At 39.0% G+C, this 144179-nt stretch overlaps 2 protein-coding genes, 1 long non-coding RNA gene, 1 other non-coding gene and 1 pseudogene across 7 annotated transcripts; 2 read left to right on the top strand and 3 right to left on the bottom strand.

Moving 5' to 3' along the window:
* Positions 1-22726: 22726 nt before the first annotated feature.
* LOC103663544 lies at positions 22727-30777 on the bottom strand. The gene is made up of 3 exons (XR_568794.2): positions 30664-30777; positions 25191-25356; positions 22727-22775 (listed from the first exon to the last, which is right to left on the bottom strand). It is a non-coding gene; the product is annotated as an uncharacterized LOC103663544 (long non-coding RNA).
* Positions 27839-27941, bottom strand: LOC121103290. The gene has a single exon (XR_005835448.1). It is a non-coding gene; the product is annotated as a U6 spliceosomal RNA (small nuclear RNA).
* Positions 30778-30888: 111 nt separating the features above from the next.
* CUNH18orf21 (chromosome unknown C18orf21 homolog) lies at positions 30889-37082 on the top strand. Of its 2 annotated transcripts, XM_040632591.1 has the most exons (5): positions 30889-31092; positions 31192-31214; positions 33194-33393; positions 34330-34526; positions 36656-37082. In XM_040632591.1, exons 1-5 carry the CDS (start codon positions 31016-31018, stop codon positions 36807-36809), a joined length of 651 nt encoding a protein of 216 aa, XP_040488525.1. In that variant the 5' UTR covers positions 30889-31015; the 3' UTR covers positions 36810-37082. The 2 variants fall into 2 exon arrangements, with proteins under 2 accessions (XP_040488525.1, XP_008689494.1); XM_008691272.2 differs by lacking the exons at positions 30889-31092; positions 31192-31214 and adding an exon at positions 31272-31897.
* Positions 37083-51311: 14229 nt separating this feature from the next.
* Positions 51312-124080, bottom strand: RPRD1A (regulation of nuclear pre-mRNA domain containing 1A). 3 transcript variants are annotated; one of them, XM_008691290.2, is made up of 8 exons: positions 123748-124079; positions 93623-93752; positions 90364-90470; positions 90187-90284; positions 87105-87231; positions 86823-86998; positions 54624-54821; positions 51312-52104 (listed from the first exon to the last, which is right to left on the bottom strand). In XM_008691290.2, exons 1-7 carry the CDS (start codon positions 123896-123898, stop codon positions 54672-54674), a joined length of 939 nt encoding a protein of 312 aa, XP_008689512.1. In that variant the 5' UTR covers positions 123899-124079; the 3' UTR covers positions 51312-52104; positions 54624-54671. The 3 variants fall into 3 exon arrangements, with proteins under 3 accessions (XP_008689512.1, XP_008689504.1, XP_008689521.1); XM_008691282.2 differs by having other exon boundaries at positions 51312-54821; XM_008691299.2 differs by lacking the exons at positions 51312-52104; positions 54624-54821 and adding an exon at positions 85438-85572 and having other exon boundaries at positions 123748-124080.
* Positions 111578-112049, top strand: LOC121103253 (annotated as a pseudogene).
* Positions 124081-144179: the final 20099 nt, after the last annotated feature.

Here is a 144179-nt window from a genome sequence, read left to right as displayed (position 1 = left end):
TTCAATATAAGTCACGCGGGGCTAAAATCAAGGTGCTGGCAGAGCTCTGTTCCCTCTGGAGGTTATAAAGGGCAAATTGGTTTCCTTGCCCTTTTCAGTTTCTAGAAGTTACTTGTACTCCTTGGCTCATGGCTGCATCACTCTGAGCCCTGCTTCTGTTGTCACATCTCCCTCCCTAACTCCGTGCATCTAATTTCCAGCATCTCCGTGAACAATTCTCTTGCAGTCCCATAGCTTTAGGATGGGATGGGTTGGAGGTATAAGCTGGGAAGTCAGCAGAGAGAGTATCTAATGTACCCAGTAGTCTGTATGAGGTCACGCAGGGGGTGTCGCAGGCAGGGGAGAGATGAGGTATAGCAGCGAGACTTGGGGCTCCCCAACATGTTCATACATGTTAGAGAGCTGATAAGTGGTAGCCAGCATGGGTGACTGAAGAGGAAGGGCGGTGGGACAGAAGAGCAAGAGACAGGACTGCTTGAGAGGCCAGGAGAAGAAAGTGTCTCAGGAAGGTAAGAATAATCAATGTGTCAATGCAACCGATAAGCTACAAGGGGCTGAGGGTCAGCTATTGGGTTGGCCACAAGGAGGTCACTGGCAACAGCACCGTGGGCCATTTTGGTGGAGTGGCAGGTACAAAGTCCTGACCAGAGAGAATTCTAGAGAGAACCGAAGACGAGGTAGGGACGGCTACCTTAGACAATTCCATCACCGAAGCTTCTGAGAAGGTAATCAGGGATGATGGGCAGTGTCCCAAGGGGAAACCAGGTCAAAGTGAGGGTTTTTGTAAATGGGAGAAATTACAGCAAGGGTGAATCCAGAAGGTCCAATGGAGGAAAACCGCAAGAGCAAAGGGTCAACCAGAGAAAGGAGAGGGAGCTGTCCACAAATCAAACAGTACAGGCAAGATGCAAATGCATGTGAGGTTCCGAGTCTAATGCAGGACCAGCTTCCTCATGAGGGCTGCTTTGTAATAGCAGCTCGTATTCTGAGGACAGCCCAAGGTACGTGTTACATCAGTGACATGGAATTGCAGAGGAAAAGAAAATGGGAAACCAAAAAAATCTAGACCGTACCCCATACTTTCTCAAGGGCACCTCTACAGTCATCTGGCAATCTAAAAGCTGGGACCTTCAAGTCAGCCAATCATTCTGAACGGGTCTTTCACAGAATATATTCAAAGGTGACAAGCAATAGTATTTTTTAACACATTAACTTGGTCAAGTTACCAAATTTATCAGTTTGTGGGACTGCACATTGGCTCACACAAAAGCAGTCAACGTGTCCGTGTTCTCCCTCACCCCAGGTGCAGGGCAGATGCCGAGTCTGCACAAAACACCGTATCAGCAGCATACAAAACTGTTCAGACAGGAAGTAGATTAGCGGCTGCCTAGGCCTGGGGGTAAGAATGGGGTGTGAATACAAATGGGCAAGAGATTTCTTTTTGGGGTGATGGAAATTTTCTAAAATTGAATTGTGTCGTGTTTGTACAACTCCTTAAATATACTAAAAACCATTGAATTGGACACTAAACAGGTGAATTTTATGGTATATAAATTATATCTCCTAAAACTGTTTTTTCTAAGAAGAAAGAGAGGCGTCTGGCTGGCTCAGTTGGTGGGCTCTTGAACTCGGGGTTGTAAGTTCGAGCCCCACGTTGGGTTAATTACTTAAAAATAAAATGAAATCAAGGGATTACTTAAAAATAAAATCTTTAAAAATAAAAAAAATAAAAGGAGAGAGAAAACTGTTCTGTGAAGACACGGGTCCTTCAGGGGGTGGCTAGGAGGGGATGCAACCAACCTCCAGCTCACTTCTTATAAGCCAGAGCCTGTCTTCATTGCTATTGGATCCAGAAACACCAAAGTCACTTGGCAGAAATCAGGTTGGTAAAAATGAGCAGCAGGAGCTCCTCAAACAGAAGGTCTAGCCCCTGGTGTGTTCGTATGGTGGTTGATCTGTAATTACTTGACCAGTAATCCACAAAGATTTTCATCAGCTAATAATGAGACAGAGAACCTGAAGGACTCCATAAAAATCTGCTTTTTGCTCCTTTTCCTGCTTCTATTCTCCCACCCTACACGTGCCTTGTAATGCCAATAGTGTCTGTCCTCCTCGTAAGTGGGACAGGAGTTCCTGGTTTCTCTAGAATAGGTAACATCTAAAGAAGGACCACGTGAGAATGACCAGGAGAATCTATCACAGGCGTATTTCAGAACACCAGAGCTAGACATCTCAGCGCCAAGAACCCGTGGCTCCAAGGAATAACACCTGGGCCTTTGTCTTTGTTCTAACAGGTTCCTGGATGCCGGAGAGGACACGAACACCAGGCCACCGTCCTCAGTAAAACCCAGACTCTGAACAAAGATGAGACTCATGCTCCTTTCTTTTCTGTCTCCCTGATGTTTCATCGGTAGCTGCTCTCCCTGTGTCTTCAATAAACTGCTCTCACTTCCTGCTGGCTCATGTTTGATTTCCATCCTTCCCAAAGCCAAGGACCCTCCTGGCTGGTTCTGTGACCCCCTGATGCAACTCCTGCCGGGATCAGGAAGAGTATGGTGTCTGAGGCTCTTTGATAAGCAGTAGTGGGCTTCAGGGATAAACAGATGGAGTTCACAAGGAAGAACCAAGGCTGTGCTCATCCCGCCAATTTGTGGTGCTCACTCTATTCCAACGACACGGAGATTCCCATTTTCTCCCCTAAGTTTGGGTTTGCTTCTGACTGTCTCAGGAGCTTGAATCTCTGTCCCAATCCCCAGCCCAACAGAGTGATAATAATGCACCCCTTGGATTATAGGTCACCATTCCCGACATACAGCTCAGCATGGTCCCCTCTAGAAACTGCCTAACCTCTCTCTCAACGCTGAACTACTAAAGAGAAGAGAACAAGCCTTGGCTGGCCCTTTCCCTGACAGTCCCAACCCCTTAAATCCCCCACCTAGAGCTGGCTTTAACTGTAGGGGGGGCTCAGCGATGGCCTCAGGATATGGTGTGACCTGGCCAGGCGATAGCAGATTGTCTAGGTATTGGAGGTAGGTTTTGTCTCCCTCTGTTTCAGGCTGTAGACCTCCTGAGCTGGGCCCTGTCTCGTCCCCACCCCTCAATCTGCCATCGGCATCTCTCTCTTACTGTTCTCAGGCTTCTTATATCCTCACTGTCCACCCTGCCCCGATCACTGCAGGTCAGACCACCGCCATCCACACAAGCCCTTCTTTCTACTTGATCTGAGCAGTTGAGAACAGAGGCTCAAATCCTGGCTCCCCTTATCCACTGAGCACCCCAGGCAGGGATTTACCCATCCATGCTTCAGTTTCTTTATCTGTTGTGAGCATTAAATGGATTAATACCAAGAAAGTGTTTATTAGCGCAGTCCTGCAGTAAATGCGCACTCATCGTTAGCACTTCCACAGTCCATGAACCATCCCGTTGCCATGCCTCTGGGGGCTCTTCAGGTTTGGGGCACTTTCTAGCTGCCTTTGGTATGGCTGTTTGTGGCCCAGGAGTTACAATTTTACTGCCAGAGATTTTTTTTCTTCTCTTTGGTGCTGTTGCCGAAGTTTGCGCTTGCTGAAACCGCCAACTCTGGCTAGCAAACATGCTTTCTGTAGTAATTTGCACCTATTCCAAGGTAAGCCAAGACCAGAGTAGCCTGGGCCCCAACGAGGAGTGACTGTAGCTTTCCTCATCCCTGTGCTGTCCCCCATTCCTCCTTGGCTCTCCGTCACCGGACAGTGCAGAAAGGAGTTGTGTAACAGGCATCCACATTTGTCATTGCAAAACCCTTGTCTTCTGTAGGGACTCATTTTCCCTTCCCTGTCCTAATTCTCTGACCTTTTAAACCAGAGCTATTATTACTCCTAATTTACATTGAATGGTCCCTTAGCAACCATCACACACTGAATGGGATATCAACTTGCTTCTGATACTGCTAGATTTACCAAAAACTTAGCTCTTCCAGAGTGTAACTTAAAATGTGACAAACAGAAATGTAAACAGCTTTCACCACATCCACATACATAAATATCCTCCTTTATAGAAGAGCTGCACGGTAGCCAAGTTGACCAGAAGGCCCATTTTGGATGAATCCCATTTTTCCCTTGCCATCAATAAAAAGCAGTCTCATAAATTTATTTACCCTTGAAACATTTTTGGACCCAAAACAGGGCCACTGTTCTTAAGACTTAAAAACACATCTAAGGGGTGCCTGGCCGGCTCAGTCAGTAAAGCAAGCAACTCCTGACCTTGGGGTTGTGAGTTTGAGCCCCATGATGGGAATACTGCTTACTTAAAAAAATTTATTTTAAAAACACATAGAATATTTAAATAAGACAGATATTTTCATAATACTTTTAAAAATAATACTTTAAAAAGATATTTATTAAGAGTCTACCTTTTCTAGATAAGAGAGATAGTGGTATGCTGATAAACTAGTTCTCTGGAAGAAAAAGAAAGATCTGTTTTGTAGTGCCTGCCTATAGCCATGGTGTAAATACTCCCACCCTGGCTGATTTCAAGCCATCGGCATTAACAAGGGGATCACAAAATCCCTGAATACAGTGTTGAACAACCGCAACGGTTCTAGCACACCATTGGAAGGCAGACTAAAAGGTACATAAAATGCAAGAGGGCAACATAAGCAAAAAGTAGGTGGAAAAGAAGGAATGAAACAAGGATAAGGTATAAAATGGAGCCAGGAATTAGTAAAAATAATAATGCATACAATAAAGCCCTATAAACAGGTTTAATACTCCCATTTGGCTTTAAGAAACTTCCAGCACAGAGAGAAGCTTACTTAGTTCACAGTGTCCTTAAGATATAAATAAGTCTCCTGCTGAGAAGTGCCATTTACTCTTCTTCAAGTAGGTCACGTTTCTCCTGAGGGTGCCCGGGAAGCAGAGACTGTGTTACACCATGGATGTCCTCATCAACATCAGGGTGACGGCTTGACCTTGAGATTTCAGTTAAGTGAGCAGCTGTGTGGATGCCGGGCCCAGCCAGAGTCCAGGGACCAGCATTCCCGCATTCCCAGTTTAACCCCCAGCAGGGGGAGCTGGGGACGTATTCCATGGCCTTTGAGTAATCTTCCAGACTTTTGCTAAAGACCAGACTGTGGTAAGTTTGGAAGTGTTCTCCCAGAGCCTACCTGAGGGACTTTCTAGAGATCCCAGTCTTCACAACATTCCCATGATGGGGCTTCTGCTTCAGGGCCCTGATCAGCAGGCTGGGCCCCAAGAATCGGAGCTTCACGTCCCTGACAGATCAATCCAGAGCTACCCACAATCCTTGGAACCTTGTAGTCTGAATGGTTAACCACTTCTTTGAGGGTGAGCCCTCTAGCTGGTCTGGTTCCCCAGCCCTGACCTGACCTTCCTTTGTCCTCTTCGGCACCCGGTGGCTGCGCTCACAGAAGGCCCCGTGCACATCTCCACCACTGGCTCCATTTGGGTAGAAATTCACATTTATTGGCACAGGTGTGCAGCAACGTTTCCCAGAGCAGGAATCAGTCCTGGTTCACTCAATTGTCTCATACTGTCACCAAAACCACAGTGGAGTCAACAAACGGCCTTTGTGACTTCTTCATTTCTGCTTTTTTAGGTAGAAATGAAGACAGGTGGGGAGAGGCATTGACAGTAATTACCAAATTACCAAAAAGATGGCAACAACACCTGGAATACACAGCATCTTTCCTGTTATAAAGAGAATCTCAGGCTACCTTGGCCTGGTTTTCCTCACTGAGGACAAAGCCACAAAGTTCGTACTTCACTCCCAGCCCTGGTGAGATGCGGGCACCCTAGCCTCACCCAACAGAGGACAGGCTCTCAGGACATCTGAAGGGTACAGAAATGGCAAAGGTTGTCTCTTGGGGCATGTTCCATTCTCACCCAGCCAGTATTCTCATTCCTCTGCCCTGGATCATTCCACTCACAAACCCAGCGTTGCCTATGCTGTGGCTATGGCCAAGCCAAGCTCTGCAAAGGAACCTGAAAGCCACAGTACTTTTCCGGGAAAATGCCTCTGACAGACGCCATCGTCCTATAATTAGTCCAGCAATGAAAAACCTGCGGGAGGAAAGAGACGCAGTCGCTGTGCGGCTGGGTGTAAGCGTGCGCATGCGTATGGACGCACGCGCTCTCCGGGCATCATCTTTTCCTAAGTTCTGAGAACCCTCTACTAAATGCTTCCTGCAGACCTTAATTATAACTAGATATAGGAAAATACAGGAACTGGGAAAGAAAAGGGTTATTTTCTTAAAAGAAGTAGCATATTCCTTGGTTAAGTAAGAGGACAAAGTGTCTAGATTGCTTTTTTTGAGCACTCTTCTCAGAAGTATAGTCATTCCTTTAAGGATTTTCCTGGTGTCAGGCATTTAGTGGATACATTGAGCCAAGCCCAAGTCTGCTCCCTGGGCGCCCGCCTCTCCTTCTCTGATGCACTAAACTCAGATCTCAAATCAGCTGCCCACTGGTTGATGGGCTCTATAAACCTGCAAGCGTCTGGTGGAGAAATGTGACGTATAAGGCATACGATTGCAGGAAGCGTTCCACCTGCCCCATTCAACAGGCGTCGCAAGGCAAATTCTTTCTGCAGGCCAACAAAAACGTGAGTGTTCTGCTAGAACTTACAAGGCCCATCAAGGCATAATCTGGCATCATCTGTGGCAAATAAATGCAAATATACAGTTTTATAGTAGCTCTCCTCACAGTGGGTCAAAGTCCTTCCCATGTTCTCTTTTCACTCGCCCTGTTCAATGGAGATGGCAATAGACCTCCCTCTCTGTCTTCAACTCACTCCCCCTGCAGCCGACTGTATGGCACCTGGGGTCTTTGGGGGGTTGCAGCTACAAGCAGGGTCTGATGAGTTTGGCCCAGTCAAAGCACTCCCATTCCCCTGGCTCAGGTGTCTGGTTCAGGGTTGAGCTCCCCTAGTGTGACTCGAGCAGAGTGAAGCACAGGGCCTTCATCCTTCATTGGAGGGAGCTGGCATCCCCCACCCCTGCCAAGGGAAGCCAGTCTCAAGAAAGAGCCAACAGAGAGGAGAGTCAAGCAAGGAGAAGCTAAGAGAAATAGAGCCAGAAACACAACCCAGATCAAACCACTCCTGGAGCTCATCAAGCACTTGGGGGACAAATCCCAGTGAATCTCCTCCGATGGTCAAGCCTGTGCATTAAATGGGATTTTCAGTAACCTGTAACCAAAAACAGCCTGACCAAAATACCATGTCTTCTGAATTACTAAACAGTTAATAAAATGGAAACTACCAACATCTTGTGTGACAGGCTTTAGAAATCTGGCTTTAGGGGCTCCTGGGTAGCGCAGTCGTTAAGCGTCTGCCTTCGGCTCAGGGCGTGATGCCGGCGTTCCGGGATCGAGTCCCACATCGGGCTCCTCCACTGGGAGCCTGCTCCTTCCTCTCCCACTCCCCTGCTGTGTTCCCTCTTCCACTGGCTGTCTCTCTGTCAAATAAATAAATAAAATCTTAAAAAAAAAAATCTGGTCTTATGGGGCACCTGGGTGGCTCAGTTGGTTAAGCGTCCAACTCTTTCTTTTTAAAAATAATTTTTAAAAAGATTATATTTATTCATTTGACAGAGAGAGAGAAAGAGGCAGGCAGAGGCAGAGGGAGAAGCAGACTCACCGCTGAGCAGGGAGCCCGATGTGGGACTCGATCCCAGGGATCACGACCCAAACCAAAGGCAGATGCTTAACCAACTGAGCCACCCAGACACCCCACCATCCAACTCTTGATTTCAGCTCAGGTCATGATCTCAGGGTCATGATCTCAGGGTTGTGAGATCAAGCCCTGCATCTTGATTCTCTCTGTCCCTTTCCCTCTGCACCCCCTGCTTGCATGCACGCATGCTATCAATCAATCAATCAATCAGTCAATCAACCCTGGCTTTGAAAAGTACTATACTCAAAAAGACCAAAAACCAACAATAACTGTATATTTTCATGGGGTAGTGACACATCCAATAATTCATGCACTGTTTTCTACTTATACACTGCCCTAAGTGGATTTGAGTGAGCTTACAATTTTAAAAACACTATATATTAGGATAATTAAAAGACAAATTAAATATCCAGAGGGAGGGGCGCCTGGGTGGCACAGCGGTTAAGCGTCTGCCTTCGGCTCAGGGCGTGATCCTGGCGTTCTGGGATCGAGCCCCACATCAGGCTCCTTGGCTATGAGCCTGCTTCTTCCTCTCCCACTCCCCCTGCTTGTGTTCCCTCTCTTGCTGGCTGTCTCTATCTCTGTCGAATAAATAAATAAAATCTTTAAAAAAAAAAAATAAATAAATATCCAGAGGGAAAAATGGATATATGCAAAAACAGTAATGAAGTATAATCATTACACAGAAACATAACAATTTGGCTCAGAGCATCCTGGCAGCCAAGGTTAAAAAAAAAAAAAAAAGCTTAATTTTTACATAATTCTTATTATCTGAAAAAAAAATCCCTTTTTGCCAGAAGATATGGCATTTTTAACCCAGAAATAAGTAAGTAAGTTCTACTGTGATTGTAGACAATTTGGAAAGTTTAGGCCCCTGAACACTGATATTAACCAAACCACTTCAGCTTATCCGTATTAGAGGGTCAAAGCATCAGCATTAATCTAAGTACTAGAAGTATTACAATGCTTATGTCAGCACTTACAAGAAAATACAGCAAGCGGCAGTGAATTTTTTTTAAAGAAAACACCATGTGACACCAGCCCCACAGGGCTCCAGCCAGAAACAGGAGGGCACAGTGAGGGCTTATGCTCTGCAGCCCCTCTGTGCCCAGAGGACAGACAGGTCAGGAAGGCAGAGAAGCAGATAGATGACAAAGGAGAAGGGAGTCCATGTGGGAGTCCTCAGAGAGGTAACTAAGCTGCGAGACCCTGATGTATGTGGCAGGAGAGAGAAGATAGGCTTCCTATGCTGACACAGGGCTCCACATTTCCATGGAGAAATATGGAAGCACAGAGAAATTGTGCTTGCCTTGAAAGAGAAAAGGGAGCTCTGGACACAATTTGGACTAGGAGTACTATTATCCCTATTATCATGCTAATATCTGACGAGGAAAGCGATGTTTGGCTTTTTGACCAAGATTTCATGGCTCATCAGAGAGGGAGCTAAGGGTCTGATCTGAGGTGGTCACCATGTCCATCCCATCCATCCCCTCTAATGGGAGCTAAGCTCCGGGGGACAGTTCCTTGTGAACCGTGAAAGCCCCTCCAGCTCGCTTGCACCTTTCCACATTCCCACGCTGTCTCACTCTACCCGCGGCCCCAAGTATGAGGCATGAAGAGCCCTGGGAAGCCTGCCATCAATGGGCCAAGGGAGCCAGAGGAGAAATGCTCCAGGAGCAACGCGGCAGGAGGCCCTGCGACGGCAGTTGGAGGCTTCTGTATGCCTCCTCACTGTCCCCTCTCCTGGAATCAGCTCCCAACAAACTGCCTGCAGCAAAGCCCTTGTCGCAGGCTCTGCTCAAATGCAAACTTAGCCAAGAAAAGGCAGCAGCGTAGAGGACATCACAGCTCAGAAGGGACAGCTCAGCAGATTCTGAGCCGCTTTGGACTTTTAGTGAGAAATCATTGACCGCTGCCCAGCTCTGAAGAAAGAGGTGCGGAGGAGGAAGAGGTGTTTAGGGAAGGATTGGCTCTGTGGCCAAAGACAACAGCTTTCAATGACCGAATAATACGTCAGACTGAATGATACATTTTCTGAAGATTGACTTGCCCGTTTCAAAGTGAGTCATGACAGGCACGATCAAACCATGCAGTTGTTGGACCGCATGCGGAATTCTCAGACAAACGCGCTACAAAGTACTCTTTCTCTTGGGCAGTTGTACAGGGCTGATGAAACGGGTCTCGCAATGGTGCTTGCCAGTTTCCTTCTAAGTGGAGCACATGCCCCTAGTTTGAAGCGTAAAAAAAAGGACACGTTGACTCCTTTTGCATATCCTAGTGCTACAGGCATCCGTTGAAAGAAAGAAAGAAAGAAAGAAAGAAAGAAAGAAAGAAAGAAAGAAAGAAAGAAAGAAACCTAATCTTCTTCAAGCTCTCAATTTTTACCAGCTGTTTGCAAAGCGTGAGCCAATGTGCTGAGAAAGGGTCCTTTCATGATTGCGTTGTATCTATGCAACTGAATCCAGTGGTCACTACAGCCAGGGGTTTTCCTGAGGACAGCAAACGGATCTACTGCTAGACAAGGCGGCGAGCAAGGAAAGAGGCCAAGATTTTTTTTTCTACCATCGCTCTTACCTCAACATTTCAAGATATTATTCAGAAAATAAAATGCTATTAAAGAATCTCATTTCAGGAGACATTTCACAAGAAAGTTCTCCAGCAAGGGAAGGCTAATTTCTTCAGACACAGAGAGCAAGCTGCTTCCACGGACGCTGGTGTTTCTGAGCTGCTCAGAGAAAGGTGACATCCAGACCTGGGACCCAGAGCCCTGAGGACGGGGCAGTGGATGGATGGTGGGTGCTGAGGTGGCTAAGCTTGGACAGAGGCCTGCTGTGACTGCAACTCCGATCTCTGGGAGGAGGCACTGGGTAGCTGGGGCTGCAGTCTCTCAGAGGAGTATGGTGAATCTGGCTTCACAAGTGTTGGAAAAACTACAAACAGGATCAGATAGGATCCAGCTGCCCCCTGGGAGGAACCGTCACCACCAGAGTGGGAACCATTATTTAAGTGATCGTCACAGGAACCTACAAACTGGGAGAAGGGGGCCAGAGAAAGTCCCCTCCTCCTGCAGCCTCAGGTTCTATCGAGCGCCCCCTACTGGCAGAGCCTAACTAGGTGGGGGGCAGGGGGAAACAGAAGGGTTTGCCAAGTCCCAGCCCAGCCACGCAGAGCAGAGAACGATGGGTTTGCAACAAAGCCACAACAGCGTAATGACTGGCGCAGCACTCACCAAGACTTTCAGCCTCAGAATACGAAAGCTGTGATTTTCAAATGTTTCCTCTGCTTGGAATTCAGTGAAAAGGTAAAATACCAAGGAAGCTAGAGAGGAACTGTAGTCTCCTGTTATGTTGGCGAAAGTGCACTCAGCTCAGAAGGTGGGCTTCGGGTAAAACCTGAAGACAGTGAGGGAGGCAGCTCCTGCATATTTGAGCAAGCTCCCCATCAGCGAGGCGGGGCGGGGGGGGTGGGGTGGTTGGCTGAAGAACCGCATTGTGCTGGAGATGCATAAACAGTGGACAACACTTGGGATGCCACTGGAAAATCAAAGGACAGGGATGGTGGCAGAGAAAAAGGAAAAAAGTGGAGCTTTTCTGGCATTTAAGAAAGCATTTTGCGTTGTGGGAAAAGATTGCTTCTGCTTGGAACTCATTAATTTTGAAGAAAGCAGCCTCATTCTCCTGTCTCTAGGTCTGCAGACCCACATTCTCCTTTGTACTTCTGGAAAGAACCTGGAAAGCAGGCCAATACTGGGAACTTATGTGAGCCCACATACGGTCCTCCCGGGGCATTAACCACTGGGGGGCTCTCCCCCCATCCCTCCAAAACAAAATAGTCTGTTCAGTTGAGTAAGGTCAAACCATGTGTTATGTTTTTGGAATGATTTCTATTCAGAGATATAGGACATGTGGATGTAAGGGGCTGGCATTTATTAATATAGAATAACTCGTGTTCAAAGTCCCGGGATAGTGAGCATGTTGCTGGCAATCGAGAAAAGGAAATCAGCAAATCCTAAGGAAATGACCTCTGTGAGATTTGCACTCACAGCCAACGCCTGAGAGGGCGAGGACCTTTTGAAGACCTCAGGATGGAAACCTCGGCCCCTCCATGGAGGAGGAGGCCCTCCCTCCACTTCTGGGCCTTCTTTCCAGGCCTGGTGGCTGCATCAGTCCTGCCTCGCCCCCAGTCACACAAGGGCATCGTGGCCCCTAGCCCGGGTACCTTGCAAGGCCTTTTCCTATTAAATGATGATAGAGATGACACTGAGGTTTATTTTTTTCTTTTTTCTTTTTTTAAAAGATTTTATTTATTTATTTGACAGAGACAGCCAGCGAGAGAGGGAACACAAGCAGGGGGAGTGGGAGAGGAAGAAGCAGGCTCCCAGAGGAGGAGCCTGATGTGGGGCTCAATCCCAGGACCCTGGGATCACGCCCTGAGCCGAAGACAGACGCTTAATGACTGAGCCACCCAGGTGCCCCTGACACTGAGGTTTAGAACAGGAAAATATGACAAAATTATGCAATAAATGTATAAAAATGCCCTGAGGGTAAATGCATGACGCACTTTCTAAAAAGTCCCTACAGCTTTAAATGCCTGTGATTACGGCTCTGAACCCTGTTGTTATTGTCACGTTTAACTTTGGCTACTTGCTTCTGTGCAGAGTGGATGTTTTTCAAGTTCAAAGTGAAAACTATGCCTTTTATCTTTCTTATAAGGCTTTTCTAATCTTCACCTGGCATTCATGTGCTTTTGGCAACAGACGTTTCTATCCCTCTCCTTACTGTTCCACTGCGACTCAATCCTACTAAGAAAATTTTAATGCTTTGTGGGTGCTTTAATTAGCTTTTGGGGGAAAAAAGTAATTATAATGTGGTAATAGTCCTTTAAGAAGTCAGCTACCTCTAGGATATCTGTCCTCCTCTGAGGCTACTGACAAAGAACCAAGGAACTTAGAGGTCTTCGGCGATGAAGTCCCCCCAAACTGTATGTGAGACTTTTGTGCATATAACCTGTGCTTTTGTCAGAGAAGTTGTCAATTGTTTTCGCCAGATACTCAGAGAATTTGTTGACTTCAAAAAGTTTGGAAATCCTGAACCTGTCTAAAATCTGTTACATGAATGAATGGAAAAAAATTGCTAAGTAAAATGGTTTTTCTTGTCCATTCAATTTCTTTTCCCCATCCCCCCCATTCACCTTGCATCTCAACTCCCCCCACACACACACACTTAGTTCCTTTAATCATTAATAGCTGGTCATGATTTTTTTCTGAGCTCCCGCTTTGGGCTTCAGCCAGTTCCTTTCAAACCACACACAAGGCAATGTTTAGTGTGTAGAATTCACCTTCTCTGGGAGGAATATTCTGGGGAGTAATTGGCTTCATCTAACACAATCTCCTGGCCCCTCAAGCTGGGGGTGGGAGGGAGTTCTGAGGAAGGGACAGTGACTCCTACTTCAAGTTGCAGAGAAAGGGAACAGCAGAAAGAAGCCAAGCGAAGCGGGTAGAGGAACGTAGAAAGCAAGGGGCTCCCACCTGCCGGGTACCACTCCTCCATGCCCAGGCTGAACTTCCTGACCCAGCCCCTACCTAAGGGCCTGCCTGACTGCCTGACATTTATGCGCGTGCGCACACACCCATCACCACCACCACCACCTGAGGCCTGCCAGCTCTTGCAGACGCTTTTATTCAATTAGCCAACCCTTTGGAGGCCTAATTATGTACCAAGTACCATACTAGGCATTGAGGAGCAAAGTGTAGTAAGTTTAGAGTCTAAAAGGTTGGCAAACAGAGCCACGCGGACGTTCTGGCGCAGCTCTGCAAGTGGATGCACAGATGGGTGGGGGCGGGGCATCACCGGTGGGCATCACTGTCCTATTGTGGGGACAGCAGCTGCCCAGAGGGCGGAACCCTGCACCCTGCCCACCATAAATCTGGTGCCCGCGCTGGCTGCTCTGTTCCGCTGTGTCCTACTCTAGCCTGTAAAAGGCTACTACATTTAAACCTAGTAGACACGTGGGCAAAGATATAAAAGACCAACACTCATGCCTAGAAAAAGATGCCCCGTGCCACTGGTTGTAAAAACAATGCAAATTAAAACAATACTGACGGAGGCGGCCTGGGTGGCTCAGCCGTTTAAGTATTTGCCTTCAGCTCAGGTCATGATCTCAGTGTCCTGAGATTGAGCCCGCATTGGACTCCCTGGTGGGGAGTCTGCTTCTCCCTCTCCCTCTGCCCCTCCCCTCTGCAAGTGTGCTCTCTCTCGCTCTCGCTCTCTTTCTCTCTCTCTCAAATAAAACCTTAAAAAAAACCCCCAATACTAACAAACGGGTAAGCATTTTAAAGACCGCTAACACCAGCACTGATGAGAATGCAGGGAAATGCACACCTCTTACAGTGCTGGTGGAAGTATGAATCATTACAATTTTCGGGAAAATAATTTGGCAATACCCATTAAAATCAGCAATACATATCACCTTGGATCCAGGAGTCCCACTTTGGGAGATTTCTCCTACAGGAATAAAAACACCATCATTGTTAAAAACAGAAAAGGAAAATAAGTGTGGAAACACCCTAAATACCCACAATTAAGGAGCAACTGACTAGATTATGGTATCTGTACCAGGAAATACTGTACAGCCATGAAAAAGAATAAGTTATATTTATACACATTTGCCTAGGAATGTCAGTGATGTATTATATAGAGGGAGTGTATTTAAAAGAAAATTATGGGGGCAACTGGCTGGCTCAGTCAATAGAACATGTGAGTCTTGATCTCAGGGCATGAGCTTGAGCCCCATGCTGGGTGTAGAGATTACTCAAAAAAAAAAAAAAAGTTATGGATAAATATGTAAAGAAGCTTATTTTTAGGCAAAATATAAAGAAAAAAATGAGCATTTGAGCAAAGAAAGATATAGAAGATTACAAATCAAACTATTCAGATTAGTTGCCTGAAGGAGTGCAATCAGAGGGAAAGAGAAGATTATTGCACTGTTCTTAATTCATCTTTGCTTTGTTAGACTTGCCATAATGGGCATGATTTTTTTTTTTCCAGTAATTAGAAAAAATCAAGTCAGGAAAAGGAGAAGACAAGTCACAAACTGGGAGAAAATATTTGCCAAAAATATATCTGATATAAGAGTGTTAGAAGGAACTCTTAGGGGCACCTGGGTGGCTCAGTCAGTTAAGCGTCTGCCTTTGGCTCAGGTCATGATCCCAGGGTCCTGGAATTGAGCCCTGAGTTGGGCTCCCTGCTCAGCAGCAGGGATTCTGCATTTCCCTCTCCCTCTGACCCTGCGCCCACCCACTCTTGCTCTCTCTCTCAAGTAAATAAATAAAAATTTTTAAAAAGGAACTCTTAAAACTCAACAATAAGAAAACTAAAAACCCAATTTAAAAAAATAAGCAAAAGATCTGAACAGACACCTCACCAAAAAAGATATAAAAATGGCAAATAAGCATACAAAAAGATGTTCAACATCATATGTCAATAGGGAATTGCAAATTAAAACAAAAATGAGATACTGCTACATCCTTATTAGAATGGCCAAAATCCAAAATACTGACAATACCAAATGTTGGTGAGGATGTGGAGCAACAGGAACTCTCTTTCGCTGCTGGTGGGAATGCAAAATGGTATGGCTACTTTGGAAGACAGTTTGCCAGTTTCTTACAAAACTAAATATACTCTTACCATATGATCTAGCAATCACACTCCTTGATATTTTCCCAAATGAGCTGAAAATTTATGCCCACACAAAAATCTGCATGGGGATGTTTATAGCAGCTTTATTCGTAATTGCCTAAACTTGGAAGCAGCCAAGATGTCCTCCAGTAGGTGAATGAATGCATGAACTGTGGTATATCCCCACAATGGAATATTATTTAACACAAAAGAGAAATGAACTATCGAGCCATGAAGTAACCTGGAGGAAACTTATATGCGCATTACTAAGTGAAAGAAGCCAAACTGAAAAGGCTGTATACTGAATGATTCCAGCTATAGAACATTCTGGAAAAGGCAAAACTACGAAGAGAGTAAAATGATCAGTGATGGCCAGGGGTGGGGTGCAGAAGGAATGAAGAGGTGGAGTGCAGAGGATTTTTAGGGCAGTAAAACTACTCTGATACTATAATGGTGGGTACATATCATCACACTTGTCAAAACCCATAGAGTATACAACACCAAGGATGAACTCTAATGTAAACTGTAAATTTTGGATGATAATGATGTGTCAATGTAGGTTGATGGATTATAACAAATATCCCACTCTCTGATAGGGATGTTGATAGCGGGGAGGCTGGGCATGTGTGGATGCAGGGCTCAGTTGGGAAATCTCTGTACTTTCTCCTTGGTTTCGCTGTAATCTCAAACTGCTCTAAAAAATAAAGTCTATTAAAAATTGGTTTAATAATTCTGAAAAATTCTAGTAAAGTGTTTAGTTTTAGATACAGCCTATTTGGAAATGATCACCACCTGGGATTGGTTTGATCTTGGTCCTGCCATTCAAGGGGATGTTTTGGAGCTGTTAAAAAGAATAAAATGGCATGTAGACGCTGCAATGGAAATACATTCCAGGCCTAGAGATGTGTAAAGAAAAGATGCCATAACAACAAATACAGTATGATACCATTTGTGTTGAAATAGAAGCAAATCTTGTGAGTACATGTTTGTTAATGTACAGAAAATTGCTACGTGGTGGATAATAGACTCTTAGCAGTGGCTGCCTACCTCTGGGGGATGGGAGGGAGGTCTCATACCCTCCTGTCTTGTCTGAACTTGATAAGAGTAGATTGGTTTATAAATAAGTAAAAACTCATTGTTTTAGGAAAAGCATCCTGCCCTTGCCTCCTATCGACAGATTCACTGAGATGTGAGTGTATACTCTGACCAGCGGTTATAAAGCCCATGTCACGCTCAAGCTCACACAATCAATCATCATTATCTACATATGGCACCTCCTGTCCCTCCAGTGTTACAAAAGGAAATATCGCAACCAAGTTAGGGTGTATCCAACTTAAAGAATTAGAGGGATGCCTACATTTATATAGCGCTTTACAGTCTAGGAAGAGCAAAAGGTCCCCTTTGAGGATTTGTCTTTACAAAAGTAATATATAATGCACGCAGTAATTTTAAAGGTACATCATAAACAGAATGGCAAACCTGTCCTCACTATAAACACATACCAAAAAAAATCAAGTAAATGCATCAACAAAGTGTATCATCCCTAGCCCTAGCTATGCAATAAGCGATTATGAGAGAATCCACTTTACAAAAATTTTTAAACCCTCTCTGCACGGAAGCTCATATGTACACATAAGGCACAGCCTAGAGCAAATAGAAAGTGTGTCTTCAAAAGCACCCAGATGTCCCTGGTTTTTCTCTTCAGTTGCCTCTGTCCCAGGGGAGCAGTGTAAGTCCCACCCAAAAGCTGCGGTGGGGGACCGTGTGACACAGAATGCGAAAGGACACCTCATGCTTTCTACCTCCTCACTCACCCCAGACAGAGCAAAACCAGGTGTATATGGTGCACAAAGACTTCTGATTATCTTTAAGTATATTATCAGATAATGTTCCTCTAGATTCATGATTTTGAAAAAAGTTTTGCAGTGTTTTAAAGGAAGTTGTTAAATGTAGTAACAGGGTTGAAAATAAACTTTTCAGTGGGGAAAAAAATTCTCATTTTATGACAGACATCTATGAGAAAGTATCACTTGATGGATAGCTGACTTTTCAATCATGGATTTCACAAAGGGAGCACGTAGTTGCTGTGTAAGTTACAATAAAACATGAATAGTCATGGCCACTGTTTACTGACCATACACCATGTGTTTACAGGCACTCCAGCCTTAATCTTCACAATAATGCTATGAAGTAGGTATCCTTAGGCCCACTTTGCAGATGAGAAAACTGAGGCAAAAAGTGATCAAGCCTGCTCAAGGTCATGTAGCCAGGAAGGCGTGTATCCAGAACTGGATCCAGTGCCTTCAGAGCTCAAGGACCACGTCCCTCTCCTGCGAGGGCTGACTAGGAAAGGGATAAGAAGTAAGGGATAGTCAGCAAATCCACACCACAGCAATGGCCTCGCCACGGGCCGGTTGCAAACTGATCTGATCCAATCAGGCTTCCACTCTGAGAACAAGAGCTGGGCGACCTGACAGCAGCAGGGAGCTGGGTGTTCACAGTGCGCCCAGAGAGGGTTCAGGGGCCACTGGAGATGATGCAGGCACAGAAGCTGCAGAGCAGAGAAGGGCTGACGCTGAACCCAGGAGTTCAGCAGCCTATGCGGGTGACCCAATCCCATCAATGCCAAGCGTGTAGGTAACCATCCCAGAGGGCTTGCTGGGGTGTTGTACGAATTTCTACCATGGCCAGTGCAGCCAAGGACACCATTAATGAACCTCACTTCTTGGACATCCTGGCATTTGGAAAAAGGGGGCCGATTGATCATGTTTCAGCCCAATTCAGCAACGATTTATTATCCTGGACAATTCTACAAGTTGGCAGGGCTTACCTGGGTGGTTCTTATATTCCACATGGTGCCTACTGGTGCTCAGCTGGGGCTGGCACATCCAAGATGGCTTCAAGCACATGACTGCTACCTCAAGTGAGGTAGCTGGATTAGCTGGGGACTGGCTAGATTTCTCCTCACATGGTTGTTCATTATTCAGTAGTCTCAGGCAAGCCTCTTTACATATCAGCTAGATTCCAAGAGGGCAAAAACAGAAGTAGTAAGACCTGGAAAAGCCTTCTAATGCATTCTATTAGTCAAAGCAAGTCACAGGGCCAGTCCCAACTCAAGAAGAAGCAAAATAAATTCCACTCCTTGATGGGAATAGTGAGCTAAGCAAGAATTACTGGCAGCTATCTTTGTAGACAATCTACCACAAAACATTAAGTGGAAGCTGTTAAATCTTACTTAGCCACCAGGTGCCCTTCTGCCTTTCTCCCTTTTCTCCATGTTCCTGTCTAGAATGTGGGTGTGATGACTGGAACCTCAGCAGTCATCTTGCAACCATGAGGTTACCTGGAAGATGGAAACTACACACTGAGGATAGCAGAAGAAAGAGAGAAGGAGATTAGGTTCTAGGTGAGACAGAGGAGCTGCTATACCAGCCAAGGACAGCCTCTACTTCCAGAGCATCTACACATTAAAAAAATAATAATAAAAAATAAATACAGATCTTACTTAGACAATAGTTATTTGTTTTTTCCAGTGGACACAGGCTCAAATGAGAATAACTAACAGAAGGAATTGCATAGCCCACACTCATTTCCTGTTTTAAAAAAAGTAACTAATAGTACATATTCTGATTATTAAGTTCCATTAGAGCCATATAAGATATACTAAAGCAAGATTTAAAGTAACAATTTAGTGACAAGTACCTTGCCTCTAAGGTATTAGGAGGCAGTCCCTGGGAGCTTATGAGAAAGTGCTAAGAGGCTCCTCATATAAACACTGCCTAAGAAAAATACTTTTAATGTCTTTCAGCCAAAACTAAGCCTGAGTGCCTGTTCTGAACGCCTTACCATTTAGGAAGAAATAGTATGCAAAGTTCAAATAGTATCACCACATCCTCCATCCCCTCATTTCTCATTTCCCATTCAATCAACAAACCCTCTCCAATAATTGAGGCTTTATCTGATTCTTGGATATATGTAACCTGCCTTTTCTCTCCCCTTTCAAAATTTTTTAAAACATCAAATAGGCAAGTTTTATAACACAAGAACAGGATTAAAAAAAAAAAAAAAAGATGTACCTAGGAAGACTCTGGGACTGATAAACTGAAAAGTGGGAAGGCCATTTAGGTATTACAGGCCTGATGGGCACACAGATGTAACTCTGCAGTGACAACCAACTCCTCAGCCCTCAAATAGGACAGCAAAGGAAATGGCTGCATCCAAGCATAAAACCAGTCTTTTGCAAAGCAGCTGAACTTGGCTATGTTATTATTTCACTCGTTTTCATGTAGAGTTTAGCAAATGTTTCATTTGACTTTAGTATATATTTCAAAGTATTAGAATATTTTATATTCTCATCTATTTTAAACTAGTAGTTAGCTATCTGAAACAAAGGGACACATTCTTGAAATACATTTAAATATAACGTTCTGCTGCCATAGACAACTGAGCCCTAGAATAATAATTTGTCGTGCTGTTTTGTAACACTTTGATCCTAAAGTCTAATTATTTCCACTAAATGCTCTTCTAGAGATTCCTCTTTGAATGTTCATCAAGGTATAGAAAAACACAGCACCTTGCAATTTATCTACTAACCCAATTACATGTTTATACCTTATCATTTGATAATTTGTCAAAGGAAAACTTGTTGCCTACATGTTGCATCCGTTTCTATACCGCCTCTGGTAACTTTAAAATCCCAGCGGTAACCAATGTATTTATTCCTCGCCAGAGACCGCCTCTGACTCCAGTGACCTGTTCAGGGTCATGTCCCCACCCACGCGGCAACCCACACAGCTCTCCTGCTGCTCACTTGCGCGCCCCACCGAGCTAGGGGACCCACTAGGCTGTTTCCAGGCAGTCTTTTGTTTGTTTCACTTTGCTTTTACTTCCCGTATCTTTGCTTCTTATCTTTCTGTTGTCGGCTTTCTGCTTCCAATCTCTCACTGCCTCAGCATCCGCTGACTTTCAATCTTAAAACACCCCTAAAGTGGTGGCCGTGTCTTCCCGTCTGCAGCTCATGCTTTACCCACGCAGTTACTCAAAACTCAGGGGCACAGACCAGGGCTGTACCACCGTTTACAAAAGAAGCACTTTGGCCAAGGTCCTCAAGAGAATGATTAATGCTCAGCACTAATAAAATAACCACTTAGCCGCCTCTCCCATACACATCATCTTATTTGCATGATTTGTTTTTATACCATGAACCCACTTAGTAGGAGGTCCTTTCAGATCTCCTGACCCCAGCCCTGGGAGCCGCAACTGTGCCCAGGCCCCGAGCCTGAATCACCAGCCGGCTACGCTCGCCGCTTCAACCCATTTCGCCCGCCGACTGCTCGAGTCCCAGCACCGGGCTCTGACCTAGACGCTGGAGTGGTGGACGCGGGCTCACCTGGATCCGCCGCGGAGCCGGGCGCCGACTCACCTGCTCCTTCGCGGACTCACCTGGATCACTCCCAGACCCGGGCGCGGGCTCACCTGCTCACCGCGGGCTCACCTGCTCACCGCGGAGCGGCGCGGCCGCACCTGGGTTCGCGTCCTGCTCGCGCTGCTGCGGCCGCTCTGGAGGCGGCTCTGCTCTGCTGCAGCCCCGCCCGCCGGGTCGGCAGGGAGGTCCAGCCAACTTATCCGTGTGCCTCGAAAGAGACGGCTGCTGGGAGTAGGTACACCCTATTTCGCGGGGTCTTGGCGTTCTCAGGGACCCCTCGAAGCCAGTTCCCTCCGAACACTGACCGAGACCTCCCCGGCGCTCTTCCCTTTTCCTTTGGTTAGGGAATTAGCGGCGGGGCGCGGGGATCCATCGGAAACAGAAAACTAATTTTCCCCCTGCTGGTGATTATGGGGAACTGCAGGTGATGGAATAAACCTGCCACCGAGCTTCCTTCCCTCCCGGCTGCTAAGGTTGGGGTCCTTCCCACCTTCCACCCCATCAAAAGTCAGAAAAGTTGCCTTTTATTCATTTTTTAAAGTGCCATATTAAGAGGAGGCAACTCCGTTTTAGCCCTCAGATTACTGAGGAGGAGAAACATTAAGACATGGCACAAACTAAATTTTAACAATTTATTTCCAAGGAAAATTGCAAACGTAAAAGGAGGCAGAAGAGTATAATGAGGTCCCAGCTTTTGGTAATGGTGGACTAATCTTCCTGCAGATGATGATGATAAAAGTTGAGCAAAACTTTTAAAAGCAGTATTTGAAGACCTTGGAGAATGACCAAAAGAAGGCAGAAACTGGATAGGAGAGCAACCTTGAAAGACGAACAGAAATTGTTGAGATTTGTGAGTTGGCAGCTTTTTACCCGAGGGCAGCCCCCCCAAGACAGGGGCTGCTCCAACTGCAGAGAGCTACAGCCTACTGACTGGGAGGGGACAAAAACAGTTTGAGGCCAGTAGAATTGGAAAGTTAGAGGAGTAATCCAGGGAGGAATCCGTGCAAAGGATGAACCCCTAAATATTGCTGTATGGTTTTCCATTGAATTACCATAACGAATTACCACAAGGTTAGTGGCTTAAAACAACGCAGATTTATAATCTTACTTCTGGAGGTCAGAGGTCCTGAACAGCTCTCACCAGGCCAAAGATAACAGGACACAGCGTGTCCCTTTGCAGAGGCTGGAGGGGAAAATGCATTTTCTGCTCACTCAGCTTGTTGACAGAATTGAGTTCCTTGAGGTCTGTGACTGAGTGTCCTGCCTTCTTGCTGGTTGTCAGCCGAGCATCAGTGCCAGCTCCCACCGGGCGCTGCTGCACTCCATGACTCGAGGCTTCCTTCCTCCATCTCCAACGGCCACAACGTTGGGTTGAGTCCCTTTCAGGCTTCAAATCTGTCCTCTTTGTCTTCTGTCTCATCTCTCTGACCTACCTGGAAAAGGTTCCCTACTTTTAAAAATCATGTGATTAGACTGGGCCCACCCAGATTATCCAGAATAACCTCCCCATTTTAGGGTCAGTAACCTTCATCACATGTGCAAAATCCCTCTCGTCATGTACAACAACAGATTCACATGTCTGGTGATTAGGACATGGACAATTTCAGGGGGCCACCATGCTGCCTACCAGAGTCTGTCCTCTGCCTCAAAGATGTCACATCCTAATATCAATAATTATCTTAAATACACTAGGTGTGCCAATTCAGTGACAGAGATTGTCAGACTGGATTAAAAACAAAACAAAACTTTAAAAAAAGACCCAATTGCATGCTATACACCAAAAAAAAAAAAAATGCACTTTGAGTACAAGGACACAAAGAGGTTGAAAGTAAAAGGACAGGGGTACCTGAGTGGCTCAGTCAGCTAAGCGTCTGCCTTCGGCTCAGGTCATGATCTCAGGGTCCTGGAATCGAGCCCCCTATCGGGCTCCCTGCTCAGTGGGGAGCCTGCTTCTCTCTCTCCCTCTGTCCCCCACTCATGCTCTCGCACGCACGTTGTCTCTCTCTCTCAAATAAATAAATAATAAAAGAATAATAAGTAAAAGGAAAAAAGAAAGTAAAAGGAGTTACACCAGACAGAGAGGAAGAATAAGAAATCTGAAGTAACCAGCAAACATATGAAAAGATGCTCAACATCGCTAATCATAAGAGAAATGCAAAACAAAACCACAGTGAGATATCATCTCATATCCATGAAGACAGTCACTACTGAACAAACAAACAAGTCAAGCAGCAACAACTGTCGGTGAGGAGGAGGAGAAATCGGAATGCTCATGTGCTGGCCGCAGGACTATGAAGTGGTACAACCACTATGGAAAACAGTATGAAGGTGCCTCAAAAAACTAAAAATAGAATTACCATAGAGTCCAACAATCCCATTCCTAGGTATTTATCTAAAAGAATTTAAAGCAGGATCTCAAAAAAAAAACTTTGCATACCCATGTCCATCACAGCAGTATTCAAAGTAGCCAAGAAGTGGAAGCAAACCAAATGTCTGTGGACAGGTGAATAGATAAAGAAAGTCTGGTATATACACACAAGGGAATATTATGCTCCCTTTAAAATGAACGAAATCCTGTCACCTGCTACAAAAGGATGAACCTCAAGGACATTACGCTAATTGAAATCAGCCAGTCACAAAAGGACAAAGACAGTATGATTCCACTAATATGAAGTATCTAAAGTAGTCAAAATGATAGAAATAGAACATAGAAAAGTGGTTTCCAAGAGCTGGGGAGAGTAAGGAGGGTACACTAGCGTTGAAGGGTAAAGAGTCTCAGTTTAACAATATGAAACAGTTCTAAAGGTCTGTAGCGCAACAGCGTGGGTATACTTGACACTACCAAACTGGACATTTAAAAATGGTTAAGATGGTAAACTTAATGTTATGTGTTTTATACCTCAATGAAAAAAAAGGAATCTGAAGTGACTATATTAATATGTGACAAAATAGACTTTCAGGCAGAGCATTATTAGAGATAAAGCAGGAAATGTCAAAACGATAAAGGGGTCAATGCATCAGGAAAACATGACAATGAAAGTATTTATGCACCTAATATCAGAGCTTCAAAATATCTTAAGAAAAACTAACAGAACTAAGGGGAGAAATAAGCAAGCCCAAAATCATCATGAAAGAATTTAAGACCCTGCTCTTGATAATATATGGAACAAGTAAACACAGAAAAATCAATAAAATATCTAAAAAACACCATAGCTCAGGGATTGGTGAACTGTGGTCTATGGGCCAAATCCCATGAATAAAGTTCTACTGGGAAACAGCCACACTCACTTGCTTCTGTATTGTGGGTGGTTATCTGTATGTGGCTGCTTTCACAGAACTGAGTACATACAACAGAGACCACATGCCTTGCAAAGCCTCAAATACTTACTACCAAGCCCTTTGTGGGAAAAGTGTGCAAACTCTACAAGAGTTTGACTGACTGTTTGGTAGAGCTATTGTACAAAAGCTGCTTTGAAGTCTTTGTTTGTCAGATAATTCCAACATCTGTGTCAATTTTGCTGTTGGTGTCTGTTGATTTTTTTCCCATGTGAGTTGAGATTTTCTTGTTTTTTCATAGGCCAAGTAATTATAGATTGTCTCCTGGAAATTTTGAATATTATGTAATGAGAACTCAGGTCTTTTTTAAGTCCTATGGGGAATGTACTTATTTTTGTTTTAGGCGATAGACCTGCTTAGGTTCACACTACAAGTTCAACCCGCCTTCTCTGAGTTGTGGTTCAAATTTAGGTTCAGTTTCTAAAGCCTTTGCAGTACCATTAGGGTAGATCCTGCATATTTACTACTCAGTGGTCATCTGGAACCTGAGCGATGGTCTGTTAGTTCTGTTCACAAAGTCACTGCTAAACTGATCATATCCATGTGTGCACCGCTCAGTGAGCTTGGAAATTCTCATCCAACTTAATGGGATTTTCCTATAAAGTTAAGAAAGAGCTCTTCTTTCTCCATAATCTCCCCAGTACTTTCCAGTAGTTTTCTACAATGCCCCTTTCTGGTTCTGTGGCCAGAAAGCTGGGGAGAGAAAGTTACTCCATCTTTGTGTTCCTCTGTGACTGCTCCCATCTTTGGCCAAGTGGGAAGAGGCAGAAAGAGAGGGGGAGGAAAAGCAAGAGAGATTGGTTGACTGAAGAGGAATGTTCCCCTTCCTCAGAATTTGGCTCCTGCTGGCTCCTGTTGTGGCCTTTGCTGCTGCCAACAAAGGATGGGTTGGGGGCTAAGGCTCAACTAATGGAGAGAAGGAAAAGAAAATGGAGAGAATTCCACACCCTCTGAGGGTTAGACGTTTTCAGCTAGTCAGCTGCTCCTAGAGCTCTCCCTACACACATCCCACTTCCACTTCTGGGCTTCAGGCTGCATTGCATTCAGGCCAGCAGATATCAAAGGAACAATAATGGTAAACTCACCTCCAGTTCATTGGCACTTTAAGTCCTCTTTTCATTCAACCTGCTACTGTTTACTTTTCAGTCTTCCTATGGGTGCTCTATGCAGTCTGCCCAGGTTTTATGATTACAGTCAGTGGGAGAGGCAGGATGGAGTGTACTTACTCCATTCTTACCCAGAACGAGAACCCTAATAAGAGATTAAAGAGGAGCTATCACTACAGATCTTATAGACATGAAAAAGATAATAAGAGAATATTACAAATAATTTTATGCCAATAAATTTGACAGTTTAGATGACATAGACAAATTGCTTAAGAATATAGTTTATCAAAACTAACACAAAAAGAAATAGAACAGCTTTAGATTTATTAAAGAAATTGAATTAGTTATCAAAAACCTTCCCAGAACACCCCAGCCCAAAATGGTTTCACTAGTGAATCCTTTCAAACATTTAAGGAAGAAATAATAGCAATCTTACAAAAAAACTCTTACAGGGAGTGCCTGGGTGTCTCAGTCAGTTAAGTGTCTGATTCTTGATTTTTGGCTCAGGTTATGAGCTCAGAGTTGAGCTCAGCGAGGAATCTGCTTGGATTCTCTCTCTCCGTCTCCCTCTGCCTTTCCCCTGAGCACACACACTCTCTCTCTCTAAAATAAATAAATAAATCTTAAAAAAAAAAAAATTAAAAACCCCAACAACAACAAACCCCAAAAACCTCTTTTGGAATGCGAAGGAGAAAGGCATGCTTTTCAACTTGTTTTGTGAGACCAGCATATCTCTGACACTAAACCTTACATGACGTAAATACAAAAAACATTCATAAAATATAAGTGAATTGGGGTGCCTGGCTGGCTCAGAGGAGCATGAGACTCTTGATCTTGGGGTCATGGGTTTGAGCCCCACACTGGGTGTAGAGATGACTTAAATAAATAAAACTTTTAAAAAATAAAACATAAGTGAATCAAATCCAACAATACACAAAAGCGTCACGAGAAAGTGGGTTTTATCCCAGGAATACAGAGTCGGTGTGACTAGATCAATCAGTGTAACTCACTATATTTAGGTAATAAAGGAAAAAACCTATATCTCAACTGATGCAAAAAAAGGGGAAAAAAAAGAGGATTTGACAAAATTCAACATCCAAACTCACTGTTAACAATTGTTAACTCATGGTCAAGCTAATTTCATTTTCAACCCCTTCAACTTCCTTTCCTTCCAGTATGATTTTGCAGCAAATCCTTATTGAGCCCCTGCTCTGTGCCAGGCCCTGGGCTGGGAGTCCATGTACAGAGCAGCCAACAAGTCCCGCTGCCAGGTGTTCACATTCAGGAGGGGTACAGGTAAATGGTGAATGAATAATAATTTCAGATAGTGAGGTTATGATGACAATAATAAAAACCAATTATGGCAGAGAGGGACTTGATGGGCAAGGGTGTATGTGTTGGGGGGAAGTTCTTTATTCCAGTAGTCAGGAAGGCCTCTTGAGAGATATTTGAGCTGATCTTGGAATGATGAAGAAAAGCAGCCATGGGAGGGATCCTCTCTCAAAGTGGAAAACAGCAAAGGCCCTGCAGTAGGTCTGAGCAGGACATGTTGAGTGACAGAGAAGGCCAGTGTAGTAGGGCCAGGGTGAGGGTGGGTGGGTGAGACAAGGTGAGGTCTGAAGTGGGGCAGCAGCCATGCAGGGACCTGCACAGCACAGCCAGGCAATTGCGTTCCAGGTGCAATGAGGAGCCTGGAAACTCTGAGCAAGGATACTCCCTGTCCCCCAAAATGACCTCCATTTTAAGAAAGTCACTTTGCTCTGTGAAGAATGGACTGGGAGAGAGGAAGCAGGCGACAGAGGGCACCGGAAAAGAATGTTGGAGGCCATGGCAGGGGTGCAGGCAAAAGGGAGGGTGGCTAAGGTGTGCAGAGAAGTGACCAGAGTCCCTATCTGCTCCTGGTGGGGAGCTGGCACCGCAGATGCACTGGCTGCAAGGGGTGGGAAGAGGAAGCAGCCATGGCACTTGGTGGGGCTGGGATAGAAGAAGACAGGGTGGCTGGGCAGGTTGGTGGGGGAAATCAAGAATGCCATCTGGGCCGCACTGCATCTGAGAAGACAAGTTGCAATGCAAGCAGAGATGCTGAGGAGGCATCTGGATATAGGAGTGTGGTACTCAGAGGCAAGAGAACTGAAGGAAAGTGTGCGGAGGGGGGGCAGGGGGCGGGCAGGGGAAGTAGGCATGTGTGCACGTACAGTGCATCTCTCTTCTTTCTGTTGTATTGGTTAGTGAAGCAGATAAAGAATCCAGAAACAGATGCAATGATGTTAAAAAGCTTATATGTGATAAACTGGCATTTCACCTATGCCCTGGGGTTATGAGGACTGTATGAGTTACAAGTAAGATGCTTAGAAAAATGCCTGGCACATATTCAGTGTTTGTTACGTTTTTTTAAACTTCAATCCCAATAGCAAAAGAGTAATTTACCTATGAAGAGATATCCACACAACTTGCTAACCATTTAGAAAAATGTGTTTACTTATACTTAAGTAAAAATACATTTTGTATTGATTAAAGATGTGCATTGAAGAAATTAAACTAGAAAAGTATAAGAAAAACATTTGGATGAATAGTTAGTTGTCTAGTCTTGGCATAAATGAGGCTTTTTTATTTTACTATTTCTTAATTTTTTTTTTTAATGCTTCACAAATTTACATGTCATCCTGGCACAGGGGCCATGCTAATCTGCTCTGTATCCTTCCAATTTTAGTATATGTGCTGCTGAAGCAAGCCTACATGAGGCTTTTTTAAAGCTACACAGGAGGGGTGCCTGGGTGGCTCAGTCAGTTAAGCATTTGCCTTCGGCTCAGGTCATGATTTCAGGTCCTGGGACTGAGCCCCAGTCCGGCTCCCCACTCAGTGGGGAGTCTGCTTCCCCTCTTCCTCTGCCCCTCCCCCTGCTTGTGGTCTCTGTCTCTCTGTGTCAAATAAATAAATAAAATCTTTAAAGCTACACAGGAAATCCAGACCCAATAATGAAAAATGTTTGACCATACAAAATCCTATATGGTAAAAATGCTATAAACCATGCCAAAGATAAGAGGTAAGAAAGTATTGCCTTATATATGACAAGCATGGGATACATTTCCCCCAAACACAAAGATCTCCTAGAAGCTGATAAACATCCCAACAGGAGATTTCTCTTCACAGGAGAGAATGTAAAGCATCAAGAAACATATGAAAAGAGACTTCATCTCACTAGTATTTAGGTGAACCAATGGCTATCACATCTTCTGACCCAAGTTTCTCAGATATTGATGCTGGGACTGCACATATCTACAACCTATTTTGGATGATCTGGCAAATAAAAATGTGCATAGCATTCCACTCTGTAATTTCTCTTTAGGAATTCGGACAAAAGAAATAAAAAGCATCAGTATATATAAGATTTTTGCTGTTGCAAAAATATATGTCCTGTCCTGGGAAGATGTGTATGATCTGTGGTTAAGGAAAAAGGCAAGTTATGTAGTAAAGGACTAACTTTCTATTTTTGGTTTAGCTTTTTTTGTGTATGTTTTGGCTTTTTAGTGTGTGTGTGCGTGCGTGTGTGTGTGTGTGGTGAGAGGGGATTTTTACACACTAATCCATTTACTTATGTGTGGACATAGAGGAGAAGATACCCAATTAAAATATGCCTCTACAGATTGTAAATACATTTTTCTCTTTAGAAACTTCTGTATCATTTGACTAAATGCTGATCAGAGAAGTAGGATGGAAAGGTGGGAAGAGCAGATGTAATAAATTTTCTTTTAAAAAATTAAAATATGTCTCTACAGATGTAAATATATTTTTCTCTTTACAAACTTCTGTATCATTTTGACATAAGACAGGCCAGGTCTGAGGACCCAGAGGCTAAGGATCCCTCTTGGCTAAGAGGATCCTTGTCTTTGTGCAGGAGAGCAATCAGGGAAGTGAAAGCAGAGTTTATTGAATAGTATAAGTAACAGAGTATAGCAGATGGAGAGTCTGGGAGACTCGGAAAGGAAAGGAGAGTGAGTCTCTTCAACACTTGGGGTTAGGGGTTCATATTGGAAAGGGGTCCAGGGTACATGTTCCTTCATAAATCCAGGGTAGGGTCGAATTCAAAGGTGAGTGACAGGTGAATAATAGGTATTATTTCATAAATCATCAAAGGTGGGGGTATTGATGCCAGTGTTGGGTGAGGTTTGTTCAAACCTAATGTCCTGGAACATGTTTAAGATTCAGTTCTTAGATTTTATCAGGTATTTGGATGCCTAGTATTTGTATTTTATCAGGTATTTGGATGATTAACTTTCTTGCCTCCCCCTTGGAGCGGGAACATAGTTTCTTCGGTTTATTCAGAGGCAAGGTGAAATATAGAACATGAACAAATGGGGCCTTGCAGAAAAACAGCAGAGATGGAGCCTTTCTAAAAATGGAATCCTTTCAGTTTCCCTATCTCAATTTAAGTCCTTTCAGATATTGAAAATTAAGGATAATAAGGGTCTAGTCTCCAGAATTTATTTTTTGAAACTCTAACAACTCAACAACAAAAGGCAAACAACCCAATTTTAAAATGGGCAAAGGACTTCAATAGACATTTCTCCAAAGAAAATATACAAGTTGTCAACAAACACATGAAAGAATGCTCCACGTCATTATTCACTAGGAAATGCAAATCAAAACCACAATGAGAAGCCACTTCACACTCACTAGGATGTTTAGAATAAAAATAAATTTTAAAAAATGAACAAAGGAGGAAAATGAGGGTTGGGAAGATATGGAGAAATTGGAAACCCTGTTAAACATGAAATTACCATATGACCCAGCATTTTCACTCCTGGGTGTTTATCCAAAAACAACCTCTGAAAACAGACCTGTTCCTAGCAGCAATATTCACAACAGCCAAAAGGTAGAAACAACCCAAATGTCCAGCATGGATGAATGGATAAACAATACTTGGTATGCATACAATGTGATATTCAGTCATAAAAGGGAATGACGTTCTGATATAAGCTCCAAGGTGTGTGTACCTAAAAAACATTATACTAAGTGGAAGAAGCCAGACACAAAAGATCACGCCTATGATTCCATTTACAAGAAATGTCCCGAATAAGCCCAATGAGCCAGAAAGCCGACTAGTGGTCGCCAGGGCCTGGGAGGGAAGGGAGAATGGGAAGCAACTGCTAAATTGGGTGGGGTTCCCTTCCAGGTGACAGAAACGTTTCCAAACTCGGTAACAGCGGGGTTTGCACAACACTGAACCTGTGCCGAACTGTTAACGTTCTGCTGTGTGCATGAAGAACGGGAAAGAAGGTGAGCTGGCTTCTGCTCTGAGAGCAGGCCGGCCTGCTCTTCCCTCCCAGGCCCACGGCCGAGTTGACAAGGGTGGCCTCCTTGCGGGCCGCACACCGCCTGCCCGGCCCAAATCAACACCCCGGATGGAGAATCTAGAAGGCGACGCGGGCTGAGGAAATGACAACAGGAGTACCACAGAAGCGCTATCAGGAGCGAGAAAGAGAGGCCCGCACAGCACCGGCGTGCAGACGTCGCCAACCCCGCTGGGTCACACCGCTCCGCGCAGCCGCAAGTCTGCGGAGGATCCTCGCCGGCCCGCGGGGGACGGGGCGGAGCCTGGGGGCGGAGTCTAGGGCGGGGCCAAGGGAAAGGAGAGGGTCGGCCTACGGGAGGGGCGGGACGCGAGGGAGACCGGAACTCGTCAGCAGCGAGCGCGGGTTTCCGGAGGGAGCTTGGATTCCGAGGTGAAAGGCCGGGAGGTTGGGAAGCCGGCTTTCGGAGAGTCGTCTTGTGGCTCGCCTTAGTGGCGTGGGGCGGCGGGAGCGATGAGGCAGAAGCACTACCTTGAGGCTGCGGCGCGGCAACTATACGGTAGCTGCCCGGGCCAGGCTCGCTATCTCCTGTAAGAGAGGGGCGGAGGGGAGGCGGGCGGCGGCGGCGGCGGGCGGCGGCGGCGGCGGGGTCTCCCCTCGTCCCTCACGTGTCTTCTTCTCCTTTCCAGCTGGGCCTACAGTTCGTCACACGGTAGGGAGAACGTCCGACGGTTGTGGGTCAGGTTCTCGTCGTCCCGCTCCCCTCCATTCCGCGCAGCGCTCAGGATGTCGCAAAAGAGAAATCTCATCGACCCACTGCCCTCGTAACCCCCCCCCCCAGTGGCTTCTGTTTCGTGAAAACTCCGGATTCCTTAGACCTCTTTTCTAGATACCCTCACTTCCTTGGTGACAGTTTTTCATCCAGTCTCATGGCTTCCAAATTTATACACCCCACCAAGACTTCTCCCCATTCTAGGCTCATAACCAGATGCCGCCTTGACACCTTTTGAATGTCTGTCAGGCCAAAACTTGAGCCTTACCCCCCAACAAAGCCCTCCTCCAGTTCCTCCCAATTCAGTAAATGGTAATTTCATCCTTAGGGTGAATTCAGCCCCCAAACCCTGGGGCCATTCGTGACTCCCTAATAGCCTTCCTCTCTAAGCCAACATGCCAGCAAATAATGCCTGTTGGCTTTGGAATATATGCAGAACCTAGCCTCTTTTCACTAATCCATCTTATCATCCTGGACCAAGTCATCAGCTGGGTTATTGCCAACAGCACTCATGCATGTCTATATCCATTCCCAATTGAGCAGCCAAAGTGAGCCCAGGAGAAGCCCAAGCTGGATCATGTTGCTTCTCTGCCACAAACTCTCAAATGACTTCCCATCTCAGGGTAAAAGTGAAAATCTTTTAAAAGGACTACCAAGGCCCTACATCAAAAGCCCACTTTATCATTCCAACCTGCTTTCCCTTTGGCTTACTCAGCTCCACCGTTAGGCCTGCTTGCTTTCACAGCCTTTGAAGTTGCCCTTTCTCTGACTGGAACTCTTACCTCACATATCTGTGTGAATTCCTTCCTCGGTTCCTTCTGCTCTCTAAAGATGTCACTCCACAAAGCCTTCCCTGGCTACCTTATTTAAGACCATGGCAGCCCCATTGCCACTCCCTGTTCGCCTCTTTTGTCTTCCCAGCGCTACACAGTTGGTGTTGCTATATTTACTTTGTCCACGAATTGTCCTTTATTCACTGTTCTGTCTCTTGTACCCAGAACTGTGCCTGGCACTTGACAGTCACTCAATAAGTATGAATAAATTTAACATTTGGCAGAGCTGAGTGAAAGCATGGTCCTTAGTTGAGTGCTCACTAACAAATAATTGGTGAATAAAATCAGGGTGTGCCTCCCTTTCCATTTGCATTGCCCTCACACCCTCACCTTTCCCTAATAGCCACGCTTTCTTTTTCACTGTACTTCTACCTGAAAACGCTTTACCAGTAATGGATGCCATCTCCAAGTACAGATATTTGGAGTATTTGACCTTCGTCAAGCCACTTTGGAGTGCTTCTGGCTGGTCCATACAAAGTTTAGTAGTATCCAGGGCATTTTAATCATATTTTGTTACAGTTGTTACCAGTCTTACTTTTGTTTGCCAACGGCTCCCCTAGAGTGTGAGTTATTTAAAGATAGCAGCTTTTTTACTCCTTATTTATGACTCCCCAGCCTAGCATGATAGATGGCTGTCTTGATTGCACAGACAGTCTGGGGCAAGTCTGTTCTATTACCTTGTACTGAGAGCTACCTGCAGAAAGCCTGGCCCACAAATCACAAAACTGTGCTAATTGTTTAAAAAAGAAAATGACAGTATACATATAATTTATTGATTTGTGATAAATATGTTTGTAAAATTGTGAGACAGCCTTTGTTACTTAGTAACAAGTAATGAGTAAGGTAGCAAAGAGTGGGGACCTAACATGTCTATTGCTAAAAGGAGTGAATGGGTAGAATTACAGTGTTTTGCAAAATAAATTATTGCCAATTTGTCTTTTTTGCAAGTTCTCCTATTTTGAGTTTGCTTAAAGAGAATATATATCCGTTCATATTAAATAGTATACTTTATCACAGAATTTTGGCTGTTTGAGGTAACAGATATTCTGATTTGCTGAATCATGAGTTTCATTTGTATAATTTCAGATGATAACATCACTTTTGAAGGAACATGTCCGTACTGTTTCCAGTTGCTGGTTTTGGATAACTCTCGAGTGCGCCTCAAACCCAAGTCCAGACTGACACCCAAAATACAGAAACTTCTTAACCGGGAGGCAAGAAATTATACACTCAGTTTTAAAGAAGCAAAAATTTTGAAAAAGTACAAAGACTCTAAAAGTGTATTGGTAAGATTTCAATTCCAGTATGTATAAATAAACTAGAATTTTCTTTTACTTAAAATGAGGTTAAGGATCAGGCTACATTATAACTCAGAGGTTTGTGATAGTATACATGGATTGTCAAAATATATACATAAATTCTTTTTCTAGTGATTGATGTTTCATTGAGAGTAAAACTTATTTTTAAAAAATTGATTAATGTATAGTTGATACGTTAGTTTCAGGTTTACACACAGTGATTTGACAGTTATATACATTATGAAATTCCAACCATGATAAGTCAGCCTCTGGAATTAATGAAGTAAAGAGGTGTGAGAATTCATTTGATTGGTTTTATAAATTGATTTAGATCTATATTTATAGAATATAGAATCGCTAAGGGTTTGAAGGGGTCACTTAGATTTTCAGTGATAATTTGCCATGTTTTATTGGAAAACAGCTTGGAGTTCTCCAACAAATATTAAATGTCAACTGCTTTTATAAAGAACATTCTTCCAGATGTTAAAGGGTATCAGTCACAGTCTGATTCCCCCCAAACATGGTTTTACATTGAAAAAGTAGGGACTTTGTTATCTTTAAAAAGGTGTTTTAGGGGCACCTGGCTGGCTCAGTTGGTGGAGTATAGGACTCTTGATCTTGGGGTCATGAGTTCAAGCCCCACACTGGGGCTTAAAAATAAAATCTTTAAAATAAATTTAAAAAAAAAATGTGTTTTATATTAAATACAGATGTTTAGCCAGTAACTTTTTATTGAAGATTTTCTCATTTTAAATTTGTATCTTGTCTGATTACTGCTGCTGGATTACGGACTCCCTGAGGGCTGCCTCTCTTACTTGGTCATACCTGGTGTAGTCCCTTACGTACAAGAATTTAATGAACATGTAGTTTATTGAATTAAATGATAAGAGAAATCAGGCCCAATATTTCTCCTTTTTACGGTAGTTGACTACTTGTAAAACATGCAACAGAACAGTTAAACATCATGGTAAAAGTAGAAGCTTTCTCTCAGCACTGAAGAGCAGTCCTACCACTCCTACGAGTAAGCTCAGCCTGAAGACACCAGAGAGAAAGACTCCAAGTTCTGCAAACCTCAGTCATACGTGTGGTTCCAAGGGCAAGAGTCCAGCCTTGATATTCAGGTATCTTAATTTGTTAAGCTATTTGCATTGCTGGTGTAAACTCTTATTTTTTCTACTTTCCTCTGTTTTATACTCCCTAAATTTGCCTAGCAGTTCAGGCCTTGGCCCCCATTTTTTTCGTCCATACCCTTTTCTTCTCTAATGTCATATGCACACATAATCTGTGCTTATAACTTCCAGCTATATTCCTCTACTTCCAGCCTCTCCCTCTGCCTGTTCTCAGCTCCTGCTAAATATATCCACTTTATCACCCCAACATGTCCCCACAGCTGACTACTCAAACCGGCTCGTCCTCCTAAGTTCCTTATTCTGTCAGTAAACATGCCCTTGTAGACAGTCTGACGTGAAATGGTGCGTAGAGTAGACAACTCCTACTCCCTTGGTCCTTGTCCAATTAGTTGCCAATTTCTAAATGTCCTTCCTCCATGGGGTTTGCATCTGTTCTTTTTTCCTCCTGCTGTGTTCAATCTGTATTCACTTTTTGCTGGGACTACTACATTAGTTTCCTGCTTCTAGTTTCAAACCCTTCTAGTCTGATAATTTCCTTAAAGCACAGCTCTGATTAGCTGTAGCATGTAGATCAAATGTTCCAGCATGGCTTCCCAGCCCTTCCTAGCTGGCACGAGTGCATCTGCTGGCTTACTTTGCCTTAATTCATCCTATGTGTCAGCAAAACTGAACTGAAGTAAACTCACAGTTTACATTCCTGCTCTAAACCTTTGTTCTGGGTATTTCCTCTGTCAGAAATTCTTGTGGAAACTTCACTGGATAGGGATTTGTCAGCTGCTACTCAGTTAACTATATGACTGAGCACTGAACTATTTTTGTAATTCACAGTACTTTATTCACTGTGATAGTAAATTTAGTTTCATAGAAACTGGGAAAGGGGGGCGCCTGGGTGGCACAGCGGTTAAGTGTCTGCCTTCGGCTCAGGGCGTGATCCCGGTGATCTGGGATCGAGCCCCACATCAGGCTCTTCTGCTGTGAGCCTGCTTCTTCCTCTCCCACTCCCCCTGCTTGTGTTCCCTCTCTCGCTGGCTGTCTCTATCTCTGTCGAATGAATAAATAAAATCTTTTAAAAAAAAAAGACTCTCTTAAAAAAAAAAAAAAAAAAGAAACTGGGAAAGGAATTTTGAACATTTTTATACCAAAAGAGAAACTGAGTCTGATAGTTTCTTGAACATAAATAGCAAAATTCAGCAAGGACTGAATTATCTGTTTACTGCATTGAGTTTTTTATATTGGGTTGACATTTATAAAATTGGATAAAAATTAAAATTTCAAGTCTATTTTTCTCTATATTTTGATTTAATTATTTTGATATTTGGCATGATAGGAATTCATAGAGGTTTCTACCTTATTGGATAAATGTAGATAAAAGAGAATTTGGCATATTTAAAATAATTCACTTGCGTTTAGATCAGACTGCTTCTTAGTTATATGCAGGAATGAGAAAGATATTTCACATTTATCGTACAGATGGGTAATAGAAGAAGGATCAGACTGACAAAACCCCAATAAAGTTTCGTGGGTGTGGAACACAATTGGAGGGCATGAAATAGAAGGAAACAAAAATACACACACAGCAGCGGGGGAATCATTCATCCAGCAAATATTTTTAGAAGACCTCTTCTGTGCCTGGCACTGTTAAGAATTAGTGGAATATACAATTAGTAGTACAAAGTCTGCCCTATGGAACTTACATTCTAGGTGGGGAGATACAATGGAGTGGTACCTGCACGTGTAGATTAAAATTCTTCATTTTTTAGAAAGGAAATGGTCTTGAGCTCTGAAGAAAGAGGTTTTTAAAGTCCTTAGAATTGTCATGAATCTTGATGTCAGACTTAAAGGGAACTCAGACCTGATGACACTTTACTTTTAGCCTTCTTCAGGTGTGATAGAAACTTCCAGAACCACCCAGTATATCTCCTGAAGGTTGCCTAAAGCCTATGTAGTGAGGAGATTTTTAACAAAATGGGAATGAATGCTGCGTCCAGCCACTGCTCATTTATGGCCATAATACACAAGAGTAGAAAGGGATTCTAGAAGCAATTATTTAGGCTAAGCAGGAAAAGCACTTTTTAAACTTATTTATCAGTATGCCTAAGTGTGGTTTTGTTTGTTTTCAGGACACCTATATCTGGACAGTCAACACCCACTTGTTCCTCAAAAAATGTGAGCAAAACAAAGAAACATTTCTCTCAACTAAAAATGTTGCTTAGTCAGAGTGAATCCCAAAAGAATTCAAAGTTGGACTTCAGAAATTTCTTACTGTCTTTGTAAAGGATGGGCTGTGAAAATAAATGTTTAATGCAATTTCTGAAACTAAAGTTAGTCAGAAAAACAGCTTTCTTAAAACTTCTTTTTTATTCTGGGGTGCCCCGGGTGGCTCAGTTGGTTAAGCTTCTGCCTTCAACTCGGGTCATGACCCCAGGGTTTTGGGATCGAGCCCCTGGTCCGGCTCCCAGCTCAGTGGGGAGTCTGCTTCCCCCTCCCCGCTGCTTGTACTTGCTCTTTCTTACTGTCTTGCTGTCTTTCAAATAAATAAATACAATCTTAAAAAAAAAACCAAACACCTTTTATTTATTCTTTAAATACATGGAAACTAGGGTCCAAGAACAGACTTTTCTGGGCATTTTTCAGTGTTTATGGAGAGAATACCTCATGAAAATGAATAACTGAATCCTGCCTACCTCACAGGTGGTTGTGAGGTGGTGTAAAATATATGAAAGGTCCTTGTAAGTAGCAAAGCTATATGGACAGTGAGTGGTTATATTATTTTATCTTCCCATAATTAGCAGTTTACATTATGTCATTTTCTTTCAGAAAGAAATTGAGACCTTTATGAGAGGGCCTGCTCATTCCTTTCTAGGTGTTTTTGGCTTTATTGCTAATTCAGAAAAAGGTTGAAGTATGTGTCCTTGTTTTTCCACAATCATCTGCATAACTGTATTAGTAAAAGCTAAACATTAAAAAATTTTTTAAAAATAGAGCTGAGGGGCGCCTGGGTAGCACGGTCGTTAAGTGTCTGACTTCAGCTCAGGGCGTGATCCCGGTGTTCTGGGATCGAGCCCCACCTCAGGCTCCTCTGCTGGGAGCCTGCCTCTTCCTCTCCCACTCTCCGTGTTTGTATCAAATAAATAAATAAAATCTTAAAAAAAAATAACAAAAATAAAAATAGAGCTGAACATTATTCCTGTTTTGCATGTAAAAGTCAATATATGGAGCATTCTTAATTGTAAATCACTCAGATACCCTAGGTTTCATTTTTATAATTTTCTATTGTTCCTAGCAATATTTTATCTCAAGTGGCATTTCATTTGCTCTGGTGAAGACTTATTTCTAGGTCTTAAAATTTAGAGCAGAATACAACATATTAACAGTTTAGCTATGTTAAATCTTCTCTGGAACACAGATATACTAAAATGATAGGCTAGGGTTGTAGTCAACCTGTCTTTTAAAAATTCCTTAAATAAATAATTTAGATACTTTAAACTATAATCTGTTTCCAAGCTCTCTCTGCTGTTTAAAAATTTAAACTTAAACTTCTATTAGGGCCTGGCAAACTTTGAAAGTCCAAGGTTATTAACAAGTTGGTCTTGTAGTTACATGAAGTGAAATTATACTAATAGTGCCAGCATCAGAGAGGGATGGCAAGAGTCATCCTTCTGAACTTCTTTAGCCTTTGAGCCACAGGCTGAGGGAGCTGGGCCTTCCCTTTGTGTCCAGGGCATCTAATACAATACTTTGGTCATGGCACTTTACCTTTCTCGCTAACTTCTCACTGGAGTTATCTGCTCTTGTTTGCTTATCACCCATAGTGACCTCTTTATAGTTCTTAGGACATAGCATTTTCTTGCCAGTTTGGGGCCTTTGCATGGTTTTGCAGACTGCCCTCCACTCCAACCCCACCACATTATGAAGGGCCACTCTTTTATCAAAGTGCTGGTGGCCCTATCATTTCCTGATTCTGATTGTGTCCCCAACTGCTTGTGAGCTCTTTGCCAGCCTGCATGATTCTCATTTGCTGTGGCCCAGCACATAGCACAAGCACGGCAAATATCCCTAAGCCCCTACATTTACATTTGAATTCATTAGCCCACTTGTTACAGACCAGGTTTAGAACACAGGTCCTTTAAGCTACCTGACTGGGAAATGGATAAGAAGTAGTAAAAGCAGGAACTTCTAGGTGGGAAGTTGTTCACATTAACTCAGTCGCAAATGAAAAATACTATGGATTCTTGACTTTCTCTTCTGTTTGGCAGAAGGGTCTTTGGTCATCTTTAAAGAGAATATTAATGCTGTGGACATAAAACTCAGAAGAAAACCTAGAACTAAGTCTTCATAACCTTGGATTAAGCAATGGTTTCTTAGCTATGACACCAAAATCAAAAGCAACAAAAGAAAAAATAGATAAATTGGACTTCAAAATTAAAAACGTGTGTTTAAAATGAGGACAGCATCAAGAAAATGAAGAGATAACCCACTGAATGGGAGAAAATGTTGGCAAATCATGTATCTCTTAAGAGGCCTATATCCAGAATTATAAAAAACTTTAAATTCAATAATAAAAAGACAAAACACGGACAAAGATTCTGTGCAGACACTTCCCTGAAGAAACAAATGGCCAACAAGCACATGAAAAGATGCACAACGTCTTACATCTAACATTAGTCATTAGTGAAATGCAAATCAAAACAGTGAGCTACCACTTCATACCCCCTAGGATGGTTAAAATCACAAAGAGTAACAAGTGTTGATGAAAATGTGGTGAAATTGGCACTCACACATTGCTTCTGGGATTGTAAAATTTGTGCAACCATGTTGTAAGAATTTGGCACTTCCTCAAGAAGATGAGCATAAATTACCATATGACACACAATACCACACCTAGTTACATACCCAACAGAACTGAAAACAAAATCTTGTATATACATATTCATAGCAACATTATTTGTAATAGCCAAAAAGTGGAAACAACCCAAATGTCAACCTAACTACAAATGGATACATAAAATGTGATATATCCATACAGTGGAATATCATTCAGCCATAAGAGTGAATTACTGAAACATGCTAGAACATGGATGAACCTTGAAAATATGTTGAAAGAAAGTAGACACAAAAGTCCACATAATGTATGATTCAATTTATAAGGAATGCTCAGAATAGGAAAATACATAGATTAGTGGCTGCCTGAGGCTGGGGGGGAACAAGGAATAACTGCTAATGAGTATGGAGTTTCTTTAGGATGATGAAAATGTTCTGGAATTAGCAACGGCCACATAACTCTGAATACTAAAAACCACTGAAGTCTACAATTAAAAGGGTGAATTTTGTGGTATGTAAATTTTATCTCAGTAAAGCTGTTCTTAAAAAAATGAAAATGAAACATTTCCTAAACAGATTACAGTGTAGATACTTAGGATTAAATGAAAATGATAGTCTCGTAAAGAGAAGCAGCAAACGTGCTTTGTACAGCTCAGGCTTCGTACAGCTCTAACTCCTGGACGTCCGTCCCATTGCCATACGGCTTGTTCATACACTGATGTATCTGCTGCAGTGCTTCCTAAAGACAGCTCCAGTTAGCTCTGGGCTGTTTGTCCAGTCATGGGATAAGGAGCCTAGAACATGTGACCAGAGAGCACCACTGACCCTGGGGACTGCAGCAACCCCATGCTAAAGGCTGCCATTATGAGGATGAAAAAGAGGCCCTCACCATCCAGAGAGGGATGGGCTGGGCAGAATGCTGAGGAAGAAAACCTAATCAAGACAGGGTGGGAAAGGGGCGAGAGCATAGACCTAATGATGGCCTCATCTGCATCACAAAGAACTTTGGGGTCACATAGTTGATGACAATCTGTAGGCCATTGTTCTCTCCCTCAGCACAGCCCCTTGGACCTTAACTGCAGAAAGCACAATGGTGAATTTTAATGTCCACTACTCAGATTTTAGAACTCTGAGTAATATTCGTAGGTGGCTCACCCCTGAGAGGGACAGAGGGACAGTCCCAGTGAATTAACTGGGACTTCAAATGCAATTACACACTTGAGGCGCCACTCTACTTCAAAGCTGAGTTCTCTCATTTTCTCACTGGTGCCTCTCTCTCTCCAGAAGAGCCAGCCTTCCTCCTACCCAACAGGCCAGTCTGCCCATCTAGCCTGGATGCCACCCCTGCTCTGACTCCAGTCATTGGAATAGTCCTGCCTTTTCCTTCATCTTCAGCTTCTTCCTCTTCTGGATCCTTCCCCTCCACACTTTTTCTTCTTTCAGTAAACCATTTATTGATGTGTAACACCCACAGAGAAATGCTCAAAGCTTGGACCACAAGCCCGGGTTGGATGCCTCAACTGGACTTGTAAGGCACCCTTCCTGCCTGCACAGTCTTCTCACACAGAGGTCTGGTGAGACTTGTGCCTGTGTGCCTCCCAGTCCGAACTCTGGGGGTGCTGCAACCCCAGGGTATAATTCAGGTAGAAAGTGTTCAACACGCTTCTCTCTATCCTGGGACTAAATTTACAATTAAATATAAACAGGAATTTTTATAAATAAAAATAAATTTGTAAAAAATACTAGTTATTTGAAAAGAAAATACCAATTTTTCTTTTAAAAGCCATTATGGAGACAATTTTTCCAGAGGCTACTAGCTTTAATTAAGTGCAATTTTTCTTTTATTTCTTTGAAGATTTATTTGAGAGAGAGAATGCGAGCAGAGATGGGGCAGAGGCAGAGGGAGAGAGAGAATCATCAAGTAGGCTTCCCACTGAGTGCGGAGCCCAGCCTGAGACTCAATCCCAGGACCCTAAGATCATGACCTGAGCCAAAATCAAGAGTTGGCTGCTTAACCAATTGAGCCACCTAGGTGCCCCACATAATTTTTATTTTCTATTTGGATGATTAAATTGTTCTGTCTTGGCCAGTGAGAGCCCCCTTTAAGCTGGCTTTATTCTTGTAACCCTATGAGAACTTTGAAAGCATTCTCCTTGCTTTCTTGCAAAAAAGTTCCAGGACCATCGTCATTCTCTCAGGCCTAAGACATGGAAGCATCCACTCTCCAAGAAACCCTGCTAGTTTCGAACAGAAAGTAGTGATGCCAGAAACAGGATGTTGTGGATACTTTTACCGAAGGATAGTAATGGTGCTGCTACCAGACTCCTAGAAAGTGAGAGCTCGAAAAGATGAATTCTTAAAAATCCTGAGTTCTCATATTTAAAATTTACCTCTCACATTACCAAATGCCTACTTGAATGTTTTAACCCTTCAACCAAATGACAGTATCCTTTATAATGTGATGAGCCATACAATTATTCCTTTAATTATTCTTAATTCTGATAAAAAAATGACTTGTTTGGGAGGTAGTACAGCCTACTGGTTAAGACTGTAGCTTTGTGGTAGTCTATGACATTTAATTAACTGTGTAATCTTTGGCATTCTTAATTTCCAAGAGTCTGTTTCTTTCCATGTAAAGTAAGAATAATAACAGTACTTACCTGATAAGGATGCTGTGAAGACTCAATGAGGTGGTACGTTAAAAACACCCAGAAGAGTAGATGGCATATTGAAAGTGCTCAAGCAATTTGTCCTACTATCATAATTGATCTAAAAAAAAAATCTATAAAATTATGAATATCAACACCAGTAAAAAACAAAAACAAACACAAACAAAAAAAAACAACACTAGAAGAATAAGATCTAGCATTCCCCTGGGTTGTTGTCCTTTGAAAGCATTTGTAAAAAAACTGTTGTGATTATACTGACAAAGACTCTCTTCTTGACCAAACTTTACTGAGCCCTATTTTTGACTAGGTGTCATCCTTGGGCTCTGTCTTCTACCTGCCTAACCCAGATTTAGCAAGAATCCTGCTAGGTCAGTTGAGGGCGAATTCCCCCACCCTTGACATCTGATCATCTGGCCTGCCTTCAGCAAGAATCCCCTCACCTTTGATGTCTCCTCTTAGTAATCTCCCACCCCATTGTTCCCCTCACTCTGTTCCTTGGCTATAAATCCCGAGCTGTCTGACATCTTCAGAGTTGAGCCACATCTCTCTCCCCTATTGCGATAGTCTTGATACATATCACAAAAGTCCTGAATAAAAAGTCTTTCTTACCCTTTTGACAAGTGTTACAATAATTTTTTTCTTTAACAGTATCAAAACTTGTCTTAATATATCTTCAGTCTAATTGTTTAAGTTCATATTCAATTCAAGGCGGTTTGGTGTTCTAACAATTGACAGCTTTGGCAACTGATTCCTTGAGGTAGCATTTGAGTACTGGAGATTAAGGGAAACCTGTCCTATGAATTCACTTCATGAAATGCAGAAAATCCAAGTGGTTCGGTCTCCAAAGTTATGCACAAGGGGTCATTCCAGCTTCAGTTATGTCTTCTTGCAGTGGCTCAATCCATAGTGGTAAGTGCAAAATTTTTATACCCAAGTTCCTCTGGAATAATTCCAAATCACCTTTTACTTTTCTCAAAGACAGAAACTGTAGCAACACTTTTGGAATTAACATATTCTTTCATAAATTCGGCATCCCAAAATGTTAGTTTTAAATCTTGGGTACAATTATCAATTGTCATTAAAGTTAACAGACAAAAGAGAACGCAGTGGTACAAGTGTTTAAAGTATACAGTTTTTTTAAATATTCATTTCAATCTTGTTAAGCCCTTTTGTATTGATATGAAATATTTTAAATTTATCTTTTCAGACCAATTAGCTTTTTAGAGAACATTTTTTTACTAACTTTAGTATACAATTACACACACACACAGGTCAAATGTACATATAATTTACAGTATTTAAAAAATGTCTTTAAATCCTCAACTTTTAGAAATATAAAATCTTTAGACCTATCATTAAATCATACTGGTTTCAGATTAGTTATTTCATCGTTTTATTCTGAACTTAGGAAAAGATCACACACAACTCATGTAAAGATTAGATAGTGGTGTTAAGTATCTATGTTTTGGGTTTTTGTTTCAATATCTTAGAATTACATTTACAGGGATAGATCTAAATTCTCCCTGTTAGTATTAACTAACTATAGTACCAGCTACTTTTTTCATATACCCTCAGGAAAACACCAACTGAGATACCTGGTATTTAAATATAATTGTATATGACTAACAAGAAGAGATAAATAGAAGTTTTTTTAGGTTAGGTCTAAAATTGTCTTTTAATTTCTAAATTTTGTGGCCAAAAGCAGGCTTATTTTTTTACTAGTGACAGTTTTTATCTTTTTAAAATTCAGTTTTATGTTGCATTCCCAAGTCAACACAAGCAAAGTTTCCGAATTTTAAATATGTGTTTAAACTTCTGCCTTTGGGCTGATCAAATACCTGACTTTTGGACAATTGGAATATAAAGGAGTAGTTGGGTAGCAGTATGGCTACCTTCAAGCTTCTGTTTAAAACTCTCACTTGGACTTCTGGATTTTGCAGGGAGCATACTCCTCTGCTAAGATTCTGGTAAGCGCTGTGTTGTTTCCTCATGTCCAGTCAATAAGAACTTCACTATTCCCACGAGCTTCCAGGGTACCTCTAAAATGCACTCTCTTGTCTAGGATAAAAGTCCTCATTAGAGAGAATGTTTAAAATATTGCAGGCATACCAATTCTAAAAAATTTATAAACTTTCTAATCAGTCAATATATGTGAACCAAATATGTTAATATTCTAAGCATTTCCTTGAAAACTATAGTACTTAAATTCATGAGAGAAACACTCAGACCAGCCAGCCTTAGTTTTACCTGGGGGAATTCAATAACCTCAATTAATACGTGAGCCTTCGGGCTCACATAGGCAGTATTAACTTCAATAAAAGCAGGAGAATACATTCCACCTAGACAGTCCTTGGGTTAAACTGTAAACAGAACCCTCACTCAAGTCTTTATAATAAGGTCCAAGTCTGAGAGACACAGTCAAAGCTGGGTAAGAGATGCTCCCTCAAGGAGAATTCAAATATTTTACTTTAGCTAGTACACAGTTCTGGCTGTTGCTTCAGCTACTTTACAGTCAGAAATGGCATTCCTCAAATTATGTGGTCAGACAAACTTAGATGTTGTGTCCAACCGAAAGTAAAGCTAGTCGTTTTAGCAGTGAGAACAAGTGGCATGGTCCTTGGTCTACAGTTAAGACAGTCAGTCTGTCCCACTGTCCCTTTGTCAAATACAGTCAATCCCAGTCATGGCAACAAGTATAATGAAAGAAGTTAGACTGCCCATCATGTTTCATTTTCATGTGCAAGGGGGTCTTTATTTTACTGGTTCATACTATAACAATTATTACAATTGATTTTAGATATGGAGCCATGTTCTAGCCATCATAGCATTTCATACTACATCAACAGAATAAAAAACTATCACCTTTTTATCTACAGAGCAGAGAAAAATAAGTACACAGCTGTGGCTTGGGGGTGGGAGTTAAGAACAAAGGGAACAATTTTAAAGACTGCTTCTTTTTTTTTTTTTTTTTTAAGATTTTATTTATTTATTCGACAGAGATAGAGACAGCCAGCGAGAGAGGGAACACAAGCAGGGGGAGTGGGAGAGAAAGAAGCAGGCTTATAGCAGAAGAGCCTGATGTAGGGCTCGATCCCATAATGCCGGGATCACGCCCTGAGCCGAAGGCAGACGCTTAACCGCTGTGCCACCCAGGCGCCCCATTAAAGACAGCTTCTGTTATTTAACCCAAACAGCACATGATTGAAATCAGGCAACTACATTGTTCTTTAAAACCTTACCCTTCTATCCAAAAGAACTACTCTAAACTTAGCCATGTTATTCAACATGAGTAAGATTAATGCCTTCAGATTTCCATTGAGCTAAAAGTATGTTGATATATACTATTCCATTAATTTTTCATTTAATTCATCAGTATTGTTGAGACACAGGTAAAGAACATATTTTTAAAAATCTTTTCATTATTTTTTCGACCCATGGTCAGTTGATCAACCTTAAGAGATGAGTTCAAATGCCTTTCATCTTTTCGGTAACATTTTTTCATACCATTGTGTAGAACTTATGATATTACAGTTAGTGTCTCTCTCTCCCACATTAGATTCTGAGTTCTACAGGGCAAAGCTGTATCCTCATGTTTCAATTCTCTCAGCTTCTGGTATGTATTAAACAATGCATATTAAACAACGCATTCATTCAAAAACCACAGAAACTGTATTTGCTTTATTAAATGGAAAAGGGGTATTTATTTGGCTATATTAATTGGGCTTCTGACAATTTAGGTCCATAAAATCTTGATAAGCTGAGGAAGAGTTCTGGACTAGGTATTCTTGGGAAACTACAAACTCTGAGAACTTATTCCTCTTACTGGTTACTACAGTTCAAGTTCAGAATGGTGGCACCATTCTTGAAACCGAAGAAACATCCAACTTTTCCCCTAGACAGATATCAAAGAAATGTATTTCAATTCCTGTTTCAACCCTAGTCAACAGGTGATGGCTGCACGAAGCTTTGATTTTGATGAGGCTTCACAGAGACATATGCCATAAGCCAGAGACAGAGAAACCAATGGGATAAAGGGCATGTATGACATATATGTGTCGTTCTTGCTCTAAAAAAAAGGTGGCATGATTCAAACAAAATGAAAACTTGCAGAGTTCTTCGATAAACTATTCAAGGATCGGAAGCACCTGATGATACAATTTTGAGTTTATAACTAAAGTTTGTTAGTTCTTATTGACTACCTTAGCTGGTATATCTTTCTAGAGAGTAAGACTACTTATTTTTTTAATCTGCTGATCTCTGGGAACAATTATTGAAATCAGGTTTCAGTTTTATCCTTTAGGAAACAAAAGTACATTGTGCAGAAGCATTCTTAGAGAAAATACAAATTACCATTTCATTAAGTAGCATACAACGAAACAAGTCTATACATTCTTAACACTGCAGTTTAATAACAAATGAGGTTTCTAATGAAGAGTTTTAAAGTGCCTACAGGATGCTATCATATCCATATGATGCAACAGAATGCTATCATATCCATATGATGCACTGACTAATGTAACAAAAACAGAAACCAAATCAAAGTTGAAAGTAAACATGAAACAGGAATATTTTAACCAAATGATGCTTATGCTGGCACTAATTTTATATAATAAAAGTAACTACTTAGAATTTGTAAAATGACAGCAAACAAGCACTTAGTAAATCTCCTCATTGTATCTAATCTCATTAGAGTATTCAAAGGTAATTATTAAGCTGCCAGAAATACATCTAGTGGATATTTTATTTCATATATTACTACGACTAAGTAACATCTGAAAATAACATTGTATACTTATTGCCCTGGATTATTTTAAAGATTTTATTTAAGAGAGAGAGAGCGCGCATGCACACAAGCAGGGGAAGGAGCAGAGGAGAGGGAGAGAAAGAATCTGGAGCAGACTCTGTGCTGAGGATGGAGACTGATCCAGGGCTCGATCCCACGACCCTGAGATCATGACCTGAGCCAAAATCAAGAGTCAGACGCTTAACTGACTGAGCCCTGCCCTGGGTTATTTTATACTTTTTAAAGGTTTATTATTTATTGGACAGAAAGAGAGCACAAGTAGGGGGAGCAGCAGGTAGAGGGAGAGGGAGAAGCGGGCTCCCCGCTGAGCAGGGAGCCCGACGTGGGGCTCAATTCCAGGACCCTGGGATAATGACCTGAGCTGAAGGCAGACGCATAACCAACTGAGGAACCCAGACGCCCCGCCCTGGGTTATTTTAATTAGCAGCTGTTTCACTGTATAACTATGAGGATTTTTAGACTCATTTAAATAATATAGAACTTCTAAAAAATTCACACCAAAAACACTTTTTGTTTAAAAAGATAGGTTTGGGACATCTGGGTGGCTCAGTTGGGTGTGTTCTTCAGCTCAGGTCCTGATCAGGATCAAGCCCCCAGTCTGGCTCTCTGCTCAGCGGGTAGTCTGATTCTCCCTCTCCCTCCTCCCCCTGTTTATGCTCTGTTTCTCTCTTTCTTTCTCTCTCTCTCTCTCTCTCAAATAAATAAAATCTTAAAAAAAAAAGACAGGTTTTCTGTTTAAATATTATTTTCAAGTCACATGCTTTGAAAGAGATATTAGCCTTAAAAAAAAACAACAAAAAAGTCTATGCCATAAGAAAAAATTACACTTTTTCAGTCAATAAGCTCAATCATTAGCAGTTAGCTTTTTATTGGTTCCTGGTGGGAAATATTACACGCAACTGGAAAAAAGAGCTTTATGCGACTGATGTAAAATTTCACCACAACCGTAACTATTCTGTCCATCAATGGATATAAAAGCAAGAAACCAAGGATAAAGGAACTAGATCTTTCTTCATCATGCTAGCCAAGACATGGAGACTAGTCCAAACAGGGAGAATGTTAAGCCCTAATAATGCCATTTGCCTCAGGATAGAATATTTAGTGCTACCAGCTAGCTAGGAAAAGGAACTGAACATGAAGCTCACCCAAGATCCTACATAGCTCAAATACCAGCTCAAAAAGAAGAATGAAAACAGTTTAATTTCCCTCCATTAAGCACACTCCAGCTGCAGTATATAACCAAGGCATCACTTCCCACCTTAGGGCAGTTATATAACTGGATTCCGCAAAGAGATTTTAAGAAGAGTTCAAACAGCATCACTAGTGCTCTATTAACTTGGCCCATAAAAATACAAGACTTTATAATTTAAATATCAAGAGCTGGAAAAAGGAGACAATAAATACTACTATTAATGCATGATTTAAAACCTCTTAAAATCTCTCATCTGATGTGTATTTCCACAAGTAAAATGAAACTTTTTCCTGAACAAAGAAATACGGCTTTAAAAAGATGATAAACTTAACCAAACAATACCAGTACAACTTAATTTTTCTAGAATATCCGAATTAGCTAATGGCTCTAAATAACAATTTCACTTAAATTCAAAATTTCAGTTTTGTACCTTTTCCATGGTGCATGGAATTCAAATGTGAAATGTATAATTCTAAAACTCATTTCACATTCCACTTTAAGTCAATAATTATTAAGATAATTATTATCTTTACCACAAAGGCACTAAAAATAGTTTCCATTTTTGATATCATTGAATAGTTGGAAATAAAATCACAGGGATTTCAGCAACAAAAATGGCTAAACCTGTGGTGGTTTAACTACACCAAGGGCTAGTGAGTCTTTTATATCGGGTAGATGATGGACAGACCCCAGACTGCATTTCAGTTTCTCCTTCACTCTACCCACCTCTGAAGAATTGCAAGACATGTGCTGGACAGAGAAATGAAATAAGGAAATATGGAAGAATTTGCCAGGGTGGAGAGTGGGGTTCATTAAGACTTGGAAGAAGACAGATGAAAAGCATTTCTTGGCTTGTCAAGAAAGCACAGTATTTTTAACAGTTGCTTTTGTTGGAGCAAATCCTCACTCCCTCTAACGGCTTCTCATACAGGAGAAGAAATCTCTTTGAGGTAAAGTGTTGGATGCCTGGACCTGTGATGCACAAAGCAAATCTGGAACCTGAGTGTGGGTCGGAATTACCTAGAGGGCTTGTTAAAAAGATATATCACTGGTTCCCATCCTGATTTTTCTGATTCAATAGACCTGGAGCCCCAGAATTTACACTGCTAACACGTTCTCAGCTAAGGCTAATACTGCTGGCCTATGGAACCCCTAACTTAGAAAAAATATGCTAGTTTCAAAATGAAAGTAAGCTTTGGGCAATTCTAAAAGTTGTCACTGTATTTCATTCCCACTAGATTGAGAGAAGACATGCAGTTGAATAATCTCTGTATATCTCAAAAGGTTTGACATTTACTGCCTAGAATACCCTTATCAATAGTTCATTCTAACTCTACTTTGTGTGAATGTAAGTACTGCTCTGAAAAAAACAAATGGAAATCAAAGCAGAAACTTGCACAGATGTTGGTACACCCATGTTCACTGCAGTATTATTCACAACAAAATGTGGAAGCAATCCAAGTATCCATCAACAGACAAATGGATAAACAAAATGTGGCATATCCATACAATGGGATACTATTCAGTCCTAAAAAGGACACATGCTACAACATGGATGAACCTAGAAGCCACCATGCTAAGTGAAAGAAGCCAGTCACAAAAGGACAAATATTTCTAATCCCACTTATATGAGGTACCTAGAGAAGTCAAATTCACAGAGACAGAAAGCAGAATGGCAGTTGCAAGGGGCTGGGGAATAGGCAGTTATTGTTTAATGGGTAGCGTTTCCATTGGGGAAGATGAAAAAATCTGAAGATTCATGCTGGTGATGATTGCACACCAATGCTAATCATCAATGTACTTAATGCCAGAGTACACTTAAAAATGGTAATTTTTTTGTTACATGTGTTTTGTTGTTGTTGTTGTCATTGTTGTTGTTGTTGTTGTTACATGTATTTTACCTCAGTAAAAGCAAAAACAAACCCGGGTGTAACATCCTTTGACAAGCCCCCTCCAGCAGTGCTGGTTTTTAACTTGCATACTTGCACAATATTATAATTTCACTATAACTTGACATGTGATCCAAAATATGAATTTGGTAATCATGGAGCTGCTTACAGAACGTATCAGTGTAACGGGCATCATCAGTGTAGTGGTTAAGAAGCCCAGGCTCAGGGCCGAACTTGGAACTGGATCTGAAGCCCAGCTTCACCATGTGACCTGTTCAGGGTCACAAAGAATTTACACTGTGTCCTAGTTTCCTCATCTGTAGAAGTGGATAATCAGAGTATCTATTACAAAGGATATATGAAGTGCTTAGAACAGTTTCTGGTGCACAGGTAAGCAACATATGTGTGTGAACTACCATTATTGTACAGTACAGACTATAATTTGCTTTGTAGGGCACCGTTTCTCAAAGTGCAGTCTTTTCTCAAAGCGCATCAAAATCATCTGGGTACCTCGCTTAAAATGCAGACTTCTAGATCCCAAATCTTCTGAAACAGCATCTTTGGATATAGGTTCCACTATGTAAAACCTGCTACTGCAAAGGGGAAAACTGGGTGGGAATGAATGGTTAACACCTAGATTCAGATAAAGTGACCACAGGACTTCCAGGAACAGAGGAGACCCAGGAGCAGTGGTCAGAGGACGACATTTCCTCAACTTTCTAGACGATAAGAATCACAGAAAATTCTGATTTAGTAGGTAGGTGCCCTTTCTGAAAATGTCCCAAGTGAGTCTTATCAAAGAAGTTTGACAAACACTGCGCTAGAGATTCCCACAGATTTTTAGTATTCCCCAATTCTGCTTTAAATTCAAGATGTGGTGAGGGCCTGTGCTCCAGAAGCGCGAAGTACCAAATGAATCTGTCCACTCAAAAGCACTTCGGTATTACTGTGCAGGTCACAAAAGAAGAGGTGATCCTGTTCTCTCCCCATAAGGAACTTGCTGAAGAATGAGCTGTAAAACCCATACTTTATTATCTCATTACCTGGAATTACAAATTGTGAAGCACATCATGGACTTCGAAGTTGGTCTAGAGTTGTGGTTGTCAAAAATGTGGTCCCTCAACTCAGTGGCCATCAGCATCAGATTGTTAAAAATCTAAACTATCAGGCCTTACCCCAGAAGCTCTGGGAGCGGGGCCCAGTGATCTGTAGTTTAATCGCCCTACAGGTGATTCTGACGTTCGCTTAAGTTTGGGAACCACTGGCCGAGCCAAAGGAATCTCCTCCAAGTTTCTGCACCATAAAGTCACTGAATACTTCAGTACTCTGCTTCCTTCCCAGTCCATTAATCTCTCCCCTCCCACCGCACATTCAATTAATCAGATTCACTGAAATCATCTACACATTTCAAAAACAACATAAAACTTTATTAAGAACGTCTTATATTGTCATCAGATACAGCCAAAAAAAACGGGTAAATAAACAGGGAAACTTCATCTTCCCATGTGCTATTGCCACCTCAGAACAGACTTGTGTGCGGATGGCTGGAATTACAGACGGCAACAAATGCTCTGTATAAATAAATTCAGTAACACAACGCTCCCTTTCTATACAGAGAAGAACTGGGTTTACACTTTAAAAAGCTTTGATATAGTGCAACAACTATGAAACAAGACTACATCTTTAGGAGCTATTTCTTAATAGAATACAAAGCAGTTTTGTAGCTTTACGTTATTTCATATAATACAAATTTTCAGAATGGAAAATTCAGAAAGGGCATTCTAACTTTCCCAACTAATTTGTACTTTTGAGTTTTTTCTTTCTAAAGGTTTCTCAGAGCCGGTTCACAGTAACTATACTTTAATAGACGATCTGCTCATCTACAGTGACAACTGACAACCTAGTTTTGTTCTTTTAATTTTGCAAATCGAGATAACCAGGTCATCCCACCTTTTGCTGATTCTGAAGAAATTCTTATAGAAAAACCCTGATTCAGAGTGCAAGTGAGAAGAGGTACCACAATAGCTGCATCTGGACTGGTTTTCCTAGAGGGGGAGTTTGGCTATTGAGCACAGCTGATTTTCTCAGACTCCCGGGTTCCCCCAGGTGGTTCTTTTACTTACTGTAGTGATGGAAGGAGCAGAGGGAACGCCAGGGGATCTGTTCAAATTGCCACTCCAGACAGCTCTCTGCACTGTTTGTGGAGAAAAGAGTGATGGTATCCATTCAAACCACAGCACCCCTACCGCAAGTGTGGTGACATGCTTTTCTCTTGAGGGGCCAGGCCAGACCGCACTCAAAGACGCATGATTTGCCTCATGTACATACACAGTGGAGAAAATGCTCATGATTTAGAGTTTGGTATTATAGTACCCCATCTTACCCCATTTCTTGAGAAAATCTAAGTCTACCTTTTAGAAAGGAAGACTATTTGCTGCTAAGGCTTACCATGTTAACTATCATAAGGCTGAAAAGATAACTTCTAAACCAGACCATATTACTTGTGTTTACAGTTAGTGAATTAATCAACAGCTAAAGGTTTGTGGAGGATTGGTCAAAGGGTGGGACTGGGGGTAGGATTCAGGTTGAGTACTATCATTTATCACAAATCGCATCAAGCTCTTTAAAAAAATAATGCATTTTTATCATAAATATTTAGAACAGATACTGGCATTAAAATCAGTATCTAAGTCAGAAGTCTGTCTTAAATGGTGAAAATATTTCAACAAACTTCTAATAATTCAAATCTTCCCAGGAGTACATAGTTTATAAATTAGCTTTAAATGGAAAAAAATATATTTTGAATGGGTAAATCACCACTTTAGCAGATCATAAATAAGATCAAGACGTTGAAAATAAATTAATATACACGTTTTTGCTTTCACTTTAACAAGAAAAACTAACTTAGATGGTATACTTTTATAACAGGTATAACTAGGTTTTTATAATTGTGCATTGGTTACCCCACCACCCCCATGCTGAATCTTCTTCTTACATATCCTACACCTAGGGACAGAGGTACACTAGACAGACAGACACCCCAATGTGTGAGTCTGGCTGCTGCACACCATTTCCTTAGAGTGATGTTACAAATGCTGGTCAGGATCTATTAGTAATTTGTCAACCACATTACAAATTAAGTACATTCATGGTTAAGTGGATTAGGTTCCCAGGTGAGCTTTCTGTGGTAGTGTTTACAGGGAACTTAACTTCTATTGTTTCTGTGAGAAAATCCGCCCAGAGTCCTAAAAGTTGACTAAAGACTTTGGACTATAAGCCATATATGGATGGGGACTACTAATATGTGTCTATGTTTTGGAGAGAGCTCAAACCGTTAAAAGCACTGTTTCCAGAGCTATTGGGTACTAAAAATAAATATCTGCCTTCTCCTTCACATATAAATTCATTTTAACTATAATTTCTAATATTGAGAACAAAAGAGTGAAGCCATTCAGACTAGTGAGACATAATTGGCTTGTGGGATTTAAAAGATGTTTTATTGACTATCTAGTTTGAATCTGCTTACAAGGCAAAGAAAAATGTCTAATATGTAACGAATGAAAATAATGTTTATCCTAAGTCATTATTGAGTACAAATCCACAGCTTAACAATGTGATTTAAAAAGAAAGCAGGAGAGCATGCAACTGCTCTAACACACAGGGTTAGAAATAAAAGGTAAAAGTACATTTGTTTTGGTAATTCTAAATATACAAATATAGCATTTGCCAGATCTACCCTGTAGTGTAGCACTGCTTAATTTCCAAATATACAGTCATTCAAAAACCTTAAGGAAACATTAAAAATGTTCCAGGCTACTTTACTGAACTTCAAGGAATATTGTGTTGAGATTTTAGAGCTAAAAATACTATTGTTTTTAAAGTTAAATGGCTAGGCGAATAATAAAAGTATCATTATTTTATGTTTCTTTTAATCCCCTAGATGGCTTTATGTTAAAGGGATCGATTATGTTAAAAGGAGACTGATTTGAAAATAGCAATCAGCTCCAGAATCAAAGTTGTCCTCTTGGTAGAAGGTCAAATTTTACATTTCTAAAGCATTTTCATATTAACCTACTCAAATAATTCTAAACAGTTTGATCAAGGGGGTCCCTATTTAACACTCCTTTTATTCTACACTGGCAGCTGGAATGGAACCCCTACAGTACTATTGTGGAAAAGTTCTCTAAGCTTGAATCTGACCCTTACTTTAGTATTAAATTACTGACCTCTAGGGAATAAGGAATCAAAGGCATTAAGAGGCACAGAACTGATATTTTGGTCAGGGAGAAGGGTGAAGATTAAGTTGGAACATTTAATCACTTCTACAATCAAGGCCTAACTATACCATAATAAAGTCTCTACCAACTCTTGATTAGTTCTCACCCTTTAGGAATTACATACTTTACAGTGATTAGATACTGAAGAAAATAAAGAAAAATATTTGAAAATACATGAAGAAATAGAAACATGGAATTTCTCACAAGGCCCTGGATCAAAAAAATTTACAAAAGGATCTTTTGAAAATAATCACTATTTGTGAGCTTATTAATACACAGAGATCATCACTTTGTTTAAACTAAGTCATGTTAACTTACCAATAAAATAGTAAACAAACCAACATTTTAAACAATTTTATAAATTACTTGTCACTTCTTTTGTTAGTCATCCTCTCAGCCATATACAAAAATAACGCTACAGGACTGTCCACCTAACCTGTCTCCACTTCTTGCAAAGTCCTGGGCCCTGGAAAGAGACTGGTCATCAATCTTCACTGTAGATGTCTCCTGCAAAGGGCAGGTGCATGTGGCTTCCAGTGACATTGGGCAATCGGGATAAGTCTGGCAGGCTCTGGATCCGGGACCTGAGTTCTTTGCGCACCAGGGAAACTCTGGCTAACTTGCGCTTGTATTCCTGTAACATCAAACCACTTTTATTAGCATTCTTGGAGTTGAGAGAACTATCTAGCTAATACTCTGCATAAAATCTGGTCTTACACTCAGTTAATGCTGAATAAAAAAGGATGATTACAATGTTAGCATTAGGATCAAAGGAGGACTTCGGAAATATACTGCAAGGTAAACTCTATTATTATGAAAAACCACAATCTTTTTCTTTTTTTGAGAGTATGAGCCCAAGCAGGGGTCGGGGAGGGGCAGAGGAAGAGAATCTTAAGCAGGTTCCACGCCCAGCATGGACCCCAACTCGGGGCTTGATCTCACAACCTGAGATCATGACCTGAGCTGAAATCAAGAGTCAGATGCTTAACTGACTGAGCCACCCAGGTGCCCCAAGAAACCACAATCTTAAACAGTTGTCACACATCTGTGAAAAGAAGACTAATATATTAATATACTTAACCTCAACGTGTAAGATTTTCAGGCATCCTTGGATAAGAAAAATTTTTCACAAACCCATTATTTTCAATTGTGAATGTTGGCAACAAAGCACAGGAGCATTATCAGTACCTTTGAGTTTGTCTCCAATAGAAACAAGTTGTATAATATTACATTACAGTTTTTTAAAGCTATCTTGAAATATTGTTTATGTATTTATTCATTTGCCAGAGAGAGAGAGAGAGAAAAAGAGAGAACAAGCAGGGAGAGTGGCAGGCAGAGGGAGAAGCAGACTCCCTGCTGAGCAGGGAGCCTACTTCCTGGTGAAAACTATTTTTAAAAACCATACTACCATTTAAAGCCTCTGGAAATGATCCTAAAAGCAAAGAACATATGAAGAAACATCCAGTCCAGAAAAATCCATTAAGAAATGCAAGCGTCTGTGGTCTCTAAACCAAGATGTTCCCTCCCCCCGCCTCCCAGCTCAGCAAGGCAGACTCCTCTCAGACCACTGCAATAACACAAGGATCACTCTCTCGCAGCTCCCAGTCAGAGGGCTTTCTTCCTGAGAAGGACAAGATATCAGCATTTGTCATCCTACCCCCCAGCATCAGCTACCTGTTGCTAAGGCTGTCTCAGGACAGTGTAGTTAAGGGCCCAGGGGCCCTTCAATCAGCCCCCATTGGTGAAACAGAGGCTCTACCTTGGATGTGGGAAGCCAAGAATACTGGGGCACTGAAAACCCTTGCCCCTGGCTCAGGAGGTGATGGTCTAATCAGAAAGGGAAAGCTGAGATGAACACAGGTTGCTGCACCCCTCCTCACTCTCACTAAGAGCTCAGCTCCTATAGCAGAGGTAACACTCAAAAAAGTTTACCACTGTCCGCATCCCTAGTTACAGACCCCCGACACAAAAGATTTTGCCTGACAGAAGCAGGCAGTAAAACAGAACCTAATCTCTTCACATTTTAGTTACAACAACAAAGCAAGAAGTTCAAGTCTAAGGGTACCGTCAATAACAGTGGAGGCTGTGGTAAAAGGCAACTAAGAGATTCGTAATAGAAGCTAAACTGTAGGTCAACTAATTTGCAGGAGAGAACTAGGGAAGAAGACAGCTGGAAGGTAACTTCCTGGTGTCAGAACAAATAATCTAACACTGACCTCAGAAAGGAAATCAGTTATCTCAAAGAGATATCTGCACTCCATGTTTATTGCTGCATTATTCACAGCAGCCAAGATATGGAAACAACTAAGTTTCTGTCAACAGATGAAGGTATAAAGATGATGTGGTGCATATATATATATATATATATACACACACACACACACACACAATGGAATATTATTCATCTGTAAGAAAAAAGATAATTCTGGCCTTTGCAAATGGATAAGCCTAGAGGACCTTATGCTAAGTGAAATCAGTCAGAGAGAGAAAGATAAACACTGTATCTCACGTACATGTGGAATCTGAAAGAAAGAAAGGAAGAAAGGAAGGAAGGAAGGAAGGAAAGGTGAACTCAATAGAAACAGTAGAATGGTGGTTACCAAGAGCCGGGATAGCAGGGGGGAGATGGAGAGATGCTGGTCAAAGGGTACCAGCCTTCAGTTATAAGATGAATAAGCTCTGGAGATCTAATGTACAGGATGTTGACGATATTTAATAATACTGTGTTGTGTACTTGACATTTGCTGAGAGGGGACCTACGTGTTCTCACCACACACACACAACTATGTGATGTGATGGATGTATTAATTATCCTGATTGGGGTGATCATTTCAAGAAGTAGACAGGTATCAAATCATCACACTGTACAGTTTAAATATACAATTTTATCTGCGCATTTCCCAGGTGTACCTCGGTAAACCTGGGAAAAGCAAATCGGTCCTCATCCTATTAGTAAACCAACACTGCCCCCTTACCCCCCCCAAAAAACTCCACAAAAAAATCTAAGCATGAAAGAGAAAACAAAACTTGTGGGTCCAGTGGCACACATGTACTGTATCAGGGAAAGTCAACCTGATAAGTCAGTCAATAGGTAAAGCCAGTACTGGTTTTTTATTTTATTTTTTAAAGATTTTATTTATTCGACAGACAGAGAGAGAGCATGAGCAGGGGGAGCAGCAGGCAGAGGGAGAGGGAGAAGCAGACTCCTCGCTAAGCAGGGAGCACGACATGGGGCTCGATCCCAGGACCCTGGGGTCATGACCTGAACTGAAGGCAGATGTTTAACCAACTGACCCACCCAGGTGGCCCCAATACTGGTTTTTAAAATCCCTTTCCTAATCTTCTCATTCTTTTCTAACTAAACCTGTATTTTGCCAAAACAGCTTTCAAAAAATTTATTTTGGGGGCACCTGGGTGGCTCAGTCATTAAGCGTCTGCCTTCGGCTCAGGGTGTGATCCTGGTGTTCTGGGATTAAGCCCCACATCGGGCTCCTCCACTGGGAGCCTGCTTCTTCTTCTCCCACTCCCCCTGCTTATGTTCCCTCTCTCACTGGCTGTGTGTGTGTGTCTCTCTCTCTCAAATAAATAAATAAAATCTTAAAAAAAATTTATTTTGTGTTTAAACTTAACTTTTTAGTCCTAAATGAATTTAATTCTGTCCAGCTCCAAAGAAAGGGAAGAACTTGAATTTTAAAATTTAAGATAGGGGCGCCTGGGTAGCGCAGTCGTTAAAGCGTCTGCCTTTGGCTCAGGGCGTGATCCCGGCTTACCGGGATCGAGTCCCACATTGGGCTCCTCCGCTATGAGCCTGCTTCTTCCTCTCCCACTCCCCCTGCTGTGTTCCCTCTCTCGCTGGCTGTCTCTCTGTCACATAAATAAAATCTTTAAAAAATAATAATAATAATAAAATAAAACAAAATTTAAGATAAAAAATTCCCCCCGAGCAAAATCATTAAGAAATTAAGCCCCTTCCCTTAGCAATAAATACTGAGCTGATATATACTACTTCTACTGCCAATGTATAATATTGTTTATTCTACCAGTATGAAAAACTTTTGATGCAAATCAAAACCACAAAGATATCACTTCACACCTACAATCATGGCTATAATAAAAAAGACAGACAAGGGGCGCCTGGGTGGCTCAGTCGGTTAAACGTCTGACTCATGATTTTGGCTCAGGTCATGATCTCAGGGTCATGAGATCAAGCCTCCACATTGGGTTCCACACTAAGTGGGGAGTCTGCTGGAGATTCTCTCTCTCCCTCTGCCCCTTCCCCACCCCCAAACCCCACTCACACTCTCTTTCTCTCGAATAAATAAACCAAAAAAAAAAAAAAAAAAAGACAGACTATAACAAGTGCTGACAAATGTGGAGAAACTGGAACCCTCACACACTGCTGGTGGAAATGTAAAGTGGTCTGGCAATTCCCAAAAGACTATACAGAGTTACACTATAACCCAGCAATTTTACTTCTAGGAATATACAAAAGAGAAATGAAAATGTATGGCCACACAAAAATTTTAACATGATTGTTCATAGTAATTCATAATACCCAAAAAGTAGGGAAAAAAATCCAAATATCCCTCAATTGATGAATAGAGAAACAAAACATGATATATTTCTACCATGTAATATTATTTGGCCATAAAAAGAAAAAAAGTACTGATATATGCTACAATATGAAACACCCTTGAAAACATGCTAAGTTAAAGAAGCTAGCTAAACAGACTATATATACTGTATGGTTCCATTTACATGAAATCTCCAGAAGAGCCAAATTTATAGAGCCAAGCTTAGGGGCTTGGGGTGGGATGAAGTGGAAATGGTTAAGAAGTTTCCTTTAGGGTTGATAAAAATGGTCTAAAATTATAGATTGTAGTGATGGTTGCAAAATCCTGTAAAGATATTTAATAATTGTACACTGTAGGAGTGCCTGGTTGACTCTGTCGGTAGAGCGTGTGACTCCTGATTTGGGGGTTGTAAGCTGGAGCTCCCTGTTGGGTGTAGAGATTACTTAAAAATAAAATCTTAAAAAAAAACACAAAAAACTTGTATGTTGTTACATGGTATGTGAATTACATCTCAATAAAAATATTAAAGGGAGGGGAAAAAAGGCTGAGAAACTCAATGCCACAAATAGTATTGTTTCTTTTTTTAAAAAGATTTTACTTATTTGAGAGAGAGAGAGAAAGAGAGATCATGCTTATGGGGAGAAGCAGAGGGAGAGGGACAAGCAGACTCCACGCTGAATGCGGAGCCTGATGTGGAGCTCAATCTCGTGACCCTGAGATCATGACCTGAGCCAAAATAAAGAGCCAGACGCTTAACCGACTGAGCCACCAAGGCACCCCCAAATACTATTGTTTTTAATGCGAAATGGATTCCAAGTTCTGCTACTTTACTAAGAAATTCAATTAAAAAAAAAAAAACCACATTCAAGGATAAGGGTGAGCCTGTTATTCTAGGTGCAGTAAATGCCAAGCTCATACAATATAAACACTCTCCAACAAATTCCAACCTGCCTTCTTGAAAAGACCAATCTGTTAATGAAAATATTACACAAAAACCAGTCATGAACATGAGTGATGGTCAAAAGTGTCAAACAAAATCAATGCCATAGAAAATAAAGACATTGTTTATCATAACCTACTTTCTATACATCACCTGTAACTTACAACACCCACTAATTTACATACCAACATTTTAGATGTCAGTTCGACAGTCTTCTGACTTGAGATTCTAGCTCTTACTGCATATTATTTTCATTTTTCAAACAAATGCACCATTCTGTTATTTGATATTGAATTTGAGTGTCTCAACTGCTCTATTCCATACTTGAGTTAAACGTTTCTTGAGTATCTACTACAGAAAGTACCAGTCACTATGCTGGGAACACAAAGATGAATCATAATTCTCACCTAGAAGAACTCACAATTTAATGGGCATGCAATCAAATGAGTAATTACAATAAAATATGATGTATTCCATTAGAGGCAAAAACCACTTTCTGTGACATACCAGAACTGGAGGATGGAGGACTTTGCCACTCTGTGGAGTTCAGGGAAGATTTTCAGAATTGAGGAGAAGTGAGTACAACATAATAGGACATAGGAACAGCAAGATAACAGGGCAGTGAGGAAGGATAAAGAGCATGATATGAGCATGCCAATTCACTACCAACACAGAGCACGGTAGAAAGTGAAGAAATTAATTCCATTACCAAATACAATCACATTTAAGAGGATGACCCTGAGGAAGAAACCCAATTAGGAGTTTACTGCAAATGTCTAAGACAGACAGACTAGGGCCTGAACCAAGCCAGTAGTAGCAGAGCACTTCACAAATTACACTGTATGTCAAGCAGCAATGCACTTTACAAACTACGCTGAACGCATCCAACACCTTACTTCAAAAGACAAAAACAATTTGTAGTAAGAAAAATCAGCAGGACTGGTTGTAGTTGATGTAAAGAACGATGAGGTTTCAGGCTTGATGAGTGGTTGGATGGAGGGGCTATTATCTGAGATAGTGAAGATGGGTAGAAACTCCTTTGGGGAAGATAAACAGTTCAGTTTTCAACACGTGAGGTGTGTTATCCTTGGGACTTCTAGTAGAAGGCACTTGGAAATGTGGTTCTAGCATTCTGAGCAGGAAGTAAGATGTGGGCTTCAGAGGCAGCAAATAAAAATCTACCTATAAACCATGATATGTGCAGGAGCCCATTAGGCCTGTATGAGTGCATACATAGAAATGTTTCTGAGCCATCTTAAACCACTTTGCTTCACCCTTCCCCCACTCTATCTTCTGTATATCTACCATCAGCCAAGATATTGTTAAACTTTGCTTTTCGTGGTTTCAGAAAAAAATAAATGTATACTGAACCTGCCTTACTGAATTATCCATCATACCACGCCACATCCTATGATTCTAATTACACCAAAATATGGCATGTGTCCTCCCATTCTTGGTTGGGAATCAGACATACAAGAAAGAGAAGTAGTCTAATGACAGAAGGCAGAAATGTTCCTAGTATTAAAAAGGACTAAAAAAAACAGTGAAACTTAATCAGAAGGCCTATACGTGGAAAGGTCTGAACTTTTTTTCTTAGGAAAATACAATCTTCCCAACAGATTCTTTTGTTACTATGACTATCCAACCCTCAGAAGAACAATATACCATTCACATCCATTATGTGAAGAACTCAGTAATCATCCTTAACCAACTCAATATCTGCTCTCCAAGTTCTTATGCGACAACTCAATACAAATCGGTATAATCTGAGATTTCAAAAAGGTCCACTTAAAGCATTTCATATGTGAAAAGTTTAATGGATTCCCACTCCTTAAGTGTGGGCTGCACATGGTGACTTATTTAAAAAGAGTACAGTATGAAAAGGGGAAAAAATCAACTAACTTTACAGTAGAGAAGCCTGACAAACACTGCCTCAGCAAGGCGATCAAGGGCACATCAACACTGATAGGTCATTTGATAGTAAGTACCCTGATAAAATGTGACGAAAATGGCACCTGACCTCTGTGTCTTCCTGTCGTCCTTCCTCCCCGCCACCCCCTCCTCCCAGTCTAATTTTTTGAGGAAAGCGTTAGACAAATCCCAACTGAGAGATATGTCATGAAATCCCTGAGCAATATTCCCCCAAATTATCAAGATCATCAAACACAAGGAAAGTCAGAAAAAGTGCCACAGCCAAGAGTCTAAGGAGACATGACAAATAAATGTAATGTGATAACCCAGATGGGATCCTAGAACAGAAAAAGGACATTAGGTAAAATTTTAAAAAATCTGAATAAAGTATGGAATTTAGTTAATAAAAACTGGTTCACTAATTGTGACAAACATACCATACTAATATAAAATATTAACAACAGGGAAACTGGATATGAGGTACAATGAGAACTCTCTGTACTGTCTTCACAGCTTTTCTGTGAACTTAAAATTGTCTAAAATAAAAATTTTTTTAAAAAATCTAATGGACAAATTAGGGGCGCCTGGATGGTTCAGTCATTAAGCGTCTGCCTTCGGCTCAGGGTATGATCCTGGCGTTCTGGGATCGAGCCCTGCATCAGGCTCCTCCGCTGGGAGCCTGCTTCTTCCTCTCCCACTCCCCCTGCTTGTGTTCCCTCTCTCACTGGCTGTCTCTATCTCTGTCAAATGAATAAATAAAATCTTAAAAAAAAAATCTAATGGACAAATTAAACATTTCCCTAGATTACTGAAGTTGTTTTACATACATTCTTATCTTAATCTTCACAAAAATCCTGCAACAGAGGTATCACTATCCCTGTTTTACAGATGAGAAAACTGAGATTTAGAAAAATTAAGCATTAAATTGCTCAAGTCAGAAATGCCAGATGCCAGCCATGCAACACATTTTATTTAATAACATTCACCAAAATTAATGAAAAATAAACTAATAGATCTTAGTTATTCTTGGACAAATGCTACAACAATCACCATTCAAAATGCTGATACAATCAAAAACTACTCAAGATGTTTTGGAGAATTCCATTTATATTAAATTATCCACATTCTGATACAGATTTGTTAAGAATATTGCAGAATGATCTGCAATTTCAGACTCCAAATAACATATTAAAGCACTACACTAAATTTATTAACAAATAATGAGGAATTGTATTAAACCTGCTCTGAACACAAAATTTTTGTGGAGCCAAAAATGATACAAATTTTTCTTCAGAATCTTTTGTCCAAATTATTCCTTTTACCTGCCCAGGATCTGCATCCAATTTCTATTCATCCTTCAAGTGCCAGCTCAAATCCCCAGCCCTCCAACTGAACTTTCCCTGATTACTTCTCCCACACTGAACTTTCACTACTACCTGATCATTCAACAACATCTTGCTCTGACATCCTACTGACTATTCACATACTACACATATAGGATACACTAAAAAGTTAATGAACAATGAGAACACCAAAAAATAACAGAAACCAATTCTAGTCACCTGAATAGCTAAAGCTGTTTTACACACACATAGATTTCTTGAGAAATACAACATTCATAAGAAAATGCAGATCTTTTTCTTCATTAATGGCTTAGCTACAACCTTTTATTTTTTTAAGATTTATTTATTTTAGGCGGGGAGGGGTAGAGGGAGAGAATCCTGAAGCAGACTCCCCACTGAGCGGTGGAGCCTGAAAAGGGCCAGGCCTGATGCACTCCGATCCCATAACCCTGACATCATGACCGGCCGGAGCCAAAATCAAGAGCCAGCCACTCAACTGAGCCACCCAGGCGCCCCAAAAATTATTTTTGAAAACAGCATACAAATCAAATGAAAAACTTACCTGAGTGCTTTTCTACTAGGAACAAATGATATTTAAATTAACTAGAGAACCAACTTTGCATCTTTTCCCTCTACAAATTCTGCTCTTTTCCATTTTTTTTTTTAAAGATTTTATTTATTTATTCAACAGAGATAGAGACAGCCAACGAGAGAGGGAACACAAGCAGGGGGAGTGGGAGAGGAAGAAGCAGGCTCATAGCAGAAGAGCCTGATGTGGGGCTCGATCCCAGATCGCCAGGATCACGCCCTGAGCCGAAGGCAGACGCTTAACCGCTGTGCCACCCAGGCGCCCCTGCTCTTTTCCATTTTAACCACCTGTTTAGCCAAAAGCTATTTACATTTTAAACGAGACACATCATAAATCCATAACTATTTTTTTAAAAGTAGTCTCTACACCCAACGTGGGGCTCAAATTCATGACCACAAGATAAAGAGTCACCCACTCCACTAACTGAGCCAGCCGGGGCCCCTGTAAGTCCATAACTATTATGTACATAGTATAATTCAAGTAGTGTATGTGTTACATACCCAAAACTCTACAAGAGATAGGCTTTTCAGAACCCCAGGCTTGATCCTCAAACTACCTCTCCCAACCTTTAATCACTATTTTCCAAACTTCAATTAACTAACTGCCACCTTTTATTAATTCTTCACAAGTCACCTATACTGTTTATATAGCATTTTCCTTTAAACCAACTCACTAAGAGCTTCATTCTAAGAAACAACATCCATATAATCTCAGCTTTGTTGTGCTACTTGGAATTTCACTCACACATTAACTACTAGAATAAATGTTCTCAGGCAGCACCGTGGCAGGAGTAGCACTTAGAACCAAAGATTTACCTCATTCCCATCGTTGACATGAGTCACTTTACATCTTCACTATTTCCCTCAGTTAACAAGGCCCATATTTCTGTCCTTTATTTGCTAGAACTATGTGTTGTTTCCCAAGGGCTGAAAACTTTGATTACCATGTACTTCGACATTAATGAATTATGTGTGATGACTTGTGCACACTGAAAGTGGGTTAGAGCTAGCCTGAAATCTGACCTTTGGAAAACCTTTCTTTACAACTGAATATATATTGTCTGATCATCTCCATTTTGGAAGACCTCCTTTAAGACCAGACACTGCCACAGAAACTTTTCCTACTTTAGCCTCACGCTAACTTCCTATGAGCCACTTCTATTAGTTATTTCTGAACTTAAATACTATTATACTGTTTACTAGTCTTCGAATCCATAATTAGGGTGAAACACACTTTGTGTCCAGCAGAGCACTGGCTATGAACAGATCCCTAGTCAATACTTCTGGACATGAAGTCAGAAGATCTGGGTGCAAGTACTGCCTCCTCAATCTACTACCTGTGTGATTTTGGGCAAGGACTCCCTAAGATTATCTAAGCCTCAGGTGTTTTCTTTATAAAACAGGGACACGTATTTTATAGGGCTGTGAGGATTAAATAAGTAAATGTACAAGTTTTCAAATTATGAAGTGCTATATAATTTGTGATTACCATTCTGGGATGGTACCAGAATCATCTTGCACTAAGAAGAGTAAAGAAAATAAAAGTCCCCAAATTTGGAGTTCTTGTTCATTTTAGGGCTAAGATACAGTTGTTCTAAAATTCCAATTGCTTTAAATAAATGTTTTAACTATTTCTGAATTTAAATATTTATATGGCTGTTTTCTTACAGATGCTACTAATAATTCCACTCTCAGGTCATACTTGACAGTGACTTTTAAAAAAAGACTTGGGAGAATTTCAGCTGCATCCACATGTGGTCATTTAAAACTGGGCAACAACTGCAAGCATCAGGCCTACCATGTTACAGCCCTTCTCCCTATCCACTTTCTGAGAGCTGCTGTAGTGGGAGGAGGAATGCATCAAGCAGGAAGCCCAATCCCCATTCTACTGAGCAAGCTGTGTAGTGTTTGCAGGATGCAAATCTGAGCATAGCCCAGGTTTCAGAATGCTTTGAAAACAGGGCTTTGGGAAGTCATTCTCTCTCACTTTTCATTTGTAAAATCGATCTTTATGGTCCCTTTCAAGAACAATGTGATGGGACTGAATAACACCCAATAAAAAGATATGCTAGTAATTTTTTTTTCAGCAAAGGAAACAGGGAACATCTGAGCATGATGGTTAGACTTTCCCCAACAGTATTTCTTAGCGATGGAGATAGTGGTGTAGTATATCCATGACACCTTATTTCCGAAGTATTTCCAAAGGCATATCTATGCAAATACCTAAGCAATTTAATTTCTTCCTATGTATCTCAATACATTTATCCTTGGTCTGAAATCTGATTCAGTTCTATTTAAAATTAATGTTTTTATCATTCTTGCCAGTCTTCATTGTAACTAAATATTTGAGAATTAAAATAAGTAAATTCTTGGGTGACAAAAGAACAAATTAGTGTTGAAGGTAAAGTTAGTTATCTTCACTCAAAATAGTACTGAGGCGTAATTTTTATATTATAGAACCCAATCCTCACAATCTTGATTCCTTTCATTTGTTCTCTTGCAGACCCCTAAGTGGTTTTGTTCTTTAACGTGTATTTCATTATGACCTTTGCCTCTCTTAAAATGTTAACATACACATCTTTCTTAAGCCTCTGTCTTCAATATAAGCTTTGATTCTTATTTTTCAGGATTCACTATACTTGACTTTAATTTCATTACCCTGGGGTTGGGGCTCTTTGCTAGGATAGATAGGAAAAGTTAACTGAAGTTGATCAAGACTTAAAAAAAAAAAAATTGCACAGGGTTGTTTTTTTAACAAGGCCAAAAAATTCCCTGATGTTAGGGACTTTCTCAGACTGTGAGTAGTCAAGTCTATTGCCATCTCCAGGAGAAAGAGGGCAAAGCAGATAAAGATATTCAGTGGTTTGCTCTAACTTGTCTTCTATAAATACCCAAATTTGGCTTGGGATCTAAACCTGCTTTTGATAATTAAAAAAAAAAATACATAAATGCAGCCATCAAATCCTTTATTTCCTTTCACATCACTCCTGATGAAGCCATTTTTCCTTGACTGTGTGCACAAGTTTTAGCATTTAGTGGGAAATACTTCAGTGTAAATAACCTCTAACACAACCTCTGACATCTTTCGAAGGTTTACTCTGATTCTCTTAAATAAGTTTTCTAAAGGCAGATGCAATCTAGCATATTGTGATCCTAACTAGAATTTTGATGTGCTTACTAAATGCCAACCATTGTTCTAAGTGATTCATTTAATCTTCATAGGTATAAACTATTATTACCCATGCATTACATATAATGAAATTAAAGCACAATTAACCACTGATTAAGAAACTTCTCCCAAAATCAAGAGATTAAGGAGCAAAAAGAAATTCATACCTAGACAGTCTGGGTTCAGAGTTCTCATGCTTAACCATTATGCTACCCTTTCATATCTTGGAGTTATTAATGGGATGGGTATTCTGAGGAAGTATGTTATTCAACTGAAAGTTACTCTACATCAAATACAGGATCACCACAGTGGCAGGACTAAGTCTTGTCCGTAAAACAAAATCCTATAAACAAGCAAATTGTGACTTTTATTAGGTAGTCTAATTCTGCCGTTTAAACATCCCTCGAATTCCCAGTAGTGGAGAGTTGTCCTTTTCTTACGAATAGCATATGGGCCTTAAGACTAATTTTTTTAAACACAAAAAGGACCAATAATAGTAAAAGCAGCAACAACACGGAGAAGACACAGGGAAATGACACAAGAAAAGGAGCTAGTCTACTCAGGAGTGATGACCAATATTCCAGGAAAGCAGAACCTGCTGATATAAATTATCAGTTTTGATTTTAGTTGGGAAGAGGCTGTCCAGGAGCTAATAGCATACAGGCTAATTCTGTTTATTAAACAACTTAAAAATCAAGTTGGGAGCAGTAATTTAAGTCAGTGAGCTATAACAATCAAGTTAATTTTTCTATTCTATTTCTACTGATATTTAAGTGAGCAAGTAGACTTAATTATGCTAACTTTATTTTCATTTTCTATGTGACCTTTCAGCCTCACTCCCTCAGTACATATTATCCAGTTACTAAAGAATCACACTATCTTAGGGTCATAAAGGTCAGCTCATCTGGTGTTTAACAAATTGGGTGTCTCATGGAACACTGTTACACAAGGTTTTAATAGGCAGAACATAAGTCAGAGATTATGAGCTGTTTTGGGAGCAAAAATAGTTTCTCTGCTACATCCCTCCTCCAACCCTTAACATGCTCATTTCAGAGCAAAGCTCCAAGAGCAAAATCTGATTTACAGCATTCCTCAAAATCACTGAAATACATTTTTGCTGAATACATCCTACCCATTTCCCAGGGCTAATAGTTTATATATAGAATACAAACAATAGACCCAACGTTTCTGTTGTCCTGGTCATTCAACCTCTTTACCACTTCAAACAGCAAACTCACTACTTTAACCTTCACTTTCGAAGAGTAGTTTCATTGGATATAGAATTCTAGGTTGGTGAGGTTTTTCTTTAAACACTTTTCACTCCTCTTCCCTTCTTGAGTGGTTCTGCTGAGAAACTCACTGTAATTCTCATAAGATGTCTCCCTTGCCCCTACTGTTTCTTCCAAGGTTTTGGCTTTGGCTTTCTGAGATACGCTTAAGTGTAGACTGTAGGTTTTTTTGGTATCCTGCCTAGTATTTGTTCTTGCAATTTCTTAGATCAGTGATTTGATGTCAGTCATAATTTTGAAAACTCTTGGTCATTACTTCTTCAAATATTTCTTCTGCTTCAATTGTTCTCCTTGTGTTCCAAGCACATGTGTGACATCTTTCCAAATTATCCCACAATTCTTTCAATGTTCTATGTTGGGTTTTTCCCCCTTATTCTTTTTTCTTTTTGCATTTCAGTTTGGAAGTTTCTATTCACCTATTATCAAGCTTACTGATACTTTCCTCAGCAGTGTCCAGTCTACTGAGGTGACCATCAAAGGCACTCTTCATTTGTCAGTGTTTTTTATTTCTAGCATGGTATCTACTTTTCCATTAGAGTTATTAACACATCAGTTAAATTCCAAAAGTTGTGTCCTACATGAATCTGCTTTGTCTCCTCAGGCTGTTTCTTGACTTCTGGCATGCTTTGTGTTTTTTCAAAAGCTGAACATGATTGTAGGTAATGGGAACTTAGATAAACATCTTTATTGTGAGGTTTTACCTTCATCTGGCCAGGAGACGGGTTGTGTCTGCTGTAGATATGGATGGCAGAGGCTTAAACTCAGTACTTTATTAAACAGTCCTTTCACATTAGTGAGTTCTAACTGGCAGAATGGTCTTGTCACCTATACCATATCCACTGGTCCTAGTTCTACCCTCTTATCTAAACCCAACTCCTCTCTTCTGATAGTTTTCAAACTATTATCTGATAGTTTCATGTGAAGACAGGTAGCAGCACATAAATTATGCCTGTCCCCAGGTCTGATCTTTGATATCCCCATTTCCTTCAAATGTCCTCCAAAGTACTGTTTCTATTTCGTCATCCAGGCCCCTGCCTCTGAATACACTGCAGTTAATTCCTTTTGCTAACGTGGAATCCGAAGCTGAGTAAGAAACCCATCAGTGACTGAACCAGCATCCAATAAAACAGAATGTACTTGCCATATAACACTTAGTGTATCTTAACACTATTTATGCCAGCTACGTCACCATGCTAACTGCTCCATGACTACTGCTTCCTCTCATGAAGTGATGCCAAGCCAGGTCCTGACCATACTGATGCAGTGAGCTTAGGAGGAACTGACTGTGGAAGTTTTTAAGCAGAGAAAGCAATGCAAGATTCCCACAGATCCCCATTCAATTTGCACTGGTTATGGAACAATGGTCATTAAACTCTGAACAATTATTAGTCTCAGAAGTGGCCCTAAATTGAAGTTGTAAGCAAATCGGTGTGCATGTTGGATTTTTCAAAGCTGTTGGCAACTCAAAAAAGGTTAAGAATGTCCATATTCTTCTGGTATTCTATATCTTTCTGATTTTCATCAACACTTTTTTAAATTAAAAAACCCTAAACACACTTACATTCCCACAAGTCAAATGGTAACTACTATCTCATTAGGAATTAGAATACAAAACATTACTGTGGCATGTTAGGTCTAGCAACTAATAGGTCACCAAACTTATCAAGTTTACAGATAATGAGCTGCCTTACTATCTGTGTGCATTTTGTTATGTAAATTGTTTTAAAATGCATAGTTAAAAAATAAAATGTATTGCTTATTAATCCTAAAAACCTCCCAAGAATATCACTTTATATTGGAATCAAATGACTGGATCTTAGAAAGTTTCCAAGAAGAAAAGGCTTTGCTCTGAAGCAATTAACTTTCTCCATAAACTGATCTAAACATGACCAGACTTAGGAGATGCTTTACAAAGAATTCTGCTTTAGGAAGTTAAGTCTGACAGAACTCTTTCTATGAGATGGTTAGTATGAATGACACACAGTTCTCCATAAATTTTTCATTGACTGAACTACATGAGAGGTTTATATTTTACTGAAACAAATCCGATGTATGCAATGGTATTAAAATTATCTAGACTTAAGTTCTATTTCTAACACAAATCTTACTTCAAAAGCAAGGAGAGAATAAATTAGATGGCATAGTTACCAGTAACACCACTCCCCTCATAAATTACAACGGTGTACTGAAGGAACTGGACCTAGGCAATAACTTTTATTAAACAAATAACTTAAATATTCTTGATAGTACATCTCTCCACAATTTCGTCACAGACACCTAGTTCTTTAAAAAAGTCCAATAAGTATAACTTATTTACCCAATGTGGATAAATGGTCTTTTTTTTCCCCTCAAAGTTCCACTCCTATCTGAAATGAAGGAAACAAAAAATAAATGCTGGCCAGCAGCTGTAAATGTTAAGTTTAGAAAATCACTTGCACATCATTTTTTTAAAAAATCAAAGTGAACGTACACAACTACTTAAAAACTTTTAAAAGAGTGGAACAAAATACATCAAAATGTTAATAATAATTGTTTTTAGTGGTTGGTGTAAACTCATGAATGCTTTTTTTTTTTTTTGTATTTCTCAGTATTTTCCAGATTTTTTTCTTTTAAGCAGGCTCTCATACCCAATGCGGGGCTTTAAATCACAACCCTGAGATTAACAGTCAAATGCTCTACCAACTGAGCCACCAGGTGCCCCTATTTTCCAGATTTTCTATAATAAACATGTATTATTTACATGGTGGGAGAGTGTTTTAGGAAAAAAAGACAAAGAAAAAGTTTTAAATTTTACATACTGCTTTTATAAGTTGAATTAAGCTTAGGTACTTAGAAGTTACCAAGCATGAGATAAGGAATAGTGGAAAAAGCCAAGAGCAATGAATTTTAGAACCTGAACAGATCTTATAAATCATTAGATCTGATATTTACATTTGAAAGATGAGAAAACAACAGGCTTGATATTATACAATTTCAAGTTCACATAGGAAGTTCCAGAACCTGTAACTCTTAAGTTCTCAGTTCATTATTCTAAGTTCATACATACTCTATACTCACTGAAGACTAAGTTATCCTAGTAGAATGTAAATTTGTACATGCAGTATGGCTAACTATTTAAAAAAAAAATTTATAACTGTTTACAATGACTTTTTCAGTCTATGATTTTTATAAGATAAAAGGAAACATATCAAAATGTCATTAGGAGGTAAGTGGCTTTAATGTATTCAGTTTAATGGGTTTTTCAAATTTCCTTGTAATATATTAATATTTCTGGGCTTCGGTGTTCTCAGCTGTAAAACATGTTTAACCACAGTTATCTACTTCATAGAATTACAAATAAAAATAGTACTTACAACAGTACCTTGGCACAGAGTAAATGCTGTTAGTTATTTTATGATAAAATTTTCAATTTTAAATTATTCTCTCTCCTACAGTGAAGTTTAAGTGCAACAGCAGGGTTTCAGGTTAGGTACAAAGACACTGGTAATTTTTCACTCACAGAATTCATGGAAACATATCCTTCATGCACTACTGGCAGATTCAGTCAAGAGGCCATATAATTCTGAGTATACAAAAACTAATAAGCTACTAGAGGCTTCAAGAGCAGAGCTTCTTGATGAATACATGTGTTTTCTTTTTTTTTTTTCATTTACAAAGCTCAAACAGAGGGCACTGGTGCTCACTGATTAGTCAGAAAGGATTGCAGACAGAGTGTAATCTACCATGCAGAGCCCAACCTGACAACCTAGAACTCAAACCCACTAGCCCCAGTCACCCATATGGTCCACTCCTTTTTTTTTTCTTTTGAGATTTTGAGAGAGACAGCACAAGCAGGGGAGAGGGGCAGAGGAAGAGGGAAAAGCAGGCTCCCTGCTATACAGGGACTCCACATTCATCCCAGGACCCTGAGATCATGACCTGAACCAAAGGCAGACGCTTAAACGACTGAGCCACCCAGGCACCCCCAGATGATAACTTCTAAGACAGGCAGTGAGTTGAGGAAAAAGGGTCACCAGGTATACATGATACAAGGTGTTGGATGGGAACACAACACTAAATTCTGGCAGGCATTAAGCAAGCGGTACTGTTTGTCCCTATCTTCCTTCTTTGTCCCACTTTTCCTTCCGTCCATCTTTTTTCTCTTTTGCATTTGTTCCCTTGCCTCATGCTGTCAAAGGAAACTCTTTAACACTGTCATCATTTATAGCTGTACTGTGAAATTTTCAGGTCTGCATTACTTACAGGGCATCTCCAACTTTCACACAAAATTCATTTTGCTTGAAATGTATATATACCAGTATGCCTAATGTACACTATGTATGTACACAACATACAGATAATTCTAAACAGCTCTGACACCAAATTCAGGTTTCACAAAATAGTTAGCAAACAAGTCAAACTACCCCATAAGGATGCTACAGTCATTTCAGTTTGTACAGCAGTCTGGAGACATGTGGGTACTAATATCTGTGATAAGAATGATAGAAAGACATGCTAATGGTGGCAAATATTTAGATCCACTCAGATACTCCGTGGACTTCAGCTGGTTGTCTGTATGTTCCATATTAAAGGAAAATGCGAACAGATGGTCCAAACACAAGGGAATTTCATGAATCCAAAGAGAAGTATATTGCTCCTTTACATTTCATGAAAAGACAAGAGAAGATGGCAAATTTTTGCACATCTTTTGCTTTATAGATTGAAGGAAAGTTGACGGGACTATGGTCAAAAGCAACATTGCAGTTCTAGTTCAAGGCTCTAAAAACTAAATCCTTCTTTCCAACTTGAAGACTGGATCTTCCTGACTACTAAATGTTATTCCTATTTAGTTAAGAGAATGATATATTATTTAAAACTGCATTTTCTTTTTAATAATTGATCAAAGTCCTTACTAATTTTACATCTCAAATAACATATAAGGGCTTAAAATATTAACTACAGGGCACCTGGATGGCTCCATCAGTTAAGCATTCAACACAGGTCATGAACTCAGGGTCGCAGGGTCGTGAGACGGAGCCCCGCCTCGGGCTCCACACTGAGCAGGGAGCCCGCCTGGGATTCTCTCCCTCCCCCTCTGCACCCCCATCTTCTGTTCACGTTCTGATAAAACAAAAACAAAGCAACTTAAAAATATATATAACTATAGTAATTTGTAACTTAAGAAATCTGCCTGGTGAAAACACTGTCCCTCATAATATATAAGTTTGTTGCTAAAATGTCCTATATTTTTATTCACATTTTTTTAGGAATGTATTATGTGTGAAGATGGAACACTGACTACGTAAGTCTAAACTTCATCAGCAGCCACACTTTTCCACAATCTCACAAAGTAGCTCCCTGTCCCACTGTTTCACTCTTATGCTCTCATTTCACAGCCATTATGACTATAATGCTGTTGCTTATATTGTTTCCTTACTTGCCTAGAATCTCCAACCATTCTTTTGTCAATCAGAATTAAAAAGTACAGAGCTTTTCGTAACATGGTTGTGAGGACACTCTACTTTCTGATGGATAGGGGTGGGCTGGGCTCTCCAGGTGTTAAAGCATTTTCAGTACGTCACTCTGCTGGGTTTTCTATTATTTCCTAGGGGAAATTTTTCCCCTCTGCCCGTCTTATACATTGTCTTTCTGAAAATGCTTGGTGGTTCCGGTGATATTATCTTTATGTAACTACAGACTGTATGTAACGTGCTTTGACTGTCAGTAAAGTGGACAAAATCCAACATGAACTACAGCAGTGATTAGTTTTTTTGAATATATATGATCCCCATCACTCCTAGGCCTCACCAGCCAGAACGGGACACTGCTCTTTTCCTCTGCTCGAAGCTCCCATGCAGACACAGATTCCTCACCACTGCAATCTGGTCAAGGAAGGAGATGCATTGGAGTTAACCCTCCTGATTGTTTCCACTCTGGAGTACCCTTACTTCCAACCTCCTGCTTCTAGGTGTTCCATGTGGGGCGTAGAGTATTTGTATAAATGCTCCCACTTTTTAGTAGAGTAAATGCTAAGATGCAGTTCCTCTCTTCAATTCCTGTCAGTATTTTACCTTCTAAGAATACTGCCACTGGGAGGCACCCATCATTTCCTTTTTATCAGAGCAGAGCTATGTCATATATTATATATAGTAAATATAATTTCTTCATTGTCTGTGTATCAATATCTGTCTTTTAAGCAACTTTGACCAATCATTATGGACAGAACTTTCTGTGACAAAGAAAATGCTGTGTACCCCACACTATCCCACAAAGTGGTCAAAAGTCACATGTGGTTAATGAGCATTTGAAATACAGCTGGTGCTGAGGATTTAAATTTTACGTTTTATTTAATTTTAATTAACTTAAATAGCACAGGTGGCTAGTGGCCACATATTGAACAAGCATGCAGCTCTGTATCTCTATACATTTCATCTCAACCCCTCTACTTCATCTGGCTTTCCACCTTATTTCTCTCCTCTGACCCTCTTTTCATTATATCTCTTTATTTTGTATTTATGTAATAGATATGTAACAATATATAAGGTATCTACATATACCTCTTTTTTAGTTATATGATAAAGACAGACAGTACTAAGTTTTATACATTTATTCTAACATCTTAAAATAGAAGTCAAGGGTAGAATGTTTAAGCAACTATCCTGCTTTTGTGTTTTCTACAGAATAGAATAAAAATCTAAATCATCAAGGAAATAATGTAACACTTTATTTGAATCCAAGTCTCTCAACATAATCAATTACATTCCAGAACACTGGGGTGAAATGTAGAAAACACTTCAGATCAACTTGATTTCTGAGACCATTACTTTCAAGAAATCCTGAAGAACTAAAAGGGTGAACGTGTGCACAAATACTGTACCTAATTTTAAGAAGGTAGATTCCATAGACAACAGACAAGTAAACCTAATACAGGTTAAGTCAGTATCTCAAAAAATGACTAAACATATTGCTTAAAAGAACTTAGGAATCCAGGCACAATCCTTAAGATGCCAAGAATATAACTAGCAATATAAGAACTTCCTTTTTTGAAAGGTCTATAGGTCTAAGACAGACATAAACTAGCTAGAAAACCTCCAAGTTTTCTTATGTGGGGCTGGAACTTCTGAGGTAGTTACTATATGCTGGGCAGTTTTAAGCACCCAATTCATGTAACTCCCATAATAACCATATAAAGCAGGTATAATTATTATTTCTATTTTATAGACAAGAAAACTGATGTACAAAGAGGTCAAATGTTTTGCCTAATATCAATGAGCTAGTAAGTGGCGAAGCCAGAATTTAAACTCAGATAATCCAGTTCCAGAGTTCCCACTTTTCATCACAAAGCTAAACTGCTTCTCAAAGTGTCCACTGGTCTAAGACCAAAGTCAACTAAGAAAAATTTCTAACCACAGACCTGTGTTCTGGCCTTATCTCTTCAACACATAAAGACATTTTATCTATAACTCAGAATATATCCTTAAGAAGTCTGCAAAAGAAAGCAAGCCAAGAGAGCCAAAATAAGAAATGACAAAAGTCGAGTTTTCAAGAAAATCTACGGGCTGAAACACTGACTCAATAAGATAATAAAGATACATATACTTTAAAAATTAAGTATGTAAGAACCTGATGAGCAATTCATAGAAATGCCTGATGTTAAAAAAAAATAAAGAGGTTTGAAGTAGTCCCAAAATTAACATGACCAAAAAAATGCCAATGCTCCACTTTCAAAAATATGTACACTCCATAAAAAAAAAACACACGCACACTTCAGAGCCTAGAAGTAAAGCTTATACACAACAAAAATAAATGTCATAAATTATTTATGCTATAGTAAAAATTTTATTTACTGGACCTTAAATATTCTTTATTTAAAAATAAAAAATATAAAGACACATTACATATCTTACTATAATTACATACTTTGTTTACTGAACTGATCCTTAGATCCTTTCTCAGAGCCCATTACTTTCATCAGACATACACTTTTAAATATTTACTTGCGTTATTCCTAAACCCATGAATTAGGAAAAGTTATCTAAAAGCGAGGAGAATAAATGCTTTAAGCACTCACTGCAGCAATAAATAAACCAACAAAAAAAAAACAATTTATAAAAATTACTTTATAAAAATTACAACCTAACAATAAAAGCTTTATAAAAATTACTACCTAAACAATATTTTACATTTACATTAAATAGGTCCAAACACTCTTGGTATCAAGCTCTTGGAGGCATGACTTTTCTAGTAGTCATGGACATTTATACTGATTCTCCTGTGGGCCACTTTAACAAGGCAACCTGCGCCTGTTGGAACTCCCAACACATGAAGATTCAGGAACCACAATAACCAAACTGGTACTGGATGGTGTGGCTGGTGTGCTGGCAAAACAGAGGCAAGGTTCTGGTCAGGTCTGGGTTGACCTGGCAAACTCACAAAACTCTGGCACTACCATCTCCTGTGACTCTGACTTCCTTTCGACTTGCCCCAGAACTGTAGAATCTGTGAACTGTCCCAGTGAAAGCTATAATAAATCCCCTTTTTCAAAAGAATCTCATAAAAATGTGAGAAAACGATCTCAACCCCCAACATCAGATAAGCATGCTATAAGGACAAACGCAACAAAAACAACAGCAACAACAAAAAACTCAAGGAAAATTACAAAAATGAGGAAAAATAATGAGGAAAGATAAACATCATGAAGATTCAACATAACAGGTATTTAAGCAGATCTGAAAAATCGAAACAAAAATAAAAGGCAACTTAGATCTTTGCAATAAAAGGGAACACCAAATATCAAGCAAAGTTAACAGAAGACCAAGATCCTACAAATGTGTTAGGTAAAGTGTTAAATGTGCAAGAGAAAGGAAAAATACAGTAACTAGGACAAAAGAGAAAAAGACATGACCCAAGAATTCTATATTCAGCTAAGCAGTCATTCATGGGTGAGTAGAAAGGAAAGCCATTCTCAGACATGCAAGGACGTGCACTATTTTTGTCACTCTTCATGACTGCTATAACTGTCCTTTATTTTGACATAGTTGACTGATAGCTATTCAAGTAAAATTTTTAATGACAAAACACGAAAAATGGTAATGACACAATAAAAAAATAAGACAAATGATTCTTTATACATCAATAAAGGGTCTAAGAACTTATAAACAGAATTCATCTATAAGATGAAAGGGGAAAATGAAGGGGCTCTTATTTCAAATTATGCATTTTTAATATCAATAGTAGATTCTGGTTTTTATCTTCCATTCTAGATTTTTGATATTTTCCATTTTCCCCAATGCATAAATCTGTGTGTGTGGATACACACACAAACACACATATATATTTGAGCAAATACACTCTTGTGAAAATTTTAAAATATTAAGTACATATGTTTCTATCAATTTTCCAGAAAATGGAAAAGACTGCTCTCCAAACAGCGTGCTCCCTTTACATCAGAAACATTCAAGCAGAGGCTATCCTTTGGAAATGTTCTAGAATAACATCTAACACAATCCAGCACTGGTGGATTACATGATCTCCAAAACTCTTTCTAGTAACAAGTTATCATCAACCTTAGACTATATTTATCATCCCTTTATAACAACAAAACAGCCTAATTAAAATGGACAAAGGGCATGGACATTTTTTCAAGATGATAAAGAATCAATTAGGATGGTTACTATCAATAAAAACAGAAATAACAAGTGTTGAAGAAGTGAAGAAATTAGAATTCAGTGCATTGTTGGCAGGAACATAACATGGTGCAGCTGTTATGGACGGTATGCTACGGTACAGCAGTTTCTCAAAACACTGGAAACAGGATTGCCGTACGATCCAGCAATCCCACTTCTGGGTCTAAATCCAAAAGACTTGAAAGCAAGGATTCAAAAGAGATATGTGCTAAGAACTCATGTTCACAGCAGCATTATTCACAACAGCCAAAAAGTGGAAGCAACCCAAGTGTCCATCAACAGATGCACTGGAAAACATTGTGGTATATACATACCACAGAATATTATTCAGCCTTAAAAAGGAAATTCTGGCACTTGCTACAACACTAACAAAACCCAGAGTACATTATGCCGAGTGAAGTAAGCCAATAAGAAAAAGACAAAGAGTGTATGATTCCATTTATATTAGGTACCCAGGCAAATTCAGAGACAGAAAGAATGGCAGCTGTCAGGGTTGGGGACAGTGGGGAATTGGGGAGTTGTTTAATGGGTATTGACTTTTGATTTGAAAGATGAAAGAGTTCTGGAGATACGCTGCACAGCAATGAGAATGTATTTAACACTACTGAAGTGTCCACTTAAAAATGCTTAAGATGGTCAATTTTATGTAATGCGTATTTTACAATATTTTAAAATATAAAAGCAAGAACTATGCCATCACTTTAATGGCTCCCAGAACTGCCCCGACTAACTAGCTACTTTTAGAGCATTATGCAACTTAAATGACCTGGTAAAAGGATAAAAGCAGAAAAAATTATTATGTAAAATAAGGGGTTCTGATATTTATTACCGTCTTCACACAGATTGTGTCACATGAATTTATACCAATAAAATCAACTAAGGCATCTCCACTTCCACCTCCTTTTGTCACCAGACAGGATATCATTTTGTTTTCTTAAATTGTAGCAGACTGAGCATGAAAATCACTTCGCTTCACGGCTTTATTTTCCCCCATACATCTAGGAATTTATGAAAAAAATTATCACAGATAGGCAAAGATTTAGCTAACGGTGATTCAAAACAATGTTGTTCAATAGCAAGAAACTGGAAAAAACTGCTAAACAGGCAGCTGGTTAAAGAAATACTTCATTTTAGATAGTATTTGTAATGAGAAAATGTTTACTGTAAATGTGTAAAAAAAGAAAATATGTAAAATAGCATGCACTATTATCATTCCATCTTCCAAATCTTGTAAATGGTATTTAAAGGGTAATGAGATTACAGGTGGTATCTGTGTGTTCTTATAAATGGTTTCTGAACTATGAGGAACACTTACTACTTGTACAATCAGAAAAACTTTGGTGTCAATTATTTGATTTTTAAGAAAGAAAAAAGAATTTTAAAATAGTTCACTCATTATGTCAGTTATCTCAATAAACCTGGGAAAAAATAAAAACAACAGACTTCACTGCACAAAAAATAAAAACGAAAAAGTTTAAATTTGATCTAAAACCAAAATCATCCTCCCCACCAAACTAGTTCCCTATTTTAATATTCTTTTAGTCAATGTCAGAATCATTTGCCCCATGGTTTTCAAAATTTCATTTATCATGGATTCCTTCTACCTCTCTCCCTCAGACCCAATTAGTAAATTCTTGTGATTCAATTGTTTCCCATACCTGCCCGTTCCTTTATTTTCTCACTGCTATCTATCATCAATTATGGCTCAGACCTTCATTATCCATAATATAAAATTTTCTAATTAAATCCTATCTGGTCTCCTTATTGCAAATTCTCCCCATTGTAATCTACTCCGTAACTTTAACTAGGCTTGCAAACACTGCCAATGCTACCATTCCTCTTCAACCTTTGGACTGTTAACAACCATCAGGTCAACCTGACCTTCAGTGCTCTCCACAATTTGGTTCCAACTTCCTTTCAATCTCACCTCACTCCTAGTAATTCTCAGCTGCTACAGTAACAATAGAAGTTGTCAGTTATTAAGCACTTACTTTGCTTCAGGGTGAGTGCTAACTGCTTTGTAAGCATAAATTCACTAATCACAACACCCCTCTTGAAGGGTATTACTATTATCAGCTATATTCTTTGAATGGGTGAGCAAGCAGAAAGCAATTACAGCTTAAATTACTTTATTTTTATGTAAAAAGAAAGAACACTGGCTTAAAGACTGATTTCATTTGTGGCTCCAGTTCTTCTACCAGGTAGCAAGCACTGTGACTCACAAATTCAGACCTTCTTCCCTGCGGAGTACCAATCATTTGTTATTCATGTTTTCTAACATTGTTAACATGTTATTCCACTGAAGGAAAAACAGGGCAAATTGGTAAAATAATTTTACAATTTTTAAATGGCCACTTACTCCTTTGTTTCAAATGCTCAGCTGCAGTTCTAGAAGCTGCAGTTCTTGAACACACTGCCCACCTTTTAAAGTACTGGACTATATTAATACTAATGACTTAAAAATTAGTTCATCTACTATGCTTGATATAATTTTCTTCAAAAACCTCAAATCTCTTTAATCATTTTTATTAAAGGACTATTCTTTTTCTTTTTTTTTTTTTTTAAAGATTTTATTTATTTATGTGACAGAGAGACAGCCAGCGAGAGAGGGAACACAGCAGGGGGAGTGGGAGAGGAAGTAGCAGGCTCCCAGGAGGAGCCCGATGTGGGACTCGATCCCGGTACGCCGGGATCACGCCCTGAGCCGAAGGCAGACGCTTTAACGACTGCGCTACCCAGGCGCCCCAGGACTATTCTTTTTCTGATTTAATTACAAAATAAATCACCAATTTAAAATATATTTATATTCTTCTTGCAAATTACATTTGTACTGGTATTCACTCATTCATCACTTGAATCATTTACTCACTCAACAAGATCACCGGGAGAAAATACTACTCCAAGCGCTTAGCATATGGCAATAAACATAAAAAACTAAACAGAGTTCTTCCTCTCGCGGAGCTCACATTCTAATGGCAGGTACAGATGATAACTAAGTACATATACAAGTTTTAAATTTTCAAAGAGTGATACATACTATGAAGGAAAAATAAATAAAAAGCCAAAAACAAACAAAACAAACAAACAAAAAACCACAGCAGTTTAATATTGTAGGTGGGAAGAGGGCAGGAGAGGGGGTAGGTGGAACCGAATGAAAGGGCAGTGAAGGAAGCTGAAGAGGTGACACAAGAACATAAATCTAAATGAAAAAAGGCCCAGCCAAGTAAAGATCTGATGGAGACAGCATTCCAGCTATTCTGTTAAGTGATTAGCAAGGCAAAACCCTTCAAAACGCTTCACCTGCTTTAACAGTAGTAAAAACGGATGCTGTTGAGATGGTTCAAGATGATGTTAAATGGACACTCATGACTAGTGATATCGTGGAGGTTTAAATAAGCTCTAAAAGTGTAATGGGAAACATTGGAGAGTTTTAAACAAGGGTATGATGAGCCCTGATTTCTTAAAAGTAAACCACGCTGCAGTTGCAAAGGGCATTAAGAGAAAGAACAGGAAGATGAGTTGTTAACAATCTAGGCAATGAATGACAACCACTTAGACAAGGGTAGTCTGGCAGAAGTCACGAAACACATATACTATATAGTTCTATTTTACAAGACACAATGGCCTTCCATTTTTATAATAAACTGAACTCATATTTATCTCTACTCCCTCTCAAAAAGCCACTAAAACAGTAAAAACAATTTATTAAGGTGGAAACCCAAAGGAATGGAGAAGAGGGAATGATCGTACACAGCTGCCAAGACACTTTAAGAAGACGGAAAAAACTGGAACAAGGAATAATGACCGAAAGTGATATAATTCATCCTGAGGAACTTTGGAGAGGGTCAGGACTTTGAGGTACACCAAGCTCCTTGAAATGTAATAGTGAGTCTTAAGGCTGACAATAAGATCAACTGAGAATCTCCACATCAGTCTGTTAAAACTCTTATCCCATAGAGCCACAGACAGGAGTGAGAAACCAAGCCAAAGATCTGCATCTGAACACCCAACTCACAGACAAAAGGCCGGCCCTGTTCTGAAAACAGATGCCCTATGTTATCTACCCAGCAAATGTGATGCGTTTTTTGTTTTTTTTTAGAAAAAATGAATGGCCCAGAAGACCTATAGATAATATTTGGGAATTATCGAGGACAATGATGTAGTACAATCTTAGTGAAAATTAGATTGATAACATGTATCAAGTCCTTAACATGAATCAGCAATTTCATCTTAGGAATTTATCACAAAAGAAGACATACATGAGTCAAGAGTATATTAAAAGAGATGTTCACTGCAATACTGTTTATAACAATATCAAAGCAGCTGAAACACTTAGTCAAAGAACACAGAGCTGTTAAATTATGATACAGTCATTCATGAAAAAGGAAAACAGTGGCCTAAGTTGTACATATATTACACGAAAAGGATAGTATGCAAAATACATGAAGCCGAAACACAGGGCTAAGTCTTTTGCTCAGGGAGCTTATCATAGGAAAACTATGATAAAAATAGATTAACTGCAAAATTAATAAAAAATATTAAGATTATGATTCTTGAAAAATTAACCATAAAAATTTTACTTAATGATATTTAGATCTCAAAAAATAAGAAACCATTAAGAAATTAGTAATGTCTGCTTTTAAAAAAAAATCCATATAGCTCCATCTTATCAAATTACTTTTAAATTTAAATCAATGATTTGAATGAAAAAAAGATTAAAATGTAATAGATTCCATAAGATGAAAGATTCCATAAGATGAAAGATTCCATAAGCAGTTCTCCATATCCTTACCACTATACCCTTAATAAAATGTGAAATTTGATAAATAACCATCAAAAAGCTATATGTAGGTAACACCTTCAGCAAGATTTTTAAATTTGCACTTTGAGTGCTGTCTATTTAAGACATTCTCATTTCTTATAGTGAGAGAACAGACATTAGGAATTTCTAATCATTAAATGTCTCAGGCAAAACAAAATTTCTCTTAAGCATTAAAAAAGGAAAATTGAAGTTTCTGGAAAACAAAGTTTTATGAAAATAAACACTATTGAAAATCCTGGAAAATACTGTCTAGCAGATAGAGGGGATGGACAGCAAAAGTAAACGATGTGTTCAGAAACAGGGAGAAGGCCAAGTAAAGTAAGAAGTATCTACTTAGGAAAATGTCATTTGAAATATTAAGTATGAAAGCAAATATGTATAAAATAAGTGGAAAGTAAAAATTCATATACACGACAATCATTTTTAGTTAAAATTGTAGCCACGAACAATACCAAAAATAATACGAACAAAAATCTACTGCATAATTAAAGGAAGGTGAGTCAAATGGGCCATTAGAATAAAAAAGGGACTACGTTCCCATGTATACACATATAGGAATTAAGTATAACAGAAATGGCATTCCACAACATAATAAAAGATAAACTGAGTTATTAAGTCATTAATCATTATTTAATACATGACAAGGGACATTTACTATCACTTTCAATTAGATCCCTATGTCACACCATAAATTAAAAAATCCTAATGGATAAAATTACTAGGGGAAAAAACCCCAGAAAACAGCACACTATTTTTAAAGTTATGAATTGAGAAGACCATCTTAACTATATCCAGAAAGCCCAGAATCTATAAAAGAAAAGACAAACATTAATACGTAAACTTAGAACCAAATAGAAAAGTAGTCAAAAGATATATGGAATTTGCAACAAAAATAGTGAATAAATATTTTTAAAAGACGACCAATCTGAGTGAACAAAAAAATAATTTTTAAACTATCAGATATGCAAAAGTTTTTTAAAAATCACGGATATTCAGTGTGGACAAGGTTGTACAGGAAAAGATGCACTCATACTGCATGGAGTTTAAGAAGGCAGAACATTTATACCTGAAATGAATACAACACTGTGCATCAACTATACTCATAAATAAATAAATAAATAAATGCAGCAAAATCTTAAAAAATTAAATAAAAAGGCAGAACCTTTTGGTGGACTTGAGTATCCCATCAACACATAAACATACATTCTCTTAGACCCAGATATTCTATTCTGCTTCTGAGAATCAATCCTGCACATATACTCGGATGCCTGCATCACCAGGATGCTCTCTGCAGCACTACTTACAATGCACAAAACTAATAAAAACAACCCAGTAGCTGAAATCTGACACCACGAGAAGAGGGACAGACTTAAATAAACTCAACAAATAACACCCACACAATGAATACTACGTCCTCAATTTCAAAAATGAGTTAAATCTGAATATACTGATGTTAGACTGCAAAAGATAACACAGTCCTCTCTGACAGTTTTTCCATATGACTTCTAGAACTTGGAACTATAATTTGACTTAAGAGCCATCAAATTGTGATTTCCAATTTTCTATGGAATTCTAGCAATTTAAAACACATCCAGGTACTATGACGTAAATAGGGATTTTATAAAAGCAAATTTCCTTATATCAGCTGTATTGAGCATCAAAGACATTATCTTAAATGTGAAAGAACTGCTGATCTCCGTACTTTCCCCTCCCCAAACAGTATCAAAATCAAAATGCCACTTTAAGTCCCCTATCCATGAATGCCTTCCAAAATAATAAACTAGGTGAACAAGAGTTTATTCAATAATTTCAACTCCTGAATGGTGAAATATGATTTCTACAGCAATCTGTGACATGCATTTTGTAAATATAAATTAGATTAATAGTCTATTTTAACAGTTATCTGCTTAATAACTAAAGTTAGTCACAAGTTCCAAAAATGATTCATAATTTCCAAAGTTTTAAAAAACACTTCATGTTTTCATTCATTACAAATGCTTTAAATAGCAACCTCCTTAAAAAATATGAAACAGACAATCCCTGAATGAATACTTTAAATTTGTGTTTGATTTAAAGAAAAACAAAAAACAACTACTCATGAATACCTGGTCAATGACAGTTGATGTTCAAAGATGCAGATAACTGAAAACTATCTGATGGTATCACAGCTTATATATATGGTAAGTATAAATCCTGACCTCTCAGTCTCAACTTCAAAGTGATGCCACCTACTTGATACAAAAAATGTCTAAATATCTCAAATCATTTCCATAATCTCTGACAAAGAAATCACCTAGTTATAAATGATAACTTACAAAGAGTTCTGTGGAATGACTTCCTAATTTATTGGAAATCTACATTTTTATTACTTGTAAAAACATGTTCAGCATAATTTAGGTGGTCTCTCTTAGTACGATAATATCCGGTCATGCTGAAAAACAAAAAAGTTCCTAGACACTTTAAGACAGTGATTACCTCTGAGGAGGGAGGAAGCAGAAAGAGTTGGAGAGATGGAGTTTTTAGCTTTTGCTGTGATTTTACATTTCTTTAAATAAAACCTGGAAGCAAACGTGCCCTTTGGAGGCAGAGTTCCTCGGTTCTTAACAACTCACTACCTCTTCGTGACCTTGGACAAGTTATTTAACTTCCCTGTGCCTCGGTTTTCTTTACCTGTAAAATGGGGATCATTCTTCCTGCTATATAGGATTAAATGAGTTGACAGATGTAAAGTGCTTACAATAGTACCTGACACATGGTAAATGTTACTGCTATTATCATCAGCCTCATCACCTAAAACTACCAATTTTGCAATCTAGCTGAAAGGAACCGGGAAAAGAGGGAACTGGAGGGTGGCATTTGATCTATTTCTACACTTCCTTACATTTCAAACATAAATTCTATTTTTGTAACCAGTGATAAATAACGAACTTAAGTGAAAAAGTATCATACAGTAGAATGACAGTTTCAGTCTTCAATTTTCAAAAACATGAGACAATAGAGGCTTTGGAGTTTGATATTTATTTTTAGCAGGAAGAATATGCTAATGATGATGACATCGTTAGAAGATACGCCCATGTCCAATACCTGCAACAGAAGCTCAATAGAAGTTAAAGAAACCATACCAAAAGACTAAGGACAAAAATTTCACATTACTTACCCTTAATTCTGCTAACAATAAAACAAGTACAATATGTTTAAGATTGAAGTTGCATTACAAGATCAAAAACTAGCCAATTTAAATATCACATGTATCTTCTTAAAATTTTTTACCTTTTCCTTTCTATGTACAATTGGGAAACCTTTCTAAAGGTAGAGCATGGTGCCAATAACTATGCTCCAAATTGAAAAGGGGGAATGCTAAATTAAAAGCTGAGAATTTGAGGTGGAAGAGCTCTTGATCAAAGAGCTGGTCTCACAGGTAGAAATGACGATCCTCTTTGGCAGAGACTGCTAAAACAAGAACTAGACACTTAGTAGAGGCAGTATCATAACGTACCTACAAATTTACATTGAACCGTTTAAATAAAGGGATCCAGACAAGTTAGAAATTCTCCCACATATACACATAGAATAAGAAATTGCTAGAGCAATAAACAATTTAAACAAGAACTAGTCAAAAAAGATTCTGGTCCATCCACCCCTGACAACAGCTACTCTGCTCAAAAGAAAGAGGAAAATGTTTCTCTTTTTCAGCCCTGTACCTCCAGACCCATCAATCGTATCGATCACTACTTAACTTAAAGTAGAGAGGACTCTCTTTTACCAAAGGGTGTGTATGAGCCAGGAGTGAGGTGGGAATATGTTAAACATCAGAATCAGGGATGAACAAAAGAGTAACTTGAAGACTAACTTCTTGAACAGAATTGATGAACTTTTCAGGGACAGGGAGAGGGGGACTAGCATACCCACAATTAATTATATGCCAAAAAACTCTTTATTTTTTGATTATATACCTAGAAGTACATACATGTACTCAGAACAGGAATTCAATAAATCCAACCATAATTTACTGTAGCTGACACCAGACTTTACACTGCTATTTTCCCATTAGTTACGTTCTTGAAAATAAGAGTTTAAACTCTTCAGATGAATTACTATTATTGGAATTCCACATGAATACTTTTATAAAGCAACCAATTTTCACAATACCAAATTTCTAAGTTTACTTAGGCTGCTGATTTGTTTCAAGTAGAAAGATACCCATTTCTGCAAGGAGTAGCTTACCTGGGCCATTGGCAAAAAAATGCAAAATGTGAGGGAACAAGAGTATTTTGAAATGCCTACCAAGAAATAAATTAAACAAATAAGCACTAAAGAAGGAAAAGGTTACGCACTTCCAATTTATGCTCTTTCTCTGCAAGGGCTTCCTTTTGACAACGAAGAAAATCTGCTAACATTCGAGTGAGTTGCTTCCTATCATCTATTTCAGCCGCCAATCTGCCATTGTAATCTGCCAGCAACATACAAGCATCCTCTACCATTTTAGAAAGCCTTTCTCCAGATTCTTTATCTAAGAAAAGCACAGAACAACAACATTATTATACAACAAAAACAATGCCATATGCCATTCCCTCACCCTGACTTCCAAAGAAGCTCCAGATCACATTTTTTCTTACCTGTTATCTTATCTAGTAGGGATACTTCTTGGACTTCAACAGGCAAAGATGCTATCCTCTGATGAACTGCTGCATCACCTGAAGCTGCATTCTCTAGATCTTGTAATGCTCTAACAAGATCTAGAGTCTAAAAAGTTATACAACTTTAGAACCATAATAAATGAAGCTTAAACAAATACAAAAGACTTAAAATTTATTTCATAATCCTTACTCTTTATGGGCTATATATCTGTTCAAAGTTTTAAATATAAACTACTTTTGAAGGCAGTCCATTTCTTTTAAGAAATATTAAGAAAAAGAAACTACACTACGTCAAGTATTAGAAATATATAAATTGAAAACTAAAATAAGACATGGCTCTCAGCCTTGAGGAAGTCATACTCCAGTGGTAGAGACAGATAGTGTAAAAATAATTATCAGACTCTGAAAGTGACAAGCTTCACTTACATGCCAAATACATACAGTGGCAAAAGGGAAAGCAGGCTATAACTTCAACCTAGACAATACAAGTTTTACATCCAACATATTCATTATATTATCATTATACATGAGCAGAATTTTTTAATACTAAATTGGATATCTGGGGTAAGGGGATACAAATCATGTTCTACTACAACAAAGAAGAGTCTCACCGATTCTACTTCTGCATGATGTAATTAAAGCACAAGAGCAACACAGTTTGGGAATATGCTTAAATATGGTTATCTTCAACTATTCTACAGTTTGTTAATAAGATCATTAAAATATCACAAAATTCCATAAATCTTATGACTAATACTTATATAAACACTTAGCCAATATAAAAATTATTTTATCATTAGAATATTTTACTTGCACTGTTTTCATATCAGATATAATTAGGAGGGAACGGCAAGCCTTTGCTGGTAACCTCACAATTCATAATGTCTATAAATTTATTCCAGAGAAAAATGAATACATTTTCTTTTTACTGGTCTCCATTTCCATCCCACCTCCTTCTTTTTTTCTTTTTTTAATCCCTAAGACTAGTTCCTGGAACAGTAGGAAATTATAAATACACTTGAAAAATATAGGATATAACCAATTCTGTGTATACATTAAGATGACAATGACAGATCATTACTGATTTTTCCTTAAGCTATTCCCTTACCAAAAAATGCTGTCAGTGGGGTCTAGTACAAAGTCTAGCATCAAACATGGTAAGAATGAATGGACTCTAATAAGAAATATACTATCCCGCATATGCTTTTCATTCATTACTATGTGTTTAATATTCTAATATTAAAAAAATAATTTTGATGTAAGATATAACCCCCTACAAATGAAAGTGAGCTTAAGAGCAATGATGATTATCAGGAAACTTGTTTCTCATGGTGCTCCAATTAACTTTTATATTGTCATTTTTTAATCAGTCTTAGAAAGTTCTAAAATTTTCTGAAGTTCTAAGAAGTAATCTGGCTTTATGGTCTTGATATGCATGCTTTAACTACAAACCCCTCTCATCTCGCCTTCACATTCCCACATGAATTAATTCTAAGTTTCCAGTACTGGGTCAAGGATCAGATAAAAAAACAAAGTTGTCTGAAAACAACACTAGCCTACAACTTTCTAACAGAAGAAAATGAAATGAGTTCAACTGGATCCTACAAAGAGGAATTTTAGCCATTCTTATAAAGAATGACATAAATAAAATGATAGCTACAAAGCCGAACCACTGAGAATTAAGTAGTACAACTAATCTGAAAATGCTCATTATAAAATGAAAAGCAACAGCATTTTATTTAAGTACTAGATTAGAGTCAGACAAATACTCCTAAGAAGTACAACGGAGGTTACTCTTTTCATCAGGGAGAACACAAGAGGATCAGACCCTATATCTAGAACTTGGGTAAAATACTGTTCATGGAATCATAATAGGCTCTCAGCAGAAAATGCTTTGTCTTAATTATTACCAAACAGAAAGAAATATAAACCTTAGCGTTTGGTTGTTTGAAATGTTATTATTTTTTCCTCAAGCTTTTGTCCCTGGTGATCATGTGGGCTTCAGCACCTCCTGCCAAGGAGTGAACGGGTAGTTTGGTTCAGGTACTAGCTGAGCACCTAGCTGAGATTCTTTCTGCCTCCCCAGTATTAACACTGATACAACACACCCATAGATTTAGGCAGTGATTGGTTTTGTCTTTCTTTCAAACTCCTTTCATTGGGGAAAGAGCTTCACCCAGCCTCTGGTTTCATGCAATGAATTCAGGTCCAGTCCTCCAACTCCCACGGAGCACTTCGAGTTCTTATTACCCTAGTATTTCTGGAAAGCCATGTCTGCTTCCGGACCAAAGCTTAGCAAGAACCAGGCTCTGGCTCACATATTGAGTTGTGCTTCTGTACCATTTCTAGCCCACGAAGATATTTACCTTGTTTTATGAGTATGGCTATGTCTTCATTTTCTCCTTTTAAATTTTATCTGTCCCTCCTATATGTTTGAAACATAGAAGGAGGAAGCTTTAACACTCAATGCCCACATAATTATAAGTTAAAAATGTTTTTCTGGAATCATCTGATGGCTAAAGAATGCTATACTGTACCAACCTGGGAGGACATGGGGTATTAAGATAATGACTCTAATCCAACTTATTTTACCATGGAACTCTATAGTTACATAGAACTGTATGAATACATGCTTGTTACTATAATACTCACTTTTACATGTTTAAAAGAAAAAATACTCTAAAGGGCAGTGTTTATCTCTAGGAATGGCATTTTCAGTGTACTTAAATCATATAACAAAATAGTCTTATCATATAATGTTTTATTTATTTAAAAGGAAACTATTTAAATGGAGGATATCTCACCAGACCTAATCATATTTAGCAATCAGATATCCTCTTTCTATGCAAAATATAGTTGCCTAATATATAATATACAACATACTACATTAAACATAAGCAATCTGTTAATCAGAAAATAAGAAATATTCACATAGCTTCTTTCTTGTTCTCAGAATTATAATGAAAATCAATTTATAGAAATAAAACACCAAAATTAATAAAGCTTGGTGGCCACATGAAGTAACAGTAACATAACTCCCTTAACAGAGAAAAACTTCTACCTGTGGTGGTTCACTTGGAGATCCCAGAGAGGAACAGTTTTCATTTTCATCCACCTTTATCTGTTCATAAGTTCGCTTCCTAGGCTTCTTATCACCATCTGAATTGAAAGAACACTGAAGTTTTAATGAAAGCAAACATTTTAACGAAGAGATCATGATAAAAGATTACACACTTACACAGAGCTTGCTTAAGTTGTTCTAACACATCATTCTCATAAACAGACCTTTCTTCCCAAATAGATAATACCCTTCCAAGGTGCTTCTTACAACTTTCATCAGTTTCACTGAAGAAAAAATACAAATAATAACAATTAATAGAGCTACTGAAAAGGTAATGGTGATTTTCAATACAATCAGACATTCATTCCCTGAAAAAAGCTGTTCAAATGTTTACTGAGCATCACTATGTGACCAGAGGTTCGGAGTGGATCAAGACAGACCTACTCCCTGCTTCCTTTAAAAGCTTATAGACATATATTTTTTTAAGATTTTATTTCTTAAGTAATCTCTATACCCAAACTGGGGTTCAGATTTACAACCCCGAGATCAAGAGTCACACGCTCTACCAAATGAGCCAGCCAGGTGCCCCTAGACACATTATTAAACAAAAAATTACAAAAAAATGTTAAGAGTGCTCACACTGACTACTAGGGGTTTACAAAGAAGGTGCCCCTAACTGAATGGGGGCTGAATATGAAACTAAGAAGATTTCAAACAGGTGATTTTTGAATTTATTTAACAAATACTTATTGACCAAGGCACTACCTTTGACACTCTTTTGAGATACAAATGGAGCTTTATAGCAGCTGTTACTTATAAGGGCCACAAAAAAGAACAAGGTATTAAAGACAAGCATAATGCAGAGGCCTGGCTGACTTCAAGACAGATTTTAAAAAGTATCTGAGGAAGTAATATTTGAGATCCAACGACTGGAACATCAGGGAAGTGGCAAACAGACTACTCCCAACCACCTCCTTCTGCCCTCATCACTACCATTATAGACTGCTATACCTCTTGCCTGGATTTCTTAAGTCTCAGTGGTCTCTTAGGCTCTTACTCCTCACTCTATGCTCTACGTAATGTCAATCAAATCACAGGGCTCTTCAATCACATAAGAGCTATCAATCATACCAAGAATAAAACCAAAATCCTCATCCTGGACCACAAGGTGGACATGTTCTATTTCCTGGCTACTTCTCAGTCCACATTCCCCAAATACCTTTCCCATACAAATCTCCTTGCTGATCCTCAAACATGTCCAGCACATAGTTGTCTCACTGTTTCTGCCAAGTATTCCCCTCTACCTAGAATCCTCTCTTAGATGCTCAAGTGGCTCATTCATCTTTTCCTTCAGTCTCTGTTCAAATGCCACCTCCCCAAAATAGTCCTTCTTTATCTCATGATATAAAGCTCTCATACTCTCTACTTCTTTCCTTATTTCTTCACAATACTTACCTACTAGCATAATATATGTTCACCTGTACATCTAGTTATTACCTTTGTCATCCACTGAAATGCAAGCTCCACTAGGACAGAACTTTATCCTTTTTGCTACAGCATCCTTAGGGCCCAACACATAGTAGGCAGTCAATAAATACTTTATTGAATTTCTCAGGAGAGGCAACATATTTAAAAGCCTTAAGGTAGAAAGAACTAAAAGAGTGAGTTCAGTTAGCTTAAACTTGGACTGTAAAGCGTGTGTGTGGAAGAAATGTGAGACAGGAGTCTGAAAATGTGGATAGGGCCATGAAGCAAGTCTTGCTCAGGACTTTAGACTTAATCTCTGGGACAAATGAGAACAACTCAAAGGCAAGGGACTGTTATGATCAGCTCTGCAACTGTGACTAGTTTCCTACTAGAGGCTCCTGCAATTATAGAAATGACATTATGGGGGCGCGTGGATGGCTCAGTCGGTTAAGTGTCTACCTTCGGCTCAGGCCATGATCTTGGGGTCCTGGGATTGAGCTGCGCCTTGGGCTCCCTGCTCAGTGGGCTTCCTGCTCAGTGGGGAGTCTGCCTCTCCCTCTCCCTCTGCCCCTCCCCCCCAGCTTGTGCTCTCTAACAAATAAATAAAATCTTAAAAAAAAAAAAAAAAGAAATGACATTATGGAAACTAGAATGGAAAGAAATCTAAAGAACTGTGCGAACTATATATACTACCTGGGATAAAAGGGAGTGAAGGAGAAAGGAGAATGTGATATACTATAAATCAGAGTAACAGAGAAAGTTAAAGATGACGGCTAATTTCTCATATGGGCATCTGGATAGATAGAGTTGGATCCACTGAGAGAGTGAAACCTGGAGGAGCAGCAAGTCTGATAGGGAGCAAGGATACAATATATGATTTCAATACGAGATACAGTACGTTTGAGATGTCTGAAGGCATAAAACTAGAAATTCATGAGGCAACAGGATACAGGTCTAAAACAAAGAAAACACATCTGGACTGGAGGGTAGGATTGTGAGTTACTAGGTTGTGGATAATAACTAAATACATGCAGTGTATAAAATCATCCAGAGGTCAAGTGAAGAATATGACCAAAGAAAGAGGGCCTAGGACTGAACTCTTAAAAAATGCCAACATCTGAAAAGATGGTAAAAGACAATATCTAAAAGGAAAGATAAATAATATTCATTAAGAAAGTAACATACAGCAGTATTTCACACACTGTAAATTTTTAAAAAATGCATCCATTATGACTAAAGTTGCAGGGCATGCCTGGAGTTTATTTTCATCCTTAAATCATTGAACACAGATCTTCATTTACCCCTAGATTCTATAATTTAGACTGATTTAGTAGTCTACCCAATAATGTTTACCCAGTAACCTACCAAATATTTGCATATGTTTGGAAATAAGCATTTTAAAAGGACATAAGCCAAAGCACTGATTTTTACCCTCAGAATTTTTCTGTAGCAAAATTTTTCAACAGGCTTATACTTATTCTACATAAATATTCTATTTTAATATGTTCCAAAGCATTTTAAATGTTCCAAAGCATTTTAAAATGTTATGATATATATCCAAACACTAGAACACCTTAAAATTAAAAGCAATATGAAAGGAAAAGATATGACGCTATCCAGAAATATCAGCTGGAAAAGTGATAGCTTTATAACCACACAAATTTTCAATTCAAAACCTTCATTCATTCTTAATGAAGTTCATTCCAAAATGGCAGTTGCTTTTGGTCTCTTAAAGGAAAGCTGTTAATTCAAGTACTCCAAATACCCACCACTGCAACCGTTCAAAAATTTCCCTTCACACAAAGTATTTAACATATTTACAAATGCCATTTATAGTAAGTCTTTTCAAATGAAAATTTCAATGAAATACATTCCGTTTTTTGTTTGAATGGCTTACAGCAAATTTTAACAAAAGGACATATTATGTGCATTTAAAACAGATTACCTAGTACCCAAACAATTACCATACCTTGAAACATGTTTAAAAGCCTCCACTATAACTGGTGCAAAATCTTTTGTAAACTCCGGCCCCTTCCTTTTGCTGTTCTGAATGACATCATTGGCTAGGTAGAGAAAAGTAAGCTTCCTGTTTGGTTTGGCTGAAAAATAAAAAAAATAAGTAAAAATCTACTTGAGATACCCTCATTTAACTTGGACAAATTTTCTCAATACCTGAATCAAGGAGTTTGAGAACTACAACAAACCTACTAACCTTTATGTATCAGGTTCAACTCTAGCTTCTCATCCTACTACCAAACATCAAGTCACTATTCTTTAACTCACTAGGTTTCTATAGTTCCTGGAAGTGCATCATGTGAGGAAAAAAAAAAAGGACTCAGGAGGAGGAACTAGTCAATAATTAATTTGTTTCCTTGAACTTTTACTAAGTTGCCCAAACTACTTACCTTCAATTCCTACTCTTATCACTATTCCCAAATTAGTACTTTTATACACCAAAATCCTTAGGTCTGTAAAAATGCATCTCTGTGACTCTATCTGTACTAAATTTTGTTAAAACTATTAAACACTACATGAAATACAACTTATTTAAAATAAGATGGTGACTGGTCACGTTAAGATGATACCCTAAAGCTTGAATTTATAACTATTTTAATACCCACACTGATTTTAAAGTTATCATTAAGGTATTGTAAAACAAGAGTACGAAATGTAAAATACATTGAAAGAGACCTCACTTCAATTAATTATGTATTTTTTGTTTATGAAATAAATATTTCCCAAGCTAACAGAGTTAATGTTGGAGAGACCAAATGGGCAGTTTAGATTTTCACCCACATTAGATTACGTGGCCTTAAATAACTGAATTCATCTAGACAAAAAGATGTCTCTTCTCACAATATTCCATGGGTGTAAACATCCTTCTAAAAGAAGGGAAAAGATTTCAACAATTGTGAGCCAGGATACATTTTTACTAGCTACAATGTTAAGTGGTATAGTATTAAGTACAACTCAAATAAGAGTGATACATATAGGTAAAATTTCGTTAGTTGAACATAATCTTTTATACTGACAATTTTCATAATATAATTTTACTAGAATTAAATATGAATTATTCAAAGTAGTATAGTTATACTCAGAAACACTGTACTCTGTGGCATCCACATTCAATGGTGTAGGAAACTTATGGTCAGGACTGATAATCCAGTGCACCATTTAAGACAAAAACAGGCAGGCTACATTTGGCCCTCTAGATTTGAGTTTCCAGTTTAATCATTCAACACATTAAAAGCCACTTCTGAGTTCACGTCTTTCTTGAGGGGGAAACTAGTGACACACACACCTTCTCACAAAAAACTAGAATACTGAGTCAGAGACGACCAGACTTTACAAATCTGTGCCATCCACTGCATAGTCTCATTTGCCTATCTAAAGATGTGGACCACCACTATGCTTTTGAAAGTCCTGGAGCAGAATAAAGATATGGAAGAGATGGCAATAACAAAGACTAACTTCTGATTCTTCTGGCTCTTGTCTGGTTAGATAAACCATTCAGTATAACTGGTTAAGATACCAGGACCCTTTCCCATGAAGAAGATCATAATGGCAACTTACCCAATATTCAAGCCTGTCTCTTTTTTACCTATCCCTGCCCAAAGAAAATCCCACCCAAAGGTTAATATTAATTAATTCAAGTATTCGCCTTCTCAGCGTCAAAATGAGTTTAAAAACTCAAATTTTTATTATTATCTAATTGGGAGACCATCTGCAGTACTTTAAATGGGTACCTGAACCAACAGGCTCCTTTTCCTAAATGGCGGTAACATTGATCAAACTTTTACTATGTGTTCCACACTATTCTAAGCACTTTACATATATTACCTAATTTAATCCAAATAATGTTAAGGTACCATCATTACCTACAATTGGCAGTTTAACAAATAGGCATCAAAAGAGTTATCTGCCCATAGTGAAATATCCAGGAAGGGATCAGCCAGGATTTGAATCCAAAGTCCAACTCCTAAGCATTCCCACTTAATAACTGTACTATGCCTCTTATGACTATGTTATAAATGAAAAAGGATGTTACCTTTTGGAAAGATCACATAGTGACTCAACCAAAATATTTTATAATGTTAGCAGCATTATTCACAATAGCAAAAGGCAGAAGCAACACAAGTATCCACTGACAGACAAATGAATACACAAAATGTGGTAAGCCATACAAATGGAATATTACTCAGCCTTAAAAAGAAAGGACATCATGATACATGCTACAGGAATGAACCTAGAGGATATTATACTAAGTGAAACAAACCAGTCACAAAAGGACAAATACTATATGGTTCTGCTTATATGAAGTACCTAGAATAGTTAAATTCATAGAGACAGAAAGCAAATGGTGATTGCCAGAGGCTGGGGGGAGAAAGGCAGAGAGCTATTGTTTAATGGGTTTGGATTCCAGTTTTATAAGATGAAAAGAATTCTGGAAATAGATGGTGATGATGGTTGCATAATAGTGTGAATGTACTCAATACCAATAAACTGAACACTTAGAAATGGTTAAAATGGTAAATTCTGTTCTGTACCACACAAACTTAACATGTGTATTTTGCAATATTTTTAAATCCATGGGCTACCATCTCTCAAAAATACAATTCAGAATGGTTTCGACAATGTACAATAAAGCAAAATTTTACAAGATTTCAAAATATATTTCCCAGCATATTCCAAAAAACAAACCCAGCATATTTCAAAAACAAACCAAAACCACAGCATGGATTTGGTATGGGGTCCAAATATCAAGACATTATTTTCATTTTTTTCCCCTTGTGGAACCCAAGCTAAACTATGAAAAAATCCTAGAAACTGCTATAATGTATACCCTTTTCCAAATTTTCAGTAAAAAAACTTACTTCCATTTAAAACTTTGTGTACCTTCATGTAGAACAAAAATAAACTGATGGAAGTAATCACAACAAGCAATTCCATAAGAAAATCACAAAAATGATTTTCAAATGAATTTTGATAATTTGAAAATAACAGAGCCATAAATTGTTAAATAAGCATACAAAATTAACAGAAAGAGCAAAGATACCATTTCATAATTCCTTAAAGAAAAAACTGTTGATAATAAAATATAACGCTTAAAAATGGGGCTGACCTAATCACTTCCTTTATTTCTATTGTCACAGGGCTCCTTGTAAAAACAGCTATTTTCTAAATCTTCCATTCAATTTAGCACTTATTTAATGTTTGCTATGTGCCAGCGACCATGCTGGGCACTGACCAAAAATAACCTTTCCTGTTCAATCAAGAGTTTTCAAGCTCTATATAGACTGGCACATGATAGGTCACATCACTAAAAAGGTGAGTTCTCTTTATTCCTTCTCTCCACTAATGTATCACACCAACACTGGAAGCAATCGTAAATATAATATTATATCCCAGTGTAACTGTATGTGTGTATACTGCTACTTTTGTGCCAATAAAGTATAAGCAAATAAGGACCAGTCAATAGTTACATTGTAAGGAATCATTTTCTTATATATCTCACCTCTCTGAACTAAAAATTTTAAGCTACTGTGGGTATTAAGTATAGCCCTTTTCCTTGGAACTTGTAATGTGAACAGGTAAGTCAAAACAAATAGATGATAATAAAATCTGGCTGGCTAATGTATAAGGACATAGTATTACCTAAAATGTTGAGCACATCCCCCAAAAGGGCAATACAAATTCAGTTCATCACATAAATAAGAAACAGTTACATAATAATTCACAATTCAAATGAAAAAAATATCAACTACACAGCTTCAAAAAGAAGAGCCTGGGCTCTTAGATAAACAACATGAAACAAACTTTGCCAGTCAAAGGACTATATATATGCCACCTAGTTTCACCAATTCATGATCAGTTCAGAATCTAGTTTTACTTGTTCATAATCAGAAAGTGAGAGCATTGGGGCACCTTGGTAGCTTAGTCGGCTGAGCATATGACTTGGGTTCTGGCTCAGGTAATGATCTTGGGGTCATGGGATTGAGCCCCATGTTGGCTCCCATGCTTGGCGCAGGGTCTGCTTGGGATTCTTTCCCCTCCTCCCACTCTCTCCCCTTCTACTCCTTCCCCCAATTGGGTGTGTTCTTGCCCACTCACTCTCTCCTAAATAAATAAATAAATAAAATTTTTTTAAGTGAGAGCATCATTACTTATTTTCTTACAACTGTACAAACCACATGCCTATTCATTTTGATATAATGCAGAATATCATAATCTAAGTTAATCACCCATGTTTTTATGGTGACTGAAATTTAAAACCACACTAGATGACAATGCCAATAAATACAACAGCTAGAATTTTACTGTGTTATCTATCAACACAAGAACCTCTTTACAGAGGAAGCCTTCTATGTCGGAGAAGCAGCAAAAAAACTGAATTAACAAATATATATACACACAGACACACACATAACAATGAACACTACTGTAGGTCCTATAGGAGGAAATCAAAAGAAAAGCCATGATCTTGAAAGAAAAATCTATTAAGGACTTACTAACAATTGCTGGACAGCCTCATAATTATTTCTCTGGTAAACTAATTATCACTATAGACTACAAGTCATGTTCATATAGATGAACAGTTGGTTATATGGCAGAAACTGGTTTAACTCTCTTTGCCACAGAAAGTGCATAATCCACAAGTCATTCATGAATAGATTCTATCTGTCCCAGACAGGACCAAGAGTTCAGTCAGACACAGCTGACTGCTCCATAATAGCCAAGGTGGGTGAAAAATGAGGTGGATAAAGCCAGTGTATTCCTGTACCACTGCCACAATGCCTCAGACTTTTGGCAACCCATCCCTTACTTTAAAATCCTTCAAAGATTTTCTACTATTCTCTAGATAACATTGTAAATCCTTAATAGAAACCAAAGGCCCAAAAATGTCTGTCTCTGCCCTCTAAACTACTCTCTCTTCATGCCCAATACAACCGCTCCTCTACCTCCCCAACTCCTACCCATCCTATAGACCTCAGTTAAACAGGTTCCTCTGGTTTTCCTTCACCACTCGGTACGCAGGTTAGGCAACACTGATATGGTCTCACAGCACCCCACACTTTCTTATGGAACACTATAAGAAAGTGTTATTCCAACTATAATTACTTTTATTTAATCTAATGCTTCCCAACTAAACTAAGCTCCATCAAAAGTAACAACTGTCACTTTCATCTACCCATCTATGGAATCAAGCTCAATAGCTGATTCAAAATTTGCTTAGTTATTTACTAAATCAATAGTTTTTGGCCTAGACCTGTTCCTTTAATTATTTGTTCCACTAAATTGGCCTCTGGTTTTAACCTCACTCGGCATAGCTGAAGGGGGGAAAATGTAAAATTACACTGCTCTCAGGCACCTCGACTTCAAATTCAGATTATGAAACACAAACTTTCTTACAGATCTAGCCAATCTTGCTTATTTTCAAAGTACTGAATTCAAAAATTTTTATCTCCTTCTCCATTCTAGAGTTCTCACAAGTCAAGAACCTATAGAAAAATGGGCTAGTGTGAATGGAAAGATGAAAGAAACACAAATATTGGGCAACTAAAACCAATTATCATTATCCACCTATTAGACTGATCGAGATCAAAGTCTGACACTAAGTTGGAAAGAGTATGACTAAGATTATCACCTTTATTTCTTTTGAAGATTTTATTTATTCATTTTCCAGAGAGAGCAAGTGAGCAGGCACAAGCTGGGGGAGCAGCAGAGGCAGAGAGAGACACAGGCTCCCTGCTGAGCAAGGAGCCCGATGAGGGGCTTGATCCCAGGACCCTGGAATCATGATCTGAGCGGAAGGCAGACACTTAACCGACTGAGCCACCCAGGCGTCCCAGATTATCACCTTTAGATACCTTTAGACATTGGTGGTTAATATACTTATTAGTGCAACATCTTAGAAAATTAATTTAGCAATATCCATAAAAAATGTAAATGCACAAATCCCTTGACCCTGCAAATTTCATGTCTAGGAATTTACCCTATGGATATATTATCATAATTGCACAAAAAAATCACTAAGGATACTCATCATAACAAGATATGACTATATGACTATAAATCATAGTATATCCATACAATCCAATACTCTACAGCTGTTCAAAAATGAGACAGAGGGGCACCTGGGTGGCTCAGTCAGTTAAGCATGTGACTTGATTTTGGCTCAGGTCATGATCTTAGGGTCATGGAATCAAACCCCGCGTCGGGCTCTGCACTCAGTGTGGAATCTGCTTGAGATTCTCTCTCCCTCTGCCTCTGCCCCTCCCGCTCCTCAAAAAAAAAAAAAAAGAGAGAGAGAGAGAGAAATTTATATACTGATATGGAAAGATACCTCAAACATGTATCTCAAACATAGTGTTAAATTACACACATTCACACAGAGAGCAGAAAGACCTACTTCGGGGGAAGATCAAGAAATAATTTGGGGAGGGGGTGTATATCAAGAGATACCAACAAAGATTTAAGTAATAAAGGGAAAACACATGGGGCACCGGGGTGGCTCAGTGGGTTAAGCGTTTGACTCTTGATTTTGGCTCAGGTCCTGATCTCGGGTTATGGGATTAAGCCCCACATCAGGCTCCCGGCTCAGCAGGGAGCCCATTCGGGATTCTTTCTCTCCTTCTGCCCCTGCCACGCACTCTCTCTCTAAAATAAATAAATAAATCTTTAAAAAAAATAAAATGAGTTATATATTAAATAATCAACTTGGACCTACATGCCGAAAAGGGCTTCTGGGTAGTGCTCACTTGATGCTCCAATTTGACTTTGTCCTATAGGTACACGATCTCTCTTATTTCAATGTTTGGTGTAAAAAAAAAAAAAAAAAAAAAAAAAACCTCACAAAAACCTCTACCTAGACTTAAGCAAATGGACATCTTCCCCAGTCTAACAGGTCAAAGACAATTCAAGTTCCCGAAATAATTTCAAAAATTTTGATTTTAGTATATGCAACAAATGAATTTTTAAGAAACCACTATAGAAGACACTGTCAACTGGAAGAGTTCTGGAAGAATACACATCATACAGTTTATTCACATTATACTTCTAGAGTGGGACTGAGACCAAAACTTTTTTGCTCTTTAAGAATAGTATTTTTAAAATAATATTGTGGAATTTCCACAGCTACTGTGAAAAACAGTGGGGAGATGCCTCAAAAAATAAAAAACAGAATTACCATATGATTTAGTAATTCCACTACTGGGTCTTTACCCAAAGACAATGAAAGCACTAATGCAAAAAGATATATGCACCCCAAGTTTACTGCAGCATCATTTACAGTCGCCAAGATATGGGGGTACCTGGGTTGCTCAGAGGGTGAGCATCCAACTCCTGATTTCAGCTCCGGTCGTGTTCTCAGGGTTGTGAAACTGAGTCCCGTGTCCATGCTCAGCGGGGAGTCTGCTTGAGATTTTCTCCCTTGCCTTCTACCCCTCCCCCCACTCTCTCTCGCACGCTCTAAATAAATAAAGAAATCTTAAAAAAAAAATAATTGCCAAGATATGGGAGCAACCCAAGTGTCCACTGACTGATAAAAAAGATAGATATACTGTGGAATATTACTCAGCCATAAAGAAGAAAACAACTTGCCATTTGCAACAACACAGATGGACCGAGCAGGTATAATCCCAAATTAGACAAAGGCAAATACCATATGACTTCACTCATATGGAATTTAAGAAACAAAACAAAGGAAAAAAAAGAGACAAACACAAAATCAGACTCTTAAATACAGAGAACAAACTGGTGATTGCTGGGAAGAGGTGGGGGGGAGGGTAGGTGAAACAGATAGAGGTTTAAAAATATGCTTATGGGGTGCCTGGGTGGCTCAGTCGTTAAGCATCTGCCTTCCTCTCAGGTCATGATCCCAGGGTCCTGGGATCGAGCCCTCCATCGGGCTCCCTGCTCAGTGGGAAACCTGCTTCTCCCTCTCCCACTCCCCCTGCTTGTGTTCCCTCTCTTGCTGTGTCTCTCTCTGTCAAATAAATAAAAAATCTTAAAAAAATAAATAAATAAAAGTACACTTATCACAATGAGCACTGAGAACTGTATAGAATTGCTGAATCATTATATTGTACACCCTAAACTAATAATACTGTATGCTAACTATACTCGAATTAAAAAAAAATACATATTGACTATTTTCTTATACCTAGGCACTGCTCTGAAAGTTTACTGTGTATCTAATTTAATTTTCAAAACAACCCTACAAGTAAGTTATTATCTCCATTTACCAATGAAACAATTACTCAAGTAATAAAATGCATTCAAAGAAATGCACTGAAATAAATTAGCAATCCCAGGACCCAAACTGTGGTCCCTACACATCTGCCAATAAAAGCAGGAAATGCATTAAGATAAGCCTGGCATAACTTGTCATGATAGAAAGCAAGAAAGCTATTTTAAAATCACTGGGGTTGTATCCAAAAGACAGGAGCGACCCTCTAAGAGGCTGCCACTGGCAAATGAGCATCAAAAAGAATGACTATAGGGGCACCTGGGTGGCTTTGTTGGTTAAGGGACTGCCTTCGGCTCTGGTCATGATCCCCTTGTATTTCTTATAAGACCCCTGGGGCCTTACTTAGAAAGTCTTTTCACAACGCAAGACTAGAAAGAACTATAAATGCATGTTTTCTTTACATGATTCCATAGTTGATTTTTTTCAGTGTTGTATCTTTAACTGGATTAATTTTACATAAGGCACTGAGCAGAAATCTAATAATCATTTGTTAATATTACAGTCCTTCTCCCATGAATATAAAGCGTCTAATTTACCAAATGCCTACACAAAATGGGTTTCCTCATAAGTGTCTCCTCTGTTCCTTACATATATATTATTATTTCTGTACTGACATCATACTCTTGTAACTTCAATGCCTTCAGAGGCTGTGTGGACACCTAAAAGAGCACAATATCTCCATTACTGTTTTCCCTTCAAAATTGTCAAAATTCATGGGGCACCAGTCATTTAAGCGTCTGCCTTGGGCTCTGGTCATGATCTCAGGGTCCTGGGATGGAAGCCCACATCAGTCTCCCTGCTCAGTGGGCAGCCTGCTTCTCCCTCTCCCTCTGCCTGCCACTCCCCCTGCTTGTTCTCTCTCTTTCTGTCAAATAGATAAATGAAAATCTTTTAAAAAACTGTCAAAATTCACAAGACGAAAATTAAAAATTGCCTTGGCTCTTCCTCCACATTTACTTTCCCCAATGACCTCTAGATTTAGCTTTAACTTTCTTGAAAAAGAACAAATTTCTTATAGACTGCCCTGAATTTACAAATTAATTGGGAATAACTGGTGTTTTTGCAATTAATTTTTACTTGGCAATTTAACATAGTACTGTGCTGTTTTAAATTTTACAACAAGTGTGTATTTTAAAGCAATAAAAACTAAAAGTGTTTAGCATAGGTTATATTAAAATAAGCTTGTTAAAATACAACACGCAAACCAGAAAGTATCTTATACTATCTAAGACAAGAAAGCACTAGTAAAAATACTAGTCTCAGAGTTCCGAATGATGTGTCCCAGTTCCAATACAAAGACCAGTTTGTAGGGAATTTGTGTTTCGAAGAAGATGGAGCAGATGTAGTTTTCCCTATTTCTCCTGCAAAGTACAACTACATATCCTGGGCTTTTAAATAAAACCAACATAAGAAGAGAAACAAGGGCAGACTGCTAGGGACCTTGGGATCCAAAGAACAGTACAAGGTGAGTTCCTGGAGTTTTCTTTTTGCCTTTATCTTAGATTGGGAGTTGAAAAAGTCAGCAACCCAGAAATCCGAACAGGTGCCAACACAAAAAGTTCCAACACAAACCTTTTCATTCTAGCCAAATGACCAGGAAAAGGGCAGCCTAGAAAGACAGAAAACTTTTAGACAATAACCAATCTACTCCAGCCAAACACCACAGGGAAAAAAATAAAACAAAACAGCACAAAAAACTGTGCCCCACCCACACCCACGCTAACTAAAGGTTAAATGGGAAGCCAGGCTGTGATGTGGAGCCCAACATCTCTCCAGAGTAGTGTCAGAGAAGGCAAAGTTAGTGAGGCCTGGCCTTCATGGAGGCCTGGGCCTTCCATGCCCACCCAGCAATAAGAAGGCAGTGCCCCCTGGGATGGTGTCATAGAAGGCCTAGTGGAGAGCCAGGACTTCCACAATGGCCCAGCAGTCCTACAACCACACATTCCTAATCTCCCACTTTGTGGTGTCAGCCAGACTTCCACTTGCACTCAACAGTAACAAAGAGTACCTCCCTCCCCGATGGGGTGATATCACAGAAATCCAGATAAAACAGTATTAAATAAAGTCCAGATTCTCAAAACATAACACACACATAGAATACAGATCAAGCAAATATCACTCATTATACCAAGAACCAAAGGAATCTCAAAATGAATGAAAAAAAGACAATCAATAGATGCTAATGGTGACACAGATATTAGAATTGCGGTGACAGAGACATTAGAATTATCTGACAAAAATTTTAAGGCAGCCGTCATAAGAATGCTTCAACTAGCATATACAAATATACTGAAAATACAACCTATCAAAATTTGTGGAATAAAGCTGAAGCAGGGCTGAGAAACTTTCAGCACTAAATGCATATAAAAGAAAAGATGAACGAGTCCCAAATCAATAATCTAAACTCCCACCTCAAAAACCTACCATAAGAGCAAAAGTAACCCAAGAAAACAGAAAAAGGAAATAATAAAAGCAGAAATTAATGAAACTAAAACAAAAATAGAGGGAAAAAAATCAGTTAAACAAAGAGCTGTTTTCTCCCCAAGTTTTACTGAGATTTAATTAGCATACATCGTTATACATCAAGTTTAAGGTGTGCAGCATAATGGTCTGACTTACATATACTTTGAAATGCTTACAGCAATAAGTTTTAACATCCATCATCTCATATACACGCAAAAAAAGTTTTTTCTCCTTACGATGAGAACTCTTAGGATTTACTCTTAACGACTTTCATTTATATAATACAATGAGATAAATTAGTCACCATGTTGTACATTACGGCTCTAGTACTTATTTACCTTGTAACTGGAAGTTGGTACCTTTTGACCCCTTCTTCCAACCCCCCTCCCACCTCTGGTAACTACATTTTTGATGTCTTTTTGCTGAGTTTCTGTTTCTAGGGCTTTTTTTTTTTTTTTTTAAGATCTGACATATAAATAAGATCATAAAGTACTTGTCTTTCTCTGCCTGACTTATTTCACTTAGCATAATGCCCTCTGGGTCCACCCATGTCATGAATAGCAGTATTTTCTCATTTTTTTATGGCTGAATAATATTTCACTGTGTATATATACAATAATTTCTTTATCCATTCATCTGAGGATGAACACTTAAGTAGTTTCCATGTCCTGGAGATTGTAAATAATACTGATATTAACATGGGGATGCAGATACCTTCTCAAGTTAGCATTTTCATTCCTTTGAATATATCCCAGAAGTGGAACTGCTACATCATATAGGAGCTCTATTTTTAATTTTTTGAGGATCCTCTATACTGTTTTCCATAGTAACTGTACCAGTTTATAACCCAACCAACAGTGCACAAGAGTTCCCTTTCATCCACATCCCCTCCAGCATTTGTTATCTCTTATCTTTTTAAGGATGGCCATTCTAACAGGTGTAAGGTGATACCTCATTGTGGTTTTGATTTGCATTTTCCTAATGATTAGTAATGTTAAGCATCAAAGAGCTGTTTCTTTGAAAATATGAATAGAACTGACAAACTTCTACCCGGAATGACAAGGGAAAAAAGGGAATACACAAATTTTCAGTATCAGAAATATCACTATAGATATCAAAAGGACAGTAAGGATACTAAGGGTATACAATGAACAACCCAGGACACATAAATTTGACAACTTAGGCAAAATGGACTACACTTCCTCAAAAAAATACAAACTACAACAACTCACCCAATGTACAATACAGAAAATCTAAAAAGTCCTGTAAGATTTAAGAAAATTGAATATATAATTTTTAAGTTCCCAAAAAAGAAATCTCCAGATCCAGATGGTTTCTGTCAAATAATTCTACCAAATATTTGAAGAATTGTAAAAATTCTACACGACCACTTCCAAGACATAGGGGAACAAACCCCAATTCATCTTATGAAGTCAGTGCTACTCTGATTTCAAAACAAGACACATACACACACACACACACACACACACACAAAATGGACCAAAAGTCCTTATGAACACAGATGTAAATATCCTTAACAAAATATTAGCAAACAGAATTCAGCAATATGTAAAAAGAATTCACAATCACAAACAAGTGAGATTTATGGCAGGGATGTATACCTGGCTCAAGATCTGAATACTGATCAATAATACAGCATATTAAGAGGCTAAAGAAAAAAATCACATAATCAACTGATGCAAAAAAGGCTTCTCATAAAATTCATCAACACTTTATTTTAAAATCTCTCAAAAACCAGGAATAGAGAGGAACTTCCTCAACTTGATACAGAATCTAAAAATAAAACTACAGCTAACATTCTATCTAATGGTGAAAGACTGACTGACCGCTTTCCCAATAATGAAGACAAGGAAGTTCACTCTCATCACTCTTATTCAACACAGTGCTTGAAATGCCAGCAAGTTCAATAAGAAAAAAAAAAAAAACAAAAAAACACAAAGGTCAAAGATGAAGAAATAAAAGTGTACCCATTTACAGATAACATGACCATCTTCCCAGAAAAATCCCAAGGAAACCTACCACAAAACTCCTACAACTAATAAGTATGTTTACCAAGGTCACAGAAATCAAGATAAATACTTAAAAATCACTTGTATTTTAATACATAAGCAATAAGCACGTGGACAGTGAAATTAAAAATAAATACCATTTTAAATTGCTGAAATGCTTAAGTGCAAAAACAACAAAACACATACAGGACTACATAACGTTGATTATAAACATCAAAGAAGATCTAAGGAAATGGAAAGATGTGCCATGTTTACAGACTGAAGACTCAAAGTAATAAAGATGTCAATTCTCCCTAAACTGATACGCAGCATTAAAGAACCCTTATCAAAATCCCATCAAAATAACTTTTATTAATATAGAGAGATTATTCTAAAGTCTGTATAGAAGAGCAAAGGAACTAGAATAGCTAAAACAATTTTGAATATAGAAGGAACCATTTTACTCAATTTCAAGATACATAGTTGCAGTAATCAAGACTATGTATGGTGGGGCGCCTGGGTGGCTCAGTTGGTTAAGCATCTACCTTCGGCTCAGGTCATGATCTCAAGGGAGCATGCTTCTCCCTCTCCCTCTCCCTCTGCTGCTCCCCCTGCTTGTGCTCTCTCTGTCAAGTAAATAAAATCTTAAAAAAAAAAAAAGACTATGTATGGTATTCATTGGTGGAAGGAAAGACACATGGATCAACAGAAGAGAACCCAGACACAGAGTCACAAAAATAAGTCCAAGTCAATTTAAACAAAAGTGCAAAAGCAATTCAATGAAAGAGATAGCCTTTGAACAAACCGCTGGGGATTCTGAACACCTACATGCAAAAACCAAACCTTGACCTAAATTTCACATCTTAAACAAAAATTGACTCAAAACATTATATAAAATTATATAAACATTTTAGAACAAAACACTGGAAAAAAAAAAAATCCAGGGCTAAGCAAGGTTCTTAAATGACATCAAAAGCATAATTATGGGCAACCAGGGGCTCAGTCAGTTAACCACCAGACTCTTGATTTCGGCTCAGGTAGTGATCCTGGTGTCTCAGTAGAGAGCCCAGGACTGGGCTCTGCACTTAGCAGGGAGTTTGTTTCTCTCCCTCTCCCTCTGAACTCCCATCCCCCTGCTCACGCACATGCACAGTTTCTCTCTCTCTCTCTAAAATAAAGAAATCTCTCTCTCTCTTAAAGATTTTATTTATTTATTTGACAGAGAGAGACAGCAAGAGAGGGAACACAAACTGGGGGAGTGGGAGAGGGAGAAGCAGGCTTCCCGCTGAGCAGGGAGCCTGATGTGGGACTCGATCCCAGGACCCTGAGATCATGACCTGCACCAAAGGCAGACGCTTAACGACTGAGCTACCCAGGTGCCCTAAAATAAAGAAATCTAAAAAAAAAAAAAAAAAAAAAGGCATGATTCAAAATAGAAAAATTGGATAAATTGCAGTTAAGTAGGGGGTGTGCTAGGAGTGAAGTGAATATAGCTACGAAAGGGAAACAAGAAAATTCTTTGTGATGATGGAAATGTTCTGTATCTTGACTATAATAATGTCAGCATCACAACTGTGCTGGGCTTTTTATTCAACTTTTTTTTTTTTTTTTTAAATCACAAAAACTAGCTCTGCATGATGTTACCATTGGAGAAAGCTGGCAAAGGCTAAACAGGATGTATTACTTCTTACAACTGAAAATTAATCTACAATATCAAAAAATATACAGTATTTTTAAAAATTTCACATTAATACCTCTAGTTTCAGGGCCGAAGAATCACTACACAAGCAATGCCCAAAAGAAGGTAATTGGAAGAAACTTCATACGGTATTTACGTACTTATTTAGACATTAATAGCAATTTCATTGATTTCACACCAAAAGGATTTGAAAGCTAAAGCTTTAAAAATTAAAACAATTACTATGTTAAATTAGGCAAGATTAGAATTAAATAAAACAAAATTATGTAAAACATTCATGGTCTTTATTAATCTGAGAGCAGTTTTCAAACTTTCTGCTCTCAGGACCCCTTCACACTCTTACAAATTATGGAGAACACCAATGAAATTTTATTCATATAGCTCATATTTACCAATGCTTATCTTATTAAAAATTAAAACAGAACAACTTTAAAATATGTATTAATTCATTTCAAAGTAGTAATAAAAAATTAGGTATTAACATAATGTTTAAAAAATGTATTTCCAAAACCTAAAAATGAAGAGTCCTGTTTGACATTTTTGCAAATCTTCAGCTCAACAGAATACAGCTGGATTCTCATATCTGCTCTCTATTAAATAAACCATGATAATGTTCTCTCAGTGGAAGTAATGAAAAAAAGCAGACTTCACCCAGATACAGTCAGTGCGAGTATTTTAATAGTTAGTACAGATGATTGTGGATATTCTTTTTTGAAACTACAACAAAATCTAACAAATTCTCATTTTTAAAAAGATCCTAAATTGTAATATGGAATCTTAAAACATATTGATCAACTTTAAAAACTGTTATGTTAAAATCCTTGTCTACCATGCTCTTTTTTCTTTTTTTTAAAGATTTTTTATTTATTTACTTGACAGAGATAGAGACAGCCAGCGAGAGAGAGAACACAAGCAGGGGGAGTGGGAGAGGAAGAAGCAGGCTCATAGCGGAGGAGCCTGATGTGGGGCTCGATCCCATAACGCCGGGATCACGCCCTGAGCCGAAGGCAGACGCTTAACCGCTATGCCACCCCGGCGCCTCTACCATGCTCTTTGGATCTTTTACTCATGCATAATTTTGTAACATCATGCATTGGTCTTCTGAAAAATACTGCTTCACAGTTACACAGACATTCCGACTACTGAAATATTTCACTAGGCAGTATCAAAAGTATAAATATCATTACTGATTTCACTGGAAAAGTGTTTAAAAGTATTGGGAAGTTGTTAGGCTCAAGGTGACACATGCAAATTTTCCAAAAATCTATTCACAGATGACATGATTTTACTTGTAGAAAACCCTAAGGATTCCACAAAAAACACACCTATTTAGCAAAGTTGCAGCATATAAAATCAGCACTCAAAATTCAATTTCTATAAATTATAATAAACAATGTAAAAAGGAAACCAAAGACAATTCTATTTATAATCAGATAAAAACAATAGAATACTTAGAATTAAATTTAACCAAGGAGGTGTAGACTTGTTCACTGAAAACTACAAAACACTGCTGAAGGAAATGAAAGAAGACATAAATTCATATAGATCCCATGTCCACGGGTTGCAAGACTTACTGTTAATAAGATAGTACCTCTCAAAGTGACCTACAGATTAAATGGAAACCCTATTAAACTCCCCATGGCATTTTTGCAGAAATAAAAAAACCCATTCTAAAACTCATATAAATTCTCAAGTGATATCAAATGGCCAAAAGAATCTTAGAAAAGAAATTAAAGTTGGAAGACTTGTACATCCTGACTGCAAAATTTACTAGAAAGCTACGGTAGTTGGAATAGTAGTATTGTACAGGCATAAATACAGGCAAACAGATCAAAGGAACAATAGCCCAGAAATAAACCCTTACATATAGAATCATCACTAGTCATTATGGAAATACAAATTAAAACCCCAAGCAAATACTACTCCACACTCATTAGGATTATTTTCAAAACCAAAACCAAACAAAACAACACAAAAAATAATAAATTTTGGCGAGGATGTGCAGAAATTGAAACCATGGTACACTGCAAGTGGGAATGTAAAATGGTGCAGCTGCTGCAGAAAACACTACAGTGGTTTCTCAAACAATTAAACACAGAATTATTGCATGACCCAGCAATTCCACTTCTGTATACTTACTAAGAAGAAATGAAGAACCTATTCAAACAGATATTTGTACACCCATGTTCATAACAGCATTATACCCAATAGCCACAAGGCAGAAGCAACCGTAGTGGCATCAACAGATAAATAAATAAAATGTGGTATATACATAAAATGGAATCTTATTCAGCCTTAGAAAAATAAGAAATTTTGGCATATGCTACAACATGAATGAATCCTGCAGACATACTAAGTTAAATAAGCCAGTCACACACACACACACAGAAAATAAATTATATGGTTTCACTTATATGAGTACCTACAGTAGTCAAATCCATAGAGTGTAGAAGTGTGGTTGCCAGGGGCCAGGAGAGAAGAGAATGGGGAGTTATTTTTTAATGGGTATGAAGTTTCAGTTTGGGAAAATGAAAAGAGGCCTGGAGATGGATGGCAATCCCAGCTGCAAAACAATGTGAAAGTATGTAATGCCACTGAACTGCACATTTAAAAATGATTAAAATGGTAAATTTATATTACCATAAAGACCAAGAAAAAACGTTAAAATGTTAAATTTTATGTTACGTATACTTTTTTTTTTTAAAGATTTTATTTATTTATTTGACAGAGAGAGACAGCGAGAGAGGGTACACAAGCAAGGGAAGTGTGAGAGGGAGAAGCAGGCTTCCCGCTGAGCAGGGAGCCAGATACGGGGCTCAATCCCAGGACCCTGGGATCATGCCCTGAGCCGAAGGCAGATGCTTAACGGCTGAGCCACCCAGGCGCCCCTATGTTACATATACCTTACCATGATAAAGAAAGGTGCACCGCACACACACACACATACACACACACACAGAGATGAGCACTCAAGGGTCAAGATATAATAAAATTAGTAATGTGAACTACTTTGATCAGCAGTCAGGACTGTGATATATTTTTAGCTATGAATGTGGTTTGAAAAACACAATTGAACCTTAGTACAGAGTGGTCCCTCTGCCTTGATTAATATTTAGGTACTACCAGTTTTCACCCACATTGGCTTTTACACTATCACAGCACATGTCAACAGTTAAAAGGGGGAAAATGTCTTAGAAGTATTGTGAAAATAATTTTTACCTTGTGGCCTCATACACCCCCTAAAAGAATCTTGGTGACTCACCAGCCACACTTTAAGAATACTACTCTAAGAATTGATAAATATAGGAAGAATAGAACAATATGACAGACTGAGAAAGCTAGACATTTTCCAAGTCTTTCTCAATAAGGGAAATGTTCAGAATTTGAATTCATTATTTGCCTTAAGATGTCAGAAGTTCCTAAATCAGGCACCACCTTTAAAAGAAACAGCAAAACATTCTGCAATACTCTTTCCAGCTCTAAAAGTCTCAGATGCGCCCTTTTATGAAGATGGCGCCGAAGACTAGGAAGGAAGCCCCTGCCCCTCCCAAAGCTGAAGCCAAACAAAGCAAAGCCTTTGAAGGCCAAGAATGCGGTGCTGAAAGGCGTCCACAGTCATTAAAAAAAAGATCCGCACGTCACCTACATTCTGAGGACCAAGATACTGCGTCTTCAAAGGCAGCCCAAACATCCCGAAAGAGCACCCCAGGAGAAACAAGCTTGATCACTATGCCATCATCAAGTTCCCCCTGACCACTGAGTCAGCCATGAAGAAAATAGAAGACAACAACACACTTGTGTTCTTTGTGAATGTCGAGGCCAACAAGCACCAGATCAAACAGGCTGTGAAGAAGCCCTACGATATTGACGTGGCCAAAGTCAACACCTCGATCAGGCCTGATGGAGAGAAGAAGGCATATGTTTGGCTCCTGACTATGATGCTTCGGATGTTGCCAACAAAATTGGGATCATCTAAACTGAGTCCAGCTGGCTAAATCTAAACATAATTTTTTTCACAATAAAAAAAATAAAATAAATAAACATCTCAGATGCCACACACTCTCCAACAGTCATTCAATAACTCACTCAAGACATATTTACCTTGTGATAGATTCTGAGTCAACAAAGGAATAGGCTCAGTCCTCCAGTAAAAAGAAACTCAACACAGAACCATTAAAATACTGGACGATAAGTGCTATAACAATAGCAACAGAAAGTACTTGGGAGGTGACACCACAGAGTATGTCAGAGTTAGGAGACAGCAAATTTAAAGATAAGACCACTGATATGGAGTCCGGGGAGCAGAAAGAAAATGAATAAAGAAAAGTGAACAGAGCCTAAGGGTTCTATGGCACATCACCAATATAACAAACATAAACATTATAGGATTCCCAGAAGAGAGGAGGGTGCATAAAGAATATCTGAAGAAACAACGGCCAAAAATGCCCCCAAATCTAGGAAAGACATGAATCTACAAATCTAAGCATCTCAATGAACTCTATGTAGGATAAACTCAAACGGATCCACACTGAGACACATTTAAAAGAAACTTCCAGAAGACAAAAGAATTCTGAAAGCAGCAAGCAATGACCCAGTCATGTACAAAGGAAGCTCAATAAGATGGACAGCCAACTTCTGATCAGAAACTACAGAGACCAAAAGGAAGTGGGATGCCATATTAAAAAAAAAAAAAAAACCGCTGAAAGAAATCTGGCAAAACTATCCTTCAATACTAAAGAAATTAAGACATTTTAAGCTAAACAAAAGCTGAGGGAGTTTGTCACTAGTAGACCTGTCCTACAAGAAATCCTAAAGGGACTCCTGCAGGCTGAAATGAAAGGACATTAGATAATAACTAGAAGCCACAGAAAGATCATCAATAAAGGTAACTACGTAAGTAAATATAAAAACCAGTATTAACTTATATTTTGATTTGTAACTCTTTGTTTCCTTTGTTTAAAAGACAAATGCATAAAACTATAATTATAAGTCTGTTGATGGGCATAGAACTGATGAAGATGTAAGTTGGGACAATAATAACATAAAGGGGGGGACAGCTGTATAGGAGCAGTTTTTGTATGCTACTTAAGAAAAGTTGGTATCAATTCAAACTACATTGTTATGAATTTAGGATGTTACCTGGAATCTTTTTTTTCCCCAAAAAAACCTCATCCCAAAAACTAGGACTAAGGACTACAGATGGACACTTAACTCTTCCTGGAGACTAGAGGAAACTGCAGAAAGGAACTGACCCCAGAGCTTGGAGGTTAGGAGACAGAGTAGAAATAGAAAAAGAGTACATGTGGGCGTCTGGGTGGATCAGTCGGTTAAGCATCCGACTCCTGATTTCAGCTCAGGTCATGACCTCAGGGTCATGAGACTGAGCCCCACGTGGAGTTTGCACTGGGTATGAAGGCTGCTTAAGATTCTCTCTCTCTCCCTCTTCCTCTGCCCCTCCCTCCTCCTTGCATTCTGTGTCTAAAAAAAAAAAAGTATATAAAAGCACATAAACGTGCAAGGTGTTTATATCACTTTTTTTGGAGGGGAAATTCACATAATATAAAATTAACCACATTAAAGTGTATAATTCAGCAGCAGTATGTGCAAACATAAGGTTGTACAACCATCACCTGCATTTAGTTCCAAACGTTTTTGTCACTCCCCCCAAAGATGACCTCAGACCCATTAAACAGTCATCCATTCTCCATTCCTTCCCTCCCCCCAGCTCCTGGCAACCATTTTCTATCTCTATGGATTTATCTACGCTGGCTATTTCATACAAGTGGAATCATAAAATATGTTACTTTTTGTGTCTGGCTTCTTTCAACCTCACATGTTTTTGAGGTTCATCCACACTGTAGCAGAATTCCTTTTCACTATATGGCTGAATAATTTCTACTGCATGAATTCCACTGCATCACATATATCTATTCATCCACTGATGGACATTCAGGTTGTTTCCACTGTTTGGGTATTGTGAATAGCACTCCTATAAGCATTCTTGTAAAGTATATGTTTGAATACCTAAATATTTCAATTCTTATGAATATACATCTAAAAGTAGACTTACTCGGTCATATAGTAATTCTATGTTAACACTACTAAGTAGGACAACTGGTTGGTTAAAGGGGCTAGATACAAGGAAATTACATGGAGGCTACTGCAATGGTGCTAGTAAAAGAGGAGGATGTGAGCAGTAGCGATATTACTAAAATAGCAACAAAGTAGCCAAAAGTGAGGCATGTATGCAGAGGGCCCAGACCAAACTTAAAGTTATGAGCTTAAGCAACTGGTGGACAGTAATGTCTTTCAGTGGAATAGGAAAGCCAAGAAGAACAACAGTGGGATAGAAGTGGGGAAAGATGACATAAAGGGTTGCTTTGTCCAAACTGAGTTTGCAGTGTTCAAGAAATACCATTCAATAACACTGAGACTAGGCTTAAAAAAAAAGGATCACCGAGTCATCAACATATTGATGGCAGAATGTAGATACAGCAACTAAGGCACCAAATTATATAGACATAAAATGAAATTATTTTTAATCATTAAGAGTTTTTATGTGCTAGTTACAGCACATCAATTCCATTTTTTTTTTTTTTAAAGATTTTATTTATTTATGTGACAGAGAGACAGCCAGCAAGAGAGGGAACACAGCAGGGGGAGTGGGAGAGGAAGAAGCAGGCCCACAGCGGAAGAGCCCGATGTGGGACTCGACCCCGGATCGCCAGGATCACGCCCTGAGCCGAAGGCAGACGCTTTTTAACGACTGCGCCACCCAGGCGCCCCATCAATTCCATTTTTAAAATTCTCTAACAGTAACTTACTTGGATTAAATCCACAAAAAATATAGTTGATTTACTAACTAAATTGTAGTAAATCTAGATAAAGCTGCTATATTACTCAGGGTTCTCTAGGAAAACATAATCAATAAAATGTGTGTGTAGATACATATAAAGAGATTATAATATTAAGAGGAAGTGGCTCATGAGACTATGGAGGCTGACAAGTCCTGAGATCTACAGGCAGCAAGCTGGAGACGCCTGAGAGCTGACAGTACGGTTTCAGTCTGAAAACCCACTCAAGACCCAGGAAGAATCCATGTTTCAGTTTGAGTCCAAAGGCAGGAAAAGAAGCCAGTCAGGCAGGAAGAGTTTCTTCTTACTCACAGGAGGGTCAGTTTTTTGTTCTATTCAGGCCTTCTGTTGACTGTGGCCGACTCACATTAAAGGAGGGCATCTGCTTTACTCATTCTACAGATTCAAATGTTAAATCTCCAGAAATTTCTTCAAGACATACTTTTTGACCAAATATCTAGCCACCTCAGGGACCAGCCAGGCTGACACATAAAATAAGCCAGCACAAGTGTGGTTCAAGACAGTAATTCATGATACTCTCCTAAGAAAACTGAATTTTTTCATCAGCAAAACATGGTCCTTGACTACCCAAACAAATTTCATTTGTTTAAAAAAAAAAACCTTTAAGGGGCGCCTGGTGGCTCAGTCGTTAAGCGTTTGCCTTTGGCTCAGGGCGTGATCCCAGCGTTCTGGGATCGAGCCCCACATCAGGCTCCTCCACTGGGAGCCTGCTTCTTCCTCCCTCACTCCCCCTGCTTGTGTTCCCTCTCTCTCTGGCTGTCTGTCAAATGACTAAATAAAATCTTAAAAAAAAAAAACAAACACCTTTAAAAGAGAATACAGTACACATTATAATTTGTGCAAATACTAAAAAAACAAAGACAATTTGCTGAATAGGTAAGAATTTTAAAGCCATGTTCTTGAGGCAGAATGACATTCCATGAGCTGGACCAAAGTGTGCCATCACAAAAATCAACCAAAGTAAGCTGTTGTCTCAATTAACAAAAATATGGTTTTTTTTTTCAGTTTTAAGTCTTTCTGCTTAAAGCTTAATCCTTTAACACTTCCTTCTATTAGCCTACACTAGAATTAATTAAAATACCTTTAGCACAGTTATGTTAAAGTTGTGTGTGACCTTTATAAAGTTATCAAGAAGTGATAACAGAACAAGTTTGAGAACTTATTTAAAAAATTACAATGAATACATTTAGAGTAAGATTGCCTGGTTCTCAGCCTAAGATGATTTGCCATTAAAAAGATGAGAATTTTCTGTAAGCTAATGTATAAATTGAAGTGTAACTCCAAAAATACCAAAACGTTTTTTTTCCCCTGTAAATAACAAGTTGATTCTAGACTTTATTTGGAAAAACAAAACAAGAATACACAGGAAAACTGGGGGTAAGAAAAAGACCAATTTGCAGGGGGCAGGGTAGGAAGGACTTGGGTGGGGAGATGTTCTACCAGATATGAAAACATACCAAACAGTGTCATAGTGGTACATGAACAGACACACCAATTAAACAGAATGACAGTCTAGAAATATACCAAATACAGATAAAAACTTAATTTAGGAGAAAAGACATTTCAAATACATGGGGATAAAAATGAACCTAAAAAAATGGTGTGATACACTAATGCCTATCCCGGTCTCTTATGCCAGCTGAAACCACTAAGAAAAAAACTAGAATACTTAGTAACATGAATTAATATTTATAAATTTTAAGATTAAAAAACAGATCCAGCTTAAATGTTCATCAATAAAGTAATGGTTATGTAAATTTTGGTGCACCCATAAAACAGAATACATGCAGTAATTTTTCTAAAAAGATTTATTCTTTTATTTGAGAGATGTGGCGGAGAACCCTCAAACAGACTCCCCGCTGAGTGTGGAGTGGACACAAGGCTCATGCCAGGACCCTGAGATTATGACCTGAGACACAATCAAATATCATACTATGTTTAATCTAGAAGCACACCTTTATTTTTATTAGAAATTTAAGGGTAGGGTGCCTGGTCAGTCAGTTTAGCGTCTGCCTTCAACTCAGGTCATCCCAGAGTCCTGGGATTGAGTTCGCATAGGGCTCCCTGCTCTGTGGGGAGCCTGCTTCTCCCTCTGCCTCCCTCTCTCTCTCTGTCTCTCATGAATAAATAAATAAAATCTCTTTAAAAAAAAAAGAAATTTAAGGGTAATTTGCCTAAAATTTTGTACCAGCAAAAACATCAAATGAATAAATTCTTTAAAAAGCTTATGTAGTAGGAAAGAGAACCTAAAAAAATGACAAGACAAAGCAAAATTTCATAAATTAAGTTCACACTGAGTAGGACAGGAATTAATATTCTGGAGGGACCATGTCTGCTTAAGGCAAAGCAATGTCTGCTTTGGGGAATGCAATATATCATAGACTCTGATCTAACTACCAATTTACAGGAAAGGGTCTAGTTCTCAGTATATGGCTTATGGATCCCTGGGGTTTCTCCAGACGTTTTCACAGAGTCCATGAAGTCAGAACTATTTTCACAATACCACCAAGACATTATTTGCCTTTTTTTTTTTTTTACACTATTTGCCTTTTTCATTCTAGTTCTCCCACACGTGTAGAGTGGTATATTCCATGTCATGTGATACATAATACAGCAAGACTAAATGCAAAGGCAGACATGAGAATCCAGCTGGCTTCAAGTAAGACAGATACGAAGATTTGAAAAAATGTTAAGTCACTCCTTTCCCTAATATTTTTAGGAAATAGTTACCTTTCATTATGTTACTTTACATTAACATGAAATCAATTTAGCATTCTAGTTTTAAAATAAGTAATTATTAAGTAAATATTTTAATTGTTTTCATTTTTGGGCACCTGAGTGGCTCAGTCCATTAAGTGTCTGCCTTCAGCTCAGGTCATGACCCCAGGGTCCTGGGAGGGAGCCCCACATCTGGCTACCTGCTCAGCAGGGACCATGCTTTTCCCTCTCCCCTTACCCCTCCCCCTGCTTGCGCTTGCTCTCTCATGCACACACTCTCTCTCTCAAATAAATTAATTCTTTAAAAGAAAGAAAGAAAGAAAAAGAAAGAAAGAAAGAAAGAAAGAAAAATGTTTTCGTTTCTAATGTAACTGTAACTAGATATTAAAACCCACATAAACGAGGGGCACCTGGGTGGCGCAGTCGTTAAGCGTCTGCCTTCGGCTCAGGGCGTGATCCCGGCATTATGGGATCGAGCCCCACATCAGGCTCCTCTGCTATGAGCCTGCTTCTTCCTCTCCCACTCCCCCTGCTTGTATTCCCTCTCTAGCTGGCTGTCTCTGTCAAATAAATAAATAAAATCTTTAAAAAAAAAAAAAACCCACATAAACGAAAGATCTGAGGTCCTTAATTTTTTTTAAAGATTTTATTTAGGGGGGCGCCTGGGTGGCACAGCGGTTGGGCATCTGCCTTCAGCTCAGGGCGTGGTCCTGGCATTATGGGATCGAGCCCCACATCAGGCTCCTCCGCTATGAGCCTGCTTCTTCCTCTCCCACTCCCCCTGCTTGTGTTCTCTCTCTCGCTGGCTGTCTCTATCTCTGTCAAATAAATAAATTAAAAAAAAAAAAGATTTTATTTAGGGGCACCTGGGTGGTTCAGTTGGTTAATCATCTGCCTTCAGCTCAGGTCATGATCCCAGGTTCCTGGGATCGAGCCCCACATTGGGCTCCCTGCTCAGCAGAGAGCCTGCTTCTCCCTCTTCCTCTGCTGCTTCCCCACTTGTACGTGCTGTCAAATAAATAAAATCTTTAAAAAAATAATAAAGATTTTATTTTTAGAGAGAGAGAAAGAGCTAGTGAGCAGGAATAAGAGGGAGAGAGAAGCTGAAGAAGACTCGGTGCTGAGCACAGAGTCTGATGTGGGGTTCTATCCCATAACAGCAAGATCACGATCTCAGCCAAAACCAAGAGTCAGACACTCAACCAAATGAGCCCAATTTTGCTGTGTTTCTGTGTAGAAAAGAGCCCAAATATCAGTGTTGTTTTGTAAATTCTGGTATGTTCATGGTCATGATTTCCATAGCAATGAATGCAATATATAATTTAATTAGTGATATATGTTAATAGTTTTATAATTCAGCCCCAATCTTGAGTCAGAGATTAAAATAACTGTGTTCAAAAGACAGTAGGTAAGAGAGTCAAGAAACAGCCACTGAATGAGAGAAAATATCTGCAAGTCATGGATGTGATAAGGGACTCGTATCCAGAATACATAAAGAACACTTACAACTCAATTAATAAAAAGACAACCCAATTTGAAAATGGGTAAGGATCAGGGTGCCTGGGTGGCTCAGTAGGTTAAGTGTCCAACTCTTGATCTCAGCTCAGGTCTTGATCTTAGGTTGGTGAGTTCAAGCTCCACACTGGGCTCCAGGCTGGGTGTGGGGCCTACTTTAAGAAAGGGGGGCGAGGGGGATCTGAACAAACATTTCTCCCAAGACAACATACAAATGGCCAATAAGCACATGAAAATATGCTCAATATCCTTAGTCAAAGGGAAATGTAAATGAAAATCACAATCATACACCAATTTACACCCAATAGGGGGCTATAATAAAAAAGACAGATAACACAAGTGTTGGCAGAGATGTAGAAAAATTGGATCCTCATACACTACTGGTAGGAATGAATGATACAGTTACTGTGGAAAAAAGTCTGGCAGTTCTTCAAAAGGTTATACATAGAGTTCTTATACGACCTAGCAATTCTGCCCGTAGGTATACCTCCAAAAAAAAATTTGAAAACATAGCCACACAAAAACTTGTACGCAAATGTCCATAGCACCATTATCCATAATAGCAAAACGTGGAAACAACCCAAATGTCTATCAACTGATGAATAAAACAATTCATAAAATGGATTATTATTTGGCCATAAAAAAGAATGAAGTACTGGGGCTCCTGGGTTGAGCAGTTGGTTAAGCATCAGATTCCTGGTCTTGGCTCAGGTTGTGATCTCAAGGTCATGAGATCCGGCCCCGCATCGGGCTCCAGGCTCCGCTCAGCATCTGCTTAAGACTGTCTGTCTTTCTGTCTCTCTCCCTCCGCCCCTCCCACCCACCCTCTACAATAAATAAATCTTAAAAAAAAAGGGGGGGGGAATAAGATACTGATAAATGCTACAACATGGATGAGCCTGGAAAACATTATGCTAACCAAAGAAGTCAATCACAAGGGGCGCCTGGGTGGCTCAGTCGTTAACCTGAGCCTTTAGCTCAGGGCGTGATCCTGGCGTTCTGGGATCGAGCCCCACATCAGGCTCCTCCACTGGAAGCCTGCTTCTTCCTCTCCCACTCCCCCTGCTTGTACTCCCTCTCTCGCTGGCTGTCTCTCTGTCAAATAAATAATCTTAAAAAAAAAAAAAAAAAAGAAGAAGTCAATCACAAAAGAGTGCTACTGTATGCTTCCATTTAATGAAATGCTAAGAATAGGCAAATCTATAGAGACAAAGTAAATTAATGGTTGCCTAGGGCTGGGGAAGGTGGAAGGGGTTGGGGGATGATGGTTAAAAGGCAGTTTCTTTTTGGGTGATGAAAACACTCTAAAATTGATTGTGGTGGCAGACTCACAACTATATGATACACTAAAAACCACTGAACTGTATACTTTAAATGAGTGAATTGTGTGATATGTTAATTATATCTCAATAAAGTTGTTGCAGGGCACCTAGGTGGCTCAGTCAGTTAAGCATCTGCCTTTGGTTCAGGTCATGATTCCAGGTCCCACGCTGCTGGGACTGAGGCCCACATAGGGCTCCCTGCTCAGCGGGAGTTTGCTTCTCCCTCTACCCCTCCATCCTGCTCCTGATCTTCCTCTCTCTCTCTCTCTCAAATAAAATCTTAAAAAAAAAATTTTTTTTAAGAGATGTTACGAAACAACAAAATCCTGACTTACGTTTTTGGTTACACTCTATTGCATTTCTCAGGGAAATTATAGCTACTTTAGTCTTCATAAAGGCCTTGGGGTATATTCCTCTAAACAGAAATTCTCTTTTTCTTGTCCCCACTCCAGAAATTCTCTTTCTTTAAAGGAGACAAAAATAAGGAAGGTAGAACAAGAAAGGAAATCTTCAAAACTGAATGATTACCATGTGTGACATTATCATTTTACCTATTCATTCTTCTATTCTGAACAGTAATTTTTCCTAGTAGTGTCACATTTTTGTCTTCTTTAAACATTTCAAGAAACTAAAGAATGCCAAACTTAATATAAAACGTTCAAATGATTTTACTCATTTACTTCTTTATTTCAAGTTTGATCAATTTGTTTTATAAACACTTATTTTGTAGAGATAATGTGAGGATTCACGAAATCACAGTAAGATGGCTAAAACAATGCCTGATACTCAGTATATTATTCTCATTATCATTATGCTACAGGCAATACAGGATCCCAGCCGAGGAGCAGAACTGCAGAGGTGAGGGTGGGGGAACACAAAGACTGTGTCCTACAAAGGTACAGTCATGTCAAGGAAAGGAAACTTTTGGCAGATAATCCAAGACCAAACAAAACTGCAGCAGCAGCATGACCATCACCACCACGACTACCACCCTCATGTCATCACCCAATACCACTCTCCTCCTAAAGCATCTATTTATATGCCTTTAATTTTTTCTAATTATGAAGCATTTCAATGTATAGAAATGCCTCCAAACCCAGCAAATAGCACATCTTATCATTTTCCCACGTGTATCAAATTTTTCAAAAAATATATGAAATATAAGATAACACAGATCCATTTTCACTTCCTCTCTTCCTTATGGTAACCACTATTTTGCAATATGATGTTAATCATCACTATGCATGTTTTAACTGTAACTACAGGTATCTGTGAACAAGAGACTATTGTTTTTACATGTTTTCAAACTTTACCAAATGGCATTTTGGTCTGCACCTTGCTTTCTTGGCCCATCATTTTGCTTGTTTGTTGTTTTCTAATTCAGTCATGTTGTTTCATGACAACTGCTGGTCAGTATTATATTCTATGAATATTACAATATATTTGTCCATACTCTCAACTAATGAGATGTTTAAGCGGTTTCTAATTTTGTTACTAAGAAGCTGCAATAAATATAATTTCTTGAGCACAGGTACTAGTTTCTAGGATACATTCCTAGAAGGAAAACTGCTAGGTCAAACACTATGTACCTTCAATTTCATTAGAGGTCACTAAGTTGATCTCCTTTTTACACTCCCAACCAGTAGTCTATGAGAATTCCTGTCTCTCCTCATCCTCACTGATTCTTGATATTGTCATACTTTTTTACTTTTGCAAACTGAAGGGTATAAAGTGGTACATCATTGGTTTATTTTTTCCTGATTAAGTATCATTTATTGGCCTTTCAGGTTTCCTCTCATGTGAAATGCCTTTACCGGTATTGCTATTTTTCTATTGATCTGTGGTAGTTCTTAAAATAGTCTGGGTACCAATCCTTTATTGATTATATGTGTTTCTAAAATCCCCTCCCCCCAAAAGTACAAGCCTTTTGCTTATTTTGAAATCTACTAAAGTATAGGAGCAAAGACAATTACTGCCTTTTCAAAGTTCACTTTTATAACTAGGTTTCTCAAACCTTTCTGACCACTCACAGGAGATGAATTCCTCCTTGGGCGCCAACACACATACACTTATATATGAACTGAGAAACAAGGCTCTAAGTCAATTTCTCCTAAGAGATTAACCACAAGCAAATACACAAGGACAGTTCTCCATTCCCTATAGCCAATGACACATTTTAGCTCTCATATTAACACATCATACAGATGTTATATGGGTCTGTAAACAAGCATCTATTTTGATTAATAACAGTTGTTAAAACCCCTAACTAATAAATAACCATCACATTGATACACCAGGATGTCTGCAACAATAACAAGGAGTGCCCATTCTCCCTACCCAATGAATTAAGAATTAAGGTGCAAACCCAGACCCTAACCAAATGATTTTTTTTTTAATTTTTAGTCACACTGACATAAAATCAGTTCTTACAGATAAAGCTGCTCTACAGAAGTGAAATGATTCTGAATATTTTAGTGAGAGCACATACTGCTCATAAAAGTTAACTTTATTTACAGGAGCCCTAATGTTTTGCAAAACAAGCACGCTGCCCTAGAAGTATATAATCACAGAGTAAGAAAGGACTTTATATCACTCAATCTAACACCTTCATTTTGAGGTGAGGCAACTGCAATCCAGACATTAATAAATTCGCCGAATCCTAGTCCTCTAAAATCTACAAATTCTTCCACTGCATCATGCATGGATACAATTTTAGATTCCCCAATTCCAAAACTCTGATTCCACTATTAATTTTACAAGATTGAGTTGATGTGTTATAGAAATGATGGTATTAACTCCCATCCCCATATCAATCTTTTTTCCTTTCCACTTCCCTTTTCCACCCCTATCCTCCATTATGATCTACAGAATGAAAAAACAAAACAAAACAAAAAACCCGCAAACCTGACTGCCAGAATTTCAGGCCCTAATCAGGGACAGGGTCCTCAGCCCTTGACTACTGCCTCTGTGTTAAATCAGAGGGTTGTGTGGGGGTTTTTTTGGTTTTGTTGTTGTTTTTAATCCTTCATTCCCTATGCAATAATACCTACTACAAGCGCAGAGGCTGCGGGAAGAGCGGTGCACGCCGTTCCTCCTAGCCCGTGGACTACCGACGCCAGGGAGCCGGGGGCGCCGGGTAGGGCGGTGCCGAGCAGCACGGAGCTGGGGTCGCTGGGGGAATGGGGCTAGCAGGGAGGGGGGCCCGGCGGCACCAGGGACCAGGCCGGGTGGCGGACCGACTCACCTTTACGCAGCTCCCGCTCCCACACGGTGACGATGGGCCGCGAGTGTTTGCGGTGGTGGATGAGCCACAGGGACAAGGTCTGCACGCTCTGCTGCGAGTTGCTCAACTCCGACAGCTTCTTCTCCAGCGCCGCCTCAGAGAAGGCTGACATCCCTCCGACACCGCGTTCACGCAGTCCCACGCGGTGGGGCTGAGGGGAGGAGAGTTTAGCCGCCCGCGCCGCGGCCTCGCCCCCTCACCCCACCCTTCCCCACGCCTTCACCACGGCTGCCGCCACATCCAAGACCGGCTGCAAACCAGCAAGATGGCGTCTGGCCGGCAGTGACGTCAGGGCCCACCCACGCCCCGCCCTCGGAAGAGGCGAGGCCAGGCGGCGGGACCTCTTAGCGAAAGGGCGGGGCCAAAACTGGCACAAGGGAGGCGCACGGGGGCGTGCCGCCGGGTTTTTAGCCAGGGGAGGGGTGAGGTTTGCCCAGCCTGCCCCCTTCTAGGGTAAAACTATCTGCTGAAAAAGGAGTGATTGAAAATCTCTACATCGACGTTGTAAATTGGTACAGCCAATTTGGAAGACTATTTGACTATTTGACATTTTAAAATTGCACCTTCCCAGTGACCCTGCAATTTGGCTAATTGCCATCAGTGCCAGGGAAATAGCAGCACGTTTGCACAAGGAACTGTATGCTAGCTGTTCGGTCCGGCTCACTAACCCTAAAGACCTGGGACATTCACAGAAGGTAAATGGCTAGATTAATTGTGATACTGCATATTATAGAATACATGTAGTAGTTTAAAAGATTAATAAATCCAGTGGTGGATTGAAGAATTATTTTAAGTTTCAGAGTGAAAAATAGAGTATAACATTTGTTTTATAAAAGTCTAGATTGTGGCGCACTTGGGTGGCTCAGTCGGTTGAGCCTCAGACTCTTAATTTTGGCTCAGGTCGTGATCTCAGGGTTGTGGGTTTGAGCCACCCCCCCAGTCCCACCCCCGCTGGGCTCCCTGCTCACCGAGGAGCCTGCTTGGGATTCTCTCTCTCTCTGCCTCTCCCCCTGCTCATGCTCGCTCTAAATAAATAAATAAATAAATAAATCAAATCTTTAAAAAATAAAAGTGTATATTATATATGAATTCATAAGTATGTAAATGCATGGCAAAAAGTCTGGAAGAATACCCACTACATCAATAGTGGTGTCAAAGACAGGATCAGAATTGGAGCCCTTAAACTGTGTTTATATTGTTTTCATTTTTTACAAGAATGGGTTCATGCATTTCTTATATAATTAAAAATTAATTTCAGAGATCTCATAATTAATCCAGCATTTTGGGGCGCCTGGGTGGGTCAGTTGGTTAAGCATCTGCCTTCAGCTCAGGTCATGGGTCCCGAGATTGAGTCCCACGTTGGGCTCCCTGCTCAGCAGGGAGTCTCCTCCCTCTCCCTCTGCCCCTCCCTACTGTTCATGTGCACTCTAGGGTGCTTTCTCTCTCTCTCAAATAAATAAAATCTTTTAAAAAAATTATCTAAGGGCATATGCAGTTACAACCAATATTTTGAAAACACAGCAATAAGTAACAATGTCAATAAATATAGATTTAACTGCTTTGTGTGGAAAGCCATGTTACACACATGTAGAGAATACTGTATAAGTCCATAGCAGGAGCAGCCAAATCAGACTGAGGACTAAAACAAACAGAAGAGTTGATGCTTTGCCTGAGTCACTGAGAGCAAAATCTAGCTGGGGAGACAATATTTAAACTATATAATTATAAATAACACAGATGAGTAGTGTAAGTGCTAAATAAGGCATTCAAATCAGTAAATGAGTACAGGAAGGAACTTTTTACATACATTGAACTGGTTGGGAAAGAAAAGAAGGTGGAATTTACGGTGGTCTTTAAATTTCAGGTAGAATTGAGGTAGAGAAGAAGGGAGTATGAAGAATTGGAATCAAGTGAAAACATAATTTGGGAGATATTTTGTAGCAATTCTGGTGGCTGCAGTGTTCATGGAAGGGAATACTGTTGAAGATACAATGAGGTGTCAGAAGACAGGTAAGTTAAACTCTAAGTTCAGGCTAAAAACTAGACTAAACAGATTGGAAAAACGAAAGGATGTACAACAGGGACAGAAGTGTGAAGAGACAGAAATAGATATTGGAGTGAGAGGAAGAGAGAGGAGAGTTATCTCACCTCTTGAGATATCCTCTGAACCTCGTAGTAACATTAAGAATGGGAATGATGGGGCGCCTGAGTGGCGCAGTTGTTAAGCATCTGCCCTTGGCTCAGGGCGTGATCCTGGCGTTCTGGAATCGAGCTCCACATCAGGCTCCTCCGCTGGGAGCCTGCTTCTTCCTCTCCCACTCCCCCGCTTGTGTTCCCTCTCTCGCTGGCTGTCTCTCCCTGTCAAATAAATAAATAAAATCTTAAAAAAACTAAACTAAAATAAAAATGGGAATGATAAACTATAATTATGATCAAACAAAAAACACATCTGATGCCTACTTGGTGCAAAGTTCTTGAACAGTACTTTTCAAAAGATAAGAATTCCTGTGGTTTTTTACTTATCTTTCTTGAAGTTTATATTAATATTTGGAATGCGACAGTATCTATCTTTCTGCTTTCTTTATGAACTCATAGTACTATGACAAAATGCATGGATTTGTCATACATAAGTCATTTGTCACATGTCAAAATGCTGGATTTTTTTAAAAAGATTATTTATTTATTTGAGAGAGAGTATGAGCAGGGGGTGGGGGAGGGGCAGAGGGGGAAGCAGCCTCCCCAGCAAGCAGGGAGCCCAACCTGGGACTCAGTCCCAGGACCCTGAGATCATGACCTGAGCCGAAGGCAAGTGTTTAACCAACTGAGCCACCCAGGCACCCCTGCCCTTAGATAATTATGACTTATTTTCATAATATCATCTGACTACTTCTTGATTTTGTCTTTCCAAATACAGGCCTGAAATTCAGAATAATATATTTTTTTCATAAACTATCTTTGGCTTTCCTAGAATAGCCACTGAGTAACAAAGAGATATGCTCCTTCAACTTAAAAAAAGAAGCCTACTGCAAGAAGAGACTATAGGCTAATATTGCTTATGAATATGGATCCAAAAATCCTGAACGAAAGACTAGCAAACCCAATCCAGCATCCTATTAAGAGGATTATGCATGACCAAGTGGGATTTATCTCGAGAATGCAAGGGTGGTTCAAATACAAAATTCAATCAATATCATACACCATATTAATACAATGAAGGAAAATACTCATGATCATTTCAATTGATGAAAAAAATAATCCAGCACCCTTTCATGTTAAAAAAAAAACCCTCATCAAAATAGGAATAAAAGGAAACTTTCTGAACATAATAAGTGTATGGGAGGGCACCTGGGTGGCTCAGTAGGTTAAGCATCCGTCTTCAGCTCAGGTCATGATCCCAGGGTCCTGGGATCAAGACTTGCATTGGGTTCCATGCTCAGCAAAAAGTCTGCTTCTCCTTCCCCCTTTCCCTGCCGCTCCCCCTGCTTGTGCTCTCTCACTCTGTCAAATAAATAAATAAAATCTTTAAAAAAAAAGTGTATGGGAAAACCCATAGCTAACATTTTACTCAATGATTTAAGGCTGAACGTTTTCCTCCTAAGGTCAGGAACAAGACAAGCGTATGTATTCTTGCCACTTCTATTCAACATTACACTGGAAGTTCTAGCCATAGCAATTAGGTAATAAGAAATGCAAGACATCCAAATTGGAAAGGAGGAGGTAAAATGATCTCTGTTTGCAGAAGACATGATCTTATACATTTAAAAAATCCTAAAAAAAAAATCCTAAGGAATCCACAAAATCACTAGAGCTAATAAGTTAACTCAGCAAAATAACAGGATACCAGATAAATACACAAAAATCAGGTGTAGGTCTCTGTACTAGCAATGAACAATTTGAAAATGGAATCAGTAAAATAATCCCATTTACAATAACATAAAAAATAATGAAATACCCTGGAATAAATGTAACCAAGGAGATTTTCAGGTATACACTGAAAACTGCAAAATATTGTTGAAAGAAATCAAAGACCTAAATAAGTTGTAGACATACCTTGTTCATGGATTGAAAGACTTGTATGGTTAATATGGCAATTATTACCCAAAGTAATCTTCAAAATCAATGCAATCCATGTTAAAATCCCAAAGGCCTTTTGTACAGAAATAGGAAAGCTGATCCTAAAATTCATGTGAATTTGCAAAGGATGGTATATAACAAAAACAATCTTTTTTTTAAAGATTTCATTTATTAATTTGACAGAGACAGAGAGAAAGAGAGTGGAGAGCACAAGCCAGAGGAGTGGGAGAGAGAGAAGCAGGCTCCCCACCGAGCAGGGAGCCCAACGTGGGACTCAATCCCGGGACTCCAGGACCACGACCTGAGCTGAAGGCAGATGCTTACCTGACTGAGCCACCCAGGTGCCCCTAACCAAAACAATCTTGAAAAAGAAAAGCAAAGTTGGAGAACTCACAGTTCCTGATTTCAAAACTTACTGCAAAGCTACAGAAATTGAAACAGTGTGGCATATTATTAAGCCATAAAAAGGAATGAAGTAGTAATACATGCTAGAAGATAGATGAACCTCAGAAGCCTTATGCTAAGTGAAAGAAGCCAGACACAAAGGTCACATAGCACATGATTTAATTTATATGGAATGTCCAGAATAGGTAAATCCAAAGATAGAAATGGTTGTTAGGGGCTGGGGGAGGGGGAACAAGGGAGTGACTGTTTAACGGAGATTTTCTTTTGGAGTGATGAAAATAATTTTGGAACTAGATAGAAGTGATGGTTGCAGCATCATAGATGCACTAAAAGCCACTAAAGTTTACACTTAAGAATGGTTAATCCCAGGCCACCTGGCTGGCTCAGTTGGAAGAGTATGTGACTCATGAGTTTAAGCCCCATGTTGGGTATAGAGATTACAAAAAAAAAAAAAAAAAAAGACTTAAATAAAATAATTAATTCCATGTTATGTGCATCTTACCTCAGTACCAAAAAAAAAAAAAAAAGGAAGCCTAACAGGAATAATTAGGTTTATTTCATATTTTCCAAATTTTAATTGATCTAAAACTGCTTTGAGGGCTTTTATGTTTACCAAACCCAGGATGAAAGAAAATTTACAAACTAAAAGAGTTTAGTCTTTCTAAGTTATGTAGAAACTATTAATATAGATATGTTTCAAGGATGTACTTCTCAGAATAAAAAAAGCATACTAGGGGCACCTGGCTGGCTCCGTTGGTAGAGCATGTGACTCTTGATCTCGGGGTTGTGACTTTGAGCCTTGCATTGGGCATAGAGATTACTTTAAAAGAAAAGTAAAATAAAAAGAACCATACTAATGTTTATGTACAAAGACTGTACAAAAATAGCCTACAAAAGATTTTACTTATAGGTTTCCAGGTTTAAATATTCCTGTTGGCTGACAGAATGTACAATAGTTTATGAACTAAATTAAAGGCCCTGGAGATTATTTACTATTCTCAGAATAATCATAAATTAATTCCCAATAGAGTATCCTACTCTCCCGTATTCTGATAATGGTACTAAATATGATAAGTTAGGGAAAGCTGTTTAGTCTTATCGCTAATATCATGAACTGCCACTGTCTATACCAGCCACCTAATCAGCTTCTACTTGATCTTAGACCAAGAGCTTTTAAGTTCTGAAGGAAATCAGAGAATAACTTCAATGGGAAGGACGTTAGCAAGTGCTGTTACCAACTTACAGAGCAGTAAAAACCCAAGGTGTTAATCCTTGGACTCAACTCTCCCAATTAGAGAGACACAAGCCACACTCAATTCATTGTGTTCGTGGTATTTCTGGAAGCATAACAAATCGCCTTAAAACATGGACTTCAAGCAATAAAAATCATTTTATTTTGCTCAAAAATCTGGGGAATCAACTGGGCTCAGCTAGATAGTTCTCATTCAGAGTCTCACATGAGGTTATAGCCAGACCGTGGCTAGAGTCACCCCGAAGGCTTCATCACTCATATGTTTGGTGTCTAGGCTGGGAAGACTCAGACAATTGGGAGGTGAAACAGCTGGGGCCCCTTAGACCATCTCTCTCTCAATGTCTCTCTCTCTCCTTCCCTCTCTCCTTCCCACTCTCTCTCCACATGGCAGCCTCAGGGTAGGCAGATCCCTTCCGTGATTGCTGAAGCCTCCTAGAGTGAGTGTCCCAGGGGCAACTGGAAGTCACACAACATGGCTTCCATCTTATTCTATTAGATGAGAGAGTCGCCCCCCCCCCAAGTTTGTGGGGGTAGGGACATAGACTTCACCTCTTGATGGGAGGAGTGCCAACAACTTGCAGACGTGTTTTGAAATCACCATATACTACAAGACTATTCCAGCTAAAGACCCTTATGTGGTGAGTCAGGAATCCTCCAGAAGTAGAAAACTACAGATAGGAAAAGCATCCACCCAAGGTCTTCAAACCAACTTTACAACTGCATGGAGTACGCAGCTCTGACCCAAGACCCACAGAACTAGATCCAAATACCTGGAACCAAAGATTATCATGCTTTAATATGCATTCTATTGCCCGCTCTTTCTTTCTTTCTTTCTTTCTTTCTTTCTTTCTTTCTTTCTTTCTTTCTTTCTTTTCTTTTCCTTCTTTCTTTCTTTCTTTCTTTCTTTCTTTCTTTCTTTCTTTCTTTCTTTCTTTCTTTCTTTCTTTTTCAGTAATCTCTACACTCAATGTGGGGCTTGAAGTCATGACCCCGAGATCAAGAGTCGCATGCTCTACCGACTGAGCCAGCCAGGTGCCCCTGTTCTTTATTTTTTAGTAATTTTTCTTCCTCTCTTTTGATTTAAGATACCTGATACCTCTTGAGCACAATCCCTATAAGTTCCTTTTCTTCATATTTTTCTTTTTATCTTTTTTTTTTTGGAGAGAGAGAGTGTGTATGTGTGCACACGTGCACGTGAACAAGGGGAGGGGCAGAGGGAGAGAGAGAATCTTAAGCAGGCTCCATGACCAGCACAGAGCCTGATGCGTGGCTGGATCTCATGACCTGAGCTGCAATCAAGAGCTGGACGCTTTACCGACTGTGCTACCCAGGTGACCCTTCCTAATGATTTTCTTTTCTTTTCTTTTCTTTTCTTTTCTTTTCTTTTCCTTTCTTTCTTTTCTTTTCCTTTCTTTTCTTTCTTTTCTTTTCTTTTCTTTTCTTTTCTTTTCTTTTTTTAAAGATTTTATTTATTTGACAGAGACAACGAGAGAGGGAACACAACCAGGGCAAGTGGGAGAGGGAGAAACAGGCTTCTCGTTGAGCAGGGAGCCCCCGATGTGGGGCTCTATCCCAGGACCCCGGGATGGAGCCCCTGACATGAGGCTCTATCCCAGGACCCCGGGATCATGACCTGAGCCAAAGGCAGATGCTCAAGGACTTAGCCACCCAGGCACCTCCTACTGATTTTCTTAATAACATTTTCTTTCCTCTAGCTTACTTTATTGTAAGAATACAGTATATAATACATATAACATATAAAATATATGTCAATCAACTGTTTATGTTGTTGGTAAAGCTCAGTCAACAGGAAGCTAATAGTTTTGGGGGAGTCAAAAGTTATCCGTGGATTTTTGACTGTGCAGGGAGTTTGGCACACTTAAACCCTGCCTTGTTCAGGGTTCAGTATACGTAAAACCCAACAGACTTCTCTGAAATCTCTAGTATTACTCAACTATTCCAGAGAACACATAAATTAGGAGATCAGGTACTTTGGCTGATTTTCCCATACGTGTAAAAACTGCCATACAGCCATTGTCGCATCAGATGATTCAACAGCTCATCTTCCAACAAAAGGAACGTGACTTCAGTTCAGTAACAGATGGTGTTTTCTAAACAACCTTCCAATCAATGGAATCTTCACAGTGGATCTGAACTTCAGAGGATAATATATCCTGCAGGCTGACTTCATCTGCTCCCTGCTAAAATGGGGAAGTGAGAAAGGAAAAAGATAACCCTGCAAGTGGAGAGCTAGACTGTCGTGTTCCTAACCAAACATCAACCACCCTCACAGGATATAAACAATAATGAGATAAGGCCATTCTGTGACTTTAGCGGAACCAAGCAGAGCGGAGGCCACTTTGAAACCACAGAAATTGCTAACATCTTCCTCTTATAACAAACACGAATGATTACAGGTGCTCTACCAATAATAGCTCTAACCCCACCTTAATCCTTTGGCCTTATAGATAAAAATTATCGAAGATCTACCCACTCACCAAACTGGCCCTGCTTCCTGACAGCACCCAATCCAGAACAGACCGCTGCTTTCCGGAAAACCGCCGCAGAATCAGCCAACACAAGCTCAAACCTTCTGATAAGCCCTTCCCAATTCTTTCCTAAAGACACGCCCCTGGTTTCTCGGATATGTGTTCTTCCTCGCTGCAGCAAATTGAATAAACCTCTTTAGGGGGTGTCTGGCTGGCTTAGTCGGGAGAGCACACCACTCTTGATCTCGGGGTCATGAGCATGAGCCCCATGTTGGGTGTACAGATTACTTAAAAAAAAAAGTAAAGAAAGAAAAAGAAAAAGTTACCAAAAAACCCCTAACTTCAACTTTAGGTAGTTCTTGTGGTCTTTCAGCTGGTTAGGTCTCATAAAGGATATACATCAATTAGTGGTTAGCTGTATGGGTAAGAAAACAGGTAATTTCTTCTTTACAATGTATATATTGCAGTATGGGTTGAGTTTTTTACCGCAAGCATGGATCGAGAAAAAGAATAAATATATTTGATTAGGGCCAGAGAAGGACCTCCACTGGCTCCCCTTGCCTGTAAGAAAAAGATCATATCCTTAGTATGGCATACAAAGTTCTCATGAATTGAGTTCCACTCTTCCCAGCAGCCCCATTTGCATAGCTTCCCTATGTTCTTGAGCCTCTAGCACTGCCAAACTTCTCTACTTATTTCCCGAATCCTATTCAATTCCATTTTCCACTGCCTTCTATCCACTTAAACATGCAAATAATATCCTTCCTGCAACTGCCTGCACTTTCCCCAATAAAGAACGTCCTTTTAAAAACTGAATCAACAGGTGAATGTACAAACAAAAAGCAGTGTATACATGCAATGGGATATTGTTCAACAAAAAAAAGAAATTAAATCCTGATACATGTTACAACTCAGGTGAACTTTGGAAACACTATGCTGAGTGAAATAAGCCAGACACAAAAGGACAAATACTGTCTGATTCCACTTATGGCAAGTACCTCGAGTAGGCGAATCCATAGACACAAAAACTAGAGTAGAAGTTACCAGGGGCTGGGCAGAGGGAGGAAGGAATGGGGAGTTATTCTCTAATGGGTACGGAATTTCTGTTTGGGGTGATTAAAAAGTTCAGGAAATGGTGGTGATAGTTGTACAACATTGTAAATATACCTGATGCCACTAAATTATACCCTAAAAAATGGTTAAAATGGTCAATTTTATGGGGTGCCTGGGTGGCTCAGTCAGTTAAGTATCTGACTCTTGATTTTGGCTCAGGTCATGATCCCAGGGTCATGAGATCGAGCCCACCACCCCTGAGTTGGGCTCTGTGCTCAGTGCAGAGTCTGCTTGAGATTCTCTCTCTCCCTCTGTCCCTCCCCCCACTTGTACATGCACTCTCTCTCTCTCTAAATAAAATATTTTTAAATGGTAAATTTTATATAATGCATATTTTACCATAAGAAAAGAAAAAAAACTTGATTTGAATTTTTATTATACAAAATTTCAGGAACATACAAAAATTAAGAGAAAAAATATAATGGACCTCCATGTACCCATCGAGAGTTTCAACAATTATCAACTCCTGGCTGAACTTCTACCCTTTCTCATACCCTTCCCCCACCACACACACATTGAATTATTTTGCGGAAAATTCCAGACATTAGATCATTTCATCAATAAATATTTTAGACTATTCCTCTAAAAGAACTTATTTCTCTACCAAGGAATTCCTATTCTTCCCTCAAAACCCAGCTCAGACACCATCTCCTCTGTAAAGCCTTTCCCCACGTCCCCTAGAGCTAGCAAGACGCATTGCCCCCTGTGGACTCACAACTCTTTGCCCCTCCCTCTACAGCAGGGTTTCTCAACACTGGCACTATTGATATTTTGAGACGGATAATCCTTTGATATGGGGGCTGTCCTGTACATTATAGGATGCTTAGCCTCCACTTCTAGATACAAGTAGCACCCTCCTCCCCTTTGTGACAACCAAAAATGTTTCCACACATTGCCAAAAGTCCCATGGAGGCAACATTGCCCCCAGTGAGAACAACATCTTCAGAACTGCCCTTAAGAACTACATTGCCTATGCTTCTTTTCATGGATGTCTTCACTTCTAGACTATGAAATCCTAAAGAACACGGAGAGCTTCTTCTTCATCTTAAGGTAGCCAGTGTCTGATTCTTTTTTTTTTTTTTTTTAGATTTATTTATTTATTTGGGAAGGAAGGGGAAAGAGAGAATCTCAACAGACTGTGTACTGAGCGCAGAGCCCAGCACCAGGGCTCGATCTCACCACCCTGAGATCATGACCCAAGCTGAAACCAAGAGTCAGAAGCTTAACCGACTGTGTCACCCAGGCGCCCTGCCACTGTTGGATTCTTCCCGGGAATTTCATAGAAAGAAAGCTGGGAGGCCACGTGAGCTTTGGCAGATCTTCACAAAACTTCATAGAAATCTAAGGCCATTAGGTCCAGCCTTCCATTCAGTGCCTTAGTTACTTCTACAATATCCTAGTCCATTATTCCTCCAGCCTCTGTTGGAAGTCAAGTTATTGGGATTCATTTTCCTGCAGAGGGGCTCATTCTGTTAAAATTCTTACGGTGAGTGGAAGCTTGTTCACTCTGTTACTTTATGCATTGTCCCAACTCTGCCCTCTGAAATCTTGTAAAATCAATCTTATTTCAGTCGGTTTCATATGGCAGCCCTTCAGGTATATGAAGGCCACCTTTATTTTCTTTCACTAAATCATTCAAAAATACACATACTTGAACAAGAGAAAAGCCTCACTTCCTGGAAACCCCCCTCAAAGTCACCTAATAAAAATCTGAATGCTTTAGTCCTTCCTAACATCCCTTAACTGAGTCACTTCATGGTTCCCCCTAGTGTACATTCTCCCTCATTGCAACAGCCAAAAACCTATGTTGTTCAACTACTGGTGTGTTCGTCAAGATCTTTGACTGGAGGACATTGACAGATGGAACACCCAATAGGAGCCAGGCGTAGGGAATACAGCAATGAATGAAAACAAACAAAAAATTCTGCCCCTGTAGAGCTTACATGGAGGTAAAGAATGAACCCTGTATGTAAGTGTAAATACGTGGCATGCTAGGGTAAGGGCCATGAGCAAAAGTCATTGGTTGGGGGATGGTGGTAGTAGTGTGTGTTAGAATTTTTATTTGTTTTAATTAATGTTAATTAATTAATTAATGTTAGAATTTTTAAATTGCTTAGCCAGGGCCAGGCAGCTTTTTCAGAGTGTTCCCAGCAGAGGGAACAGCAAACCAGAGGCCCCAGGACAGTATGTTCTAGACAAGTCCTAAGATACTAGGCTGGTTCTCCTTTGCTCAAAGCCTGGCGTTTTATGGTGCAGCCCAGCAAGCTCAGCCTGTTTGCAGACAGTTACCTTGCTACTTCATGCTTCCCCATCCTGCACCACGTACTTCCACTGAACTGAAGAAGAAAAAAAAATTCATAACCAGCTGACTTCACGGAGCTCAGGATATGTGCCTCATCTCTAATAATGGAATCACTTGTTTCAAAGGAGATGGAGAAGAAAAGACACTGGATATCAGATTGGGAAATCTCTTTTAAGACAGGGATGCCCATCTTGAACTCCCAAATTTTTCAGCTTTAGAGACTAATAGGAGTTTAAGCCTCTTCTGTGGCATCAAGTAGCACTGAGACTTTCGTCAAACCAATGAATTTAACCGAACTTCATTTTCTTCATCTGCGACTTGTAACCAATCAGGTCTATATTGCAGAGTTGTTGTAAGGATCGAGAGAATTATGCATAAGCCTATACCAGACCTTAATAAATGCTGTCATTTTTACTTCATAACCCTTTCCCATTTGTCAAGTGTTTTCAGCTACGATGAAGTGGAAGTAGAGAGCTTATTTTTTATGGTAACACCATACAGGGAAAAAAGGAAACGTGCCCTTTTGAGTCTGGCTATTTCACTTTGCATAATGTTTTCATTATGGTTCATCATGTTGTAGACAATTATATTTTTGAGTTGAATTTTTTCTCATGAGTGAGAAATTTTGCAGTATATAATTTTTTATATGATAAAAAGTGATTTGACTCTTTTCCTGTGACCCCACAATTCATATCATGTGTGTGTGCCTTTCTCCTTAGCCAAGAACAAGAAATACTTTAGGCTTATTCAAATATTTGTGTCCATTAGGAGCATTTTAAATTATTTTCACATAGATCTTGCACAGATATGTTAAATAAAACTGGTTCTTTAAGTTGACACAGGGAAAAAACCCAATAGTTGAACACAGGTAGCATCATTTCTAAATTACAGTTGTCTTCTCAATTTGTAAAATTTAAGTTGCATTAAAATTCCACAAGGTGGCAGACTGGTTCCATTAAACGGGGCTTACTGTACCGATTTAAATACATTCTAGATATTCCCAGTATTGGTATCCTCAAATATAAAACAACTTCTTAAGCCAACATAGGGAATCTGTGAAGGTATTTTCTCCCAGAGACAAGTTTACAAATGATGCTTAATTTTATAAATCAGTTCACTAATCTTACCATTAAATTAGTTGTAATAGAAAATTCTATGATAGAATTTTACATTTAAACCAGACTTAAGAAATAATTTATTTACTTACATAATTCTGCCCAAGTGCAAATATCTTTATCCTTGGCTTTAAAGAAAACCCATGGCAGTGGGAATTTAAAGTGGTGCAGTTGTTGCAGAAAAAGGTACAGCAGCTCTCCAAAACATTGAACATCCAAAGATGTGATTCAAAAATTCCACTTCTGGGTATATATGAAAAGAAGTGAAGCAGAGACCCAGACAGGTATTTGTATATCCATGTTCATAGCAGCATTATTCACAGTGTCAAAATGTGAAAGCAACCCTTCTATATCAATAAATGAATGGATCGTTAGAATGTGGTATACACACACAGGGGAACAGTATTCAGCCTTAAAAAGGAAGGGAATTCTGACATACTCTGCAACACAGATGAACCTTAAAGACATTATACTAAGTGAAATAAGCCAAACTCAAAAGGACACATACTGCATGATTTCCCTTTACATGGTATATCTGGAATAGTTAACCACATAGAGACAGAAAGTAGGATAGTGGTTACCAGGGGTTGGGGGGAGGGGGACTGGGGAATTACTGTTTAGTGAGTACAGACATTCAGTTTGGGACGATGAAAAAGTTCTGGAGGCGGATGGTGGTGATGACTGCACAACAGTGGGAATGTACTTAATGCCACTGAACCATCCCCATAAAAATGGTTGAAGTGGTACAATTTATGTTATGTATATTTTGTCACAATTTAAAAAAAGACATGGTAAAGAAAATGAAATCCAAATAGAGAAATTTATAAAAAATACTAAAACTCCCATTTTACTGTATGTACTTCCAAAATCTTTAAGCATACATCTGCACCTTTGTGTAAATAAATAACTTGATATTTTAAATTGTATTAACTAAATCAAGAGAGAAAGATCTGCCTCCTCCTCGTTTTGGGGGAAAAAAATGGGGGGGCACCTGCGTTGCTCAGTTGCTGGAGCGTGCAACTCTTGATCTCAGAGTTGTAGGCTTGAGCCTACAGCCTACATGTTGGGTGTAGAGATTACTTAAAAATAAAATCTTTACCAAAAAATGTTTAACATACAGAAAACTTCTAAACTTCTTGGAATTCTATGAATTCTAATACACATATAGATTTGTGTAACTACCACAAAAATCAGGCTATAGATGGGTTCTGTTACTTCAAAAAACTCTTTGTGCTACCACCTCAGAGTCACATCTTCCTCCCCCAACACTAACTTCGGGAAACTACTGATCTGTTCTCCTTATCTTACTATCTTTTCTAGAATGTCATGTAAATGGTAAGATCCAATATGTAACCTTCTCTATCTTTCTTTTTCTGCATAGCATAATGCCTTTCATAGTTATGGAAGTGGTTGCCTCTATCAATGGTTCATTCTTTTTAATACTGAGTAGTGTTGCATTGAACAATACACCACGATTGTTTATTCATTCAACTCTTGAGGGACGTTAGGGTGGTTTTCAGTGTCTTGCAGTTATGAGCAGAGCTGCTCTACAGCATTTTGTGTAAATGGAAGTTTCAATTACTCTAGGAAAGATACACAAGAGAGGGATTGCTGGGTCATAACGTAGGTGCATGTTTACTTTCAAAGCAATTGCTAAAGGGTTTCCCATGGTGGCCGTACCAGTTTGTATTACCCACCAGCAGTGTATGAAAGTTCCAGTTGTTCTGTATCTTTGCCAGTAATTGATATTGCCAGTATTTTTTAAAAACATTTTATTTATTTGAGAGCCAGTATTTTTTAAAAATGTTTTTAAAATTTTAAGTAAACTCTATGCCACATGGGGGGCTCAAACTCACAGCCCTGTGATCAGGAGTCATGTGCTCTATTGACTGAGCCAGCCAGGTGCTCCACCAGTATTTTTTATTTTAGCCATTTTAGTAGGTGAGTAGTGCTATCTCATCATGGTTGTTGTTTTTTTTTTTTAAGATTTTATTTGTTTGAGAGAGAGAGAAAGAGCATGAGTGGGGGTGAGGGGTGGGGGGTGGCCACAGGGAGAGGGAAAGGAGAAGCGGACTCCCCGCTGAGTGCAGAGCCCGACTGGGATCATGACCTGAGCCGAAGTCAGACGCCCACTGACTGAGCCAGCCAGGCGCCCCTCTCATCATGGTTTGTTTTTAAATCGTCTTAAAAAGTTGTGTGCCCTGGATCTTCAAAGGGAATATTTTGATAAGAACTAATTTTTCTTTCTCTCATAGTACTTGTTTTTTAGTCAATTTTCTTTCTTTCGATTTAGTATACAGCATAATGGTTTTATTTCTAGTTTTTCTAGATCTAAGAACCTGGCGTTTCTTAAGCTTTGCCATTAGAAATATGCTATTCCTTTCAAAACTCAGTAAGACCTTCCCCCAAAACAACCAACAACATTTCTAGCCCTGACATGATCTACTAATTTGTGTATGATACTTCCATAGTTGGGAGATATTCAAATATTGCTACCACCCATGATAGAAGGATGTCTACGTGTGGGACACTCTCCCAAGTAGTACCAGAGACATGAGTAAGATAGATTACAGCTTCCCATCCTTCCCAGTGCTGGATGTACATAAATTACTAAATGTAATTTCCTAATGTTATATAGGATCGACTGTGAATCCACCCCAATTTATTTTTGAAAAGTTACAGATTATTTTAACCATCATTGGAAACATGTCACTTGTGCAAAGCCTCTTAATAGCAACATATGTGACACATCACTATTGGAGAACGACTGTTCTATACTATTTCCTTATTTCATGTAGATTATCTAATTTATTGCCATAATTTTGCTCATAACATTATAACTTTTTGACATCCATAGGATCTATCCCCTCTTTCATTTATAACATTGGAAATTTATGTCATCCCTTTTTTTGCTTGATCAGTATGGCTAGGGAGCTTATCAATTCTATTGATCTTTACAAAGAAACCTCTTTTGATTTTATTGATTTTATCTATTGTTAATTTTCTCTTTTACTGGTTTTTACTTATCAAGGTTTTAATTTGTATTTTCCTAATGATTAATGATGTTGAACATCTTTTCATGTCCTTATTTGCCACCATACATCCTCTTTGGTGAAATATCTGTTAAGTCTTTTACTCACTTTCAAAGCAAATTTTTCTTAGTGTTATTAGAGTTCTTTACATATTCTAGATACAAGAATTTTTTTGAATATGTGACTTGCAAATACTTTTCTTCCAGTCTGTAAGTTTCTCTTTTGCATTCTTATAAACAAAATTTTTCAATTTTGAGGAAGTTCAAATTGTCACTTTATTCTTTTATAGATTGTGCTTTGGTGTCATGTCTAAGAACACTGCTTAACCTCAGGACATGAAGATTTTCTTCTATATTTTCTTCTAAAAGTTTCATGGATTTCTATCTATGACCCATTTGGGGTAAATTTTTGTAAAAGTTGTGAGGTTTAGGTAGATGTTTATTTTTTTGCCCCAAATGTTAATTGTTCCTTAATCATTTGTTGGAAAGACTACTGAATTTATCATTGAATTGTCTTTCTTTCCACCTTTCTAAAAAACAAGTGGCCATCTTTGTGTGGGTCTATTTCTGGACTCTTCTTTTTATTCCATTAATTTATATGTTTGTTTATCCCTTGGCCAATTCCAGAGTCTTGATTATAGTAGGTTTATAGTAAGTTGTAAAGTTAGATGGTATAATTCAATCAACTTTACTCTTTCTCAAAATTCTTTGGTTATTCTAGTTCCTTTGCATTTCTATATAAGTTTTAGAATCAGCTTGTCTACCTGAAATATCCCATTGGAATTTTGACTGAAATGGACTTATTTCTATGTTGAGCTTTCCAATCAATGAACATGCTGTCTTTCTTTTTTATCAGCATTTTGTAGTGTTCAGCATGTTTTGTTAGATTTATAACTAAGAGTTGCATTTTGAGAGGAGCTATTTTAAATTGAATTTTATTTTTAAATTTCAGTTTCTAATTCTTCATTGCCAAAAATAGATATAGGATTGACTTTTGTTATAGACATTGTGTACTGCAACCTTGCTGAAATTACTTATTAGTTCTAGGAAGTATTTTTGTAGATTCCTTGGGATCATGTCACCTGTGATTAGGAACAATTTAATCTGTTTTTCAATCCATATACATTTTAATTATTTTGTCTTGCCTTATTGTACTGACTAGGATTCCCAGTACGATGTTGAAAATTGGTGGTGAGACTGGACACCCTTGCCTAATACCCAATTTTAGGGGAGAAGCATTTTTCCTTTATTGATAAGGAAAAATATAATTTGCTTTATTGTTTTTTTCTTAATCATGACTCGTTTAACCTTTGCCAAATACCTTTTCTGTATCAATTGATATAATCATGTGGTTTTTTGTTTTTGTTTTTTTTGTAGTTTACTTGTACTATTCTTGTCTGGTTTTGATAACAGAATAATGTTGGCCTTATAAAATAAGTTGGGAAGTGCTCCCTTCTATTTTCTAAGAAAAATCATTTACTGTTTGTACTCTTTAAATATTTGGGAGAATTCACCAATGAAATGATGTCAGCCTGGAAAATTTGTTTTCAGGAGGTTTTAACTTCAAATTCAATTTCTTTAATAGTCATGGTATTATATAGGTTGATTAGTCATCTTGGATGATTTTGGTAATTTGTGGTTTTTGAGGAATTGGTTCATATGCTCTAAGTTACAAATTTTTGTGAATATAGTTTTATCCTTTTATTTTGAACTGAAAATGATAATGCAACATATTAAAATTTGTAGGATGCAGCTAGAGCAGTATTTAGAGGGCAATTTACAAGATTAAATGAAGACGAGAAGATTTCAAATCAATAATCTAAGCTTCTACTTAAATAAGGAAACAAAGAACAAAATAAACCCAAAACTTATAAAAATAAGTACAGAAATCAATGCAATTGAAAAGATAACAGAGACATCAATGAATCCAAAAAGTGTATTCTTTGTGAAAATCACTGACTGATAAACCTTTAGTTAGACTGATCAAGAAGAAAAGAGAAAAAAGACACATTACCAATAACAGAAATGGTATCATTACATAACCTACTGCTGTTATTAGTAGGATAAGCAAATACTATGGACAGCTCTATGCCTATAAATTTTGTGAGTTAGATGAAATGGACTAATTCCTTGAAAGACACAAAATACCAAAACTCAATCAAGATGAAATATATAATCTGAATATTCTTATATCTATTAAAGAAATTGAATACAGAGATTAAAAATTCCAGGCTCAGATTATTTAAGCAGTGAATTCTAACAAATATTTAAGGAATAAATACCAATACCATTTCTACACAACCACTTCCAGAAAATAATAGAGGAGAAAACTTTCCTACTCATTTTGTGCAGCCAGCATTATTCTGACACTAACATCAGACAAGGACAGTGCAAGAAAACTAAAGACCAATATCTATCATGAACAAATATAGAAACAAAAATACTCAATAAAATATTTGCATATTGAATCTAGCAATACACAAATAACATATCATGTACATGGGATTTATTTTAAGGATGCAAGGCTGGTTCACCATTTAAAATTAATTAATGTAATCTACCTTATTAAAACCACATGATCATATCAATTGATATCAAAAAAGCATTTGACAAAATTCAACATTAATTCATAAAAATTCTTAGCAAACTAGAAGGGATTTCCTCAATCTGATAAAGGGAATGTATAAAAAATTACAACTAACACTATATCTAATGGTAAACACAGAATGCCTTCCCACTAAGATCTGAACAGAGCAAAAATGTCCATTTCCACCATTCCTATTCAACACCATACAGGAAGTCCTAGCCAGTGTAATAATAAAAGGAAAAGAAATATTAGGCATACAGATTAGAAAGGAATAAAGTGACCTCTTCTCATAGATGGTATTATATAGAAAATCCCACACTCTTTACAAAGATGTCTTAGAACAGGGGAGCCTGGCTGGCTTGGTTGGTGGAGCATGCAACTCTTGATCTTGGGGCTGTGAGTTTGAGACCCACTGAAAAATAAAAAAATCCTAAAAAAAAATTTCTTAGAATAAATGAGTTTAGCAAGGTTGCAGGATATAAGGTTAACACCCAGAAATCGATTTTATTTCTGTATATTAGGAAATAAATTGGAAATTAAAATAAAAAACCAGAATGATTTATAATGGCACCAAAAATGTGAAATACTTAGGTATAAATCTAACAAAATGTGTGGAGGATTATGCAAGCTAAATGCTATGCACTGATGAAAGAAAATTTTAAGGACTTAAATAAGTGGATAAATAAATACTGCTGTTCACTGATTAGAAGATTCAATATTATTAAGCTGTCAACTCTTCCCAACTTTATCTATAGTTTTAACCTGATCCTAATCAAAATCCAAGCACAATATTTTTGGATATTGAAAAAGTGATTCTCAAATCTTTATGGAAAACAAGGACTAGAATATCCTAAACATTCTTTTTCATCCTAAATATTTTTGAAAAAAGTAAGCAAAATTGGAGATCTCACGATTTCAAGACTTGCTGATTTCAAACTTATAAAAATTCGGGGGTGCTTGTCTGGTTCAGTCAGAGGAGGATAAGACTCTTGATTTTGTGAGTTCAAGGCCCACGTTGGGTGTAGAGATTACGTAAATATATAAACTTTAAAAAATTCAGTAATCAAGACAGAATAGAAACTTCAGTAATAGATTCAAATAAATACAGCCAGAAAGTTACAGTAGGCAAACAGTGTGGTACCGCATAAAGACAGATGGGCAGACCAACGGAATAGAATAGAGCCCGGACACAAACCCTTGCATATATGGTCAAATGATTTTCAACAAGGCTCAAGATTGCTCAGTGGGGAAAGGACACTCTTTTCAACAATGATGCTAGAAAAACTGGATATCTACATCCAAAAGAATGAAGTTGTACCCTTACCTAACGCCATATACAAAAATTAACTCGATCAAAGAAATGAGAGCTAAAACTATAAAACTCTTAAAAAAAAGCACAGAGGAAAAGCCTTGTGACACTGGATTTGGCAATGATTTCCTAGATACGCCACCAAAGGTACAGACAACAAAAGAAAAAATTGACAAACTGAACTTTAAATTGAAAATTTTTGTAGGACATTGTAGGACAATATTACGAGTAAAAAACCCACAGAATGGGGGACAGTATTTGTAAATTACATTTCTGATAAGGCGTTAATATCCATAATATGTGAAAAATTCCTACAACTCAATAAGAACAAAAACCAAACAACCTGATTAAAACAGGGGCAAAGAGCTTGAACAGACAATTCTCCAAAGAAGATTAACAAATGGCCAAAAAGCCACAAGAAGATGCTCATGATTAGTCATTAGAGAAATGCAAGTCAAAACTACGAGACACCACTTCACACCCATTAGGATGGCTATTAGCAACAACTAAGAAACAAACAGAATAGAAGACAAACGTTGGTGACGATGTGGAGAAATTGGAACTCTTGTACCTTGATAGTTGGAATAGTGAAATAGTGCAGTCACTGTGGGAAGTGGTACGGCAGTTCCTCAGAAAATTAAACCTCGAATTCCCACACCATCTAGCAATTCCACTTCTGGGTATATACTCCCAAAGAAATGAAAGTTAGGAAAACA

This window comes from Ursus maritimus, unplaced genomic scaffold, assembly GCF_017311325.1.
Source record: "Ursus maritimus isolate PB19 unplaced genomic scaffold, ASM1731132v1 scaffold_18, whole genome shotgun sequence".
Taxonomy (NCBI): Eukaryota; Metazoa; Chordata; class Mammalia; order Carnivora; family Ursidae; genus Ursus; species Ursus maritimus.
This window is presented reverse-complemented; position numbering and strand designations above follow the sequence as displayed.

Excerpts from the sequence above, each read along its gene's own strand:
- CUNH18orf21 (XM_008691272.2), top strand. The coding sequence starts at position 31,786 with ATGCATGTCTATATCCATTCCCAATTGAGCAGCCAAAGTGAGCCCAGG. Across the intron at positions 31,898-33,193 it reads AAATGACTTCCCATCTCAGG|ATGATAACATCACTTTTGAA; the intron begins GTAAAAGTGAAA and ends GTATAATTTCAG. Across the intron at positions 34,527-36,655 it reads AGTCCAGCCTTGATATTCAG|GACACCTATATCTGGACAGT; the intron begins GTATCTTAATTT and ends GTTTGTTTTCAG.
- RPRD1A (XM_008691282.2), bottom strand. The coding sequence starts at position 123,898 with ATGTCAGCCTTCTCTGAGGCGGCGCTGGAGAAGAAGCTGTCGGAGTTG. Across the intron at positions 87,232-90,186 it reads CTCCAAGTGAACCACCACAG|ACTCTAGATCTTGTTAGAGC; the intron begins GTAGAAGTTTTT and ends ATAACTTTTTAG. Across the intron at positions 54,822-86,822 it reads AGAAAGAGCATAAATTGGAA|GAATACAAGCGCAAGTTAGC; the intron begins GTGCGTAACCTT and ends TTGATGTTACAG.